The 144,179-nt window shown below is 42.5% G+C and overlaps 3 protein-coding genes across 3 annotated transcripts; all 3 read right to left on the bottom strand.

Annotated features, from left to right (window-relative positions):
• Window positions 1-29,043: 29,043 nt before the first annotated feature.
• On the bottom strand, window positions 29,044-31,398 carry LOC143856020 (uncharacterized). Its single transcript, XM_077366063.1, has 2 exons — window positions 31,161-31,398; window positions 29,044-30,176 (listed from the first exon to the last, which is right to left on the bottom strand). The coding sequence occupies exons 1-2, from the start codon at window positions 31,396-31,398 to the stop codon at window positions 29,044-29,046; spliced, it is 1,371 nt and encodes a 456-aa protein (XP_077222178.1).
• A 31,312-nt stretch (window positions 31,399-62,710) lies between these two features.
• LOC143856019 (uncharacterized) lies at window positions 62,711-63,385 on the bottom strand. The gene has a single exon (XM_077366062.1). It carries the CDS (start codon window positions 63,383-63,385, stop codon window positions 62,711-62,713), a length of 675 nt encoding a protein of 224 aa, XP_077222177.1.
• Window positions 63,386-68,444: 5,059 nt separating this feature from the next.
• On the bottom strand, window positions 68,445-141,359 carry LOC143856284 (Pseudouridine synthase family protein). Its single transcript, XM_077366466.1, has 7 exons — window positions 141,064-141,359; window positions 140,928-140,963; window positions 138,202-138,314; window positions 130,222-130,370; window positions 122,807-122,951; window positions 78,072-78,503; window positions 68,445-69,231 (listed from the first exon to the last, which is right to left on the bottom strand). The coding sequence occupies exons 1-7, from the start codon at window positions 141,296-141,298 to the stop codon at window positions 68,785-68,787; spliced, it is 1,557 nt and encodes a 518-aa protein (XP_077222581.1). The 5' UTR covers window positions 141,299-141,359; the 3' UTR covers window positions 68,445-68,784.
• Window positions 141,360-144,179: the final 2,820 nt, after the last annotated feature.

The raw sequence follows: 144,179 nt of genomic DNA, 5'->3' as shown, positions 1-144,179 counted from the left end.
CTTGCTTGTTGCTTATTTCGATTAAAAAAATTGCATGATTAGTTGTTTTGGTTTAATTTGGAACTCTAAGAACTCGAAAACTTTAAAAAGCCTAAGAAATTCATCAAATCATTAAAATGGGAAAATTATAAATCAAGTCATAATTTCCAAAACATAAAGCATTAGGTTCCAAACCTAGAGACTGCACTCTAGGTTCCCTGAATAAATTCTTAGACACCAAATTTCACAAAGACACTAAAATGCAACTTAGGGTCATTGTATTAGTTCTAGGTTCACCGGGAGATTTCAGTTTAGACCGGTAATTTTCTTCAGCGCGTCTCATTCGTTTCTTTTCCTGCTTTTATGTCAAGTAGTAGCTCTAGTACTGAGTCCAGTTCGGAGGAGTCATCCTCTAGTAGTTCAGGGTCTAGGTCGTCGATTAGGACCCAAGACAAGCCTACCTGGTCACCAGCCCGGAAAATGGCGAGTCCCGATGTCAGTGTGGATATCATATGTAGTGATGAGGAAGTAGAGGACGAAGTGATTTTGGACTTGAACGCGATTCCGCTTTCGACAGATAGTTACGTCCCACTGGAGGGGAGTGTTGGTAGTGACGCCGGCGAGGCGTCCACAACGTTTCTCCCTAGCCGGGCCGTTGAGGTCGTGGCGAGGGCCCGGATGGATGCCAATCCCAAATACAACATACAGGCTCTCAACGAGGAGAATTACCTGGATGAGTCCGCCATGGCAGTGATTAGGGATAAATATTGTATTCCATCCAGGTTTGGACTGAGGGAGGCGACGGAGGGAGATAGGGCTTGTAACGAAAGCTCTGATATTTGCATATATGATGAGTCACTGAGGGCTGGACTCAAATTTCCTCTGCACCCATTCTTCGCCTCGGTGCTTCAGCACTACGGGCTGGCTCCGGCCCAGGTAGCCCCGAACTCATGGAGGCTGCTGACAGGGTTCATATACCTCATTCAGGGCCGGCTTCAGAGGAACTTGTCAGTACCGTTGTTCCGCGCGTGTGCGCAGTTAAAGAGGCACAAGGGTGGGGGTTGGATTTACATTAGCCAGCGTCCGGAGGTGAAAATGATCACTGGCATTCCCTCCTCGATACACTTGTGGAGGAACAGGTTCTTTTATGTTGAGGAAAGGGGGTCCAGCGAGCCCTGGTCGGTCCCTTTGAAATGGGGCACTCCGGATACAGTCGCAATGAGTCGCAAGCCGTTTCTAGAGGGTGAAGATGTGTGGACGCTTGCTTTACTCAGGGAGGTGCTGGACCGTGAAGGACCCACTGACTGCTCGGACTTTCAAGAGGAAGGGGTCCTGGTTGGGCTGGGACTTAGTACTGCGACTCCGGCACGTACGTGGACAGTCTTGTTTAAAACTTATCTTTCCTCTTTTCCTTGTTTCTGACTGGTTTTGTTTTCGTCTATCTTTCAGAGATGCAGCAGCAGTCTTTAGTTGATAAAATGAGGAAGGGGGCCTTTGGGACGGTCCGTTAGGGTCAGAAAAGAAAGGCCTCGGAGACAGCGAGTCCGGCCCCAACCCAGGATGCTGTGGGACCCGATCCCGCGAGAGGGGTGGGGCGCGAGCCGCCACGCTCCCTCTTGGCCTCTCGTACCCACGCGATTGACGTGTGCATTTTTATTATTGATTTTAATTCATCTTTTATGTGAACTTGGGATCACTAAGGCAATCCGAATTCCACACAAAAGAGAATGATAGAGTCGCCACCTAGATGTGGGATCTAGGACCCATAATTAACCAGAAATCTAGACTCGTTACCCGGTTACAAGAATGGAAGGTATGGGGAGTTATCCACCACATGCACCATTCCTGCCCGATAATCGGTCTTCGATTCCAAAAGCTAACTCTTTTAAATTTATTTTAAATGGCTCATTCAACTCTCTGTTAATGTGCGAATTAGGTGACATGCATCCTAAAATCTAATTTCAATGTGAATCCTAAATGTGTATCTTGATTTCTTAATTTGTCTGGAATCAATCTAAGTGAAAGTTCCCCTAAAATTCTAATTTCAAGGAAATCCTACATATTTTAATTAAGAATTCATAATAAAATAAATATACAAAACCCCACATTTGTTGTGGAGCCGACTCGCGGTTGGTATGCCATCAGACATCCAAGCTGCCTACGTACCCAAGTCTCACTGGGGTCAGAGTCGACGTAGTTCGGTGCACCTAAGCTAAGCTACATATGCCTAACTCAACTAAGACACCGACCTAGACGGATTTGTCTGTTTTAACAGTTTTAAGAAGAGTTATTTAATTCAAGTTGAGGATTTTATTATCCTACGATTTCATCTAGGATGCTATATGATTCTTATCTAAATGTAAGTCGTTCCTTAGACTAATGCAGGTTAGCCTACATCCTAGTTTACTAGGCTTGTCCTAGGAAAAAATTGGGTGACTAGTGTAACTAGACCTATGGCACGGTTGCTATCTATAGCAAACGTCCGTGATGAGGCTGGACTCCTAACTCTAGGACTGCCTAAAACCTAAGACTCCCTAAAACTTAGGACAAGACACGACACCAGTGTTCCTAAATTGGGCTCTAAGGGTTCTTATGAAAGAAACCGTAATCCAACGGTTCCGAGAGACACGAGATGAATCGATTTCAGTTCTTGAAGTTAATTAATTTCAGATTTCGAGGATTTTCGGTTTCTGGACTTTTAAGGAATACCAATGGTTCTAGGGTTCACCAATTTCGGCCTTGAATGGCATCCAAGGAAGGAGATCGTGCGCTCTTTCCTTGTGCAATTTAATACTTAGGTTATAGCACCTTATTGCCTGGCATATCTCAGGATTTCCGTGGACAGTAACCTCGGAGCTAATAACAGGCTATAGCTTAAATATTCAAATTGTCAAAGATCGAGGGCAATAGGGATACGATTATGGATGCACTGGCCATTTTTCCAAGGAAATCTAAAGATCCTAAAATTTCTGTTTCAATGGATTGAGGAGTGAACGTGTGACAGAATTTTAAGGTTCTTTAGAAGCTTTATGATGATTCTTAATTAATTTCAGTTTTTTAATGGATTTTATCAATTTTAAACCACATGAGTGATTTTACAAGTGAAATTGTTACAAACGAATTCGAAATGAATTGAAACTTCAGCAGCAACAAGACATGATGGGATGTAGCTTTTTGAAAGAGTTTTGCAGATTTTTACATTAAGCTCATATTTAATTTTGATTTAACAATAATAAGACCAGATTGCAAAAATAACACAGAAACTACAAGAAATAGAAATCTAAATTCATTGAAATTTCTACAGTAGAAAGATATAAGTAAACATAGCATGCTGTGAGATTTTCATGAATTTTAAAGACTATTTACTACCAGTTTCGGATTTTTCAATTTTAAGACCAGATTATGAACTTCCACTACAACCAATAGGAAACAAGATCCAAATCAATTAAAAATTTTACAGCAGCAAGAAATATAAAATATAAGACTACTGTAAAACTTTTGTGAATTTTAATGGTGATCTGATGTCAGTAAAAAGTCTCACAAAATCTGATAATTTGCAAAGAAAGCATTAAATAATATATCAAACAAAATCCAAAAATCTTTAAAAATTCATGGTAGAATGTATCAGTACCATATTATTTTCCACGAAATTTTATTAATTTTAGAATCCATTTAGTATATAGTTTATTTTTCTTCATCAAAAAGATATTTTTGAATAGTTTTCTATTTTTAAAACACGATTTTCGAGAAAATTACGACTCCGGAAAACGTCCTTTAATCTTGTTCTGATATGATGAATACAAGAAAAATTTTAAATTCCAAAAAATAGATCATCCTGAGATGGCTATTTTTTCGAATTTCGTAATTTCTCAGCCATTATTTTAAATAAAATTCCACTCTTCACTCAAATTTTCGAAACTCTTTTATCCAATGTCCGATCCGATCCGATGGTTATCTTACTCTATTTAGATAGATCATTGTATTAAATTTCGAGACGAAACGGAATTGAAACACTCATGCAGATCATGATTTTAAGCACACACATTTAATTTTGAATTAAAATCATTTAAATGCTTAAAAATCATGCAAAAATCTAAAAAAAATACCAAATAATTTCGGAAAAATTCGAGAATAGTGTACTTACCTGTGGTGGAGATCCCCGCCGAATCCGAGAGCCAAAAAATCCAAAAGTCCCGCCTACGTGCGATCCGCTTCCGCTTTCTTCCTTTTTCCCTTTTTTCTTTGCTTTTTTTTCTTTATTTTTTCTTGTTATCTTCACTGTAAATGAGGAGAGAAAGAGAGGTGGGGAGACAGATAGGGAGTGAATGAGACAGAGGTTGAGAGAGAGGCTGAAAGAGAGTAATAGAGAACGAGAGAGAGAGGCCAAGAGAGTGTGAGATATAGGCAGAGAAAGTGAGACCAAGAGAGAGTGAGAGAGAGATTTCGAGAGGAGATGTAGTGAGAAAGAGAGTTGCAGATAGAGAGAGAGAGAGATACAGAGAGAGAGAGAGAGTGATAATGGGATTGAGAGAGGGTGAGCAAGAGAGATAGAATGGTAGGGAGATGAGGGGAGTGGTTGAGAGAGAGATAGAGAGAGAGAAATAGATGAGGGGAAGAAGGGAATTAAAAAAAAACAAGAGAGTGAGAGGAGATGGAAAACAGAGGGACGTAGGGAGTGGGGGTTGGACCGAACGATTAAGAATGGCAGTGAGGGTGTGATCCACAGAGAGATGAGTGGTAGATGGGTTGAAAAAAGAGAGAGAGGGTGAGATGGTGAAACCGACGATCCTCTGTTTTTTTGTTTTTTTTTGTTTTATCAGAGTGTAGAGAGAATGAGAGAGAGATGTTATGAGATAGAAAACCAAAGGGAGAGGGATCAAGAGAGGGAGAGAATGAAAACAAAGATGGTGGCGAGAGGGAAATCAAACAGCATGATATTGGGTGATAGAAAATAAAAAACAGAGTGAGGTAGTGATAGAAAATAAAAAAAACAGAGTAAGGGAGTTCTCGAGCGTATGAGGAAGGGAGAGGAAGAAAACAGAGGGTGGTGGGATGTAGAGGGATAAGAGTGGCTAGGGAATGAATGAGAAACAGAGGGAGAGGATAGGGAAGACCAGATCAGAGGGAGAGAGTAGGGACCAACCGAATAGAGGGAGAGAGTAGGGAAGAACCGAACCGTGCCTCCTCTCTTGCTTCTTCCTTTCTTTTATTTATTTTTTTAACAGATCTCTCATGGGAAAGTTGCCGAGTTTTTCCTTCATCCTCACAAGAAAATATCGCTCATTTCCTTAACCAAAGAACTTGTCAAATTTAGTCCGAGAATAAGACTGCCGAGATCTTCTTTTTCATGGAAAGAGAGGTGTCAGTTGAATTATATATTACCACAAATATCTTGTCATCATTAAATAAAGAATAAATCAAATTTCCTACGTGACTGCAAATTTACCTTCTTTGAACTGTTGCCAATCGGCCATAGCATTCCCTTTCTAAAAATCCAAATCGCCCCAAAATAGCGATCCCCTAGATGATCCAAACCGTATATCTTAGTGGGCTTTCGAGTAAATAGGTTATGCTCCTCAAATTATTCCCCAACTGATCCAAGCCATCCAATTGATTAGATTGCATTATAAATAGGTTGTGGTCTTTAAATTATATTCTTAAGGCAATCTAAACCAACCGATTGGTGGGACACTATAATATAGATGGATATGCCTGCATACCACTCTATAAGATGATCCAGACAGTCAATTAGACCGACTGCAATATAGATTGGTCGTACCTCTAGATATCAACACCTTGGGACGATCCAAACCATCCAAACGATAGGCTAAAATGTAAATTGGTTGTGATAACGCCATAGCAGGCCCCTCCTCACAAGATGATCAAACTGTTCATTTTATGGGCCACAACATAAATAGATTGTGACGACTAAATCGCTTTAGTGGATGATCGTAAATCGCTCCCTTAATTGGCCGCCACCTTAAGCTTGAATTACGACAATAATGGGCCCATGCTAGATTGTCTGAAATACACTACGGCAACCATGGAAGTCGGTTTTGCTTATTTGATCCAAATAAATTCAAAATATTCAATGCGGGCCCACCAGATGGATCCAAATTCTCTCTTGCTTTGATTCTTATGAATAACCTTCCTCGATACCCGACGGAAAAATGCAAAAATATTGGAAATGACAAAAAGATCGGGAAAACATAAGGGACGGACACCGAAATGGAGAATACTGAAAAAAAAGACTGATAACAAGAACACGGTCTTCTTTGTTGATTAAAACAGAGCAAAATGGGGTGTCTACAGATGCCCTTCTTTGGTATTCGATGACTACGTCATCGAATACCAAAGCAAAAGTGACAGAGCCATTTTGCGCAGCTTTAATCAACAAAGGACTCCACACAAAACGGAACCTAGACGCAAACATTTACTACCTAATGCAAGACCCTAAACGAAGTCCTAGAATTGGAATGCAATAAAAAATCCCGCTGCGGTGCCGCTCACAAACGGGCAACGAGAGAATGAGATACCATTTTCGAATGGATTCTGAAGAGGATGAAATACCATATTTATACGGATTCCAAGGAATGGGACATCACATTTATATGATGTTCCAAGAGAAAAATCATTTTCAAATGGACTCAGGGAGAATGAAATGACGTACTTATATAGATTTCAAGGAAATGAGACACCATATTCATATGATGCTCAAGGATAACTCAAGGACAACGGAATATCGTATTTATACGAATTCCAAGGAGTGGGACATCACATTTATATGATGTTCCAAGAGAAAAGACCATTTTTAAATGGACTCAGGGAGAACGAAATGACGTATTTATACAGATTTCAAGGAAATGAGACACCATATTCATATGACGCTCAAAGATAACTCAAGGACAATGGAATATCGTATTTATACGAATTCCAAGGAATGGGACATCACATTTATATGATGTTCCAAGAGAAAAGACCATTTTCAAATGGACTCAGGGAGAATGAAACGACGTATTTATACGGATTTCAAGGAAATGAGACACCATATTCATATGATGCTCAAGGATAACTCAAGGACAACGGAATATCGTATTTATACGAATTCCAAGGAGTGAGACATCACATTTATATGATGTTCCAAGAGAAAAGACCATTTTCAAATGGACTCGGGGGGAACGAAATGACGTATTTATACGGATTTCAAAGAAATGAGACACCATATCCATATGATGCCCAAAGATAACTCAAGGACAATGGAATATCGTATTTATACGAATTCCAAGGAATGAGACATCACATTTATATGATGTTCCAAGAGAAAAGACCATTTTCAAATGGACTCGGGGAGAACGAAATGACGTATTTATACGGATTTCAAGGAAATGAGACACCATATTCATATGATGCTCAAAGATAACTCAAGGACAATGGAATGTCGTATTTATACGAATTCCAAGGAATGTGACATCACATTTATATGATGTTCCAAGAGAAAAGACCATTTTCAAACGGACTCAAGGAGAATGAAATGACGTATTTATACGGATTTCAAGGAAATGAGATACCATATTCATATGATGCTCAAAGATAACTCAAGGACCATGGAATATCGTATTTATACGAATTCCAAGGAATGAGACATCACATTTATATGATGTTCCAAGAGAAAAGACCATTTTCAAATGGACTCAGGGAGAATGAAATGACGTATTTATACGGATTTCAAGAAAATGAGACACCATATTCATATGATGCTCAAAGATAACTCAGAGATAATGGAATATCGTATTTATACGAATTCCAAAGAATGAGACATCACATTTATATGATGATCAAAGAGAAAATACCATTTTCAAATGGACTCAGGGAGAATGAAATGATGTATTTGTACGGATTTCAAGAAAATGAGACACCATATTCATATGATGCTTAAAGATAACTCAAGGACAATGGAATATCGTATTTATACGAATTCCAAGGAATGAGACATCACATTTATATGATGTTCCAAGAGAAGAGACCATTTTCAAATGGACTTAGGGAGAATGAAACGACGTATTGATACGAATTTCAAGGAAATGAGACACCATATTCATATGAAGCCCAAAGATAACTCAAGGACAATGGAATATCGTATTTATACGAATTCCAAGGAATGAGACATCACATTTATATGATGTTCAAAGAGAAAAGACCATTTTCAAATGGACTCAGGGAGAATGAAATGAGGTATTTATACGGATTTCAAGGAAATGAGAGACCATATTCATATGATGCTCAAAGATAACTCAAGGACAATGGAATATCGTATTTGTACGAATTCCAAGGAATGAGACATCACATTTATATGATGTTCAAAGAGAAAAGACCATTTTCAAATTGACTCAGAGAGAATGAAATGACGTATTTATACAGATTTCAAGGAAATGAGACACCGTTCACAAACGGGTTCAAGGAGAAGACGAGACCATTCACAAATGGCCTCGAGAAAAGAGGCACCGTTCACAAACGGGCTCGAAGAATTTAGAGATTTTTCATGAACTTGAATTTGACGTAGGATTGGATTTTTTGAATCGGGGATTGGATTTGATGAATTTTTTATTTTTGGAAAATGAGGCACCGTCCATAAACGGGCTCAAGGAGGACATGAGACCATTCACAAATGGACTCGAGAAAGAGAGACACCGTTCACAAACGGGTTCAAAGAGAGCATGAGACCATTCACAAATGGACTCAGAAAATGAGACACCGTTCACAAACGGGTTCAAGGAGAAGACGAGACCATTCACAAATGGACTCGAGAAAAGAGGCACCGTTCACAAACGGGCTGAAAGAAACAAGATAGCTTTGATTGATAAATTCAACAACGAAGAATTTAGAGATTTTTCATGAACCTGAATTTGACGTAAGATTGGATTTGATGAATTTTAGATTTTTTGAACTCAATGAAATCGGGGATAATATAGATCGTGCCCGACAAAGATATTGGAAACTAGGACTTTGACGAATGTTGAAACGGCAAACCTTAGGAACGAATAACCATTGCTAAACAATAATGGATTAGGAACACTTTTACGAAACTTCAACCAGATTTTTCTCAAAGAGACTGCTGGTCTTGTCTTCTGGGGATTTTGATAACTGAAACCTTGAACAAGATACTTGAAATTGGTAATCTAGAACAACGGCTCTCTTGGATATAATCATGGAAAGGTGGGATTTGCCTCTTGACAGGTGTTTAGATAAACATTTCTTGTCCAGGATAGTATTTAACTAACTGGAAGGAAATTCTGAATTTTAATGGTTCATCTTTCTGAGAAATTGGCTCAACCACCATTTGCATCTGAGGCTCTTCCAAGCTTAAGGTGCCTTCCTGGGGTATGAACTTTTTATGGAAACTGGGCTTTCTGATGTTTCTACTTCTGAACTCTTCTGAGCTGATCTTCTTTGAAATGAAGCTGCTTGACTAGATTCTCGAGCTCTTTCAGGTACAATTGCAGAGAGCTGATGACGCCGGGCCTCCTTCACCGAGATAGTTGCATCATTTGGACACAAGGACGACGATTGACTCTTTCTAAAGAGAAAACTTAGATAAAAGGCGCTACTCAACGGATTGAGCAGCTCTGAAGGAGTGAGCTTAGAATAACGAAGATTGACTGACTATACTGACAAATAGAGTGATGCTTCTGACTTAGTTAACGTTTTGTTTGGTAAGTCTATCATTTCAAAGAGTAGTTTCTCAATTAATAAACACTGGACTTCTTCCTTAAAACAGTAATGCCTCAAGGATTTGGTTACCATTCCTATGATTGCTTAGCTTCAATGCCCCAGTTTTGAGGATGTCGCTTGAATTTGCTTGAACTTCAGTTGATCTTCAGTCTTGATGCCGGCTGTAGCCTTCTTATAATGATTCTCTTACCGTGACCAAGTCACCACTTCAGATTTTTTAACTTGGCGGACCGTGCTAGCCTTAACTTTTGCCTGAACCACCTTTCTAGGTTTTCGATCCAGCAGGCTATCCCCTTAGCTTTTGCCTAAGCCGCCCTTTCGGGTTTTCAACTTAGCAGGGGAATGATCTTAAATTTTGCCTAGACCGCCCTTTCAGGTTTTCAGTCTAGCAGATCTTCAAACTCCGTTCTTTTTCTTATTCATCATTTTTTTTTCACTTTTTGTGTTTCGAGACCTAGATCATTAGTTCGAACACCAGAAGGACTTTATAGGTAGGATAGGGCTTTTCAAAGAATGGCTTAAGGCTCAACAAAGATTTTGACCGAACCTGTGAACAGGTTGCCTACATATCCCAAGGTAGGAATCAGGTCGCGTGTAGTTCAGGGCGAATGCCCCTAGTTTGAAGATAAATTGTTTGAAGGTTAATTGATTTTTCTTTTTTCTTTTCTTTCTGAAATGATTGACTTTTCTTCTTTTGGAACTTGTTCATCTCCCTTTTTTTTTTTTTTTTTTTGGAACGATTGAATTTCTTTTCTTTTTTGAATCGACCAAACTCGGTTTAACCGAGCTGCCTACGTACCCCAGTGTAGGGATCAGGTCTCGCGTAGTTCGGGGCGGATGCCCTTGGTTTGATGGGTTTTCAAGAAAATTTCATTCAGGCTCAAAGGGTTTGCAAACCGGTATTCTTTTGACGTTGGGTTCTGATTTGGGATTTATTCGGCCAAAGGAGGCCTTCCGATGTTCAGATTGAGAATCGATCTAGGTTACTAGAGTCCCTCTGGTACTGATTATTTATTATTTTTTCTCTCTTTTTTCTCTTTTTTTTTCACGGAGTTTGACGGCATTTTCAGGTAAGAGATAATGGATCTTCTTCTTTCAAGATTCTAATACGTGATTTCGACTTTCATAGAGCGAAACTTGTTCTTTGACATCCTCCATCTATGGATTTGTAACTCTTGATATCTGATGATCACTTTTCCATGCTTACTCTTGAACTTCTTATCTTGAATTTGTTGGCTTTATGTTATGAATTTGACAACCAAGGTCATTGATTGGAAATATGAAAGTTGTTTCCACTCTATGCTCCTTGTATAGCATGTGTCTCTCACTTTTTTCATTCTCTTGAGCTTTCGATCTCTGTCTTGCCCCTGGTATCGGTTGTAGCTTTTCTAGACAATCTTCTTATTCTTGAAATAAGTTTATCAATTCTTCACACTCTTTAGAGGGTAATGTACTTTTAATCGGCATTCACTGAATCAAAGTTTCAGTGCCAGTGCTTACCACTTCAATTTCATCTTTGAAAGGCTGGGATTAGCGCTCCTCCTCTTGTTCAAGTAATTGTTGTGACTCAAGTAGAGTTTCGCCAATTTTGTCCTCATTTGAGGAGGGAGTCTTACTTTAAGATCAGAAGCATACTTAAGAAACAGACACAAGTGAACTTTTGGAACTAAAATTTTATTTAAAGAAAAGCTATTACATCTGACGACCTATCCTGAACATTCTCAGGATTCACAACTCTAAATAAAAGGAAAGCAAAAGATAACTTGCCACGGACTAAGCATTGACCTTGAACCGTACGACCGGACTCAACAACTGTACTGACCATGATGACTGACTCAAAATAAAATAGTAAATGACTAAAACTTTAACTGCTGCAACTGTCTAGCTTCGGAGGCTCGGCGAAAACTGAATCATCATCATAACAAGTGCCTTTTAACTTCTGGTTCTTCTCTTTCACTGCAACTGAACCTGAGCTTCCCAAACCCCAAGTGTCTAAACACCATCCAGTGGCGGTACAACATGGTTTTGCATAGGATTATCAACAATATTTAGCACTTGCTGAAATGGTAGCTTGCGCTCATCGATCAACTTCTGGATCACATTCCTCAGAGTTATACACTGATCAGTACTATGCCCCGATCCTTGATAAAAATCGCAGTGCTCTTCTGCCCTCCATGTCCTGGGGAGCGGATTAGGAGGATCCCTAATGCGAGGTAAATAGACATCGCCTGAAGCCAACCCTTGTTGCAATATAACAGATGGTGGAAGCGGGAGGGGGGCGAATTGCCTACCTGGCTTTTGCTGAGGTATAGGTCTTGGTTGATCATATTCGATTACCATAGGCTCCTGTGACCAGTTAATCCCCTTTTTCCTTTTCTTAAACCCTTTCAGGATACCAGATCGTGGGATAGGCAAATCAGTGAATTCTCTTTTAGGAGTTTCAGATGGTGGCTCTTGGTCATAATCAAGAATTAAGGGCCCAACAGAATCCTGCTGGTGCTGAGAGACAGAGTTTCTGGTAACAACATCTTGGGCTTTGGTATTTTTGTCAGCGAAATGTTCAGAGCCTTGGGACTGACAATACCAGGTTTGCATTTGTTGCTTCATCTGATGAACTTCTTCTGTTAGCGCATCCATTTGTCTAGAGAGGTTCACAATTAGTTCTTCCGAACCCATAACCATGGAGAGGCTCGGATTTTTGCCCTTAGAAACAACAGTGGTTGGACCAAATTTCTCAGTAAGTTGAGCTTTGATGAATTGATTTTCTTCCTTCAATTCCTTCACCTGTTGGACGAGCTGGGCCAGGGTTTCTGTGACATCAATGAGTTGAAAATTTTCCATAGAATTTGCCATAGGTAGGAAAAAGTGGATAGAGAGACTTCCAAAGAAAATGGGGAATTAGCTTCTTCACTGGCCACGAATAGATTCAAACCCAAGAAGCTTTCCTGGATTTTCAGCAGTGAACAATCCTGACATAGAAACAATAAACACGAGATGTAAGCTTGACATTCAGGGAATTTTTCCTTTCTATGATTGACATGATAATTATGATACGACTAGATAAGGAATGGGAAGTAAAGTGATGGTTCCTCAAAACAAATAAACACAACAATGATAACATGATAGCACGTGGGGAATGCCCCTAGCTCAAGGATTATGAGAGTGAACTCTGAAGGACTTAGCAAAATAATCTTGAAAAAGGTAGCCCCTAGAGGAGGAAGAGACCAAGGGTACAAGCAAGATTGGATCATCTGGACCAGGCATGATCAGATCATGAGATTGCATAATCAAAAGATTGTGAGATTCTGCTCCTGCCAGTTAGGGGATGGCATGAAGATACGATCGAATCGTATGACAGAAGAACGAAAGACGCACGATCAAAAGATTAGATGAGATAGCATAAGATTGCTTTCAACGGATAGATCATGAATGACTAATCCTATGAGATCTTTGAAAATGATGGGATTTATATCCTAACCCCAAAGGGAAAGTTTTTTAATCTTCGCACATTTTAACAGTGTTACCTGAAGGCATCAACCCTAATCCTAATTTATCGGAGTGGAGAGAGAATCTCGACTCATGACTTTGTTCGTGTATCTAAGGACCGATCGTGACCATTGGAAGATGGACCACGGCCTAATCTAGACACCAATGGATAGGATATCCTAAACTAGGCTCACACACGTGACGCACATGTGACCGTATACTACATGCATGTATAGGTTAATCTAGGGGTAAGGCTAAGAGTTCCCTTAGCTCGCATCCATGTTCGATATACTGTACCAGTGTCTGGCGTATCAGTACGTGAACAAGAGATCCGTTTACGTACCATAAAGGTACTAGGCTAAGAGTGGAATGCTTCTCTAGCACAGAGGCACCAGGTGATGAAATTCTAGTCAACCATGCTAGATAACACTCCGGGTTCCTAAAATAGGATGTGTGTGCATGTGAGATGCAAGGGTTTAGATGCATGTGACATGCATCCTAAAATCTAATTTCAATGTGAATCATAAATGTGTATCTTGATTTCTTAATTTGTCTAAGTGAAAGTTCTCCTAAAATTCTAATTTCAAGGAAATCCTACATATTTTAATTAAGAATTCATAATAAAATAAATATACAAAACCCCACATTTGTTGTGGAGCCGACTCGCGGTTGGTATGCCATCAGACATCCAAGCTGCCTACGTACCCAAGCCTCACTGGGGTCAAAGTCGACGTAGTTCGGTGCACCTAAGCTAAGCTACATATGCCTAACTCAACTAAGACACCGACCTAGACAGATTTGACTGTTTCAACAGTTTTAAAAGGAGTTATTTAATTCAAGTTGAGGATTTTATTATCCTAGGATTTCATATAGGATGCTATATGATTCTTATCTAAATGCAAGTCGTTCCTTAGACTAATGCAGGTTAGCCTACATCCTAGTTTACTAGGCTTGTCCTAGGAAAATATTGGGTGACTAGTGTAACTAGACCTATGGCACGGTTGCTATCTATAGCAATCGTCCGTGATGAGGCTGGACTCCTAACTCTAGGACTCCCTAAAACCTAAGACTCCCTAAAACTTAGGACAAGACACGACACCAGTGTTCCTAAATTGGGCTCTAAGGGTTCTTATGAAAAAAACCGTAATCCAACGGTTCCGAGAGACACGAGATGAATCGATTTCAGTTCTTGAAGTTAATTAATTTCAGATTTCGAGGATTTTCGGTTTTTGGACATTTAAGGAATACCAATGGTTCTAGGGTTCACCAATTTTGGCCTTGAATGGCATCCAAGGAAGGAAATCGTGCGCTCTTTCCTTGTGCAATTTAATACTTAGGTTATAGCACCTTATTGCCTGGCATATCTCAGGATTTCCGTGGACAGTAACCTCGGAGCCAATAACATGCTATAGCTTAAATATTCAAATTGTCAAAGACCGAGGGCAATAGGGATACGATTATGAATGCACCGGCCATTTTTTCAAAGAAATCTAAAGATCCTAAAATTTCTGTTTCAATGGATTGAAGAGTGAACGTGTGACAGAATTTTAAAGTTCTTTAGAAGCTTTATGATGATTTTTAATTAATTTCAGTTTTTTAATGAATTTATCCAATTTTAAACCACATGAGTGATTTTACAAGTGAAATTGTTACAAACGAATTCGAAATGAATTGAAACTTCAGCAGCAACAAGACATGATGGGATGTAGCTTTTTGAAAGAGTTTTGCACATTTTTACATTAAGCTCATATTTAATTTTGATTTAACAATAATAAGACCAGATTGCAAAAATAACACAGAAACTACTAGAAATAGAAATCTAAATTCATTGAAATTTCTACAATAGAACGATATAAGTAAACATAGCATGCTGTGAGATTTTCATGAATTTTAAAGATTATTTACTACCAGTTTCGGATTTTTCAACTTTAAGACCAGATTATGAACTTGCACTACAACCAATAGGAAACAAGATCCAAATCAATTAAAAATTTTACATCAGCAAGAAATATAAAATATAAGACTACTGTAAAATTTTTGTGAATTGTAATGGTGATCTGATGTCAGTAAAAATTCTCACAAAATCTGATAATTTTCAAAGAAAGCATTAAATAATATATCAAACAGAATCCAAAAATCTTTAAACATTCATGGTAGAATGTATCAGTACCATATTATTTTCCCACGAAATTTTATTAATTTTGGAATCCATTTAGTATATAGTTTATTTTTCTTCATCAAAAAGATATTTTTGAAGAGTTTTCTATTTTTAAAATACAATTTCGAGAAAATTACGACTCCGGAAAACGTCCTTTAATCTTGTTCTGATATGATGAACACAGGAAAAATTTAGAATTCCAAAAAATAGATCATCCTGAGATAGCTATTTTTTCAAATTTCGTAATTTCTCAGCCATTATTTTAAATAAAATTCCACTCTTCACTCAAATTTTCAAAACTCTTTTATCTAATGTCCGATCCGATCCGATGGTTATCTTACTCTATTTAGATAGATCATTGTATTAAATTTTGAGACGAAATGGAATTGAAACACTCATGCAGATCATGATTTTAAGCACACACATTTAATATTGAATTAAAATCATTTAAATGCTTAAAAATCATGCAAAAATCTAAAAAAATACCAAATAATTTCGGAAAAATTCGAGAATAGTGTACCTACCTTTGGTGGAGATCTCCGCCGAATCCGAGAGCCAAAAAATCCGAAAGTCCCGCCTACGTACGATCCGCTTCCGCTTTCTTCTTCCTTTTTCTCTTTTTTCTTTGCTTTTTTTTCTTTGTTATCTTCACTGTAAATGAGGAGAGAAAGAGACGTGGGGAGACAGATATGGAGTGAATGAGACAGAGGTTGAGAGAGAGGCTGAAAGAGAGTAATAGAGAACGAGAGAGAGAGGCCAAGAGAGTGTGAGATATAGGCAGAGAAAGTGAGACCAAGAGAGAGTGAGAGAGATTTCGAGAGAGAGATGTAGTGAGAGAGAGAGTTGCAGATAGAGAGTGAGAGAGAGATACAAACAGAGAGAGAGTGATAATGGGATTGAGAGAGGGTGAGCAAGAGAGATAGAATGGTAGGGAGATGAGGGGAGTGGTTGAGAGAGAGATAGAGAGAGAGAAATTGAAATAGTCAAGAGGGGGGGTGAATTGAATTTAACTCAATATTAGGCCTTTTGAAAATTACCTATGAACCCTAATTGGAATTTTTCTTCACTTAATTAAATATTTGGTTAGTGCAAATATAATTGAAAAACAAAATGAAATGCCAAACTAAACAATAATGGAAATGCAAGAGTGAGAAATGACACACCGATATATAGTGGTTCGGCCAACGGCCTACTCCACTCTACTCAAGGTCGCACTTGAGGGATTCCACTATTGGAGACCTCCACGATGCCCGGCTCCGAGGCGATTACAATTCCAAGGGATATTAAACAAGGATGCCCTTACACCTTTACAAAGACTCTCCTTCTCCGCCGAGTTCTAAGCGGTTGCTCTCTAGGGAATTAAAAACGGAATGCCCTAGCCACCTATACAAGATATGAAAGATTGATAGCTTGGCTTCTTCTTGAAAGCTTGATGCCCTTTGTAGTTCCTTGATTGCTCTTCAACAAAGATTTGCAAGTGATAGCTCTAAAATATCCAAACTCAATAGGTTCACAAGTGAAAGGCAAGTTTGGGAAAAACCAAAAATCTTAAGCTTAAAAGGGTTGCAAGTTAGCTTGAGTGCTTAAGAGGGTTTTTCAAAAATCAAGAAGAAGAGAAAAACTTCTCTTTATGTTGTATTTATAGCCTCTCCAAAGAATATGACCGTTTGGGGGTGAAAATATCAAAAACCAAGAATTAATTCACATCCCAACGGCTATATTCTGAGCTGTCGCGGGGTTCTCGGAGTTCCGAGAGAACGGCCAGAAAATGGAATTTTTCTACTGGACCATTTCTCGGAGTTCCGAGAAAATGTCCAAACGCTACTGGACCTTTTCTCGGAGTTCCGAGGGAACTCTCGGAGTTCCGAGGGAACTCTCGGAGTTCCGAGAAGCCTAAATATCTGCAGTTTTTTATTTTTATTGCTTGTTTGATTTTTAGCTTTTGGAACTCAACTCCTATGATTATTTTGGAATGTTTATGAGGGTCCCAACATGTTGGTCCACCACATAACCATTCACTAATCCATTTTAAGTTCTTAAGTGTTCTTTGAAAAACAATTTGAAAACACTTTGAAAACGTTTTGCCTTGACTTGAAAATCTAAAGAGAAGGGATGTACAATTATACCTATGGACCTTCAATTCCTCTTTAGCTTTGGTCTTCAATTGATCTTCCATCTTTGGATGCTTGCTTGAGTGATGATGTGAGCTCCACTTAGCTCCTTTGACTCTTGTTTGGTACATCTTCAAGCATGACCAAGTTGAGTGTTGGTTTCTTCAATGATCAATCCTATCTTAAACACAACACTTCAAAGCAAATTGATTAGTATTCAAAAACACAATCAATTATGTTTAGAATCATCAAAATAAGATTGGAGAATAGACCCTTGGGCTTACAATCTCCCCCTTTTTTATGATGACAAACAAAATTGATTATGAGGTGTGTGGAGTGACATAATAGGCAAGTGAATGCTGGAAATCCCCCTCAATATATGCACATAGATAAATGATACAAATTGTTAGCGTGTGGTGCATATGGTGAATTGAATAGATAATCAATTTAAAACCTTCTCCCCCTTTTGTCATCGACAGAAAAGGGTGTAAAAAAAAATTTATGAGTAAATAACTCCCCCTAAATTAATGCTTATGGTATAGAAATATATAGCCAAGTAATGTACATATACCTGTTCATGATCAAGATGTTGACAAATGTCAAATTGTTAGGTATTAGTAATTAAAGTGAAGATACCTCTCCAACTTAGAAAACTAAGAAGGCTAAGAGTATCAATTGAGTGATTTTTAAGATTAATATTTGACATCTCATTCATGCGGATACTACCAAAACAGAGATGATATGTATAAAGTACTATATAGATAAGCTGGTGAAAGGCACAAAGTATTTATTTGGCAATTTCTTTGACTTGATCCGCACTCCAAATGTTTAAGGCACTTCGGATATAACAAATTCTATCATTACTAAGGGGTTTTGTGAAGATATCCGCTAATTGATCTTCAGTGTTGATATATTTTAAGCAAATATCCCCTTTTTGTGAGTGATCTCTGATGAAGTGGTGCCTAATCTCAATGTGTTTTGTTCTTGAGTGTTGTATGGGGTTCTTTGTTAAGCTTATAGCACTAGTATTGTCACATTGGATGAGAATATTTTCCATTTTGATTGCATAGTCCATCAGTGTGCTTTTCATCCATAGGACTTGAGCACAGCAGGCTCCAGCTGCCACATATTCTGCTTCTGTTGTGGACAGAGCTACTGAATTTTACTTCTTACTAAACCATGAAACAAGTGATTTACCCAAGAATTGGCAAGTCCCACTAGTGCTTTTCCTATCTACTCTACATCCAGCAAAGTCTGCATCTGAATATCCGATGAGAGTGAAGGAAGATGATCTTTCATACCACAGTCCTAAACTTTGGGTTCCTCTTAAGTACTTGAAGATCTTCTTAACTGCTGATAGGTGAGATTCTTTAGGATCCGATTGAAATCGAGCACAGAGACAGACAGTAAACATAATGTCTGGTCTGCTGGCTGTTAAATAGAGCAAACTACCTATCATACCCCTATACAATTTCTGATCCACAGATTTGCCAAATTCATCTTTTTCTAGCTTAGCAGTAGTACTCATGGGAATTCTTGATGTCTTACTGCTATCCATGCCATACTTCTTTAATAACTCCTTTGTATATTTTTCTTGATTTAAAAATATTCCATTTTTGTATTGTTTAATTTGGAGTCCTAATAAGTAGGTTAACTCTCCCATCATGCTCATTTCAAATTCATTTTTCATTAAGGTTGCAAATTCATCACACAATTTTTGATTAGTTGAGCCACAGATGGTATCATCCGCATAGATTTGGACAAGGAGGATATCATGATTTTCTCTTTTGATAAACAAGGTTTTATCCACCTTTCCCATCTCGAATCCTTTTTCAACTAAGAAAGTGCAAAGCCTCTCATACCAAGCTCTATGAGCTTGCTTTAATCCATATAAAGCTTTATCAAGCCTGAAGACATGATTTGGATATTTGAAGTCTTCAAAACCTGGAGGTTGCTCAACATACACTTCCTCTTGGATATAGCCATTTAGGAAGGCACTTTTGACATCCATTTGATATAGTTTAAATCCTTTATGAGATGCATATGCCAAAAGTATCCTAATAGCCTCCATACGGGCAACAGGAGCAAATGTCTCATCATAATCTATCCCTTCCTCCTGATTGTACCCTTGGGCTACAAGCCTAGCTTTATTCCTAGTGATAATTCCATTTTCATCCAATTTATTTCTATACACCCATCTCGTGCCAATGACTGGATGATCACTAGGTCTAGGCACTAGCCTCCACACTTTGTTCCTTTCGAATTGACTTAGCTCTTCTTGCATGGCCATCAACCAATATTCATCCTTTTCAGCTTCCTTGATGGATTTTGGTTCTAATTCGGATAGGAACGCCAAATTGTTACTCACACTACGATAGTATGATCTAGTTCTTACTGGCAATGTGGCATCACCTAAAATTTGGAATTCAGGATGATCTACCAATGTTCTCCTATCCCTAGGCAATGAGTCATCATTTTCATTTTCTACTTCCTCACTAGGTAATGTATGACTTGTTGATGCATGAGGAGGAGCACTCAATTTTGGAAAAAGATGTTCAATGGGTTCATCCTCATCATGTGGCATTTCTTGTGGTGTTGGCTCTCTTTCATCAAATGTCACATGCATGGATTCTTCTACTACTAGGGTTCTCCTATTAAATACTCTATATGCCTTGCTATGAGAAGAATACCCTAAGAATATTCCATCATCCGATTTTCTATCAAATTTGTGTAGATTATCTTTGATGTTTAAAATAAAGCATTTACATCCAAACACTCTAAAATAGCTTATATTTGGTTTCAAGTTTTTCAAAAGCTCATAAGGTGTTTTCTTAGAAATTTGCCTTAAATATACCCTGTTTATAATATAGCAAGCGGTGCTAACCGCTTCCGCCCAAAAATATCTAGGGAGATCATTTTCATGCAACATAGTTCTAGCCATTTCTTGGAGAGTTCGATTCTTTCTTTCAACTACTCCATTTTGTTGAGGTGTTTTAGGTGCGGAAAAATTATGTTTTAGGCCATGTTTATTACAATAAGTGTCAAAATGTACATTTTCAAATTCCGTTCCATGATCACTTCTAATGTGGGAGATGGCAATACCTTTTTCATTTTGAATTTGATTGCACAATGTAAGAAAGTTTTCATAAGTTTCATCTTTATGTCCTAGAAATATGACCCATGTGAATCGTGAGTAGTCATCCACAACTACAAACACGTACCTCTTTCCACCTAGGCTACTAGTCTTCATTGGTCCAAAAAGATCCATATGAAGTAGCTCCAAGGGGTAGGAAGTTGAAATCATATTTTTAGGTGCAAATTAGCTTTTCAATTGTTTTCCTAATTGACAAGTTCTACAAATGTGATCTTTGATGAATTTTAACTTAGGCAATCCTCTAACACTTTCTTTTGAGGAGATGGTCGAAATGAGATCCATTCCGGCATGACCCAACCTCCTATGCCATAGCCAAGAATCCTCACTAATGGCATTAAGACAAGTCACATTTTGAAGTCTAAGATCATCTAGTCCAATTGTGTAAATGTTATTGTCTCTAGAACCTGTGAATTTTACTTCTCCATTTATCTTATTTTTAACAATGCATTTATCAGGATTGAAGACAACTTCAAAACCATTATCACATAATTGACTAATGCTAATAAGATTATGGGACAAGCCATCAACAAAGAGTACATCATGTATGGGAGATGTAGAGTTACCTATGGTGCCTTCACCTTTGACTTTTCCTTTCTTGTCATCTCCAAATGTAACTTCTCCACCATCCTTGAGTGATAGTGATGCGAATTGAGTGAGGTCTCCAGTCATGTGTCTAGAGCATCCACTATCAAGGTACCATGTGTTCCTCTTGTTATGGCTTTTAAGGCATACCTAGATATGAATAGGCAAGTGAGATCCCTTAGGTACCCAAATCCTCCTAATCTTGCTATGTTCAATTGTTTTTACTTTAGAGTTCAATTTGATTTTATCTTGTTTAGCATGTAGGCAAGCAACCTTATAATGACCTTCTAGACCACAATAAAAACAAATTTTGGTACCACTAGAAGAAGCCTTTTCAAGTTTGTTTTTATAGTTAGATATGGTAGTATTCCATTTGTGTCCAAGTCCACTTTTATCACTTGACATTCTTTGAATATTAACAAGCCTATCCAATTTTAATGAACTATTTTCAAATTTTTCAAAGAGTTTCTTGAGTTCATCATATTCAAAAGATAGTTTACCGTTTTCATGCTTTAGTTTGTTATTTTCAACAGAAAGATTTTGTCGATTTTCATTCAAAGTCTTAATGGTAGCATTTAGCTCATGAATTTTTACTTTGCATTTTTCATTTTCATCATCTAAAAATTCATGATCCTATTTTAACCAACCAAATTCTTTTGTCATGTTAGCAAGAGAATTTTCAAGTGATGCAATTTTATCAAATTGAATTTCAAGTTCGTCATTTGCATTTTGTAAGGAATCTAGAACTTCTTTTAAGACAATAACATCATTTAAAGTGTTTACCTCATTGTTGTCGTTTGTTGAGGCCATGAAGCATACGTTCCTTGCTATCAAGCAATCTTCGCCATCAATTTGTTCGCCTTCGCTATCAATTTCCTCATCTCATGTGGCAGTCATTCCTTTCTTGCCTTCTCTTCTCTTGAAGCGGTTGTTTGAAGTTGGTTCATTGTTGAGTGGACAATCCGGGCGAATGTGTCCAAGCTTCTTGCAACCGTAACATCGTGGTTGAGAAGATCCATCACCGAGTTCTTCTTTCTTCTTGAATGGAGGGTTTGTCCTTCTATTTTTCATCCCTCCCATGTTTCTTTGCAAGAATTTGATCCTTCTTGTTAGGAGGGCAACTTCATCTTCCATGTCTTCTTTTGCATCTTCATTTTCACCTACATTACAAGCAAAAGCAATTCCTTTTCCTTTTTCGATTTTATTTTCGATTTCGGGTGCTTTTGTTTTGAAAATCATTTCATGGGTGATCAAGGACCCTATTAGTTCATCTAGGTTCAATGTGTTCATGTCCTTGGCTTCGGTGATTGCGGAGGTTTTGGATTCCCAAGACAAAGGTAAGGACCTAAGGATTTTAGTCACTAAATCTCTATTGGAAAATTGTTTTCCAAGACCCCTTAATCCATTTACAAGATTGGTGAATCTAGTGTACATGTCGGCAATTGTTTCATCGGGTGTCATTTGAAAGAGTTCGTATTGCCGAAAAAGATGGTTCATTTTAGATTCTTTTACTTGATTGGTTCCCTCATGGGTGACTTCTAAAGTGTCCCAAATTTCCTTAGCCGAATTCAAATTTGATACTCTATTGAATTCTCCGGGAGATAGAGCACAAATAAGAGAATTCATGGCTTTTGCATTATAATTCGAAGCTTGTTGTTCGGCTTCGGTCCAATCATTTAAATTTCTTGTGGGTAAGATGTATTCATTATTAATTGCTCTCCACATTTGATAGTCTTGGGTTAAAAAGATTTTCATTTTGGTTTTCCAAAAACCATAGTTTGTTCCATCAAAATAGGGTGGCCTAGTGTTTGAATAACCTTCATTGTGTTGAGGGTAGTTTGCCATTTTAGAATCTTTACTCTAGACCGGTTAGGGTTTTCTAAAAATTAGAGACGAGGCTCTGATACCAATTGAAATAGTCAAGAGGGGGGGTGAATTGAATTTAACTCAATATTAGGCCTTTTGAAAATTACCTATGAACCCTAATTGGAATTTTTCTTCACTTAATTAAATATTTGGTTAGTGCAAATATAATTGAAAAACAAAATGAAATGCCAAACTAAACAATAATGGAAATGCAAGAGTGAGAAATGACACACCGATATATAGTGGTTCGGCCAACGGCCTACTCCACTCTACTCAAGGTCGCACTTAAGGGATTCCACTATTGGAGACCTCCACGATGCCCGGCTCCGATGCGGTTACAATTCCAAGGGATATTAAACAAGGATGCCCTTACACCTTTACAAAGACTCTCCTTCTCCGCCGAGTTCTAAGCGGTTGCTCTCTAGGGAATTAAAAACGGAATGCCCTAGCCACCTATACAAGATATGAAAGATTGATAGCTTGGCTTCTTCTTGAAAGCTTGATGCCCTTTGTAGTTCCTTGATTGCTCTTCAACAAAGATTTGCAAGTGATAGCTCTAAAATATCCAAACTCAATAGGTTCACAAGTGAAAGGCAAGTTTGGGAAAAACCAAAAATCTTAAGCTTAAAAGGGTTGCAAGTTAGCTTGAGTGCTTAAGAGGGTTTTTCAAAAATCAAGAAGAAGAGAAAAACTTCTCTTCATGTTGTATTTATAGCCTCTCCAAAGAATATGACCGTTTGGGGGTGAAAATATCAAAAACCAAGAATTAATCCACATCCCAACGGCTATATTCTGAGCTGTCGCGGGGTTCTCGGAGTTCCGAGAAATCTCGGAGTTCCGAGAAATATTCTCAGAGTTCTGAGAGAACGGCCAGAAAATGGAATTTTTCTACTGGACCATTTCTCGGAGTTCCGAGAAAATGTCCAGACGCTACTGGACCTTTTCTCAGAGTTCCGAGCTCGGAGCTCCGAGAAAATTCTCGGAATTCCGAGAAGCCTAAAAATCTGCAGTTTTTTATTTTTATTGCTTGTTTGATTTTTAGCTTTTGGAACTCAACTCCTATGATTATTTTGGAATGTTTATGAGGGTCCCAACATGTTGGTCCACCACATAACCACTCACTAATCCATTTTAAGTTCTTAAGTGTTCTTTGAAAAACAATTTGAAAACACTTTGAAAACGTTTTGCCTTGACTTGAAAATCTAAAGAGAAGGGATGTACAATTATACCTATGAACCTTCAATTCCTCTTTAGCTTTGGTCTTCAATTGATCTTCCATCTTTGGATGCTTGCTTGAGTGATGATGTGAGCTCCACTTAGCTCCTTTGACTCTTGTTTGGTACATCTTCAAGCATGACCAAGTTGAGTGTTGGTTTCTTCAATGATCAATCCTATCTTAAACACAACACTTCAAAGCAAATTGATTAGTATTCAAAAACACAATCAATTATGTTTAGAATCATCAAAACAAGATTGGAGAATAGACCCTTGGGCTTACAGAAATAGATGAGGGGAAGAAGTGAATTAAAAAAAAACAAGAGAGTGAGAGGAGATGGAAAACAGAGGGACGTAGGGAGTGGGGGTTGGACCGAACGATTAAGAATGGGAGTGAGGGTGTGATCCACAGAGAGATGAGTGGTAGATGGGTCGAAAAGAGAGAGAGAGAGGGTGAGATGGTGAAACCGACGATCCTCTGTTTTTTTGTTTTTGTTTTTGTTTTTGTTTGTTTTAACAGAGAGTGTAGAGAGAATGAGAGAGAGATGTTATGAGATAGAAAACCAAAGGGAGAGGGATCAAGAGAGGGAGAGAATGAAAACAAAGATGGTGGGGAGAGGGAAATCAAACAGCATGATATTGGGTGATAGAAAATAAAAAACAGAGTGAGGGAGTGATAGAAAATAAAAAAAACAGAGTAAGGGAGTTCTCGAGCGTATGAGGAAGGGAGAGGAAGAAAACAGAGGGTGGTGGGATGTAGAGGGATAAGAGTGGCGAGGGAATGAACGAGAAACAGAGGGAGAGGATAGGGAAGACCAGAACAGAGGGAGAGAGTAGGGACCAACCGAATAGAGGGAGAGAGTAGGGAAGAACCGAACCGCCCCTCCTCTCTTGCTTCTTCCTTTCTTTTATTTATTTTTTTAACAGATCTCTCATGGGAAAGTTGCCGAGTTTTTCCTTCATCCTCACAAGAAAATATCGTTCATTTCCTTAACCAAAGAACTTGTCAAATTTAGTCCGAGAATAAGACTGCCGAGATCTTCTTTTTCATGGAAAGAGAGGTGTCAGTTGAATTATATATTACCACAAATATCTTGCCATCATTAAATAAAGAATAAATCAAATTTCCTACGTGACTGCAAATTTACCTTCTTTGAACTGTTGCCAATCGGCCATAGCATTCCCTTTCTAAAAATCCAAATTGCCCCAAAATAGCGATCCCCTAGATAATCCAAACCGTACATCTTAGTGGGCTTTCGGGTAAATAGGTTATGCTCCTCAAATTATTCCCCAACTGATCCAAGCCATCCAATTAATTAGATTGTATTATAAATAGGTTGTGCTCTTTAAATTATATTCTTAAGGCAATCTAAACCAACCGATTGGTGGGACACTATAATATAGATGGATATGCCTGCATACCATTCTATAAGATGATCCAGACAGTCAATTAGACCGACTGCAATGTAGATTGGTCGTACCTCTAGATATCAACACCTTGGGACGATCCAAACCATCCAAACGATAGGCTAAAATGTTTGATAACGCCGTAGCAGGCCCCTCCTCACAAGATGATCAAACTGTTCATTTTATGGGCCACAACATAAATAGATTGTGACGACTAAATCGCTTTAGTGGATGATCGTAAATCGCTCCCTTGATTGGCCGCCACCTTAAGCTTGAATTACGACAATAATGGGCCCATGCTAGATTGTCCGAAATACACTACGGCAATCATGGAAGTCGGTTTTGCTTATTTGATCCAAATAAATTCAAAATATTCAATGCGGGCCCACCAGATGGATCCAAATTCTCTCTTGCTTTGATTCTTATGAATAACCTTCCTCGATACCCGACGGAAAAATGCAAAAATATTGGAAATGACAAAAAGATCGGGAAAACATAAGGGACGGACACCGAAATGGAGAATACTGAAAAAAAGACTGATAACAAGAACACGGTCTTCTTTGTTGATTAAAACAGAGCAAAATGGGGTGTCTACAGATGCGCCGCCGCCACCCAAAACCAAGAGTTCGGTGAAGTTGGTGAGTTCCTCCGGCCGGGGTGCAGGGTCCTCGAAGACGGTGGGAACATCTGCTGGGACCCTTCCTCCCCTGGCGAGGTCCGGAGATAATGTTTTTCGGCCCAATTGGGCCGTCCAGAAAAATGACACAGGCCTCGGTGAGAGCCGGGTAGCTGTTGAGATCCAGAGCAAGTGTATTCTCAACAAAGACAAGGAACATGTTCTCCACGAGCCGCCAGCTACGGTCGAAGAGGCCGTATTTTCTTCACTTTATCAGGTAAGATGGCCAACGAGTACGCTCACCCTCTGTCCGTCTTTTACTTCGTCTACCTGTATTAACACTTGCTCATTTGTATCTTGTAGATTGGAGTGTACTTCAATGATCTTCAAGGGAAGAGTAAGAAATTTTCTACAGCAATCACGAAGTCGGAAGCGGAGAATGGGAAGTTGATCCGGGAGGCAAAGGAGCTACAGAGAATCATTGACAAGTCGGCCGAGGAGAACAAGCAGCTTAAAGAAGATTTCGCCGCTCAGCTGACCACGCAGAAGGAGAAAGCAGCGGAGGCCCGCACCGCTCAGAGAGAGAGAGCCCGAGAGAGGCAGCTTGTGGCCGTTCAGGAAAAGGAGGACGAACTCCTTCTTCTATCCAGTGAGGCCTATAAGATAGGGTTTTTTGACTGCCTGGGGCAGGTCAAGGAATCCGACCCTAGCGTTGATTTGTCCAAGATGGTTCTACCTGACCCACCGACAATTACTGGTGATGAGCCGGCCACAGCGGACGCACCCTTGGCCCCAGGGGCAGATTCAGCGCTGGATGGCGGCAACGAGGCGTCTTGAGCTCTCCTTCTCCCCTTTTTGGTGATTTCGTGATTCCTTTTTGTAATGGCCCCGTGGAGGCCCAACTTTCTGTAACAGCCCAACTTTCTGTAACAGCCCGTTGAGGCGTTGTTTTTGTAATGGTCCTCTGAGGCCCCAACATATAAATGGAAAGCAAACTTTTATTGTCTACCTCTTCTCCGCTTCCGTCTCTAGTTTATACTGTTTGGCCATATACCGTGTAGCTATTGCTCCAGGCAGGCGTCATGGGTTTAGGTTGATCCTAATTTGCATGGTTTCTCAGGAGCTTGGTTCTTTGCATCCGGGCTGGATCCGGACTAGGAGTGGGCTCCCGGTCTTTGCGGAGACGAGCCGTGGCGAACCAAGCGTCGAGTACCCTAGTTTTAGTGAACTGGGTTTCCGAAGAGCTTTGGTTTTTGCATCCGGGGTGGTTCCGGACCAAGAGTGGGCTCCCGGTCTTTGCGGAGACTAGCCGTGGCGAACCAAGCGTCGAGTACCCTAGTTTTAGTGAAGTGGGTTTCCATGGAGCTTTGGTTTTTGCATCCGGGCTGGTTCCGGACCAGGAGTGGGCTCCCAGTCTTTGCGGAGACTAGCCGTGGCGAACCAAGCATCGAGCACCCTAGTTTTAGTGAACTGGGTTTCCATGGAGCTTTGGTTTTTGCATCCGGGCTGGTTCCGGACTAGGAGTGGGCTCCCAGTCTTTGCGGAGACTAGCCGTGGCGAACCAAGCGTCGAGTACCCTAGTTTTAGTGAACTGGGTTTTTAATTTGATGAATACGAAGAGATTTGCGAACGAGCTTCTTTCATTCACATTCAGTATATTTACAAAGTCATTTTTGTGCCGGTCAGCCCGCTACTGATGGTATTTGCGAAGGTTCTTTGAGTTCCAGGCATGGGGTAGTAGTTGTTCCTCGAGTGTCTCCAGTCTATAACTTCCCGGACGAATCACGTCTTTTACTCGGTAAGGCCCCTCCCAGGTTGGGGAAAGTTTTCCGACCTTCTTGGGTTGGGAGATAACAGCTTTCCTTAAGACCAGATCCCCAACTCGAAACTCTCTGGGACGCATCTTGGAGTTATGATAGCGAGATACTTTCTACTTGTAGGCGGCGACTCTTATTTGGGATTCTTCTCTGGCCTCCTCCAATAAGTCGAGATTCGCGCGGAGCTTGTCACCGTTGAGCTGTTCGTGGAAGTTGGTGATTCTAGCGGACGGGGTGCCTACATCGACAGGTATTACCGCCTCTGTCCCAAAGGACAGGTTGAATGGTGATTCACCCGTTGTTGTGCGCGGGGTGGTACGATATGCCCATAGGACATAGTAGAGCTCATCTGCCCATCGGCCAGCTTTTTCGTCCAGTCTTTTCTTTATCCCTTGCAGTAGGATTCGGTTTGTGACTTCTGTCTGCCCATTGGTCTGCGGGTGTGCTACGGAGGTGAACCTCTGCTCAATTTTTAGGTCGGAGCAAAACTTTCAAAAGTTTCGGCAGTCGAACTGTTTACCGTTATCTGTTATCAAGGCACGAGGAATCCCGAATCTGCAGACCACTGATTTTCAAAAGAAGTTCTGCACATTCTGCTCGGTGATCTGGGCTAGAGGTTCAGTCTCCACCCATTTGGTAAAATAATCAATGGCCACTACTACGAAGATGCGCCTTCCGGAGGCCGGTGGAAAGGGGCCCAAGATATCCATCCCCCAAATCGTGAAGGGTAGCGGGCTGATGATTGGAGCCATAGATACAGCGGGCTGATGAATGGTGGGGGAGAACTTTTGGCATCTCTCACACTTCTTGACCAGGGTCAGTGCGTCTTGTCTCAATGTCGGCCAGTACAGACCTCTCAGCAAAACTTTGATCGCCAGGGCCTTGCCCCCCAGATGCTCTCCGCAAACACCTTCATGTGTCTCTTACAGGGCGAACGTGGCGTCGCTGGGCCGGAGACACTTTAAGTATGGGAAGGTGTAGGACCTTTTGAACAGGTTCTCGCCATCGAGTGAAAAACGGGCTGCTCTTTGGATCACCTTGCGCGCTTCTCTCTTGGCCTCGGGTAGTCTCCCACTACGTAGGTAGTCGACGATCTCGTCCATCCAGCAGGACTCGTGTTCCACCTGCATTATCTCAGCAGCCTTTCTTTCGATACTGGATGCCTGTAAGAACTCCATGCATATATTCCCGAGAGTCGTGTATCCGGATGCGGCCAGCTTAGACAGTACATCTGCTTTCTTATTTTCCGTTCTGGGGATTCTGACGACCTCAAAACTTTTGAACTTGGAGGATAGCTGTCGGACCTGGGAGAGGTATTTAATCATACGTTCGTCGCGGGCTTCGTATATCCCTTGGATCTGCTTGGCGACCAACTGGGAGTCAAAGTAGGCTTTCAATCTCTGGGCGCCAGTCTGGACTGCAAGACTCATTCCGGCGAGGAGTGATTCATACTCAGCCTCATTGTTAGATGCGCGAAATCCAAACCTTAAGGCGTAGTCTAGGGCGAAACTGTCCGGCCCGATTAAAACCAGGCCGGCTCCGCAACCAGCCTTGTTTGAAGATCCGTCCACGTGCACTTCCCAGAGTGGTTCGGCGGTTGAAGGATCCTGTTTAGCTGGTGGTACGGGGATAATTCCTGTTCCGGCTCCATCTTCTGCTGGCTCCCCAGCTGCGATTGCACTTTTCGCTACTGGGGCTTGGGCGACTTCAGGTTCGGTGATCTGCTGGGGGATGGAGCATTCAGCTACGAAATCTGCCAATACTTGAGCCTTGATTGCGGGCCTGGGCATGTACCGGATGTCAAATTCACTCAGTTCCACGGCCCATTTAACGAGTCGTCCCGAGGTGTCCAGCTTATGGAGAACTTGCCTGAGCGGCTGGTCGGTTAGGACCTTTATCGTGTGAGCTTGAAAATACGGTCTCAACTTTCTGGCTGCCATCACCAGCGCGTAAGCCAATTTCTCGACCCGCTGGTACCTTATTTCAGCATCGTGCAGGACTTTACTAACGTAGTAGACCGGCTTTTGTTGGTTGTGCTCTTCACGAACTAGGACTACTGCCAGAGCCAGGGGGCTTATAGATAGATACAAGAGTAGCTCCTCACCAGGCTCCGGTTTTGTCAATAGCGGTGGAGATGACAGATATTGTTTTAACTCCTCGAAGGCGGCCTGACATTCCTCTGTCCAGGGCGCGGTCTTGAGCCCTTTGACTACGTTGAAGAAAGGGAGACACTTCTCTGCAGATTTTGAGACGAAGCGCCCCAGCGCGGCTATCATCCCTGTCAGTCGCTGCACTTCTCTGATGGTTTTCGGCGGAGTGAGCTCCACCACGGCCTTGATTTTTTTCGGATTTGCCTCTATGCCTCTTTGGCTAACCATAAACCCTAAGAATTTTCCCGAGCTGACGCCGAAGGTGCACTTGGTGGGATTAAGCTTCATCTTATTGTCTCTCAGGACTCGAAATGTCTCTTCCAGATCGGAGACATGATCTTGCGCGCTTCGGCTTTTGACCAGCATGTCGTCGACATAGACTTCCATGTTGCGGCCGATCTGATTCCGGAAGAGCTTGTTTACGAGCCTCTGATACGTGGCCCCGACGTTTTTCAGGCCGAAGGGCATGACGCGGTAGCAGTAGGTCCCCTGGTCCGTTACAAAGGAGGTCTTCGGGATATCTGACTCATACATTCTGATCTGATTATATCCGGAGAAGGCATCCATGAAGCTCAGTAATTCGTGACCTGCAGTGGCGTCGATGAGTTGATCGATCTTTGGGAGCGGGTAGCTGTCCTTGGGACAGGCTTTATTCAGATTAGTGAAGTCGATGCAGGTTCTCCATTTCCCATTTGCCTTTTTCACCAGGACTACGTTTGCCAACCAGTCCGGGTATTGGATTTCTCGAATGAAGTCAGCTCTTAGGAGCCTCTCCACTTCTTCTCTGATTGCCTGCCACCTTTCGAGGGCGAAGTGTCTTCTCTTCTGCTTTACCGGCCTGCAGGTTGGGTGAACACCTAATCTGTGCGTGCTGACCTCTGGGTTAATACCGGGCATGTCCGCAGGGTCCCATGCGAAGACATCTGCGTTGTCCTGAAGAAACTGGGTGAGGCTGCGCCGGGTGCCGTTGTCTAGGGAGGAGCCGATCTGAATGACCTTCTCATCATCATTCTCGCACAGGGGGATGGAAATAAGGTCTTCGGCGGGCTGAGTTCCCTGAGCTTCATCCCTCAGGTCCAGTAGCTCGATCGGCAACGACTCCGTCGCATTTTTGCCCTTGAGTGCCATTGCATAACACTCCCTAGATTGCGGCTGGTCCCCCCTTACTTCTCCAACGCCGTTTGGCATAACAAACTTCATCTTCTGGTGATAAGTAGACGCGACGGCGCGAATTAGATTCTAGCCAGGCCGTCCTAAAATAGCGTTATAGACCGAAGTGGTCCTCACTACTAGGAAGTTGACCATGGCGAAGGGTTGGCAGGGTGGCTCTCCGACGAGGACAGGAAGCTCGATTTGTCCCTCAACCTTGACTACCTCTCCTGAGAAGCCGAAGAGATCTGAGTTTGCCGGCCTTAAGCGGTCGTCACCTATCATCATTCTTTCGAAGGCGTGATAGTACAGAATGTCGGCTGAACTCCCATTGTCTACCAGGATTTTCTTTAACTCCCAGTTTGCGACGAGCATGGTTAGGACCAGAGCGTCGTCATGTGGTAATATCAGGTCGTCGAGGTCCGCATCTGAGAAGGAGATCTCGTTCTCCGTCTTCATCTTCTTGCTGCAGGCGTGCACGACATTGACTCGGCGTGCGTATGCCTTCCGAGCAGCGGATGAGGTGCCTCCAGCTGCCGGACCACCCATGATTGTGCCGATGACTCCCCTTAGTTGGGAGCGGTGTGCCTCTGGTTGTGGACTAGGTGGCGGAGGAGATTGTCCTCGGGCTGGGGGCGGTTGAGATCGCCGAGGGCTCCGGCCCTGGGGACCTTTCTCCTTGGGCTCGTTCCTGCGGGTGTCACCTCGAACATATTTTTTCAAATAGCCCCGGCTGATCAATTGCTCGATCTCCTCCTTCAGCTGCCAGCAGTCGTCCGTGTCGTGGCCGTGGTCCCGGTGGAACCGGCAGTATTTTAACTTGTCTCTCCTGTTTCCCTTGGAGATCATTGGGGTTGGCCACTTTATGAACTCTTCTCCGCTGATAGCAGCCAGTATATGCCTTCGGGAGGTGTTGAGAGGGGTGAAGTTTTCCTCTCTTCTTTGGGGGGACTTGTCTCTTCTAACAACCTTGTCCTCCCTACGCGGCTTAACAGGGTGCTTGTCTTGGTTCCTGTCATCAGAGGTTCTCCTCCGATTCGAGTCCAGAGCAGCCAGAGTCTCTTCGACTAAAATATATTCTTCTGCCTCAGCCATTAGGTCTGCTAGGGAGTGTGGATTCTGGCGGGCCACTGCTCGGCGGAAATCATTTGATCTAGCACCTGCGAGAAGCGCGTTCGTAGCGGCCGAGGGGTCTAGATTTGGCACTTGGAGTGCCTCCCTGTTGAAGCGGCTGACGAATTCTTTGAGAGGTTCATTACCCTCCTGCCGCAAGGTCATCAGGGATGCTGTTGTTTTCCTTGGCCTGCGGCTGCTCATGAAGTGGCGGATCAGGTCTTCCCCGAAGTCATCGAAGTTGCTGATGGAGTTCGGTCTGATCCTTGAGTACTAGTCCCTTGCTGCACCTGTCAGGGTCGTCGGGAATGCTCTGAAAAGGAAGCCATCTGACACACCGTGGAGGAGCATCATTGTCCGAAACGTCTCCAAGTGGTCCACGGGGTCAATGGTCCCATCATACTGCGGGATAGTTGGCATTTTGAATCCCCTGGGTGCTGGGGCACCCAGGACGTCGTCGGTGAACGATGTTCTGCTTGAGAACGCCCTAGACACAGGCCGGCTTTGATCCTTAGCCAGCTCTTCGATTCTGTGGTCCATCTCTTCTATTCTTGTTAGCCCAAGGGTTCCCATGTGTGGCCCTACTCATTGTTTTGATGACAACAAACCCACATTGATCGAAGTAGGTTGGTACTAATGATTCTACCATGATTTTTATCATACAGGAAACTTAGATTACCAAGATCGACAACAAGGTAGAACATGGTGATCAAAGGCATAGTAAAGATCCGTCAACCAAGAAGGAAAAAGACAAATCAAGTTGAACCTTAGAGAAGAGCAATCAACATCAAGATGGAGTCATTAAGAGCTAAGTCAAATTAAAGACCAAAGAACAAGCATGTACAAGGAAGGATAAGCATGCTCATTCAACCACCGGACTCAAGAGGACTATTCAAGAGTAGGTCAAATGGAGATCATCTTTAAAACAAGATTGCAAGTATTTTCAAAGTGTTTTCAAAGTGTTTTTTAACACAAAAAATCCAAACATCCTTTGAAAATCATAATTAAGACCATTTGCTTTTCTATCACGAAGGGACCCAAATGTTTTCTGATTGAACTGAAATTTTGGCCACACCTTTATCTCATACCTACTTTGATATGTACAAAATTTGGGAAGAAAACTCATTCATTTAGTAGCCAAACTTGCAGACCAGACCTTGCGGCAGAAGTTTGGTCCGATCATCTGGTGGATCAAAAAGGGACCCAAACGGTTTTCAAATGAGCTAAATTTTGGCACATAATCTTCCCTAATATCAATACATATGTGTACAAAAATTCAGAGAAAAATTCATTCATTTGATAAGTGAACTTGCAAACCAGACCTTGCGGCAGAGGTCTGCTCGATCATCTGGTTAATCCCTGGAAGCAACCAGACGTCTGGGAAGACGTCTGGGCAGACGTCTGGCGTCGGGAAAATATGACCGTTGGGAGTTGCGGCTGGTTCTTTTTTTGATTTTTCAAAACTCAAAAATGCCCAATATGTCCTCCAACGGTTATATCTTCTAAGGGGCTATATATATGAGTTTATTTTCATCATTCTAAGACTTTTGCAAGCTTGAGAAAAGAACCCTAAGTGTGATTTAAGTTTTCAAGCAATCTTTACAAAAAGTTCTTCTTCTTTGTCCAAAATCTTGCAATCTACCTTGAAGAAGATTTTCTTTAGCCTACTTGCAATCTAGTTGAAGAAGAATCACTCAAGCTCACTTGCCTTCAACATCTTTGAAGATCTCCCAAGCTCACTTGCAATCCCATCATTGGAGAAGTTCTCATCAAGCTCACTTGCAAATCATTTGGAGAAGATTTCTTGTATTGAAGTGATGTATTAAACCCCTTGAAATTGGCAAGTGCTCGGAAACGCAGAGCCATCTTCGTGGGCAAGTGTTGAAGACGCGGAGCCTTCTTTGTTGTACGAAGAATCATACTTTTAGTGGATTCCCTCAAGGACACAAACTTGGGAAGAGTGGAGTAGGTCTTGGAGTTATAAGACCGAACCACTATAAATCTTAGTGTGGTATCTCTTCTATTACTCTTCCCCTTTTCTTATTTGCTTTGTGGTAGTTCATTCCTCTACTTTTATTTTTGCTAGCCTTTATTCACCAAAGAGTAATTAACAAGTGTTAGTAATCTTTTGAAAAGAAATACTAAAAGAGTAGAAATTTTAATACCCAACCAATTCACCCCCCTCTTGGTTGCCCAACTGGGATTTCAATTCTCCGCAGCATCGGGTCAGCTCTACGGTCTGGTGACCTGTTTCTTTCCACAGATTGGCTCGCCGCGGAGCCGGAATGGCTCTCCGGACTCCTACGATGGGACCGGGATTTTGCCTGTGATGCGCGTTCTTCATGAGCTCGGCGCCTTTGCGCAGAGCGAGACCGCGACCTCCGACAGCAGTGCGGCTCTGTCTGTGCATGCCTGGCTGCGGAGTGACAGACTCATCTGGTGGAGTGGTGAGTTCGGTCCTCCTCATGGCAAGACGACTCTCCCCTGTGGACATCTGACCTTTCTTGCACAGGTCGTGGAGCTTCCAGAGGATGTTGGGGGGCCGCCCGGAGCAGTTGCTGATATTGGCCGACAAGTGCAGTCATCTACTGAAAGAGGGCTTGCACTTGATCCGGAGTGGGAGTAGGATTGAGGTGATCCGAACGGGCCGGACTCTGTTCGGCCGTAGCGGAAGGAGCCACCACCTGCGAGGCGATTCGCTCACTGCGGGTCCTGCGTGGTGGCACGGCGCGGGTAGTCCGTGCAGCTGGTACCTGAGCGTTCCTCTGTCCTGCCATTTTGTTTATAGGGGATCTGAATAGCTTTTAGTTCCAGGTCCCACGGATGGCGCCAATCTGTTAGGCCTAAAATCGGTAACAGATATGGCAGTGACGTAAGAGCCGAGCTGGAGGACACGAGGAGCAGAAGTGAAGGAAGCGTGTCCAGCGGAACTGTGTTCTGCACAGAAGCAAACAAGGTCAGAATGACCGACCCGGAGTGTACTCCGGACAGGCCCTTCGACACTCAAGTCAGTATGAGCCGGGGTCAAAAGGGAGTTTTAAGAGTGGTGGGTGAGAATTCAATATCCTGATTTATGAGCTTTGGAAGCCCTTTTATAGGAAAAGTTTGGGGTAGGTGGGGAGTTAATGCTCCAAGGCAGATGTCGACCAGCTACAGGTCCAGGCTCACCTACTCCGAGGTAATTACCAAACTACCCCTGCTGACGCGGGATCTGCAGTGGGTCCCCCCTCGAGACACGTGTCGGCAGCTAATAGGCCGGTCTACGGTGGGACCTCCTCTAGCCACGTGTCGGCAGCTAATAGGCTGGTCTGCGGTTTTACACTCCATCAGGAAATATTCGAACCACTGTAACAGTGAATTGACGACAAAAGGCGCCACATATCCAAAGGGGCGCGAATTATCTTAGAGTGGGTGTGAATTTATCATTAACTTTTTTTTTGGTTTTTGGACTGCTCTCCCTCGTGTTTTATTTTGTCTATTCGTCTTCTGGGTTTTTGTTTACTTCTTCGTATGTAAATTGGAACTGTAACAAAGCCTAGTGTGCTTGTACGCTGCTCTGTATTTTGTATAATTATAGTATAATATTCGTGAAAGATACTCACTCTCTCTCTCTCTCTCTCTCATACACACACACAACCAACACTTCCCATTGTGTCACCATCCACCACCCGCACCCCACTAGAAAATCCCATAAGCCCAAATAAAAAGAAACTTCCCTGAGATATATAAAATCCTATAAACACATATATTGTCCATAACATTTTCTTCTCCCATCTCTCTCATGCTTACCATCATCAATTTAGAAATAAAATACTCTTATTTTAATAGTGAAATGATATTTTCACCCCTTTTCAGCTTTTTCACCCATTTTTTTTGGTCTTTTCCAAAAAAAAGACTGCATTTCCAATTTTTTATTTTTTATATTAAAAATAGTATGCTACTGATATTTGCACCACCATATTTTGCTAATTGCATTAACTCAGTTTGTCTTTTACTATTCAGCCAGCTGTCAACGTTTACCACAATTTCCAAAGATACTCACGTAAGCAAAATAAGAAGGAAAGACAATGTGTGTTAGTGCAATTATCAAAACATGGTAGTGCCAATATCTGCATGTCAAGAATAAAGTCATTTTCAACTCATTTTCCCATTTTTCTTTTATTACAACAAAAATCAGTAAAAAAGCGGAACGACAGAATCAAGAACTGGATAAACCGTTGAAACGAAATACAAAGAACGGAAATCTTGAAAAGCGATCGCATATATTATATAACAACCTCTAACCACCAGCAGTAAAAGCGATCCCCCATTCCCCATCTCTTTCAAGAGAAAAAGAAAGTTCTCTCAGCAAACCCTCACTTCATCTCTCTCTCTCTCTCTCTCTCTCTCTCTCTCTCTCTATCTCTCAAGAAACAAATAAAGTTCTATCTCTGCAAACCCCCTTTTCTCATCTTCAAAACCAAAGGTAAGTTTCTCAAAATACGAACAAAATCTCCATATCCCATCTTCTACTTCCCTTTCATTTCATCTCATTCTTCGTTGTTTTCTTACAGGAATCATTCATACCCACAATGAAGAAACCCTCCACCTTCTTTACTCTCCTCTCCACCCTCCTCCTCCTCACCTTCTTCTCTACCGCAAGGGCCGAAACTACCGAGCCCTCCGCCATGGTGACCCAAATCCGAAACATCATAGAAGCTCTCATCGGAGCAGGAGATTTTGGCAGCTGGGCCAACGTTCTCTATGGTACAGACCCTTTAACTCTACCTCTCTCTGCAACCCTCTTTGTCCCTAGTGACAATGCATTATCCCATCTTTCCCTTTGGTCTGATTTCGACCCTTCAATTCTCCAATACCATGTTGCCACAATACAACTCTCATTCTCCGATCTCCAACTCCTCAACATTGGCTCTCAAATTCCCACCCTTTTACACAACAAGACGATTTTCGTTACTAACAATTCTCGTTCCAATTTCACCCTCGATGACTGCCAAATTACTTTCCCTGATCTTTACAAGAGCGGTGTTATTTCTGTCCATGGTGTTGGATGTCTTTTCAATTTGCATCTCTATGGGAGCTTTTCACAAGAGCTGATCCCAAGATCTTTGCCGAGTTTCGCACCGGCCGGAGCTCAAGAATCTGGTCGGAGTTCCGGTGCGTTTTGCCAGTGTACGGATTTCTTGATCGTACTTTCTATGGTCTGTGTAATTTTCGCATTCAAGATTCATCGCTGGCCTCTGTTTTGACACGTGTTACATTTTCCAATTATCTGTATCTTTTTTGTCTTTTACGTTCTTGGGATGTCGTTGGTGTTGTTGATTTGAAGAAACGGTGGCTGGAAACGGGAAGTTTATCATTTGATTTTCTGTGCAGAGGTCTTCTCTAGGCAATTTTCTGAGTTTTTTGTACATTGTGGGTCCCACTGTTGATCTCGCATGTCACAAAATCTTTATGATAAACTTGTAACCGTCAGATGAAATTTATATTGTTTCTGGAGTAAAGACCATCTCCATTTTTCTTGTGCCTGTTCATTTGCAAGGTCCTGATGGTTAGAATTGTCAAATAAGTAACAAATTTAGGAAGGGTCCACCAGATTGATGGTCTGGATCAATTTATGTTGGATCCACCTATTTTTATTTTCAATATGGGTGTTTCTCATTGCATTACCATCATTATAGATTATTATTAAGCTTAATTTTATTCGGACTCGGCTTGTAAAACTTGCCTACGGAGAAGCACCCATATTGCAAATGATCTACACTGAAAAACAAGATGAAATGGACCCTAATTGCCTTCATTTTGTAATTTGAATGGATGTCTTTTGTCTCTGGGAACGGTTCATTCCACTTTCCCTAGAAGGAATTTTCTAATTAATATAGCCTTCTAGTTTCCTACCAAATCAGTAGAAAAGGGAAAGCAAACAAGATTATTACTTCTACTTTGCTTGCACACGGAAAGTGAGTCATTTTACTCTCTTTCTAATTAACGTGCATCCAAACAGTAACTTAGAGATTAACCCCAGAAGTTTAGATTTGGATTTCTCACATTTGCAGTTGAGATATGGAACTGGATCGGATACTTCGATTTCCAAACCAGCTACAACAGTGAAAAAAGAATCTGATTTTCAAATCTTTTCTACAAGACACTATTTGGAATCCATATTTGCGGCAATTACCTTCACCCTTGCTGCTCCTCGACCTTGCTGCAGCAACGGTAAGACGTTCGTCCCTAGCTCCCTCCCTCCCTCTCTCGTACAACATGAGCATAAAGATGATTGATGTATTTTGTATCCAAAACTCAAATCCAAATCCAAATACAAGAATGTGAGGTATCTAAACGTGGCTTTAAGGTAATGTTCGTCAACCATGAAAAATTATTTAATGAAATAATCCTACATCCATGTGTGTGAGAGGGCCCAAGTCTCGGTGACTGCCACTAGGAGCATCATCATTGCATCCGTGATCCGCAAATGATTCATCATCGGGAATACATGGAGGTAGAGCCCAGTCAATCAACTCGGACATAACCATTTCCATTTTCAATTTGCTCTGCTAGAAGATCCAAAGGCTGCCTAATCCATCGCCAAATGTCATACTCGGGCATCCTAAGTAGAGACCGGTTCCTAACTGGGTAGGGCTTCTGCCTAAAACCTTTGGACCCCATAGTCGAAATACGGACGTCAATTTGTGGTTACGTAGACCAACACACAGTCAAAATAGGTCCTAGGCCAGAAGCTAGGTCGTGACTCCACATGCTGTGAAGAATCCAGTCTTCGGCCTTACTCCAAAGAGAATTCAGACCAACAACCTGAGCAAAAGAGCCACTCGTCTGGATGCCAATCTGGATACTCGCTCCTTTGCACATGCTTATATGAGTTTAGTGGCTCATTTGCTTTAGTTGGTTAAAATCAATGTTTTCTCATTAGAATTAGGTCAAAGAAAAATTCTTCAAAGAAAACAGGAGCTGCCGCCTAGGATAGGAACTGGGACCTTTATCGACTCTGTGTATGCACCGTTCTACATTCCTAAAATAAATCCCTAGTCCGATTAGGGATTAAATGTTTATGGTAACTGAAAAAATAAGCTTAAAGTATCTGAAGGAATTGCAGGGACATCAATGAAGGGGTGAAATCTCATTGAATGTATCATCACTTTAAGAATCAAATGTAAAATAGACTTCAGAAGAAATACATTTCTAAATTCTAATAGATGTTTTACATCCCAAGCACATGAATCTATTTCTAGCTTGCTTGGTTATGAGAGTAACTTTTTCAGTGTTCAACAAAACAAACTGTAACAACTGTTAGAAGCAGAGAGGAGAAAAGTGAGTCGGTGGAATGTTTGCTTGAAGCATTACGTGGGTTGCATCTAAGTGGAATGCTAACACGTTGCCTCCAGCCCCTATTTATTCAAAGAATAAATATTGAAGGGATAAGTATGAGAGAATAAGAGGTTATGGGCTTTAGCCCATATGGGCCCAAACACCTGGACCATTATCTATGGGCTTATATTTGAACATATACCCAACAATCTCCTCCTTATGTTCTACATATAGCACGATCCATAGATAGAAAGTGTGATGTTCAAACAATATATTGAACTATCCACATCACATTATCATAAAAGATCTGTAATCCAACTGAAAAACACAAATACTTTTATGAACAAACAAGAGTTTTATATACAATAAACTCAACCAAAATGAAGTTTCATATATACATGAACCTCACTAATCTCAGAAAAATTTATACATGGGGTATGATTCTCATCAAGATCCAAAATAAAGTTTCACATATAAGTGAACTCTATACACATACTGAAAGAAGGCACTCAGTCTTTACAACTTTAGAAGATTTACTCATCAAGTAAGTCATCTTCATCAAAGTCAAAATCAAGATGCGCTCCTCCTTTTTCGCCAATCCCTGTGAATTACCACAATATGGATTTCATGAGAATGAATCCAACCATTTGTGTAAAACATAAATGACACACATGAATGGCTGAAAAAGTATCAGTATCACTCTCACCATAAGCATTATTGTCAAGTTTCAATAAAGAACAAGACCAAAATAGCTTGTTTTGCAAAGAACCATTCATTATAATTTTCAATAAAGAACAAGACCAAAAATTGGTTTCTTTTGCAAACAACCATTTCATGTTTTCATAAAATGTTAAGTCATCTTATCCATATTTGAGTCAAGTTGAATCATCAAGTGTGGAATGTTCAACCCTTCCAAAACAGGCTAATCAAGTTTGAGTTAAATTGTATCATCAAATGTGGAATGTACAACCTATCTCAAAAGAGGGTATATCATCAAGTGTGGAATGATATACAACAACTTTAAACATAAAGAAAACATATCAAGTACTTATCTAGGGCCATACAAGGAATATTCGAAAAATTCAAATTAACATGGAGAATGTAGATTAAGTCCATAATCTGGATAATATAAGTTAAGTCTTTTCTATAAAAGCTTTAACTTAATTTTCCTCTATCTTCACAGATTTTAATCCCATTTCCTTTACAATTTTGAATGTTCGAGCTTTATTCAATCCTTTTGTGAGAGCATCGGCCATATTATCCTTCGATCTCACATCAATCAAAGTGATAATCCCGTGTTCAATGAGATAATTCAGCATGTCATGTTTCAGCCTAAGATGTCTCTTCTTACTATTAAAGAGTGAGTTCTTCACAATCGTAATTGTAGCTTGATTATCACAGAAGACACTTAAGGAATGAATCCTTAATCTAGTAAGTGGAATGTCTATAATCAGATTCTTTATCCACTCTGCTTCATGTGTAGCTGAGGCTAGAGCATAAAGTTCTGATTCCATAGACGACAAGGCAATGCAAGTCTGTCTCTTTGACTTCCATGCAACAGCAGCTCCACCCAGGGTAAATATATAACCACTGGTAGACTTACTGTCTCTTAATTCTGAGCCCCATGATGCATCAGAAGATCCTTCCAAAACAGGAGGATGGCCACTATAACAAAGAGCATAATTTTGAGTACCCTTAAGGTATCTCATTGCCTCATAAGGGCATCACAATGCTCATGACCAGGATTACTAGTAAAACGACTCAGCATGCCAACTGTAAAGGCTATGTCTGGCCTAGTGCAACTCATAGCATATATGAGATTACCAATCAGTCTAGAATAATCTAACTGATTCACACTGTCTCCTTCATTAGAGATCAGCTTCTTGGTATAATCAAATGGTGTCTCAATCGGTTTGCACTCACTGCATCCCCATATAGAAAGTAGTTTTTCAATATAATGGGCTTGGCTAAGGGAAAATCCTTGCCTCTCAAAACTTACTTTCATACCAAGAATGGTGTCAACAACACCCAGGTGTTTCATGTCGAATTCTTTACCCAGGGTTAGTTTCACGCCACTCACTATAGAGAGATCGGAACCAAGAATCAACATGTCATCTACATACAAGCAAATAATTGCGACCTTATTCGACACAAAACGATAATAAAGGCATTTATCTTAGTCACTTGATAGAAACCCAAGGCTCTTTACTACTTTGTCAAATTTCTGATGCCACAATTTAGGTGCTTGTTTAAGACCATATAAAGATTTGTTTAATTTACAAACTTTATGCTCAAAACCTTTCATGACAAACCCTTCAGGTTGATTCATGTAGATTTCCTCCGACAGTTCTCCATTGAGAAAAGCTGTCTTTACATCCATTTGATGTACAACAAAATGCTCAATAGATGTCAAAGCAAGAAGAATTTTTATCGTAGCTAAATGATAGACCGGTGAGTAGACATCAAAGTAGTCTATCCCACTCACTTGAGTATAGTCCTTAGCTACTAAACGTGCTTTATATCAAGCTATAGATCCGTCAGGATTAAGTTTCTTCTTCAATATCCATCTACAGCCCACAGTCGTGGCCCCTTTTGGCAAATCGACTAGCTGCCAAGTTAGATTTTGTAACAGAGAGCTCATTTCATCATCAATGGTTTCTGCCCATAACAAAGAGTCCCTAGATCTCATCGCATCCTTATAGGATGATGGATCATTTTCTAAATGGTAGGTCACAAAGTCCTCACCAAAATTTTTGGGTACTCTCTCTCTCTTGTAGAAACTCTTACAGGAACTGACTCAGATATTAATTTGGGACAAGTGTTAGAAGTAACTGGTTCTGACTCAACCGGCAATTCTGTAACCACCTCTATATTGCCTGGTATGGTCAAACCCTGATCTCTGAGAAATTTATTCTCAAAGAAAACTGCATCTCGAGATTCTATAACCATATTGGTTGATAGATCCAAAAAACGATCAGCAGCACTATCTTCTGCACCTCCTAAATAAACACAAGTGTTTGTTTTAGGTCCCACTTTAGGTCTCCTAGGATCTGGTATCCTTACATAAGCAATACAGCCCCAAGTCTTAAGAGTATCATATCTACAAGGATGTCCATGCCATAACTCATAAGGAGTGGAGGAACATTTTGAGTGTGGCAATTTATTCAGGATGTGATTTGCAGTCAAAGGTGCTTCTCCCCAATAGCAATTAGGCATGCCGGCTGTCAATAACATGGAGTTTAACATTTCTGTTAACGTCCTGTTCTTACGCTCAGTTATACCATTAGATTGAGGCGAGTAAGGAGCAGTAGTTTCAAGTATTATGCCCTGAGAGGCACAATATTCCTTGAACTCTGTCGAAGTGTATTCTCCTCCTCTATCACTCCTAACTCTCTTAATTTTCAGGTTCAATTGCAATTCAACTCGATTCTTGAAAACTTTAAATTTAGCAAAAGCTTCATCCTTTGATTTTAACAAATAAATATGATAATATCGTGACATATCGTCTATAAATGTGATCAAATACTTCCGACCACCTCTAGTAGTAAAACTTTTAAAGTCACAGAGGTCAGAATGTATCAATCCAAGAAGTTGTGTGCTGCTAGAACCCTGACGAAAAGGTTTTCTAGTGATCTTAGTTTGAGCACAAACCTCACACTTGTCAAAATCATTTGACATATCTAAAGGTATACCATAAGTTTTAGCAAGTTGGACCATTTTCTTATAGTTCACATGTCCCAGTCTGTTATGTAACAACTTAGGAGCAATCAAAGGTGAAATCACTTGACTAACAGTCTCATTTGCTATGTAACAGTCTCCTTTACTTGGGTAATATCAGTGAGAAGTTTCTTTGAGTTGTAAATATGACAAGTGGCACCTGTATCTAACCACCACTCAGAAGAAGTACTGGCCTTCCCTTTGGCCAACATGGCAACAAAACTTTTAGGCTCAGCCTTATCTATCATCATAGTAGCTTGCTTCTGTGTGGTGTGTCAGATTTAACCCTTTTAGGTTGCCTACAATCTGTAGCAAAGTGACCCCACTTTCCACAGTTGTGGCACTTGCCCTTCTTCTTCTTAAAGATAGGCTCTTTGGCCTCCAACTTAGGGGTATCACTTTTGGTTGACTTGGATGACTTAGGAAATTTCTTGGGATATATTACAGTGTTAGCAGCTGACTGTTGCTGTCTAACAATTTCCAAGTTATTCCTAGTTTTACTCTCATCTTCGATTCGAATGAATCGTTTGAGATCATCCAGTCCCACTTGCACTTTCTTTCTGTACATTTCTGTTTTGAAAGAGTGCCATGCAGATGGTAACTTGTATATAATTGCAACCCACGTAATGCTTCAAGATTGTTAGAGGCAGAGAGGAGAAAAGAGAGTCGGTGGAATGTTTGCTTGAAGCATTACGTGGGTTGCATCTAAGTGGAATGCTAACACGTTGCCTCCAGCCCCTATTTATTCAAAGAATAAATATTGAAGGGATAAGTATGAGAGAATAAGAGGTTATGGGCTTTAGCCCATATGGACCCAAACACCTGGACCATTATCTATGGGCTTATATTTGAACATATACCCAACAACAACTACGAAGAAGATTTCATCAAAAGAAACACAAGCTAATACATAAAAAATAGCTAAGCTGACCAAATACAATAGAAAAGGTAAACAATAAATTCATTTCTTCTTTTTTAAATCTCGAGCTAAATTTCAGCTGCCTGCAGCTGGTGAGATACATATGTAATCTATCTCTGTTACAATGATGTCACGTTCTGTATTAACAAAGCTCTGTCTCACTTGATTTGATGCTCATAAACGTCGAAAGAGATAAGAACGACCGTGTTGCTGAAAGCAATGACAAGAGGGGTTTGGGCACCCAACCCTCGTCCTTCGGGAGTCTGAACCCACGATCATGGGTTTAAGAACCGCACGGGGACCATACTTTTTATGTGATTTTCACCCCTAAAATACATGAAAGAACTTGGTTTAATTCCTCTTTAATTTTCTACTTTGAATAGGGTTATTTGGACATGAAAAGATGGTTGAAAACCTCAGAAAACCACTCCCAAGAATCCGATCTTCCTAGTGAAAAACACAAGATTTGATCTCTGTTTGTGGGTCTAATCATAAATCTCCCATCGAATCATCAATACGACCCATTGGATGGAGATCCCTTCAACTCAACCATAAACCCTAGATCAAATCCTCTAAAACCCAATTTCCCATGGACAAGATGATTCTCTACAAAATTAGAGATTATACTGTTAAAATCAAAATCCAAACTAACTACATACATTGAGAGGATGCTTTCTCCTCTAGAAATCTCGCTCACTTGATCCCTCTAAAACTAAAAAAAAAAAAAAAAAGGTTTTCTTTAGGGTAGTTTTCTCAAGAAATTTAGGGCTTAAGTGAATATTACAGACTCTTTTCCTTACTCAACTCAATATAATAAACCTTAATCAACTCAAGCTAGGAAACCCTTTTTAATTATTCGGGACAAAAATACCCTCCCCTAGGATGAATTTTCGTTGGGGAGGTTTCGCGGTATTTCGCGTATCGTTTCGTTTCTTGGCCAGTTTTCGGCTGCAATATGTCAAAACTGGATAGTCATGGCCAGTTTTTCATGAATTCCAACCGAAAATTGATGAAAAATGGCAAAAACCAGGCTGGACAGCACCTAGTGATGGCGTCTGAATCCGGGTCTGCGATCGCGCTGTTGGTAGAAGGCCTCCGCGGGGTCTGCAATCACAAACAAAGGGGTCAGGGGGTCCGGGGTGGGTCCCGGACGACCACTTTGACACCCAAGTCAGATCCTTCGACCAATCAATATAAAGGACAGCGAGAGGAGGAGGGGGTTTGATCAGGTTTACCAGGACCAAGGTGCGGGTTCTTTTCTGGGTGTGCGGATGAGTGGGTCCGAGGGGACTAACAGGGAGAGTAGGATTAAGTTCCTAGTCTCCTCTGTTGTTGCCTCGCCTCTTTTTCCGGTTGTAATGCGGGAGCTGAGAAAAGAATGTCTTTCAAAAGACGTGGATTTCTCTCTTCTTCCCTTCCCTTCCCTTTTAAAGGGAGGCGCGCGGACCTTATCATCATTATGGAGAGAAAACCTTCCTTTGCAGGATTGGGGTGTTCCCCTGCTCCGCTGGCGCGCGTAGCTTTGCCGGATATTTCCTTCCATAGCTTGTGATGATGAGGCCTGGACGGCGAGAGAGCGATACGCGTCGTGATCGTATGGTCTTGCCATTTTCCAACGCCTTTCTTTATGATGGCTAGGCTTTATTGGTGCATGGACGACACGTGGCGAGATCTGAGAGCAACGCCGTATTTATGTCCCATCATAACACCCCCTTACTCCTTTGGTCCACTGAATGGGCCAAGGGAGTAACGTTTTGGTCGAGCGACGTCATGGTAAGGGCATTTATGGGAGCTCCGGAGTACGAGGAGGGGTGCCATTTTTTCTGGCGACCATCCCCCAGAAGTGGTAGCGTCATTATGTGGGTCGCCTTGTTTCGAGACACGAGGTTTTCTTCCTTGATCTTGAAAAAGGAAGATTACCCCGGCGCTCTGTTGTGGCCTCTTTCCCCCTCTTTTTTTTTTTGGTAGGCGTTTCTCCTTGCCCTTTTTCGACAACATGTCCGGTTCCCCTTCGTGAGTTAGGGGCAAGGCCTGTCTTTCCCAGGAATCGTCGAGTGACCCTGACTTGTCTTCTGATCCGGAGGAGGACCTTGCGGTTCGTCGGAAGAGAGCTAGGAGGGACTCGGGCCCTTCCTCGGGCTTTCCTCCCCTTCGCCTTTCCTCTTTGCCTAGGGAGGACAAGTCGTCTCGGTCCCGTGTCGCCAGGGAGTGGTCTTTTTTCTCCCGAGCCTATCACCAGGGGATGGAACTGCATGGCCGTGTTTTGAAGATGGGTAAGGAGATTGAGGACTTGAAGTGGGAGAACAAGGCTTTGCAGAAAAAAGTTCACTCCCTTAATGAGCAGCTGCTGGAATATGAGGTGGACCCCCTGCTGGAGAGCTCATGGGAAGAGGAGGGGGATCCTTCAGGAGAGGGATCTCCTTCCGATTAGTTTCTGGCCTTTCCTGTTTTTCTGTGTGTTTTTTTTTCTTTCCCTTTCCTGTCGGGGATTTTGGGGCCTGTGTGCTCTGCGCTTTGTTTCTTATTCCCTCTCCTTTTTGTAGGCCTGTGGGCCAGGAGGATGTGAATGGACGATCTTCATGTGTTTGCGCCGTGTCTCTTTATGTTGCTTCTTTTTCATCTGTTTGGCATAAATTATCTTTGTTGCGAGGAATTTGTGGCGTTTTGTTCGAATCTGTGCGGGATTCCGAGCCATTTTCTAGTGCGTTTAGTTTCCTTCTCCTGTTGTGTTTGTGCGTCGTGGTCTCGTGCCGGGGCTCCAGGCCTGGGCGCGCGTTTTTCCTCCAGTGGGATCAAGGTCGGACCTCTTTGCTTGGTTTCCCACCGCCGGACACTTCCCTTTTATTAGGTGGGGAGGAGTTGGGAGTGATTTGTGATGATGAAGCTTGAACGGTCGAGGAAGTGACACGTGTCGAATTTGTACGGTCTTGCCGTTTCCCATCACCTTTCTTTATAAAGGTCGTATGGGTGCTGTGGACCCCGATCCGAGGAGGGTGAGGGAACGGGTCCCTGACATCATCCTCTGGATCATCCACAAAGTGAAGGAGAGCTCTACCAGGGAACTCTCGAAACTGTTGCCACCCTCACAGCATAGCACGAGTGGCGATATAAAAAGAAATAGATACATCCTAATCCGGAGCCAGGGCTCGAAACCAAGATATATCTAAAAATAACTCAGAGTCGCCATCCATGGATGCGCCATGGAACCAAAACAAATGCTCTGTTTGCAATGGATAACCAGAGATACAAAAAGTCTGTGCCTGGTGACGAATGGAGAAGGTCCGAAGAGCGCCCCCAATTCCCCCGAGTGCGAACACTTGGTCTCTTATGCCATTTTTCATTAACTTCGAAGTAGTTTGGGTAAAAATCATGTGAAATGGGAACAAATATCCCCGAGTGAACGTCTACCTAATCATGCATGACTCGGGGATGAAATAATAAACACACATAAAGTAAGATAAAAGATGTGTCACCTAATGACAACTAGGTTATGAGTGACATGCCTAACAGGTGTCTAAGTTCTGGTGGACGAACACATGCATGCTACAGCTAAAGGTATAGGTCTGCACAAGAAAGTAAGAAAACACAACAAAATATACAATATAACACAACAAATCATAAGACTCTAAATGATTTAGCCCGAGTCCTTGGATGGTCTGATGTTCATCCAAAGAAGCCTACGTATCCCCGCCTCCACGATAATCAAGGAAACATAGTTCTTCGCACCTATTCTAAACTATGATGCCTAAGACACCTAGACCTCTATCTTAGACTCGATCTAAAATACCGGACTAGTTCTTAAAGCTTCTTGTACGATTATTTAAATTCCAGTGAATTGTAGATTTTAGGACACCCTATATGCCCTAACTAAATGTAAGTTAGCCTTAAGCTAATGCAGGTGGTTCCTACAACCTATGTGTAACTAGGCTGTATTTCCTAAGGAAAACAAATGGTGGACTAGCGTATCCTATTCTAGTCATCAGTCGGCGATGTGGATCGCCAGCTGACCGGACGGAGGTGCTCCTATAACTCTAGGACAAACTCCTAACTCTAAAACAAACACACAATAAACAAACAATCAAACACCTTATCAAAAGAAACTCCTAACTCTAAAACTCTCTATCTAGGAGAAACTCCTAACTCTAAAGGAAGATCTTTTGAAAACAAGGTTTTAAAGGTTTTTGAAGAAGATTTAAAATATTATTTACAAAAAAGTTTGGCTGGACTTGGGATATGGGTCCCAAGCTGCACTACGTACCTCGTGGAAGAGGATCAAGCAACGTAGTTCGAAACGAACTTTCCTAATACGCTATAAAACTCAACACTTTAGATTTTTTTTAAAGGTTTTTGATGTTTTCAAATGTTTTTGAAGTGCTTTTATATTTTTGACGTTTAAAAGGTGTGTTAACACCCTTTCAGCTAAAGGTGATCCGATAGAAGAGCCTCATTACCCACCATATCGCAGTAGAGTAATTTAGAGGGAAACGAGATCCCTAAAGCCTTGGGGGAAAGAAGACAGACGAGGGAACCGAAGTTCCAATACGAGAAAAATAATCTCAAAGAGATGACCAAAAGCTGACGAGGCTTAGCCTGTATCCAAAAGAGACAAGTTCTAACCTGCGAGGGAAAACCCAAAATAAACGAGAGATGAAAAGCTTCTAACCCTAAGGGTAAATTTCTAAACAAAAGGAACAAACAAAACCCTATAAAAAGAACTACTAAATCGATAGAATCTTGAAACTCGAAAAGGATCCCGAGGAACGCCCAAGAAATGATCTCGAAAGTGAAGAGAACTCTATGAGGAACTGCCATAGGGTTTCACATACGACTACAGGACCAAGGGAAATTCAACATGTACCTTCTTGACTTGGGGAACCGACATGAAGACAAGGACTGAAAGTTAGTAAATCAATTTGGGTCCTCGTCTCAAGATTTTGAAGAAGAGAGTATTGACACAACTCTCCAAGCCCTAACAGAGGAGACTTCATGTTGTAGCACCGAGGTCGACTATAACACAAGCAGATTTGGAATAGAATGAACGAGAACCATACTATTGTGAAATCCACGGCATACAAATTTTAATGTCTTGATCAAAACTATGTTACGTCGATCATTCCAAAGACTACCAGATTCCAAGTTTCTACAAATCAGCAAACTATTTTCATAGATTTCAAAAAAAGAAATTATACAAATCCACCATGGAAGAGAAAACATTTTGATTCTTGTATCATTTAAAGCGAGATTAGGCCCAAAAATTATTTTCTACAAAGCCACTGATCAAAAGCTATTCATGAATTGCATACAGCACATGACTGAAAATATCTAAAGGAGGAAAAGGACACCCGAATTGCATAATTCAGAATCTGTCTCAGAATCAAATCTCCAAAATGTTAATGAATGGTAATCTTATCAAGAAAGTTACCACGAGAAATGCAACAACATGTAACTTTAATAGACCAAACATACTCTAGGATCATCAAAAGATCGAACCACAAAACAATTCAGCTGAACTCTCGACATGGGTCTCCTGTGAAATCAGATGATACTTGTATCATCTGATTTCCTACATCAATTAGGCATACATCACCTCACCCTCCATTCACCACGGAAACTTATATTTTCATCTTGCATTCAAAGATCAAATTAGCATCTAAATCCACGAATCAATGCCATATTTTGAGAGAATTAGAGGGTTGTCAAGAGGAAGATTGCAGTGGGGTTTCATACACTCATAATTACAGGGTTGAAGGAAAAATCCAAGCCTAACATTGCAACTTGATGAATTGGGAGAATGACCGGAGATGCAGACAACAAAAGCAAAACTAGATTGGAATGACTAGCCACATAGCACAATCTATATGAAATTGCTCTCATTAAAATCTCCTTCAAGGCAACCCAACAGGGAGAAATTTAACTAATGGACGATGCAAATCTAGTTCTAAATTACAAGCAACAGAGGAAGATGTGCCCAAACAAGAGTCAAGCCTAAGAATGGAAATCAATTCCAACCCTCAGAATCTTGCAAAACAAAGCGATGGAAACCAATTGCAGATTTGGCACTGTCAAAATGAGGAGAATAAACCATAAATCTAAAGGAGAAAAGATTACCCACGTTGAATGAAGTTGATGGCCGGCAACGGTAGCTGAAAGTGAAGATGATGGCCACGAATTCCCTTTATCTTCTTTCCTTCAATTTGCTCCTCTTCTGATTTCGCTTCTCCTTCTCAAAGCTTTCAACACCCAAGTCCCAAAAACCCAAAAGAATAGAAGAAAACCTCCGCTTACCCTCTGATTTCCCAAAGGGAGATGATCAAATTTGCAAAGGTAATGAGGTCAGCTAGCTCTTAAATCAGTGGAATGGGAGAGGAATAATAGGGTTTTAGGAGATAAGGAAGATGGTGGCTTGGGGGTGGAAATTAATAGAAATGGATGGAGATTGAGGTGGCTGTGATGGTGGGTTGTCGGATTTGATGGAGATGATGGCCGGATTCCATGGAGGTTGTGGCCGGAATGGGGCGGAGATGATGGGTGAGGAGATAAAGATAGGGAAAAATGAAACGTGTTTGGTAGAATCTGTGATGGAGAGGGTACGGAGAAGATGACCGGATTCCGGCAAGGGTTGCCGGAATCAATGGGGTTTGGATTAGGGATCCGACGGATTTGCCGGAGAAGAAGGCAAACCCTTCTCTCTTTCTCTCTGCTATCTCTCTCTCTCTCTCTCTCTCTGCGATCTCTTGATGGTGGTTGCAATGGAGATTTGGGTATTGAAGAGGGTTTTATAAATCTGGGGTGTGGGAATTAGAAATGGGTTTGGTATATGTGGGTTTGGTCGTGCCTGCGAGGAGATGGAGATTGAGGTTGTGGCGGTGGTGGAGATGTAAGGAGGGGAAAGATATGGTGGTGGCCGAGCTCGTCGGATCTCCGGCAGAATCGCCGGAGAAGAAGGCCGAAATCCTTCTTCCCCTCTCTCTCTCTCTCTCTGTAATTTTGGGCGAAAAATGAGAGACCGTCTTCCTCTGGTTTTATTGAAAAGAGATGATGAATTTGACCCCCCTACTTCTCCCTTGGATAGCCCCTCTTCTAATGTATTTCAATAATTTTTCATACAAGCAGGGGGGGTCAAACAGAAAACAAGGGGCAAATAGTTTCTTTTTCTCCACAAATCCTAGGCCTTCATTTTACCTCTTGCATTGGATGGCTAGGATCAAAAGAAGACTAACCACCTAGGAAGCTTCCAGGAAGCTTCCTAAGATTCCCCCTAACTGATTTTGTTACACACTAATCTGTATAGCCCCGTATCTCCCTGGACAACCCATTATGGCAAATTTGAACTGGCTTTTTAGGTTCCAGAGCACCCCCTTTTCAGGCTAAATCGCTACCCTTCTGAACTTGTACCACGAAACTTTCTGAGGTTTGCTCGCTGGGCAAATTAGCTCGAATTTCGATGAAATTTTACAGGACCTCGGTGGGACCCTGAGCTAGCCTAGGGTGTAATTTGGGGTCCATACACACTGATTTGAAAAAGTTATGCACCAAAGAAGGAGGTGCAGGGCACGGTCAAAATGGGGTGTCTACAGGTGCATGGACGACACGTGGCGAGAGCTGAGAGCAGCACCGTTTTATGTCTCATCATAACACTACCTTTGGTCCATTGAATGGCCCAAGGGAGCAGGCTTGTTTACCTGGTTAAGGAATATCGTGACGAAGGCATTTATGGGAGCTTTGGGCTACGAGAGGACGTGCTGTTTCGTCCGACAGTTCCTTCCCGAGGAATTGTGGTGCCATCACGCGGTGCCGGCTGGTCGTCCAATAGGAAACGGACACGCGTAGGGCAAGTTGCTTCGTTTTCCTACCCAAGGGTCTCCCATAGGATTTATAAGGGGTGAGTCCTTCGGCTTTTTATGCAGATTGCCTTTTCGTTCCTCTTTCCTTCTTCGCTTTCTTTTGGTCTTTCTTCGGGCTTGTCAGAGATGTCATCGTCATTCCAGGGTCTCTCTATAAGTGGCGAGGGGAGGGCTGCTACCGAGGGGAGTCCTCCTAGTAGCCCCGAGACAAACCCTGATGGGTTGGGGCCTCAGCAGAACCCGCCTCAAGGGCTTCCCCTACGCTCTCATTCTCCTCCCCTTTACGAGAGGGAGTCCCATGAAGCTTTTGTTCCTCGCCACCGCTCGTTCTTCTCTCTTGTCCATCGTAGGGAAATGGAGGTCTGTAGCCGGATGATCGACATGGATCGAGAGATAGCAGCCTTGCGCGCGGAGAATGATTTATTGAGGAACCGGGTGAGGTGGTTAAATGACCGGACCCGTTTCGCTGAGGATCCACTTTGGGGGAGCTCTTCGAAGGAGGAGCATAGTGATAAGGAGCTTTCTGACGCAGAAAATTCTTTCAGTGGCCAATCGCTTTAGGCGGGAGGGAGTGGGTTGAAGGGGATTTTGGAGGGGTTCTTTCCCCCCTCCTTTTTTGTTGTTGGGGATCTTGGGGGCCCGAGCCTGCATGCCCTTATCTTTTTGTCTTTACTCTCATCCCTTTTTTTGTATGCCCGTGGGCCAGAAGGAAATAGTTATGAATGGCTCTTTTTTTTATATTTACGACTTGTACCTTATATTTCCTTTCCCTTTGCATAGTACCCGTAATATTTTGAGCGGAGTGGTAGAAGTAAGACCGGGCCCTTGCCATGCGATCCGAGCCCTTTTCGCCGTGCTCGGTATTTTTTGTATTTTTTTTTCTGGTGATGTTGTATGCCAGGCCCTTGCGGTGGGTCCCGAGCCTTTCCCGACCGTACGTGGTATTTTCCATCTTGTGGAATTGTATGCCGGACCCTTGTGATGGGTTCCGAGCCTTTCCCGACCGTACGTGGTATTTTCCGTCTGGGCCCTTCCTCCCCCTTAAGCGGGGAGAATTTAGGGATGGCTTGCTGGGGAAGTCACCTAACGGTAGGGGTAGCAGCGTCTTTTCAGTCGGGGGCATGGCGTTTCGATTCTTGGCGGTTCCCTCGAATTTCCCAATCGGCACCACGTGTGCGCGTCCCATCGGATTAGAAGGAGAGGGAGATTAATCGACGCGTGTTGAAACCCTAGCTCTTCTTAAAGCCTTTTGGGGATTTCATTCTGTCTTATTTCTTCGTCTTCCTCGGGTGAAACGGGCTTTCTTCTGCAGCGATCTTTCTACGTGTCGCTCTTCACCAACTTCCGTCTGGTTTTTCCTCGTTTGTCTGCCCTGGTGAGTTCTCTGCTTTTTATTCCATCCGACATTTCATTATTTTACAATGTTTGTCACAACCGGTTCTCGGAGTCCGTCTTCCGAGTCAGTAGAAGTAGTGGAGAGGGCTCCACCAAGGAAAAGGAGGCGGTTGGTAAAGGGCGGGGGCGGCGACTCTCGAGATGTACAGCTGCCCAGGGAGTTGGAGGATAGCTCCGGGGCTACTGGATCGTCGTTGGGGGCCGCTCCCTTGGAATCTCCTTCTCGAGTCTCTTCCGCTCGTGAGGCAGAGATTAGGGACATTTGATCTGGTGCCGTTATCCGTCCTGGCCAGGTGGCGTGTTATAGGAGTACCTTGGGAGAAGGGGCGGCGGAGAAGATTAGGAGGGAGTTTCACATTCCCGATGATTATGGGATTAGGGTTCCTTTCTTAGCGGAGGGGGTGTGTGAGGGTATCACGAAGGAGGAAGTAGCTTTCTACGTGGAGGCTTTCCGGGCAGGGATTAGGTTCCCGCTATTGGGTATTATAGTAGAGGCCCTCGAGTTTTACCGGGTGGCCCCCTCCCAACTGTCGCCTAATAGTTGGCGTACTCTCTTGGCCTTTGTGGCCAAGGCGGGTCTTCATAAGATTCAGCCTACCCTCCCTCTGCTCCAGGGCTGTGTTGCCCTTAGCCCGTTGGTGAAGAGGGAGGACAACTGGTTGTATCTGACCCAGCGTCCTCAGGTGAAAATTGCGGCGAACTTGCCTTCTTCCATTAAGAAGTGGAAGGAGGAGTATGTGTTCATTATTCCTCCGTCGGACGCTGGTTGAGGCTTTCCTCGTTCTTGGAGGCGCTCTGTTGAATGGCGAAGGAAGTCCCTCCCCAACGAGTCCGATTGTAGTAGGTTTGATTTGGGGAAGCTCGCCTCTGGGGAGGCTATCGATGTCTCCGAGTTTAGATGGGAGAGGGGTCTGAAGAGGCTCGGTTTGCTGGGAGCCATGGAGAGGAGGGCCCGCTATACGGGCGAGGGAACGGGGGAGAGTTCCGCCAGCCATCGCGGTGAGACTTTTTCCCTGGGTTTGTCCATATGCGCCTTAGGCATATATTTTTTTGAGTTGTTGTTTTTCTTCGCTCTGAGTGGTTGTTGTTTTTCTGTTTTCGGCAGCAGGTATGTCTTCTTCCGATGATGCTGGCAGGGGAAAGGGGGTCGTGGCGGCAGCGACGAAGGGTCCTGTGGGTCGTAAAAAGATTCTCTCTGATTTTATGGCCGCGGCCAGGTTGGACGGGTCACAAATGAGGCTTCCTGTATCCGCGCCGTTGTAGACACCCCATTTTGACCGTGCCCTAAATCTCTCTTGTTTGAGCAAAACCCAACCAAATCAATCATCTAGGGTCTCAAACTTCACCCTAACCTAGATTAGGGTCTCACCAAGGTCCCTGCAAAATTTCGTCGAAATCCGAGCTCGTTTGCCTAGCAAACAAGCCAAGAGGGGACCACAGTGTAATCAGAAAATGGGGGTGAATTATCCTGGAGGAGGCCGACCAAGGTCCGAATAGGACACGATCTGTCCACATGCTTCATCAACTTTTTGCGCAACCGCACGCTAATCATTTTTCGTAGTGCCAATATCAGCACTCAAAATTACGTATAAATACTGATTTAAGTCTCATTTCGAAAAAAAAAAGATAAAAAGAAAAAGCCGAGAGAGAAATCCCCAAAAATCTTGCTCTAATTTCCTTTTTTTTCCGATCATTCCTCATCTTCTCCGACCGCCTCGCCGGCAAACTCCGGCCAATCCTTGATCTTCTCTAAACATCGTTTTCTTCTCTGCACGCTACTATATCTGTTGATTTTCTTGTTCATCATAATTTTCCAAACCCCAACCCTTTTTCTTCCGATCAAGTTCTTCTTCTCCGATCAAGCTTCTCCGGCCTTCTTCTCCGGCCACCTCGCCGGAATTCCTTCGGAATCTGACACTAATGCCATCACAATCATCGTCATCCATCATCTTTCCTTTCATTTAAAACCCTAGATTTCCCTCTCTTGTTTCCTTAAAACCTTTAGATCTACTGTTCTTTTTAGTCTAAAACCATAGATCCATGTCCTAAAACCTTAGATCTACTATCTAAAACCATAGATCCATGTCCTAAAACCTTAGATCTACTATATTTTCATAGCTTAAACCCTAAATCCACTACTACCTCTTCAAGATCCAATCACATTTTCTCCGTTCAAGGATTTAGATTGCAATTCCAAAGCTTCAAGTCAAGATTAAGATCGGTTCAATTACTTGCAGACCTCAATCATAGATCACAATTTGAAGAGCAAAAGTTTAAAACGATTATCTTTTACGGCGAAGCTCTGTTAAGAGTAATGGAGATCTTGTTGATGTCCCTCTCGATTCGAGCATTTCCATTTCAAGCTTTGGCAGCCTTAAGAACATCAGTTACTACGAGGATCTAATCTGTGATTTCATCTCTATTAAGGTACAAGAGCTCCATCTTGTAATTTCTTTACTCTCCCTCTATCTTTCTCTCTTAATATTATTTCCAGTTTTTCTCTTGCTTTATTTGGTTTTGGTTTGGGAAAAACAAAGAAAAACAAAGGATATGTCTGTATTTTACTCTTGCTTATGATCTGTTTGCTTAATTGCTTATGTCTGTATTTTACTCTTGCTTATGATCTTGTAATTTCTTTACTCTCCCTCTATCTTTCTCTCTATTAAGGTACAAGAGTAGTTGTTGAATTCCAATCAGCTTCATAAATAAAGTCATGAGTAATTCTAGATATTGATATCATGCTATTCATTTTGGAAGTAATATTTATATGTTCCAGAAGTTCTAACTTAATGAGAGTGTACCTTATAAGGATTGCCTTAGTCTTTTCAAAGCTACAAAGCTGATCGAAATATAAGATTCTTATGTGTGAACTGTAAAATTTAAGTTGATGATTGTTTGAGTCTATATGCATGAATGTTAAGGTTTAGTTGAAATTATGTAGTGATGTTTAAAAGGGGTGTAGCTAGGTTATCAAAACAAGTTAGAGTCTAGTGCTGTCTTATAGCTCATAAAAATTACCCAAAAATAGTAATCCCTTGTCATTGTAAGACAAGGGCGATGAAGGCGTTAGCCCAAGCCCATCCATAGGGGACTCTCTTAGTCCAAGTAGCCCTCCCCTCGTTTATTTTTAAGACTTGCCCAGTCTTTTGGATACCCTTAAACATTGTCATCTAGAGCCCCAATTTAGGGAGACAAGCTATGTCTCGTGTAAACAAAGTCACACTCTTTTAAAGAGACATGCTTTGTCTCGTAGAAAAGCTTTTCCTCAGGGAGACAGGCTATGTCTCATGCAGAGAAGTCATACACTTTTAAGAGGCGAGCTATGTCTCGGTACAAAGTTGCGCCCATAGGAGACAGGCTTTGTCTCATTTGTCCCAGTTATCCTTTTCCTCTAGGAGACTAGCCCAGTCTCATTAGCACCCCTATCTTAGAGTTACTAGCCAAGGAGTCAGTCCTTTCGTATATGAGTCTGTCATTAGCTAGAGAGTCAGTCCTTTTTTTTCAGGAGTCTGTCCTATCATCATAGGGGTTAGGGTTCCGTCCAACCTCTCATCAAGTCATGTGATTTTATTCAATCTTGCAAGGTATAGGCTGATGTCCAACCCTTGCAGAGTCGTGATTCTGTCTTTTTCCCCCGCAAAGCATAGGATGCTGTCCAACCTTTGCGGGATATCAGGAGTATGTCCTCCCTTATGATGATAGGATTCTATCCTCTTGTGTCAAAAATTCAAAAACACTTGAAAAATATCTAAAAAACCCAAAATATCTCAAAAATCTGAGTCATTAGGAGTAGTTAGAAAATTCTGTTCCGAACTACGTTGGCTTGATCCCTTTCAACAGGGTACGTAATGCAGCTTGGGATTAATATCCCAAGTCCAGCCAAACCTTTAGAAATAAATATTTCAATTCTTTCAAAAATACAAAAATTCTTCAAAACCTTTTTCAAAAAGATCTTTCCCTAGAGTTAGGAGTCTGTCCTAACTGTTTGGAGTGTTTTAGAGTTAGGAGTCTATCCTAATTTGTATTGATATAGTGTGTCCTGTCGCGTGAGTATCCTTAGAGTTAGGAGGCCTCAAGTTGATCGGTTAAACATTTAGTCGAACCGATGGCTAGACTAGGAAGCATATAGTCAGGCCATGGTTTTCCTTAGAATGCACAGTCTAGCTACACATAGGATGTAGGGCCCACCTGCATTAGCTTAAGGCTAATCAACTTGCATTAGTTAGGGCATATAGAGAGTCCTAAAAATTACAATTCACCTGAACTTAAGCAATCGTACAAAAAGCTTTAAAAATCAGTTGAATCTAGTGGATCGAGTCTAGGATAGCAGTTCTAGATGGTTAGGCATCGTAGTTTAGAATAGGTCATCGAACTACGTTGACTCTGATTCTTCCCGAGGCCGGGATACGTAGAGCAGCTGGGATGGACGGCCATCTTGGTCTGAGTCAAGTCATGCATTAGAGTTTTAGGATTCTTCTTGTCCAGTCATGTATCGAATTGAATTGTGTTGTATGTTTTGCTATGTTTTCTACTTTCATGTACAGACCTTATACCTTTAGCTGTAGCATGCATGTGTTTGTACACCAGAATTTAGACACCAATTAGGTATGACACTCATAACCTAGCTATTCTCAGGTGACACTTATTTCATTTCTTTTATATGTGCTTATTATTCATCTCCGAGACATGCATGATTAGATAGACGTCTTCTCGGAGATATTCGTTCCCATTTCATATGACTTTCGCCCAAAACTCTTCAAAATTAATAAATAAATGGCATAAGAGACCAGGTGTTTGCACTTGGGCGGATGAAGTGCTCTTCGGACCTTCCAAATTCGTAACCAGGCACGAACCTTCTTTTATATCTCTGGTTATCCGTTGCAACAGAGCATAGTATGGGATCCATGGCCCACTTCCTTGGATGGCGACTCTTCTTTGTTTAAGGTACGTCTCGAATCTGGGCTAGTCTCCGTATCGAGAGGTATCTCACCTTTTATCGCCACTCATACTGTGAGGGGCACTTCTTTCGAGAGTTCCTTGGTAGAGCTCTCCATTCACGTGGATGATCTGTAGAGAGTCTCTGTCTCGTGTGGGGCTCGTCCCCCGCCTCTCTCGGATCGGGGACCACAGCCATCTAGCTCCTCTGGTCGATCGGTTGGGGAAAAGGGGACGGCTAGGTCTCCTCACCCAGAGTTGGAGCCTTCCGCCAAGAGGGTTGCCCCTTCTGGCGGTAGACAGGGTGAAGCTGACCGTGTGGTGCGTCCTCCTGCCTTTACGGAGGACGTGCCGAGTCGGCTGGAGGGAGCGGTTATGACCAAACTGCTTCTGGAGCAGATGGAGCTTTCTTCGCAGTGTTTTCAGGCGCGGGGAGAGCTGTTTAAACCCGATTAGAAGATTGGTGTCGAGGATGGTGTCCTTGCAAATACCCGGGTCAGGGTGGAGCTAGGTGTGACAACCGCCCTTCTTGGCGATGAGACTGAGTTAGAAGGCTTCGACCGCAGGGCCCTGGGGGCTCAGTATTTTCATTCGACAGCTTGCGTAAGTACCAGGTGGCCAAATTTCCTACTTGTGCTTTTCCCTTTTTGTTGCCTTGGAGACCGTAAGTGGAAATTTTCTGATGGTTTGCTTTTTGCAGTCTCAAAGTTATGCCAGGAAGATGGTGCAGTATCTGCTCGAGGATGAGTCTGAGATAGGTGCTTTCGAGGAGCGAGTCCGAAAGCTGAACGAAGAGTTGGAGAAGGCCCAAGCGGAAAAGGTGTCGCTTGGCGACACTGTTTCTCAACTCCGGGCGGACCTCAGAACAACCGTGGATGGGAGAAGCCGTGCGGAGGAAAGATTGGCGGTGGCTCGACATAAGCATGCTGAGGAGCTGGCGAAGGCGCGGGAGGAATGGCGGGATTCCGAGGAGTTTTGAAATTCCAAGGGTGGTCCCGAATTGGCAACTAATGAGGAGTGAAAATTATTAGGTTGCTAGCAAGTTTTAACCTTTCGAAAAACTCAAACCTAATTTGGAAATTAAGAGATCAACAATGAAATTCAAGCACACAAGTTAAATCTAGAGGTGCAATGCAAATAAAGAGCTAGAGTTCAAGAGAGAGTGCACCCGAGATTTAAAGTGGTTCGGTCCTCAAAACGCGATGCCTACTCCACTCCACCAACAAAAAAAACCCATTGATGGCTTCACTATGTGATCTTCTTAACTTCGGCGAAGATCAGTGCCGATTACAAAATTCCAACCGCCTTTAAGCTTGGTGGCGATCTTCACCACGGAGAGTGAGCTACGCTTCTCCGAACACTCGCCTGAATACAATCTTGATAAAGAAAGAAAGAACTAAAAATCTCTCACAAGGGTTTACACACTTTGTAGAAGATGTACAAATTGAAGCCTATGATCCAAATCCTAATCTTAGAGGATGAGAGGCATAAACAAGTTTGATTCACTCTTGGGATGTTCAAGTAGAGTTTAAGAGTGTTAGGATTGATTATTTGAAAGTTTGGAATGCCCATATTTATAGAAAAACCCAAATATGACCGTTCAGGGGCATTGTGGTAATTCCTGCGAAAATTCCCAATGGCTATAATTCTGGCCGTTATAGTGTTCTCGGAGTTCCGGGAATACAAACAGAGATTAAAAAAAGCTACTGGACCATTTCTCGGAGCTCCAAGGAATGTCTCGGAGTTTCGAGAAGCCTATGACAAGTAGATTTTCAATTCTTGTTTCTGGGCTTCCAATATTTCACCAACTTGGGATTGTTATGAGGGTTCCAAAGTGTTGGAACACCACAAGGACAATCACTTATACATTTTAGGGGTGTGTGAGATTAACTTAATTATGCCTCTAAAATCTAATTTAAGATTGGATCTTTTACAATCTAAAATGACTTCGATCTTCAATGCGATTCTTCAAGTCTTCATTCGTCTTGGACTCCGATGACTTTGGCCTTCATGATGTGGTCCAATGAGATCTTCTTGACCTCAATCCAAGCAATGTTGTCTTAGAACAATTAAGATCTACAACTTAAACAATCAAATACATTAGTGATCTTAAATCACTTGTGTATTTGAATCATCAAAATAAGATGGGAATGCCAAGGTGGAAACCATTGGGCTTACAATCTCCCCCTTTTTTATGATGACAAACACAAGAGATTTTCCAATAAAAGCATACATATTTTTCTTACACTAGAATTCTCTCCCCCTTTGGCATCAATCAAAAAGATTGGGGTAAAAGAGAAACAAAGGGATGAAATATATAATTTAAGCTCCCCCTTTTTTAAGGAAAAAGACAAACCTAGAACTCCCCCTATTTGGAAAACAACTTCAATACAAGAGGGGATATTAAATGAACCATAAAAAATATTCAATTTTAAGCATAAGCCCCTAATCTAAGCACATATGAAGAGGATCATATGGGGGCTTTGGGAACCCAAGATTTCTTGATTCCACCACAATCCCTAATCTTAGATACACATTGGACTTGGTAATGACCATTTATTCCACAATAATGGCATCTAACATGAGGGTTGGATAAGCTAGTCTTATCATAAAATGCATGATTAGGTCTATGACTAGCCTTTTTTAAGATTATGTCAATTATTTTGTCACCATTTAGGAATCCATGGAGATATAATCTTAACCTTTCATTTTCATTATGAAGATGTGTTATTTGATTTAAAGAATCATTAAATTCATCTTCATAAGATTTGGAAGAGCTTGCCGCATTTTGAAATTGTGCTAATTGGCAAGTTTTCTCATCCAAACAACCCTTAAGGGTTTTAATCTCAAGTTTAAAATATTCAAGTTGTGCTTGAGATGACTCATTTTTCAAAACATCAAGATCATTTGCTAATTTGGAAATAGATTTTTTTAGAACTTTGTTTTTTGAAATTTGAGAATGCAAAGTAGAGCACAATTCATCATAAGATATTTTTTCACTATCACTACTTAATGAATTATAAGAGAGGTTAGAATTTACCTCAACTTCATGGGAGAATGCCATGAGGCAAAGATCATCTTTATTTTCTTCCCCTTCACTTGAGCTCTTTCCCGAGGTGCTCAAAGCATCCCAACCGGCGGCAAGAGCCTTGTGCTTCTTCCAATCCTTCTTTCCCTTGTACTTTGAGGAAGATGACTTGAGAAGTGGACACTCCGGTCTTGTGTGTCTCGTCTTCTTGCAATTGTAACATCTTATAGCTCCCTCAACTTCACTTTCTTCTTTCTTCTTTTTTTTGTCCTTTTTATGTTTCTTTCTCCATAAGCTTTTAAATTTTCTTAAAGCTTCTTCTTCATCACTATCCGCCTCACTCGGAGGTTATCCATGCTCCAACTTCGAGGGACTGCGGTCCCGTTGAGGCGCTCTAGCTGGTAGGCCCCGGGGCGGAGTGCTCGAACGACCCTGTAGGGTCCTTCCCATTTAGGTGCGAGTTTCCTGGTGTTGCGGGGGTCGGATACCTCCGCCCGTCGTAGTACTAGGTCTTCGGGTTTTACTGTGCGCTTTCTTACTTGGGCGTTGTAGTATCGTGCTACCCTTTGCTGGTAGCAGGCGGCTCGGAGGAGGGCTTGCTCTCTTTTCTCGAGCACGAGGTCGAGAGAGTTCCGGAGGAGCTCGGAATTTCCTTGGTCATCATAATTCTCCGTGCGGAAGCTGGAGAGGCCGATTTCTAGCGGAATGACCGCTTCGGCCCCGAAGGTTAAACTAAAAGGGGATTCCCCAGTTGCGGTCCTTGGCGTCGTTCGGTAGGCCCAGAGGACGCTAGGGAGTGCCTCTACCCAGTTCTTTCCAGCTTCTCCCAGTCGCTTCTTGAGGCTCTGGAGCAAGATCATGTTAGTCACCTCCACCTGCCCGTTGGCCTGCGGGTGTGCTACGGAGGCGAAACGGTGTTCGATGTTTAGGTTATCGCAAAATCGACCGAATTCAGCACTTGCGAACTGGGGTCCGTTGTCCGTTACGAGTATCCTTGGGATGCCGAAGCGGCAGACCACATCATGATAGAAAAACTTCTCCGTTGCTTTTGAATTGGGCTATGGGGATGGAGTCCAGCTCCTCGGCGGGCTCTTCTCTGATTGTGCGAGCCCGCTGCCGGGGATCTTCACTACCGATCGTGAAGTTTTTGGCCGAGGCGTTAGTTCCTCTTAGGCTTGCTGCGTAGCACTGGCGTGCTATCATTTGCTGCCCCCGGACTTCCCCTACTCCGGTTGGAGTGGGGAATTTCATCTTGAGGTGGGGGGTGGAGACTACCGCTCCCAGGTCTCTTAGAGTGGGGCGCCCTATGATGGCGCTGTAGGTGAAAGGTATGTCTACGACCATGAAAGTGGTCAGGAGGGTCTTTTGGAGGGGGTACGTCCCAAAGGTCACGAGTAAGTCGATTTTGCCATTGACCCGTACGGACACCCCGGAGAACCCGTAGATGGAATACTCCACGGGTCCCAGCCTCTCTTTGCCCAGTTTCATCTCTTCGAAGGTTCCGAGGTGTAACACATTGACCGAGCTTCCCGTGTCAACTAGGATTTTTCCTATGTCGAAGTTGGCGATGACTAGTCTGACGACCAGTGCATCGTCATGCGGGACTTGTAGTCCGTCAAGGTCTTCGTGGGAGAAAGTGATAACCTGATCTTCATGGTGCGGATCCGTCCAGGCCTTTTTGGAAGGCATTTCCATGGAAAACACCCGCTCTGCGTATGCCCGCCGCCCAGCTGTTGTCAGTCCTCCCGCCACCGACCCGCCCGTGATGATATTGATTTTTCCGATAATGGTAGGCGGCTCTTCGCGGGGCTCTTCTTTCTTGGGTCGCTGGTGGCGGCGTGTGTCGTGTCTGCTGCGGGATCGGTGTCTGCTTCGGGAGCGATGCCTACTCGGGGATCGGTGTCGGCTTGTGGATCTGCGGCGGCTGCTGGATCGGCGCTTACTGTGTGGCTGACGCCTGCCTCTGGGTTCGTCGCTCGGGTGTTGGGCCTCACGCGAGTTTTCGCCAGGGTTCCTGAGATATTGACTTAGGTGCCCTTCCTCGGCCAGCTTTTCCAGCTGGAGGCGGAGGTGGAAACAATGGTCAATTTCTTGGCCGTGGTCCCCGTGGAATTCGCAGAACTTTTTGGCGGACCGCTTCTTTGGGTCCGTGGCCATTCTCTTGGGGGGGTCAGGAGACCCTGATCTCTAATAGCCAGGAGGACATGGGAGAGGAAGACCTTCAGTGGGGTGCTTCCCAATCTTTCGAAGACGAGGACGGGGTTCCGGCTCGCCTATCTTTCCTCGGCTCGTGGCCTCATGGCCCTTCGGCCGTTGTTGCTTTTTCTTTCATCGGGGCCGGGCTGGCTCTGCTCTCGGGCGCAGGCTTCTTCTGCTCGTACAAACTTGTCAGCCTTGGATTCAAGCTCCTGCAGGTCCCGTGGTGGCTTGAAGGTAAGGTGCAGCTTGAGATTCGGGTCGGTGGTGGCATGCTTCAGTGTTGCGACTGCTATTTGGACGTCCATGTTAGCAAGTTGGGCCAATTCGGCGTTGAATTTTAACATGAAGTCTCTTAGAGTCTCGTTTCTTCCTTGTCAGAGGGCTAAGAGGGCGTCCGCTGGATCGTGGCGGAGGCGGTTGTTGGCGAACCTTGCGCTGAACTTCCTTCCGAATTCGTGGAAGGATGCGATGGAGTCGGGATCCAATCTCATGTACCAGTCGTTAGCCGTCTTTCTTAATAGGGAGGCAAAGGCTCTGCACATAAATCCGTCCGACGTGCCCCGGAGCGTCATTACCCTTTTGAAAGTTTGGAGGAATTCGAGGGGGTCTGTGCTTCCGTCGTACAGACCGAAACAGGAGAGGTTTATTCTTGCTTCCACTAGGGTCTTTAAGACCTCTGAGGTGAACGGGGATGCCGTTTCTCTCTCCCATTCGTCGAGGATTGCGTGGGCATAGGGCTTTTTCATTTACAGTTTCACTTCTCGGATTTGCCTTTGCAGGTCGGCTATCGGATCCATACCGGGGGGTTGCGCTGAGGTTGCTACCTCCTCCGTCCGAGCTGGGGGCGGCTCCTGGAAACGAGCAGTCCGTGCTGGGGGAGCGCAGCTTAGCGTAGCTTGCTTCCCGTCGTCTCTCTGGTGTCCCCTAGCTGCGGGGGGCAAAGGGCTATTCGCCGATGGGGACGGCGTCCGGCAAGTCGGTGCTCGCCTTCGCCGGGGATGACGCTCCCCTGGCTGTTCCTCGTCGCCTTCGTCATAGGCTTCCGTCTGGCCCTGCGTCGTCGGGGGCCTCCCCGGGGGCGGAGGCAAGCGTTGGAGTAGTTCTTGGCGGAGTTCGTTGAACATTTTCATGGTGGGGAGCATTTGCAGTGTGCTGGAGGAGGGCTGATGTCGGCTCGAGAGCGATGAGTTAGGCTCCCGGGAGCTTGAGGTGTGGGTTTGTGCGCGTTGAGCCTCGCTCCTGGTCATTACCCCTATTTCTTACCGTTGGGTGTGGTTTCTCATCGCCATAAGGCGTTCAGTACTCGACGAGTCCCACAGATGGCGCCAATATGATGGCGTCTGAATCCGGGTCTGCGATCGCGCGGTCGGTAGAGGGCCTCCGTGGGGTCTGCAATCACAAACAAAGGGGTCAGGGGGTCCGGGGTGGGTCCCGGACGACCACTTCGACACCCAAGTCAGATCCTTCGACCAATCAATATAAAGGACAGCGAGAGGAGGAGGGGGTTTGATCAGGTTTACCAGGACCAAGGCGCGGGTTCTTTTCTGGGTGTGCGGATGAGTGGGTCGGAGGGGACTAGCAGGGAGAGTAGGATTAAGTTCCTAGTCTCCTCTGTTGTTGCCTCGCCACTTTTTCCGGTTGTTATGCGGGAGCTGAGAAAATGATGTCTTTCAAAAGATGTGGATCTCTCTCTTCTTCCCTTCCCTTCCCTTTTAAAAGGAGGCGCGCGGACATTATCATCATTATGGAGAGAAAACCTTCCTTTGCAGGATTGGGGTGTTCCCCTGCTCTGCCGGCGCGCGTGGCTTTGCCGGATATTTCCTTCCATAGCTTGTGATGATGAGGCCTGGACGGCGAGAGAGCGACACGCGTCGTGATCGTATGCTCTTGCCATTTCCCAACGCCTTTCTTTATGATGGCTAGGCTTTATTGGTGCATGGACGACACGTGGCGAGATCTGAGAGCAACGCCGTATTTATGTCCCATCACCTAGTTTTGTTATTTTCAAATCGAAATTCAACTAGAACTCAAAATATGAGGTGAATTGCTTTAGATATTCATATGAGACATGTTTTTAAATATATTTCAGTAGATTTTAGCCCTAGGTTGCTAGATCTAACCATTTTTAGGCATTTTCCACATAGATTTTTCATTTTAGGCTAGAATTTCAAAGAAAACTCAAAATCTACCAAACTTTGATGCAAAAACCAAAAACTCCAGTAGAAAATTGAGTAGATCTATAAGCTTTTGATGTGAATTCTAGCACATTGAGCTTCTCCTTTGATTTCCTCTCTTGCAAACTTTTTTTCTCCTTCTTTCTCTCTCTTTCTTTCATTTTCTCTCTCTAGAAAACTTTCTCTCTCTAGAATTCTCTCTTTCTCTAAAAATATTAGAAGAAAACCCTAGATCTCTCAAAATGAGGCTTAAGCTTGCTATTTATAGGGATTTGCTCTAATTTTTGCCCCCATGAATTGCCTCAAGACACCCCTTATGATATATGTTTTAGCTTGACTTTGAGTAGAAAAGGAGTGGTCCAGAAGAAAACTCTAATAAAAAAACTAGAAAAATTCAGACTCCTTAAATTACCTGGGACAACCCCTTTCTATGTATTTACACTTAGTTTTGCTGAAATAGGATGGTCTAGGAAGGAAATTGGGCAATAAAGTAGCGTGGAATAATTCACCCCCTTATGGAGGTAGCTTAAGATCTAAGCTAGGTTGTTGCTCTAATTTGGATAAATTCACCCCCCCTGTCTCTCCTAGTGTAAAAGTTGACTGCATGATTGGCTAATTCACTCCCCTATTTACACTATACTATACTACACTATGAACTACTCTTGTCTTATGAGGTGAACCTTAATGGATTTCGACGAAATTTTACAGGGACCTGGCTGAGACCCTAACCTACCCTAGGGAGGAATTTGAGGCTCTAAATCACTGATTTGATAGGGTTTTTTACCAGAACTTAATGGTTAAGGGCTCGATCAAAATGGGGTGTCTACAATAACCTGCGATCATATTTTGGCTTGTTGGGCCGAATGTATAATGAAGGACAATTTAGACCTCGAAGTCATTCAATTCAAGGACTTAAAACCCGCACCTGCCAAAATGGAGGACACTAAGGGCAATACTCAGGACCCCCTACTCGAAGTTAACTTGGGCACCGAGGCCCATAAAAGCCTATTTTTATAAATGAGCTACTAGATATAGAGTATTCGAATAAACCGTGGTACTATTGAAGCAATACGAGGATTGCTATGCCTTGGATTATCATGAGATGCTCGGCCTGGACCGAAAGTTGGTCGAACATCGACTTCAATTAAAGATGGTTTCAGACCCTATCAACAACCAGCACAGAGGATGTCATCTGAGGTCACTGCAAAGGTCAAAGTGGGGATGCTGAAACTTTTGAAGGCCAGATTCATCAGGACAGTCAGGTATGTTGATTGGTTATCAACTGTAGTTCCCGTAGTTAAGAAAAATGTAAAGCTTAGTTTATGTATTGATTTCTGAAATCTAAATGCAGGAACCCCAAAGGATGAATATCCAATGCCCATAGCGAATGTGCTGGTCGACGCTGCTTCTGGTTATGAGATATTATCCTTTATGAATTGTCATTCATGGTATAAACAGATTTTTATAGCCGAAGATGGCACATCCAAAACAACTTTCAGATGTCCCGGATCAATTGGCACCAATGAATGGCTAGTGATGCCATTTGGTTTGAAGAATACTGGGGCTACATATTAGAGGGCCATGAATGCAATTTTTCATGATATGATTGTTAACATTTTAGAGGTCTGTATTTGATGATGTGGTCAATAAAACAAGTGATAAACAAGACCACTTGATCGATCTAGATAGAGCAACGGATTCTAAATGGAACGATTTTGAATATTGATTCATCAGTGTAAAAACCCCTTCTCCCATCTTTGAATTGTTAAAACAAGAACTTTATGTAAGAGTATAATGCATTAATGCCCCAAAACTCCAATTAGGATTTTTTCTGATAGAAGATAATAGTGTTTTTCCTTGGAGATTGAAAATTCATCCACCGGGTTTCATAAATTTGCAAATTCTTCCTCAGCTAGTTAAAAGAATGAAGCTCCCATAGTGTGACGGGCGGTATGTACAAAGATCGGGAACGAATACATTGCGGTATGGCTGACCTGCAATTACTAGCGATTCCGGTTTCACTATGTAGAATCCCATCTTTTAGGCCCTGATCGTTTCAGATTATGAGAACCGATGGTGAGGGCCCCGACCGATCTCACCCCCTGACCCTCACCATCGGTTCTCACAATCTGAAACGATCAAGGCCTTAGTAACTCCATTTCTTTTGACGTAAAACAAATTTTATGCTCATTTTTTAGTGTAAAATGGATGAAAATTTTGTTTTTACGCCCATCTTACGTCGAAAGAAACGGAGCTAATGTAAAATGGAGAAAACTTGGAAAGTGGCTTTGCAGGTCGAGGATGCCAAACAAGATTTTAGGAATTCATAGCCTTTTTTATTCTCGCACCTAAAAAAGAGGCCAGAAGCCACAATTATAATGGTTGCCGAACATGCGCTTAGTATAAACAAGTGAGCTGCTAAGAATAAAGCCTTTAGTATACACAAGTGAGAATGAAGTAAAACAACGAGTCCAAACTATTGGGCATATACATCTTGTTTTTGTAACCTGCCCCAAAAAATGGTGAAAGACTAAGAAAAGCAGATAATTATCCTTCAAAAATTTCCAGATTTTGGCCTTCTAGTTCAAATAATATTCTCATTCCCTTTTTTGAGTTTCTTTGTCAAAAATTATTTTCATTTCTAAATGAAAATGATATCTTGCTGCAGTGAAACTGGTTTATAAATCACACTACCTTGTTTCCAACTCATGGGGCATTTGATCAGTGTATGGCATGCACACCTTCTGATTCTGATGTGAACTTAGCTTTTGATTCCATGAACTTTTCCTTCCACAATTTCCATGCTTCCCTGACTTCCTCTAACTCAGAATTTGGGATACTAGTGTTTGCATCCAATGTCTCAACCCATTCCTTCCATGGAGTTTTCGACAGGTCCAAGAATTTCAACACTTGTGGCAACAAAACAGATGAATAGAACTCATCAACGGCTCTCAGTATTTCTTCAGATTCCACCAGAATCAGCATTTCTGGCCGAGTAACATTTCCCGGACGTTTTCTGGATGAAAACTGGTTTCCCCTCAAGATTAGGACCTCAGGAGGGGCAAGAGGTAGTACTATCCGGGAAAACTTGGCCAGTGACAGTTCTATGATATCTCGAGGTAGCAACTTACGCTTCACTGCCACTGCCGTTGCCACCATTTTACGGATCTGGCAGACAGGAAAAACAACAAGAAAGAATAAATGAAAGGAAGAAAAAAGAAAAGAAAAGAAAAGATGAGGTGCATCAGAAAAGAATAGTAGAGTTAAATTTCTTAAGGTCCAAATTGCCTAGGATATAAATTCTGAAGTGGGAGCAGCACCTAACGAAGAGGATTATTGCCTATTGCCACTAAAATCTAGAATAGTAAGTATGTGCATACAACCATAAATCCAAAACAGTATAGAAATGAAATAAAAAATGTGTTTGCCTTAGTTTATAAAGGTGAATGTTTATATACACATCTCCAGCTGTATGTTTGTTCTTATCATTAAAGGACATGCAGAAGTATACCTACAAGGAAGGATTTAAATTTCGGTTTCAGATTCGGACATAGCCGAAACTGAAATTTCAGCCGAAATTTGGCAAAAAAGAAGGAAATTTAATTAATGCACCGAAATTCGGTAAAAAAAAGCAAATTTAATTAATGCACCGAAATTTCGGCCAAATATTGGAAAAAAGCTTTGAAAAATCACATTTTCATGAAATTTTGGCCGAAATTTCCAAAATTTCAGCCGAAATCTTGGACTCTAGCCAAAATTTCGATATTTCAGCCAAAATTTAAAAACATGCCTACAAGAATACATATAAACAAAGAAAAGAAACGTAAGTAATGGGTACCGGGTACCATGCATATAAACTGATTGATATGAGTAGACTTTTTAGACTGGAGTAAATTATGAAAGAGAGATATTTCCAAAAATTTACAGCCAAAAGTTAAGAGAACATGTTTCATGTGTCTAAACATAGCATGACAGCAACATAATCCATTCAAAGTGTTTATATGGTACAATAATATAACTGTTCGGAAATGTTGAAGACCTTGAAAATTTCCTGCACCCTTTTCTATGTAATCAAGTGAGAAATGTCAGCACTTCCTTCAAACTTTGGATAAAAATTGGTTCAATGTCGAATATGGGATCACTGAAATGCTGGTTTTTTTCGTATGTAAGCTGAGGATTGAACCTGCGACCTCAAGGTGAGAAACAAAGCCTCGAGCATTGACCTACAGGCCCAACCCCAATCTGAAATGCTGGTGTCTTCAGGATAGTCATAAATAGCAATCTACGTCTATATTTGACCAGATACAAAGATGTAGCATTTGTATTTGCTATTGGAATGAAGAATGTGCGAAGCTGGAAGCAATACACAATGATATAAAGATTTGAAATAATATAATGCATATTGTAAACAACAAATAAAAGATAAAAATGAGGTGACCAATTTATTAAACATTATATAACTAGAGGCGGATACGCTGTCAGACAGTGCAACCCAGGAAATGCTGACAAAATACCCATACGGCGCATTTGGCTCACTGGATTCGGAAACAAGAATCGGAGTCTTATTCCAATTTAGCAAATTCTGATGTTTGGTTTATTTTCACAAAGGGAATGAAGGGTGGGGAGCGGAAAATCACTGCTATTCTGATTCTAGGAATCAGAAAACATATGTCGACCATCCTCTCTCTCTCTCTCTCTCTCTCTCTCTCTCTCTCTCTCTCTCTCTCTATATATATATATATATATATATATATACATTGTTGGGGGTAAAATCGGTATGCCCGGAACCGACCCATAGACCAAACCATGGCACACAAATGGCTCAACTTAAACTCACGTAGAGAACCATCGATACCGACCCTCAAGAAGAAGTTGAAGAACAAGACACGATCACCAGAATCTAGCCGTTAAGCGATCAATACGGGCAACCGTTACGCTTAAGGCACCACATTCGAATTCAAATTCAAAACATCCCGCCAAGATCACCTTCCACGATCTCCGCCCAAAATTCCAGGAAATCATATCCCCAAGATTTTATCCTCCACCCAAATCATATCCCACGATTTGATCCTCCACCAATCACGCTCCACATGGGCTAAATCAAAGGCCTGATTGGCGCCATGGAGATCATGGGTCTCTCCTCCTATAAAAAGGTACCCTCACGCTCAAAGGTGACCATCTTCCTTTACCCCCACAACGCTCTCTTTCTCTATGAATTAGTATTTTGCTTAGATGTCTGTTGACGCCGATTTCTGACTTGAGCGTCGGAGGGTGCCCCCGGAGTCCCCCTTCGGGGGCCCTTCTAATGTTGTTTTCTGTGAGCGCAAGCACCTACTAATCGGAGCTCTACCGACTCGAACAGCCGAATCCGTCTACAACGCTCATCCGATTCTCAGGTACAAATTTTGGCGTCATCAGAATGGCGCCATCTGTGGGACCCGAAAGAAAAAATAAATCTAAGCACGACACTAGTTTTAGAGAAAATGGCAATGGAGGGCAGGAGGTCGGACCTCTCTCGGATCTCCATCCGGAAAAGTGCTAGGGGGCAAGAATCCACACACTAAATTCGATATCTATGCGAATACATATCGGAGCTATTCGGTTCTCAATCAGTGGATTTAGATCAGGAGATCATCGCCAACACTATGATTTATATCACTAAAGATTTAGTTTAAGATGATAATTATAAATGTTGTTTCTTTAATACTTGTTTTTATTATTTCTATTTTTTTTTTTGTATTACGAGTCATCTGACTTGGCTGCGTCAACAGCGTTCTTGGCCGCGTCAGCGCCGAGTCGACAAGGATTTTCTTTTGCCGCGTTCCGCGTCGTATCCGTTTTTAAACACTGATCACAGCAGACATGTACAGTGGCTCCAGTGTCTACCCACCAATCACTCACATTGAACACCATGTTCACTTCAGAGTCTACGGTTATAAGCTGCTTCACTTCGGTTTTGTGAATAATAGTCTCGGATTCCACCATATTTGCCTGAGAGTTTCCGACATTTTTTGAAGTGTCTTTCCCCTTTTGATATCGACATTGCCTAGCATAGTGTCCAAGTTTTCCGCAATTGAAACAACCTTCTTTCTTCTTATTCTTGTCTATCTTTTTATTACTTTTGAAGTGGTTTCGGTTTTCCATCTTGTTTTGATGAAACCCAAGATTTTTATTTGATTTCCTTTCACTAGTCTCAACAAGATTGGCCTTGGAAAGGAATTCCGATTCTTTGTCATTTTGATCACGATTCCTATGTTCTTCAATTCGGAGTGTTACTAGGAGATCTTCTAAAGATAATTCCTCTTTCCGATGTTTAAGATTTTTTCTGAATTCCTTCCATGAAGGTGGAAGTTTATCAATAATGGTCGCCAAATGGAAACGGTCATCCATTTTGATTCCTTCCGCTAGGATCTCATTCAATAGGAGTTGGAATTCATGAACTTGCCCTAAGACAGATTTCCCATCCACCATCTCATATCTAAGATAGTTTCCAACTACATACTTTTTCACTCTGACATCCTCGGTCACGTACTTTTTATCTAAAGCTTCCCACATTTCTTTTGCGGTCTTCATTCCACAATACACATCATACAAGGAATTCGTCAAGGCACTAAGTATGTAACCACGACACAAAAAGTCATCACTTTGCCATTTTTGTGTAACCTCGGATTGAGCAGGTTCATGTTCTACTTCTCAGGACGGGTGTAATCTTCACCGGCCATGTTGAACTAATCCAAATAATCTATCTTAAGATTGTTGGATAAATGTTCGGGGTCAAGTAGATTAGTTCAACAAAACTAGTGATATATGTAATTGAAATGAAAATAAAGAAATTACCTTTGATGATCCCGAATGTAAACCACAAATCCGTAACCAAAGATCAAAGGAAATATGTAAGAAAATGGAATGAGTTGAGTGGTAGAGGCACGTCATGGATTAACGCTACCCTTAAGATAGATTATCGCCCCCACCACAAGCGGTATGCAATCGGGTTCTCTTCCGACCTATCTCCAGGATACAACACCACTTTTCTGGTCGTTGACGGTGTGCACGCACCGGCTCGGACCTTGTGAACACAATCTATGCCGAACGAATTTGCCCAACAAAAGATGAAACTTAGAAACTCTTAAAGCTCATTGATCAAAGCACTTAGATATATGCTTGATCGGAAAATACAAAAATCAACAAGTGGATACGTAAGAACAGTGTATAAAACCAAGAAGTTGAAGGAAAAAGCACACCCAAGTATATGAGATGTATCTTGTATATATGTAGAAGAGAATTGCACCCATCTCTTAGTGTACCGCTGTAAAACGGTCAAAATACTAGGCATTGAAAAGCATTACTGTAATAAAAAGTTGCTGTTGCAAAAACCATTTAAGTAATGAAAGCATGCAACGTTACAATGCATCACCATTCAAATAATGAATGACAGCAACGTGTAAACGTTTGACCGTTTGAATTTGATTCATTTTAATAATAAAATATCAAAGCTTTAAGACAAAGCTTAAAATATCATTAAATTTCAACAGAATGGTGATGAGACATGATGACAGTGGATGAAGGTAGGTATGTATTTATTTTCCTGCATCATATGGCTTTTGATTCCATTCTGACATTGGTCTGAACGCTACCAAATGTCAGAATCGGAATCAGGACTGATTCCCTTGTTGAATTCGAATGCTCACCCAAACACTAGAATCGGAATATTGATTCCTGGAATGTGATGTCTACTGATTCCCAATCCTTAGTTCTAGCTAGTTATATGATAATATTGAATAATACAATATATTATTAGCTCATAAATGCATGATATAGGAAATAAATCTAGATTAAAAGAAAAATATTTGGACAACATAAATATTCAACGATTAAAAAAAACAACATAAATATTCAAACACGGCAACCCTCAAAAGTGGGACAAACACATCTATACAGTTATTATAGTACTGTTTGAACATACATTATTAATTCACTTAGAAGCATGGCATCTAAGCGTGTGTTTGGATCGCCGGAATCAGGAATCGGTATTTACATCACATTCCAATCCTATTCCAATTCCCTCTGTAAACGGAATGGTAATTTAAATTCTAATGTTTGAATAATCATTGGAATTCAACAAAGGAATCAGCCATGATTCCAATTTTTGCATTTGGTAAGGTGCAAACCAACATCCAAATGGAATTAAATTTTCAATAAAATGTTCATCTACCCCATCAACAGTGCATCTTCTATCTCTTACCATCTTATAACCCACTCTTTAACCCCATCAGCTTCCATATCATCTGCTCTGAAATTCCAAGCAAGCAAGAAGATAAACCACACTCTTGATGATAAAAAGCAAGCAAATTGGATCCAATGGAAAAATAGAGAGGAGACGATCTGTATCAACTGAGAAACTAAAGAAATCTTTCTTAAAAAATTGAAAAGGGTTATTCAAACCCTGGAAAAGGGACTCAAAAGTCTCTGAAACTAATGAAATTTTCTTTCAAGGTTCATAACGAAATTATTCAAAAGGCTATTCAAACCCTTGAAAAGGGTTGAAAAGGGACTCAAAAGTCTCTGAAACAAAAGAAATCTTTCTTTAGGGTTAGGGTAGCTGCAATGCTTGGTAAGTGGGGTCAGAAAGGAAATTGATCGACACGGAAAACATTAAATGCAGCAACTCGTGGCGAGAAAGGAAAAGCCTTCCGAAAGGATGTTGCTGACAGTTGTACTCTGACTCAGCTAAAGAGAAAAAGGCGCTAAAGATAAAAACTAGATTTAATAGTGAAAACAAAAAAATTAAGGAAAAGCGCACACGTACAGGAAGAGGCATCATACGCCGTAGAAGTATTAACCCGGAAATACAGGTACTAGCTACTCGAGGTGGTCTTTCAGTATTTACAAGAAAACGCAAAGGTATTTTAGGAAAGAGGATCATAGGAGGAGGAGACTGGTTGCTGACACTCAAAAGCTCCTTCAAAAGTTCGACACTTTTAGTTTGCCAGCTATATCCGGAAAGGGATCGACTCAGGGTAGAAATTCTCTGATTGCCCAAGAATTTGTAGATGAAGCTGCAGACATTGAGCTCCTAAAAGATCTCCGCTATAACGAAAAGCTTGCTAGAAAGGAATCGCCAACCCCTTGTGAGACTTCTCTTAGCCAGTTCAAAAAGCGTTGGGCCCAGTTTAAGAAAACCTCTCCCAGGAACACTTGTCTCGTCAATAATTCTGAATCGACAAGTGATAAGGAATTGCATCTACCTCTACTTGACCTTCCCATGTTCAGTAAAGTCCTAGAAAAGGAAAGACGCACCCGTTGGCGCCTCTGCGAGGAGGAAAGAAATCCTGTTATTAAAGACTTGGAGGATAATCGGTTCAACCTGAATCCTGAGGTATCTGTTACCTCGTTTGTTTCAAGACGGATTGATGACCTACTTCCTGAGGGAGCCAAACGGGACTAATGGGGATGCTAAAGGTAAGACAAAACATGTTGATGAAAGCTCTAACGATTCAAGTCGGGGATCGTTTTCGGAAGAACTCAAAGACCTGTTATCGATGGGGGATGTATTTGAGATTAACGATGATGAAGACTTGGGGGCAACCAAAGACATGTTTCTTGCAATGAAGGTAAGAGATAAGGAAGAGAAGATAAGAGAAAAAGAAATTGAAAAGAAGATTAGAGAAGGTGCTTAAGCATCTAGGTTAGAAGATGGACACTGATCTCTCCCTCAGTATAATGGCTGATGGAGGTAATGAAGTTTTGATTTAATCTTATGACCTTTGTTGAAGTTCAAAATTGGGTCGTAGTACTGTAGAGGTCAAAGTTCATCCATTTCAAGATACCTCCTGCTTAATAGCCTTGTGATTTGTCTGCTGTTATCCAGAATTTTCGAGTTTCAGTAGCAATAGCTTGAGAGATTCGTTCTTTCGCTTAGGTTCCCTTGCCTGGATACTCTAGTTTTGCTTTTCCTATTGAAGGTCTATATCAATCCTGGAGTTTTAGAGTTCAATTTGTAAGGTTTTAGAAGCTTGAAGTTTTGATAGTTCTCAGGATTTTCAGTTTACCTGTAGCTTCAAGAGGTATTGGCTTAGAGGACCAAGATTCGTGCACAGATCAGAAGGTACAGACGAAAGGTTTGAAAGATTGTTATGACAAGATGTAAAAAGAAGATACTGTAGAATAGAGGAAAGGAAAGGATGTGTTCTTTCGCAACTCTTTTTGGGTACTTTTCAATTGGTCTCAGGTATGCCTGGGCCAATCCATCTTAATATTTTGTAATTCAGGATGGGACCCCTGGACCCGAATGCAATCTGAATATTAATGAAATATGTCAATTTTCAAAAAACAAATAATAGGATTATTGAAAATGGTTATTCAACCCCTTGAGAAAAGGGACTCAAAAGTCCCTTAAACTAATGAAATCTTTCTTTACGGTTCATATTAATGAAATTGTTGAAAAGGGACTTGGATTTCAAGATTCGTTAGGTAGCTAACAATAATGAAAAGGGTGGAGAGAGACCTTGCGGGGAGAGAGAGAGAGAGAGAGAGAGAGAGAGAGAGAGGCGAGATCACGACTTTATTTCTGATTCTCGGAATACAAATACGACCTCCCCAAGCGGGCATTCATTAGCGCCCTAAATTCCAGGCAATTTTCCGTTCCCCACCCGTCATTCCCTTTCCGAAAATTAACAAATATCTGAATATGATAAATCGGAATAGCACCATGATTCTTGTTTCCGAAATCCACGATCCAAACGCGCCCTAAGAGTTTCGAGTTTAGAATAACAAAAACAGATTGAAACATCCCATATGGCTCAACTCAACTCGACTCAACTAAGCCTTTGTCCCAAACTAGTTGGGGTCGGCTAATGAATCCTTTAGAAAATTTTCATGAAGAAGGTGAAAGGATCGACTCGACTCAAATTGACTATGTCTAATCCCGACACTAGTTGGGTTCGTCTGCATGGATCATTTTCTTCCCTTCTATCCTATCCAAGGTGACGTTCTTTGTTATTTTCCTAGCCCTCGAGTCTTTCCTTGTTGTTTCTACCCAAGTTGTTTTCGGTATGCCCCTACCTCTTTTTACTCCATCAACTTGGCACGAGTCACTTCTTCTCACTAGAGCACCCAAAGGCTTACATTGGATATGCCCAAACTATCTTAAGCGGTGCTCTCTCATCTTCTCCTCAATTGGTGCCACCCCCACCTTTTTTCGGATGTCTTCATTTTTAATTCGATCTAACCTTGTGTGGCCGCACATCCATCTAAGCATTCACATCTCCGCTACACTCATCTAATGCACATGCTCCTTCTTGGTGGCCCAACATTCTGAGCTGTACAGCATGGCTGGCCTCACAACTGTCTTATAAAGCATTCCCTTCAACTTGGTAGGTATTTTACAGTCGCACAGAACTCCTGAAGCATGCTTCCACTTCAACAAACCTGCCCTTATTCTGTGGTTAACATCCTCTTCAATCTCTCCTTTATGTAGGATTGAACCAAGATAGCGAAAGATATCCCTCTTATGTACCTCCTGTCTAATCATATTTACTACATCCTCGCCCCGCCTCCTTACATTACTAAAGTTGCACTCCATATACTCTGTCTTAGTCCTGCTTAGTCTAAAACCTTTGAATTCCAAAGTAGTTCTCCATAACTCTAACTTAGCATTAACTCCTGCTTTGGTTTCGTCACAGAGCAAATGATAGTGCATGTCCAACACATGCAACTCCTTGGGACAATAGAGGTTCCTTGTCATAGAGCAAATGTCATTGTTCCCATTCTATCCAATCATTTTATTTTTGAAAAATTCCCTTCTATCCAATCATGAACTCAAGAATTCAACTAGAAGAAAGAAATCACAATATAAAACAAGCATTATAATGGAAAAATAAAGCAAAACTATTTTTTATGCAATAAAAAAGTACTGGGGTGGGGCATTAAATGTAATGATCATCACAAAGAGTGTTTACAATGGCTCATTTAAACAAAAAAAAATGAAGAAATTAATGGCTGAGGCTTACTTGATGCAACATAAAGGACTCCCCACAAATAGAGAGGTCAACATAGCGTATTCCCAAGGATATTTTCAGATCCCCACATGAACAGCAAAAGATCTTTCTGAAGTGGGACCCACTAATTCTATCCATTTCATCAGGTTCATGCAACCATCGTGCGAGGACAGGTTGAAGGGAATCTGAAACTCTTGATCCTTCACCTTGCACTCCACAATAGGTAACTAGAGGCTCATTAGAGTCACTGGTGGATAAAGAGTCTGAAATTTCTCCACTGAGATCTAGTTCTGTATCGTCGTAATGCCCTACTTCATCTTGCTCAGAAGAGACATATGTTGATGCTTCTTTGCACAATTTTGTTCTTCCGGGAACGTGACCGTTCCAAGGAAGGTGTTTCCTATACTTGGACCTTATAGTGTAATTATGGAAAGGATGTTCTCCCTGCAAAGAGCGTACATAAAAGACAAGTATGGTTAAAGATGGCCATTCAAGAAAAAAGGTATGGTTAAAAAGCAGATCAGCACACAAAGAGGTTTTCCACTATTGATGCAAACATTCAGGAAAAAGCCATGTTTCTAAAAATTGGTTGCCATTTTCATAAACTAAATTTTGAATTCGGCTAATTGACTAAGGATCTATTCACAAACATATATTGCATATTCACAGCAAATATATCATGTCTGAGAGTACATTCCGTGTAATGTATAAGCCTAGAAACTGGAAACAAAAGTACATGTATCTTAGGATAAAGAGGCCATTTCCTTTCGAAAAGCAATGAGGAAAAGAAGAATGGTATTAACTATTAATTGCAAATAATTTATGAATAAAAGGTGAGGGAAACAAGATCCCAATATCGAAAAAATCTAAAAAATCCAAGAAGGAACCCAATGGAACACGGAGACTGGATGTGTGAGAAGTGTGAATACCACAATTTCAGGAGAAGATGGCGATGCAGACGGTGCGGAAGCAAGAAGGAAGGGAAACAAAGCAAGCCATCTCAAGGAAACACAGATGTCAGGATCCGCTTCAATCAAGAACATAGACAATCAAACAATGATAATCGTCTTTGGCGAAGAAGTATAACAGAGAATCAGATTTTTAAAATCGTGTTTAATTGAAGTATTGAAGAAGAACGAATTGTTAGAGTTAGTGCCCTAAAAGCCAGTACATTTCATATATCTTGTCACATTAATATTAATAAAGGTTTAATTTCATGACATCTAATGGGTAATATATGATTGAATATGTGTGATGTGCTTGTTATTCATCACATATTCGTCCTTGGGTAGCAAAGTACGAATACCATGCTCAAGGATTCACAGATCCTAGGGAGCAAGGAAATATGGTATCCCAGTTCTTTGCAGACCTTAAAGGATCCTGGTTGGGGTCGAGATTGGACATCTCCTCCTGTACACAACTAGCACCAGTCTTGCCTACAGGCACGTGTCATGGAGTGGCTTATCTCAGTCACTTGCGTAGTGGATCCTAAGCAAGAAGAGTGGGTGCGACGATAGGATCACGCACTGAATATGATTAAACTTGAATAGCATGTGGACAGGAGTTAGTAAGGTTATTCTACCAGACAGGACCCTTTACATGTCCTTAGACCTGAGAAGGGTCATATTGGTCTGTGGGCTAGGCCAAGATTCTTGGTCTATCTAACCATGGTCCTTCTATGGTTCACCAGAGGGTAGTACTAGTGTCTTGGACAAACCCACGAGGCTGATAGTGATACCCGACATGGAATTCTCCGCCCCTATTTAAGGGAATATCATCTACAGTTCGGTCAGAGAGTAGGCCTATAAAATAGCTTGGCCAAGCAGATTTGATAAATGGTTTATCAAATGTTTTATTAAAACATGTTTTTGAAATGATTTTGCAAATGCATTTGCGGGCCTTAACTGCTTGACTGGAAGGTATACCACGAGTGGGTCCAGGGGGTAGTTGTTGTCCACCCCCCATATGACCCAACTCAGTAGATGAAGAATCGAGAGAGGACTTGCACATATTAGATGTGATTAAGGGTATGATGATTTGATGGTCATCTTCAGCATTACGTCTCGATAGAGGCCAGTGATCCAATGCGATTGTAGTTGTTAACTACGGAGCAAGATCGCAGTGGGGCACATTTTTTGGTTCCACATGATCGACTGTTGGATCCCTGCAACAATCCCACTCATAACTCAAATGACCTATTTATATCCTTTGGATAAGGATCCCGCATTTACTAGATTGCAGAGACGTACTAGATTTGTCGCATTTGATGCGAGGGAAAATATTTACGTAGTTCCTTTGGTATATACACACCGTAGGTCGCCTTTGGAATACCCAAAGAGTTAATTGTTAACTTAGAGGTATTTTGGGAATTATAGAATATTATGGATGAAGCTTTTATCCCATTGGATGGGAGGAAATAGGTTTATTTAATTAGAAAAGTTAAATAACAAGCTTATAGATTCGTTTTACAAAAACAGTCATATCTCTCTCATCTCTTGGCCAAAATGAGTGTGTAAGTACTTGTTTCGAAGAACTTTGAAAGATCTACAACTTTGTAGTTTATGATTTTTTCTAGTTCGGCCATTTAATAGTCCAAAAATGCAGTCAAAAATTGGTGAGTAGCTTTATAGCGGGAAAGTAGAAAAGTAGGAGATTTTTTAGGGATTGGTTTTGAACCAATAAAGCAACCCAAGTTTTTTAAATTGGAAAACGTTTATGTTGGCTATGGAAAACGTCCAAAAAAATTTTTAAATATTCTCCACCTTATTTGCTTCCTATTTGAAAAAGCAAAGTGAGCTAGTCTTTCTATTTTCAAGGGATTTTTGAAGAAACTCTTGGGAAACTTTAAAGGACAAAAGCAAAACTATATAAAAACATATGAGAAGGTTTTCTACAAATTTTTAGTTAGGAAAAACGTTCTCCCCTCCTTGGGAGAACGTCGAAAATTTCTCCTCTCTCCTCACCTAGTTTTCTCACTTCAAGTTGATGTTTTTTTTTTCTTTTAGAAAAACCATTAAAGCTCCATCATGTAATTTATTTTTTCCCATCTAAGAGCGCTGATATGATCAACCTATATGATTGAACAAGCGTTGTTCAATTTCCCTTTGTGCAATTCGAAGGAATCCATCGGTTTAACTTGCGGGTCCGCGATGATCGGATCGTTTGTGGACATTCGAGGAGGTATTTTTATGTCTTATATTTTTTATTCGAATCACCATCAGATCATCTAGACCCTAGGATCCTGGGTTAACGGGCGAAATCGGCGAGAAAATTTTTGTTCTACGCGATTTCTAGTTCCGCTGCGCGTAGCGAATTCGCACGGGAGTTGCAACCCTTCCAACATGAATAGGGTATTGATGATCTGCATTGATGGGTCGTGTGGTTCTGGGAAATTTCGGCATTGCAAAAGCTGAGGCAGCTATCTAATAACGAGGTATTGTTTTCTTTTGATTCCGAATTTCAGACGACGAGGATCCTGCGCAAAGGAGGTCTAGCATGTGGCGAATGGTTTCTTAGGTTGGAACCTTGGAACTAGAACAAAGGCGGTGAGGCTACACTTCTCCAGCATTCCATTACACACATGGTCTAGAAAGACGGTGGTAAGTATGGGGATCAGTTTTGGATCAGTTTTGGATGTCAAAATCGACACTGAACCTGGTGGGAATATGGAGTTTGCTAGGGCTAAGGGGTTCTCAAATATCTCGGACAGCTTTAAAATTTCACTGAGGCTGAAAGTAGAGGAGAAATATTGTGTCATCAAAGTGGAAGCTGAGAATGAGTCTTGTTATTAGAGACAACAACAATCACCCTTACCGTAACCAGTGAATGCAGTGCCAAGGTGCCCTCTGGAGAGTGCCACAAAGAGAGTATGGGGGGTCGTCTTTCTCCTAGGATGGGAGTGCATTCCTGTGGCAAATATGGAAGTTCCAGAAGCCCACCGCCTAAAAGCTCAAATCTGAAAACTGAAACAATTGCCCAAAAATGGCGAAAGGTTGAAGACATCATTGCAACCGTTGATTGGATTGCAGTAAAAAATCCAGAATGATAACACATGGCAACCTAAAAATTTGAAAATATCTCCATCAATAAAGATAAAGGCAAGGCAAAATTTTCTGAGGCTATGGAGATAACGGCCGAGAATTTATCGCAATCAGTTTCAGAAAACTTCCATATAAATGAAGTCAAATCGGCAAGTGGGACAGCTGTACAGCACTATCTTTCAAAGAAAAAAGCAAGAATGGTTGATAATAGCAAATGTGTTGAAAGTGGATCCCATCACCAATTTATTATGGAAATCTATGCAGAAAGGAAGTTGAATTGGCTGGTGGGACAACTGTCCAGTCTTTTCATTCAAAGAAGAATGAGGATATAATGTTGGGAAAGAATAAATATGATGTATGTGAGCCCCACTCGAAATGCAGAACACGTCAACCCAATTTAAAAAGGTTCATTTTGCGGGTGAAACATCGCCGGCAAAGCAACGGGATACTTTAGATAATATTTTATCAGTTGGATCAGGTCTCTTTTCTCATCCCCTCCCAGAAACCATGGTACCGCTATTATGCAACGACATCGAAGTTATTGCCGCAGAACTTCATGATGGAATCCTGCAACGACATCGAAGTTACTGACGCAGAACTTCATGATGGAATCCTTCTTCCACAAGTTTCAAAAGACTATGATCTAATCTCGGAATTTCTCTGGCAATCTGCGCTTAAGGAAGCAAAGAAAGCTAATGTCAAGCCTATGGAAGTTAAAAGTTAATTCCTGCATTGGACAGAAGGTAGTTCTCTGGGAAGCATTACCCCAGGGAAGGTCAATGGGAAGCAGAAGAAGGAAAGCAATGGAATTGTACGAGGAGGAGAAGGATGCAGTCTTACAATACCTATGGAATCGAGCCCAGTAGACTAAGAAGAAATGGATGCATTTTCTGTCTCCGCATAATGTGTTGCTGACTGTGAAAGAAGCTCCACTTTCTATCCTTGACCATAGCACCCAATTCTCTGCATGTGGAAGGGTTTTGGAAGAAAAACTCTTTCTCGATTTTTCAGTGTGTCTTGATTCTGGATACTCGGAATCAGAAGCCTGTACAGCCTTGCAAATAGTGGAAGCATGTTGTCAGAAAAAATTGGAAAGAAAATGGCTCGATTTAATGATTTATACTTCATTGTTCATGGGTTCTTCTAAGCAAATTTCTTCTGGACAATTAGAGACATCAAAGGATGAAGTTCCGGTGAAAGAAGTTAAGACAGAGAAATGCATTTCAACATACCCCCACTAGCAGTCGTGTCAGAATCGCATGCAAATAAAGGAGATCCTCATTCGGAAACGGACACACTTGAGGCAGAATTGAGAGAGTTCATCCAAGAAGCCCTTAATCAAGGGGTCAGCTTCTCTACCTCCGACGTATCAGATCAACGAACGGAGTGGGAGGCAATGTCAGACATGGGCAAAGAATTGGAAATCCTATTCGATGAGAAAGAAAATAACACTTGGGGTTTGTGGGAGTCCATCGAGGCATGAGACAAGGAAGCAAGATTGATGCGAAAGACAGAAAAAGGGCATGAGGGAGGTCAAAAATTTGGCCTGAGCCCGCCGTCGGAACCATCAGAAGACTTTAGCAATGAAGATTGTTTTTTGGAATATTAGAGGTTTAGCAGCTGGGGAGAAAATCGCAGCCATTAAAGACATCGCTTTGAACAGGAATGTTGATGTGATACCTATTTTGGAGACAAAGGCACCTGTAGTAGCGGAAAGACTAATCAGTAAACTATGGGACAGAAGGAATTGAAGTTGGGTAGTGCTTAAGGCAAGAAGATCTGCAGGGGGGATCTTAATCATCTGGAGGAAAGACAAATTCCACATAGTTGACTCTGAAGCCAAGGAGTCTTCACTATCGATTAGGGTAGAAGCAATTGGATCGTCGGAAGCTTGGAAGCTAACGGCAGTCTACAGTCCCACTAGAGCACGTCTCAGGAATCTTTTATGGGAGGAGCTTCGGGAAATTTCTGCTAGTTGGACTGGTCGATGGATTGTAGGAGGTGATTTCAACACTATTCGCTTCCCACGCGAGAAAACCATACCGGGAAGAATCACCTCTAGCATGAGGAATTTCTGCAAATTCATATTGGAAAATGAACTGATTGACCTACCACTCGAAGGTGTGAGATTTACTTGGACCAATAATCAGGATAACCTCATTTGCAGCCATCTAGATCGGATTTTGATCTCCAAGGAGTGGGAGGATGAATTTCCCATCATAATTCAGAGAGCCTTGGCTCTTCCAACATCAAATCACTGCCCCATATTGTTAGAGCTGCACGATTACAATAGTGAGACCAGGCCTTTCAAACTAGGCGTATCTTTTTTCTAAGTTCCAGGTTTTGACGAAAAGGTGAAGTAGTGGTGGAATAGCACAAATGTTTTGTCTGGAAAGATTTTATCTTATGGAAGAAGCTAAAAGTTTTGAAAATCAGAATAAAGGAATGGAAAAAGAACCTTGAAGAGGCACAAAAGAGATAAAAATTCAGGTTCTGCAACGTATTGAGGCCCTGGACAGACAGGAGGAAGTCGGAAGCGGAGGACGAGAAGATGGAAAGGGGATCATTAAAATCAGAGTATGACGGGATGCTGAGACATGAAGAGAGCTGGCACCAGAAATCTCGAGTAACATGGTTAGAAGAAGGGGATAAAACTCAGTTTTTTCACAGAATGGCAAGGTCTGCATTGTCTGACGGATGGTGAGGAATTAATAGAAGATAGGGTCTGCATCAAGAATATGATAGTTCAGTTCTTCTCTACTCTCTACTCTCTACTCTCTACTCGCTGGAGCTAAACATTAATTGTTTGAGGAGAAAATTTGAAGAGGAAGAGGTAAGAGTTACCATTTTTTATATGGCGAAGGACAAAGCCCCTTGGCCTGACGGCTTCCCTATTGGCTTTTTCCAGAGATATTGGGACACAGTGAAAGCAGACGTCATTGCATTTCTAGATGAATATCACAAGAGGGGGAATTTGGGGAAGCAATTGAACACAACTTTCATCACATTAATGCCAAGACAGGAGGGGGCTGAGGAACTAAAAGATTTCAGCCCTATTAGCTTGGTGCACAGCATGTACAAGATCCTTGCCAAAATCCTTGCCAGGAGAGTTAAAGAAGTCGTGGAGTATATCATTTCCCAGTTGCAGGGAGCTTTTGTTAAGGGTAGACAGATTTTGGACGGGATTCTCAAAGCAATTGAAGTAGTCGATTATAGCATCCGCAGTGGGGAAAGATGCATTTTGGGCAAAATCAATATGGAAAAATCATACGACCATGTGTGGCCCGGCCTTTTTTGGATTTTGTTCAAGAAAGAATGGGATTTGACGTGGAGGCGTAGATCCGGGAAAGTTTATCTACAGCATCTTTTTCAATTTTGGTGAATGTTGTTCCAGCGGGTTTCTTTGGGAGCTCTAAGGGTATCAAGCAAGGAGATCCTCTTTCTCCATACCTTTTTATAATGGTTGTGGAAGCTCTCGGTTGACTCCTTTCCAAAGCTGAAAATAAAGGTTTCATCAAAAGACTTCAACTGAGCATTAATACAAATTCGATCTCTCACCTGCAGTTTGCCGACGACACATTGATTTTCTTGCAGGAGAGTGCAGTGTACTTGTAAGCCCAATGGTTCTACCTTGGCCATTTCCCATCTGGCTTTGTTCATTTCAAACACAAGTGATTTTGTGTAGGTAATGAGTTTGCTCATGTAAGTTGTAGATTTAGCAATTCATTATGCAAGGAATCAAGGATTCTTGGATCAAGGTGGAGGAGCCAAATTGGAGAATCAATCAAGTGCAAATCTCTTAGAAGATCCAAGGAACAAAGTGGCTTGAAGTGTTGAAGTTCAAAGAGAAGATCAACTTAAGATTCAAGTCAAATTAGAATGTAAATCCAATCCTTAGCTTTAGAGTTGTTTGAGGCATGTTTAACAATCTAATAGGGTCCTAAAATATGATAAAATACAAGGGACGAGTAGTGGACCAAACACCCAGAAGATAGGTATTAAATAGAATTAAATGTGCTAAAATTGGCAGGGCCGGTCAACTGTCTCACCCCGGTCACCCGCGACTCGAATGTTGTTGGAATTGGAAAGGTTCAACGGTTGACCGAGTTAAGTCCGATCGACTGGACTTGTGTAAAAAACTAGCCGTTTAGGCTATAAGAGCTAGTTCCTGGGGACTTCGAAGAATTTACCAAAATGACTTCCAAATTGCTAGTTTTGGTTTCAAAGCCTATTTAAAGGTCCCCAAACGTTGGAAACACATCTCTAACACTCCAAAACACATTTTGAACAACCTAAAGAGTGATTTAGCTCAATTGTGCTTCATTTAACGATTAAAGCAAAGGATTGGACATTGGAGCTATATTGTACATCTTTTTCAACAATTGTGTAACCCTTTCAAGGGATTTTTGTTTTCTTTCTTTCAACATCAACATTGTAATTGGGTGAGTGCCCAAAGAAGCGGATCCCTCTCTCCATGGTGAAGTATCGCCACCAAGGTTAATGCGATTGGATGTAAACGGCACGATCTTCACCAGAGTTAAGAAGGTCAAATAGTGGAGGCCATCAACGTGATTGGATGGTGGAGTGGAGTAGGCCTCTTTGGATTGAGGACCAAACCACTTAAATCTTTGGTGAACTCTCTACAACTCTAACTCTCTACTTTGTGTTTGCATTTTTTATTTATCTTTGTGGTTTAATTTATTAAATCGATTTTCTTAACTTTAATTGGGGCAAAATTGGTTTAAGGTTTTAAAAGGGAATTTGATTTTGATAGACCCAATTCAACCCCCTCTTGGGTTGCCATAGCTTAGTTGGGACCGGCCCTATAGGCTATACAAGTGGTATCAGAGGTAGGGCTCCTGATTTTTAAAGCCTTAACCGGTTAGAGTTATAGATGTTTTTTGGCAAAAACACATGGATTTTCAAGTTGGACATTCTATTTCTATCCTTCCATCCTTTGATTGAAGTAACTATGGGCAATGGAAAACCCGTCTGAGGTTCTTTCTAGAATCTTTGGGTTTGGAAATTTTGAATGTGGTTAAAAATGAATTTTCTTTTCCTAAGAAGAAATGGGGGAAAATGATGTCAAATTGCATGGTTTAAATTTGAAAGCTTTAATTGCAATTTGATGTTCATTGGCTCCTCGTGTGTTTCAGAAAATCTCAAAATGCACTAATGCAAAAGAGATTCGGGAGCCTCTTGAGAACATTTATGAAAAGGATGTTTGCCTCTTAGCATTAGAGGATAATGCTCATACACATGATAATGAGATTTCTTACAAAGAACTAAATGGTGTAGATCAAATTTTTTTGATTGAAAATAAGAATCTCATGAGTTCAATTTCTGACTTGAAAAATAAAATTGAAAGTTTAAAAATTGAAATTGATTCTATCTCGTCTAATAACAATGTTTTGAGTCCAGTTAATGACGAGTTGATTTGTGAAAATTTGAACTTCATTGAAAAATGTGAAGATTAAAGTGAAAAATAAAAATTTAGTGTTGGAAAACCAAAAGCTACAAGAAGGATGCAATAAAACATGTTTTGATCATGATTCTTCTTGTAAGATTGTATGTCCTTCCACATGTTGTATGAAATGTCATTTTTGTGGTAGACTGGACATTTTAGGAATGAATGTAAGTTTAGAACTTTGCCTAAAAGTAAATTAATTTGGATAGAAAAGAATACCTTAGGCAAATCTAAACCTAGTGGAACCAAATTGAAATGCATTCCAAAAGCCCCTACATGATTTTGTCATTTCCACCACATTAGATTAGGGGCATGTGCATAATTGAATATCCTTTGATTTTAGGTTTTAAAACCCCCCTCTCTATGTCTATTATAGGGTTACATAAATAGACAAGAATACCCCCAAAAGTAGATGTGTCATGTGTGCACATATGCGCACATACATACAGTAACACTCCCCCTCAAGCTGGAGTGTATTTATCATACATCCCCAACTTGTTACATAACTCATTTAACCTTATCCTACTCAAGGGCTTGGTGAACATATCTGCAATCTGAACATTCGTCCTTGTGAAAATAGTGGAGATCTCCCCTGTTTGGATTCTATGACGAATGAAATGACAATCTACCTCTATATGCTTTGTCCTCTCATGGAAGAAAGGATTCGACGCTACGTGGATAGCGAACTTATTGTCATAATAAAGAGTAGCGGGTGACGAGTGTGGTAGTCCGATCTCTGACATAAACGACATCAATTGTATCAACTCGCACCCGGTATAAGCCATAGCCCTATACTCCGCCTCTGCACTTGATCGAGAAACAACCTCTTGCTTCTTGCTTTCCATGAAACCAAATTACCTCCTACGAAGGTACAATAACCAGTAGTCAAAATTCTGTCTTCAGGAGATCCTGCCCAATCTACATTAGAATACCCTTCAATTCTCATGTGACGATGTTTTCTAAAGAACAGTCCTTTACCAGGAGCTTTCTTCAAATACTTCACAACCTATCTAAGCGCAGACCGGTGAGATGTTCTGGGAGCACTCATAAACCGACTCGCTACACTAACAGCATAAGCGACGTCAGGACGAGTCACGGTGAGATAGGTCAACTTGCCCACCAGGCGTCTGTATCTACTCAGGTCATCCAATAGCTCCCCCTGATCAAGAGAAAGATTGCTATCAAATTACCAATAATTTACATAAATGATATATTTGCACCTTCTTTTTTACTTAGGACTACGTTTGATAAAAACATTATTTTTATTAAAACTTGTAGAATAACCATCATTCAAAAGTTTAAATACTGAAATTAAATTTGTTCTAATGGAAGGTACATAAAGACAATTATTTAAAAGTAAATTTCCTCCTGAAAATGCTAGTAGTAGATCACCGACAGTTTGGACTACAACTATTGCATCCGTTCCAACCTGTAGGTAGAGTTCGCCCTCAGTCAACCTTCTGCTTTTTCTGAACCCTGCAAAAAGCTGCATACAAGTGAGGTTGCATCAATATCCACACACCAGGAATAAGCAGGACCAATCAAATTGGTTTCTGCAACAAAAATTTGCAACATACCTTGCGAAGTCTTGTTGCTCTGTTTAGTTGTTAAGTATCTACAATTTTGCTTCCAATGGCCAACCTTTCCACAGTGGAAGCATGCATCATTTGTCTTGGTTGACTTCTTCTTGAAGTTTTTCTTGTTCTCGACTTTGGATAAGTTTTTCTTAGAACCCTGGCCTTTTCCCTTTCTTTTTCTCTTGCCTTTCAGTTTGGGAGTTAAGACTACATTAGCATCAAATAAGAAAGAGGATTTCTGAGTCTTTTTCTGCTAGTCCTCAGTTGATTGAAGATGGTTCAACAACTCTATCGATGTCATTGACAACTTATTCATGTGGTAATTCATGACAAAGTCATTGAATGATGGTCGTAGGGATGCTAACACCATATCAACCTGCGACTCACCATCTAACATGGCCCCTGAGACTCCGACCTCATTGAGATAGCCCATCATCTTTAACATGTGATCTCTAACTGGGTTCCCTCCACCATTTTAGTGGAAACTAGACCCTTAATCGCTATTTGTCTGGCACTGCGATTTTGTTCTCCAAACATTTCCCTTATATTGTACATAATATCCGGCATGGAAGGTACGAAAAGTAGTAAAGACCTGCGAGCGATCCTTAAGAAAAAAAGCCAGTTCATAAGGGAGAAATCATCAGCGAAAATGATAAAGTATCGGTAACCAAGAAGGGACAAAGCCCAGGAAGGACCCCAAACATCAGAATGTACTAGCTCAAATGGACTCGAGACGCGACTAAAAACCCTGAACGGGAAGGACACAAGATGGTGTTTCCCAAACTCACAGGGCTCGCACTGAAAAGGCTGAAGAGGGCTACAAACAAGAGAGGACTACTGAAGTCGCTGAAGGGAGGGATGACCAATACGGCAATGCCACTGATAGGCATCAATAAAAGTATGCAACATGGCACGAGGAAGGTCACAATCAAGGTGATAGAGATCATTTAACACACGACCCATGACCCAAAGCAATCGTCTTCCCAGTCGAAAGTTCCTGAAAAACACAATTAGAGGGGAAAAACGAGATAGAACAGTTAAGAGTCTTGGTAAGTTGGCTAACAGAAAGTAAATTAAAGGATGACTTAGAAACACAGAGTGCAGATGATGAGGTAAGACCAGAGTGATGGGAAATAGTACCAATACCAGATATGGGTGCAGTGGTCCCATCGACCAGAGTAACAGTAGAGGCCGGATGAAGAAGCAAATGAACTAAGGGAAGCAAAGTTAGAGGCCCGGAATCAATAATCCAGTAGCCAGAGGTAGTAAGAAGCGAAGCTGGCGAACCACTGGGCTGTGCAAAAGGCGCAATAGGTGCTCGGCAGTGCGCACGCAGGCTCAAAAAATCATCATAGTCAGCCTTGGAGATAAGGAAATAGTCATCATGTGCTACTGGTCCAACGGAGGAGGCATAGCACGTAACCAAAGAATGTCCCGCTGCAAGATAAGGAGTGTATTAAGGGTGCCCACGCCCACCAACGACATGGCCGCTCCGAGCAGCACGGCCACGAACACCGCCTCGACGGCCCTGACCTCTTTTAAAGAGACCACCATCACGGCCAGAATGATCACCATCAACATACGCGCCAAGAATAGAAGTATCAGGAGAAGAGGCACTGGACGCATGAGGCCGCATACAGCGTTGCGCATGAGGGAGGATCCCTGTAAGGGAAGGAATGGACCTGTCAAGAGGAAAAGAAGCCATCAGTGGGAAAGAAGCCTCTACAGAAGGGGAATAAAGAGATAGAGTAGCCGAGGGTGGAGCAGGCGATCCAATACTATGAGTCAAACTAACATGAGGAGACATGAGGACAGAAATATAGAGACACTCTCAACCACACAACGGCAAAGGATACAAAAGAGAGAGGTCTAGAATCACATAACGGGCACGGCCATGATAACGTAGCTCCAATGAAGAGATAAAGCAGAAGAAGATATAGGATCACTAGCCATGAGGAGAATAAAAGCTAGGAGATGAGGTCAGAGGCACAATAGCTCACTCAGATATTTCATCAAACACGTGGCGTGCACCTTTGATACCGCAGCTCCGAAGAAGACAGAGCAATTGTTGACATAGGACTAGTAGCCAGAGAAGAGATATAAACGAGCTGAGGAGTTCTGAGCCGCAGAGAAGGAGGATGACATAGAGGATTTAGGAGAGTGTAGAGAAAGAGACTAAGAAGGCAAGAAAAGGAAAGTAGAGGAGAAGATTAGAGCTTTGAGTTAGAAAAGTTCTTAGAATGGAGAATAAGGGAGTTAGATGAGATGAGAGGACAAGGCTAGGGTCAAGGGACGAAGAGATTAGGGCTTAATGGATTAGGGAAGGAATGGTATACAGATGAGTTGAGTTAGGGTTGGTTATAGGGTAGATTAGGGTTTGTAAAGAATTAGAGGAAGGAAAGGGGGATTTACATGTGGGTGACGGGGAGAAAAGGAGGCCGGGGGTTTCCGTGAGGTGCAGGGATTGTAGGCGGTGGGTGGGTGGGGGGGGGGGGGGAGGCGAGAGGGGGCTAGTGGAGGGAGGAGAAAGGGTGAGGGGGGGGATCGAGGGAGGGTGAGGGGTGAGCTGGGCGAGGGAGGGGAGAGGCGAGGAGTGGAGAGAGAGAGATAGGGAAGGGTGGTGGAGAGTGGTGAGAAGGAGAGGGAAAGGGGAAGAACAGTGGTTCCTAGGGAGCCAAACCCTAGGGCTCTGATATCATGTTAAAGAGAGATGGATGAGAATGAGTGAGTAGGAAACTTGCTCCCCCTCACTTATGTATTTATATTAAGAGAGAAAAAGTACAAAGACCATAATGCTCTTAGGCATACACCTTCTAACAATTCCTACTTTTTTCTCCATTGATAAAGACATAAGAAAGAACACTTAAGTTAAATGAAACAGGAAAAAAAACCCAACAATGACATAGTAATTGAAAGAGAATTTTTGCATAAATTGCATGGTGAGAGAAAGGAGAAAGGTTGGATACTATGTCTTCACCTTTCATAAGAAAACAAAGAGAGACAAAAGTAATGACGACGGCGATCGAAAGAAAGAGAGGCAGTGGCACAATAGAGGAAGGAGAAGGGTTTGTTCTTCTGTTTTCCTTTTCAGTCTTCAATTATCATATGAAATAAATGTCTTAGAGAAAAAAAAAACACAAGCTACTTTAAGTAAGATGGTTTGTATCTTTTTAAACATGGTCAAGAATGTCACTTGGGCTTCGTACCCAAGATCCTTTCATTTAACGAGAACAATGCACATCTTAGAAGAATTTTCATTTTAATCCTTTTAAAGGGATTTATATTTGTTTAAGCTAGAGAATTCTTATGGAAGGAGCTTCAAAATTGTTAAGGAACTCTGGTTGGGTGGATGTCATAATTGCAGTTAGGAGTATATTGCATACTTAGAAATTCTGCTAGTTTATTTTAGTATATATGACAACATGCAAATGAATGGATCAATTGATGCTAGTCAATGTTTTGAGTTCCTTCTCACTTTCCATCTTCTCCTTCACATTTTACATAGTATTAAAGCTGGATCATTACCCTCCTCATCTCAATAAGTAAGCATCAATCCCTTCAAACTCCAACATTTTTCTGTATTCTTTCTCTAAAGGTTTCATCGTTTTTTCTCATACCAAACCCCTAAATCATTTTCCTTTATCTTCAAATCATTCTTGATCTTTCAAACCTCATCTCTCTTACCTTTGTGACCCTAAACTCTCTTGCTCCTATTCATGAGCCACAAAACTTCACAAAATACAAATTTCACAACCCCCTACTTGGTGAAATGCAAAAACCAAGAACTCTCCTTCATGATTCACCACGCTCATTCTATATTGAATTCCACAACCCAAAATTTCTCCCGTTGAAACCATAAAATCAAATTTTCGTAAACCCTACAACCCAAACCCTACTCTTGCAAACCCTAAACCTTTAATATGAATGGATCAAACCTTGTGGGAGGGGCGTATTGTTGTTTGTGATAAGCTAGAGAATTCGTACCCAACTCCCACTATATTCTTTCTAACAGAGCTTTTCTTGTTTTCTCAAATGTAACCCTTAAATCCATATCCTCTATCAACAAATCGTTCCTGATCATCAAAAATCGATGTTCGCCTTCGTGACCCTTAAACCTCCGACTCCTATTTGTGATTGTAAGCCCAAGGGTTCCCATGGGTTAATCATTCACCTTACCTTCTTGTTTTGATGCTAGCAAACTAGATTGATTAGCATTTATGGACTGATGTGTTGCTTTGAGGTGTTGTGTTGTATACAGGAATTTTATTTCATAATCGTCATTACACAACTCTTCACAACACATGGCTTGTGGATCAAGAGACAAAGGAACAAAGAGCTTGCACCTACATTGAAGTCATCACCATTTGGAGATGATCAAGTCAAGGAGCTCAACATGAAGATCCCACAAGTTCCCTAAGCAACTGTCAAGAAGGAGCTTGGAGTTGAACTAGCCATTGGTGACACCTCATGTACCTCAACGTGCATTGAAGATTGGAGGAGAAGTCACATGAGCCATATCAAGTTGAAGATGTTCACTTAAGCTGAAGAAGTCCTATAAAGTGCAAAGGAGCCGACACATTCCAAGAAGACTCATGGTATTCATTTTTAGAAAGTATTTGGTTTCCTCTTGATTTATGTTTAAATGCACTTTCAAAAGGTTTTCAAATTATTTTCATACTTAACTTTTTACATCTTTGAAAACCATACACACACCCAAAAATGTGTTTGAAAACCTAGGACTTAAGCCCAAGACCATAGCCCAAAAGCCCCTGGCTTTTTAAGTTAAAAATGGAATTTCACACAGGGCGGGTCGACCGGGCTTTGCCGGGCGACCGCGAGATGGAACCTGGAAGTCCAAGACATCTCGAAATTCATCGGGTCGGTCGACCGCGGATTGATTTTCTGGAAATCCAGAAAACATCCACGTTGGGCTTGGCGGACGACCACAATCGGTCGGTCGACCGCGGATAGGTTTTTGAGCCAAATTTTTGAGCTAACAGGTTAACCTCGCCGGACGACCACCATGGGGCCGGTCGACCGCGACGGTAAGAAATTTGAACATATCAAAGGGCGCCCGATAGGGGCGGGCGACCGCGACGGTCGGGCAAACTAGCCGTTGGGGCGTTTTCTACTCGACTTTTTCAAGCCAATTATTTACAGTTTTACCCCAAACGGTCATATTTTCAAATATACTATATATACATGATTAAAAGTTTAAAACCTATCTCTATAAGCTTTTGAACATTTGAGAAACAAAAAATCCCATTTCTCTTTGAGCTTCCACTTTCCAATCAAAAGTTAAAACCTCTTTGAACTTGTATTTTCACATTCTTTCAAGAGGACTCCATAGGACTTTACATTTGTATTTTCTTGGAGTAATTATGAGCTATACAAAGTTGTCATCCGCCTATTAAGAGGCATTGAGTGTTTTTCATTTTCTTTTGTTCTTCATAGAGGGTCTTCTCTTCGGCCCGTTAAGAAAGGTGAAGACGAGGGTCTCCTCTTCGGCCCGTGAAGAAAGGTGAAGACAAGGGTCTCCTCTTCGGCCCGTGAAGAAAGGTGAAGACGAGGGTCTCTGATTCGGCCCGTGAAGAAAGGTGAATCATGTGCGAGGGTGTGTCACATCGCCAAGGCTTTGTGCAGAAAAGGTTTGTTCCCTTTGGAGATGGAGAAGTCGAGTGTACGGCTTCAACATTTTAGTGGATATCCCAAGGAGGTAAACTTGGAAGAGTGGAGTAGGTCTTGTGATAGACCGAACCACTATAAATCTTGTGTTCCTTGTGGATGTCTCTTTTCTCTCTCTCTCTCTCTTGCACGTGTGATGATTGATAATCTCTAACCTTATTTATGTTTATGCTTTAATTGAACAAGGGTTAGTAAACGCACTTGAGTTAAATGTTATAAACCATAATTGAATTATGATAACCATTTGAACAAGGGTTAGTAAATGTGCATGATTAGAATGTCTAAATCTTAGCTTCTATTGATAAATCTATTTGAACAAGGGTTAGATTAATTAGTGCTTAATTAGAAGATTAATTTTTAATCTTCCCTTAATTAAGCCTAAAATCTCTAATTGACCAATTCACCCCCCCTCTTGGGTTGTCACACCTGTATTTCATTTGGTATCAGAGCTTAGGCTCTTAAAGAGGTTTTTGATTCAAAAACCTACAAGAGAAAAGATCTGTGACAATCCAAATGGTTTTTGAGAGAGGCCGATCCACCCTAATTCCTCCATTCTTTGATGAAACGAATTATGGAGTTTGAAAAATACAAATATTAGCCTATCTCAAATCCATAGACTTTGACATGTTAGATGTCATTGAAGAGGGTTTTTCTTTTTCAAGGAAATTTACTAAAAACGATTTAAATTTTCCTTGAACTCAAAGGCAATGATTTTATTGTGTTATGGTTTAACTCCAAACATTTTTTACAATATTTCAAATTGCACAATGGAAAAGATATTTTGACTATATTATAAAACACTTTTGAGAAAAATGTTTGTCTCTTTTCAAATGATAAATTTTTAAACAAAAAAAGACTTCACAAAAATCTTTTGCATATGAGAATTCTTTCAAACATTCAACTTCCGATTTGGATTCAAATTGAAAATTTGAAATCGGAAATAAATGGAAGTTTGAAAAGAAATGAAAAATCAAGTCAATTGAGCAAAATTTTGATAAATAAAAATAATGACTTAATTCAAAGATGCAATGCCTTTGAGAAAGAAAATAAAAAGCCTTGCAAACACAAACATTGATTTAAATGAAAATCATAAACATGTTTGTGAAAATGAAGAACAAATAAATGAAGAACTCTCCATTAAGAATCAAAGACTACAAGAAGAAAAAGATAAGCATTTTTGAGTAATTTTAAAGTCTTGTGATTCTATTTGTTCCTCATCTACCAATCATTACTCATGTACTTATTGTGGTAGATTTGGACATCACAAATCTAGGTGTAAGCTTAGATTTCTGAAATCTAACAAATTTGTTTGGATAAGAAAAGATACACTCCCAGAAACAAACTTGGATGGAACCAAAGGGATTTGGGTTCCAAAGAATCCCATTTAAACTAATTAGTGAATGAGTTAGTTTAGGGATTGTGCTAAAATGTCCATATCATTCACATTCATTCTAGATACCTTAATTCATTAAATACTTTTAGTATCTAGTTTTCATGAGCTTAATGATCACATTTTTTTTGCTATAGTCTAAATGTATTTCAATGATAAATTTTATCTTAGACTATATTTTTGTGCTTTATTGAATATCCTTTTTGAAAAAGCCTATCTAAGTGCAAATCACATCACTTGGGCACTTAGCATCCACAAAGCAAATCCACAATAGAAAATTTAATGTGAAAACCATATATGTGATTTCATGAAAATCAACCACCTTCTCTTTGCTATTGAGTTCAAATTGATCTTTGAAGTTCATTCCCTTCATTCTTGAACTCTATTTAGGACAATTTTGGCATTTGCTAGATCTTAGTATATTCAACTTAGGTAGAATATCATTTCTAGCAAGATTAAGTGTTAAAAGTCGTGTCTAAGGAAATCCACTCAAATCCTTTCTTAGACATCTCTTATACCCCTAGTGAGTAAGTATGTTTATTACTATGCACCTAGTTGTCCTTTAAACACATTCTTATGTACTTAATGATTATCATTAAATGTATAAGAAATCTTTATGAGTTAAATTGATGTATTCCTGATGGCGTCTGAATCCGGGTCTGCGATCGCGCGGTCGGTAGAGGGCCTCCGTGGGGTCTGCAATCACAAACAAAGGGGGTCAGGGGGTCCGGGGTGGGTCCCAGACGACCACTTCGACACCCAAGTCAGATCTTTCGACCAATCAATATAAAGGACAGCGAGAAGAGGAAGGGGTTTGATCAGGGATACCAGGACCAAAACGCGGGTTCTTTTCGGGGTGGGAATGAGTGGGTCGGAGGGGACTAGCAGGGAGAGTAGGATCAAGTTCCTAATCTCCTCTGTCGTTGCCTCGCCTCTTTTTCCGGTTGTTTTTGTGGAGCTGAGAATGGGGGAAACCTTTTCCCAGAATGTGCGGATCCCTTCCTTCTTTCCTTCCCTCCCCTTTTAAAGGGAGGCGGGCCTTTTTATCATTATGGAAAGAAAACCATCCTTTGCGAGATTGGGCCGTTCCCCTGCTTCGCCGGCGCGCGTGGCTTTGCCGGGTGTTTCCTTCCATAACTTGTGATGATGAGGCCTGGACGGCGGGAAAACGACACGTGTTGTGACCATATGGTCTTGCCATTTTCCCACACCTTTCTTCATGATGATCTGTGCTTTATTTGTGCATGGACGACACGTGGCGATATCTGGGGGCGACGCCGTATTTGTGTCCCATCATAACTCCCCCTTACTCCTTTAGTCCATTGAATGGGCCAAGGGAGTAACGTTTTGTTCGAGCGACGTCATGATGAGGGCATTTACGAGGACTTCGGGGTACGAGGAGGCGTGCCGTTTTATTTGGCGGCCGTCCCCGGGAAGTGGTAGCGTCGTTAGGTGGGTTGCCTTGTTTCGAGGCACCAAGATTCCTTTCTTGAGTTTAAAAAGGGGAACTACCCTGGGGCTTTGTTGTGGCTTTCCGTCCCCCCCTTTTTTTTGTAGTAGGTGTCCTTTCGTGCCTTCTTCAACAACATGTCCGGTTTTCCTTCGCGAGTTAGGGGCAAGGCCCGTCTCTTTCAGGAATCGTCGAGTGACCCCGACTTGTCTTCCGATCCGGAGGAGGGTCTTGCGGCTCGTCGGAAGAAGGCTAGGAGGAACCCGGGTTCTTCCTCCGGCTTCCCCTCCCTTCGCCTTTCCTCCTTGCCTAGGGAAGACAAATCATCTCGATCCCGTGTCGCCAGGGAGTGGTCTTTTTTCTCCCGAGCCTGATAGGGAATGGAATTGCGTGGCCGTATTTTGAACATGGGCAAGGAGATCGAGGACTTGAAGCGGGAGAACGAGGCTTTACAGAAAAAGGTTCACTTTCTCAATGAGCAGCTGTTTGAATACGAGGTGGACCCCCTGCTGAAGAGCTCCTGGGAAGAGGAGGGGAACCCTTCGGGAGAGCAGTCTTCCTCTGATTAGTCTCTGGATTTTCCTGTTTTTCTGCGCGCCTTTCCCTTTTCCTGTCGGGGATTTTGGGGCCTGCGTGCCCTGCGCTTTGTTTCTTGTTTCCCTTTCTTTTTTGTAGGCCTGTGGGCCAGGATGATGTGAATGGGTAATCTTTATGAATTCGTGCTGTGTCTCTTTGTGTTGCTTTTTCCATCTGTTTGATATAAATTATCTTGGTTGTGAGGACCTGTGACGGTCAGTCCGGACCTACGGGGGATTCCGAGCCTATTCCCGGCGCTTTTAATTCCCTTCGCCAGCTGTGTTCGTGGGCTGTGGCCTCGCGCCGGGGCCCCGGTCCTGGGCGCGCGTTTTTGTTTGGTGGGATTGGGGTTGGGCCCTTTCTGCTTGTTTTCCTGCCTCCGGCCCCCTCCCTCTCCTTTGGTGGGGAGGAGTCGGACGTGCCTAGTGACGATGAGGTTTGGGTGGCGAGGAAGCGGCACGTGCCGAATTCTTACGGTCTTACCGTTTCCCATCAGCTCTCTTTACGAAGTTTTGGCTGCGAGGGTGTATGGGCGACACGTGGCGAAAGCCGAGAGCGACGCCGCTTTTTATGTCTCATCATAATACTACCTTTGGTCCCTCGACTGGCCCAAGGGGGCAGGCTTGTTTACCTGGTTCAAGGAATATTGTGACGAAAGCATTTATGGGAGCCTTGGGGTACGAGAGGACGGGTTGTTTCGTCCGACGGCTCCTTCCCGAGGAACTGTGGTGTCATTACGCGGCGCCGGTTGGCCATCCAATGGGCAATGGACACGCGTAGGCGAGTCGCTTCGCTCTCCTTCCCGAGAGTCTTCCATAGGGCTCATAAGGAGTGAGTTCTTCTGCTTTGTATGCAGATTATCCTTCCGTTCCGTTCCCTTCTTCGCTTTCTTCCGGCCTTTCTTCGGGCTTGTCGGGGATGTCGTCGTCTTTCCAAGGCCTCTCTCTAAGTGGTGGGGGAAGAGTTGCTACCGAGGGGAGTCCTCCCAGCAGTCCCGAGATTAACCCCGACGGGTTGGGGCCCCGGCAAACGATTCCTGAGAGGAACCCGCCTCCAGGGCTTTCCCCGCGCTCTCCCCTTCCTCCCCTTTACGAGAGGGAGTCCCATGAAGCTTTTGCTCATCGCCACCGGTCGTTCTTCTCTCATGTCTATCGTAGGGAAATGGCGGTTTGTAGCCGGATGATCGACATGGATCGGGAGATTGCAGCCTTGCGGGCGGAGAATGATTTGTTGAGGAATCGGGTGCGGTGGCTAAATGACCAGACCCGATTTGCTGGGCGTCGGCGTTGGGGGAGCTCTTCGGAGGAGGAGCAGAGTGATAAGGAGCTTTCCGATGCGGAAAATTCCTTCAGCGGCCAGTCGCTCTAGCTGGAGGCGGCGGGATGAGCAAGATTTTGGAGGAAGCCTCCCCCCTTTTTTCTTTTTCTTTTTTGTTGTTGCTGGGGGCCCGGGCCTGCGTGCCTTTTTGTTTTTGCTCACTTCTCTTTGTAGGCCCGTGGGCCAGAATGAAGTAGTTTATGAATGGCTCTTTTTTTCGGTTTTTTACGACTTGTATCTTATGTTTGCTTTCCCTTCGCATGTTTGCTTTCCCGCGCAATCCGAGCCCTTTCCGCGGTGCTTGGCATTTTTTCGTCTGGCGGCATTGTGTGTCGGGCCCTAGTGACTTGCTCTGAGCCTTTCTTGGCCGTACGCGGTATTTCCCATCTTGTGGATTCGTATACCGGCCCCTTGTGGTGGGGTCCGAATCTTTTGCTATTGAACATGGCCTTTTCCATCTTGTGGATTTGTATACCGGGCCCTTGTGGTGGGGTCCGAATCTTTTGCTATCGAACATGGCCTTTTCCATCTTGTGGATTTGTATGCCGAGCCCTTATAATGGGTCCCGAGCCCTTTGCCATCGTATGTGGTCTTTTCCATCTTGTGGATTTGTACGCCGGCCCCTTGTGAAGGGTCCGAATCTTTTGCTATTGAACATGGCCTTTTCCATCTTGTGGATTTGTATGCCGGGCCCTTGTGAAGGGTCCCGAGCCTTTTGCCATCGGACATGGGGAGGATTTAGGGATGGCTTGCTGGGGAAGTCACTTACCGGTAGGGGTAGCGACGTCTTTTCAGCATGGCACTTCGACTTTTGGCGGTTCCCTTGAGTTTCCCAATCGGCGCCACGTGTGCGCGTCCCATCGGATTAGAAAGGAAGGGAGATCAATCGACGCGTGTCGAAACCCTAGCCCTTTTTAAAGCCTTTTTGGGGATTTCATTATGTCTTACTTCTTCGTCATCCTCGAGTGAAACGGGTTTTCTTCCGCGGTGATTTTTCTGCGTATTGCTCTTCACCAACCTTCTTCCGGTGAGTTCTGTGTCTTTTATTTTATTCGACATTTGATAGTTTACGATGTCTGTCGCGACTGTTCCTCAGAGTCCTTCTTCTGAGTCGGTAGAAGTAGTGGAGAGGGCTCTGCCAAGAAAAAGGAGGCGCTTGTTTGTGGAGGGAGGGGGTGGCGACTCTCGAGACGTACAGCAGCCTACGGAGTTGAAAGATAGCTCCGGGGCTTCTGGGTCATCGGTGGAGGCCGCTCCTTTGGAATCTCCTGCTCGAGTTTCTTCTGCTCGTGTTTCAGGAAGACCTTGGGAGAAGGGGCGGCGGAGAAGGTTAGGAGGGAGTTTCACATTCCCGATGGTTACGGGATTAGGGTTCCATCCTTTGCAGAGGGGGTGTGTGAAGGTACCACGGAGGAGGAGGTAGCTTTCTACGTGGAGGCTTTTCGGGCGGGGGTTAGGTTCCCGCTCTTGGGCATTATAGTAGAGGCCCTTGAGTTTTACCAGGTGGCCCCCTCCCAACTGGCGCCTAATAGTTGGCGCACTCTCTTGGCCTTTGTGGCCAAGGCGGGTCTTTACAAGGTTCAGCCTACCCTTCCGCTGCTCCGGGACTGCGTTGCCCTTAGCCCGTTGGTGAAGGGGGAGGACAGCTGGTTATATCTGACCCAGTGCCCCCAGGTGAAAATTGCGGCGAACTTGCCTTCTTCCATCAAAAAGTGGAAGGAGGAGTATGTGTTCATCACTCCTCGATCGGACATTGGCTGGGACTTTCCTCGCTCTTGGAGGCGCTCCGTTGAGTGGCGAAGGAAGTCCCTCCCCGACGAGTCTGATTACAGCAAGTTTGACTTGGGGAAGCTCGCCTCTGGGGAGGTTATTGACGTTTCTGAGTTTAGATGGGAGAGGGGCCTGAAGAGGCTCGGTTTGCTGAGAGCTGTGGAGAGGAGGGCCCGCTGTATGGGCGAGGGAACGGGGGAGAGTTCCTCCAGCTATCGCGGTGAGCCCCCCTTTTTCTTTTCTTTTTTCTTTTCTTTTTTTGTTGCTGTTTCCCTTTGTTCTGAGCGGTTATTGTTCTCCTGTTTTTGGCAGGAGGTATGTCTTCTTCCGGTGACGCTAGTAAGGGGAAAGGGGGTTGCGGCGGCGACGAAGGGTCCGGCGAGCCGCAAGAAGATCCCTTCTGACTTTATGGCTGCGGCCAGGCTGGACCGGTCGCAAGCGAGGCTTCCGGCATCCGTGCCTTCCAGCCCCTCTGGTCGAGCGGTCAGAGAAAGGGGGGCGGCTAGGTCTTCTCCTCCGGAGTCGGAGCCTTCCGCCAAGAGGGTTGTCCCTGTTGGCGCTCGACAGGGGGATGCTGGTCGTGCGGCGCATCCTCCTGCGTTCTTTGAGGACGTGCCAAGTCGGATAGAGGGGGCGGTTATGACCAAGCTTCTTCTGGAGCGGGTGGAGCTTCCGTCACAATGCTTCCAGGTGCGAGGAGAGCTGTTTAAACCTGACTGGAAGATTGGCGTTGAGGATAGCGTTCTCGCGAATCCCCGGGTTGGGGTGGAGCTAGGGGTGACAACCGCTCTTCCTGGCGACGAGGCTGAGTTGGAGGGCTTCGATCGTAGGGCCCTGGGGGCTCAGTACTTTCAATCAACATCTTGCGTAAGTACTGGGTGGCCGATTTTTCTGATTGTACTTTTCTCTCTTTGTTTTTTTTTTTTGAGATCGTATGTTGGGAATTTTCTGATGGCTAGCTTTTGCAGTCCCAAAGTTATGCCAGGAGGATGGTGCAGTGCCTGCTCGAGGATGAGGCTGAGATAGGTGCTTTTGGGGAGCGAGTCTGGCAGCTGAGTGAGGACTTGGACAAAGCCCGGGCGGAGAAAGCGGCCTTTGATGATACTGTTGCTCGACTTCGGGAAGACCTCCGGACAACCATGGAAGGGAGAAGCCGTGCAGCGGACAAATTGGCGGTGGCTCGACGAACGCATGCAAGGGAACTGGCGAAGGCGCGGGAGGAATGGCGCGACTCTGAGGAGTTTCTCAAGGCCGCGGCCACGTTCAGCGTGGACGTTGAGATAGACGCATTTGCTGAATGCCGGCGGCGTGTCCGTGAGGTCGATCCTTCCTTCCCCCTTGACAAGCTGATGCATGAGGCTGAGGGAGGCGCTCCGGAGGGTCTTTCGCCGGTACCGGTGGAAGTACCGGAGTCGGCCGAGGAGGAGGTGGCTGCCTTGGTAGATCCTATAGTTGCCGAGACTTCTGAGGGGGCTCAGTAATGTTCGGATGCCTCGGGAAGTTTGCTCTCTCTTTTTTTTTGGTCTTATTGACGTATTTGGTCTGTAATAACATTTGAACTATCTTTGTTTCCTTTATATATGAAGTGCCGCGAGCTCTTTGAGCTTTCGGTATTGCTCTTTGGGCTATTTGAGTTCTGATCTTTGTTGGCGAGGGTACTCCTAGTGCACCCCGTAGGGCGTCTTTTTTTTTTATGGAAGGACTATCTTCCCCTCGAGTGATCAGTTCGGGGTTAATGGGTCCCGCCTGCCCTTAAAGGGAAGGTCTTTTTTTCATGGGGAGCGTTTTAGGGTATTATCGGGGGGATCGGCCCCGATGCTACCTCTGTCTCACTCCCTGTCTTTTTTTTCATGGGGAGCGTTTTAGGGTATCTTTAGGGGGGGGGCCGATGGTACCTCTGTCTCACTCCCTGTCTTCTTTCGGGTCCCTTATTTATCATGGGCCGGAAAGTGGAGATGCGTATGGCTTAGGTAGAAACGCTATTCCATTGATTTGTTGAGGAGGAAAATACATCTTTGCTTCTAGAAACACAAAAGAGAAACAAACTCGTCATACTTTTAAAGGAAAACACGGAACTTACCCTATCTTTTTACTGGTAAAACTCTCGGAGGTTGTCCATGCTCCAACTTGGAGGGACTGGGGTCCCGTCGAGGCGTTCTAGTTCGTAGGCCCCGGGGCGGAGTGCCCGAACGACCCTGTATGGTCCTTCCCATTTAGGTACGAGTTTCCCGGCCTTGCGGGGGTCGGATACCTCCGCCTGTCGTAGTACTAGGTCTCCGGGCTTTACCGAGTGCTTTTTTACTCGGGCGTTGTAGTACCGTGCCACTCTTTGCTGGTAAGAGGCGGTTCGGAGGAGGGCCTGCTCTCTTTTTTTGAGCACGAGATCGAGAGTGTTCCGGAGGAGTTCAGAATTTCCCTGTTCGTCATAATTCTCCGTGCGGAAGCTGGAGAGGCCGATTTCTAGCGGAATGACCGCTTCATCCTCGAAGGTTAAGCTAAAAGGGGATTCTCCAGTCGCGGTCCGCGGCGTCATTCGATAGGCCCAGAGGACGCTAGGGAGCGCCTCTACCCAGTTTTTCCCGGCTTCTCCCAATCACTTCTTGAGGCTCTGAAGCAAGATCCTGTTAGTTACCTCTACCTGCCCGTTGGCCTGCGGGTGTGCTACGGAGGCGAAACGGTGTTCGATGCTTAGGTTATCGCAGAATCTGCTGAATTCAGCACTTGCGAACTGGGGACCGTTGTCCGTCACAAGTGTCTTTCGAATGCCGAAACGGCAGACCACGTCGTGATAAAAGAACTTCTCCGTCGCTTTCGAATTGGGTTTTGCCACGGCTTTGACCTCGACCCATTTGGTGAAGTAGTCGATGGCGACGTACAACATTGTATGCCCCCCGGGGGCTTTTGGGAAGGGTCCGAGTAGATCCATGCCCCACATGGGGAAAGGCAGGGGCCCTGCCATCGCAGTGTATGGTGTGGCCGGTTGGCAGGGCGTGGTCGCGTACCTTTGGCATGGGCTGCATTTTTTGACGAACTCCTTGGCGTCCCTGAGGATCATAGGCCAGAAGTAGCCGTGCCTCACGATTTTCTGAGCCAGAGTCCTGCCGCCTCCGTGGTCTCCGCAGATTTCTTCATGTACTTCTCGTAGCGCATACTCTGATTCGGAGGGCACCAGGCATCGGAGACACGGCCATGTGTATGATCGTTTGTAGAGCCTGGGCACGTGGACCATGTAGTGGGCGGCTCTTGCGGTTAGGCGCCGGGCTTCCAGCTTATCTGCGGGCAGTATCCCGTCTTTCAGCGCATGATGGGGTCCATCCAGTTTGGTCCAGGTGGAATCTCCAAAACTTGCACCTCGTCGATGCTGGGGAGGGGCAATATTTCTGTGAGCACGGTGCCGAAGTCATGGGTCTCTTCGGTGGCCATTTTCGACAATGCATTCGCTCGATTGTTCATGTCTCGCGGTACCTGGAGGATCTCTACCTCTCCCATTCCCTGCAGCTTTTCTTTTACCTTCTGGAGGTATCTCTTCATTCTGAAGCCCTTGGCTTCGTATATTCCGTTCACTTGGTTGACGACGAGCTGGGAGTCGCTATGGACTTTTAACTTTCCCGCGCCGAGCTCCGTGGCTAGACTTAGTCCTGCCAGTAAGGCTTCGAATTCGGCCTCGTTGTTGGAGACTTTGAAATCTAGCCGGAGGGCGTATTCCAGCATGAATCCTTCTGGGCCACGGAGGACCACTCCCGCCCTGTACCCTGTTTTGCCTGCTGAGCCGTCAACGTGCAGGGTCCAGTGAATCTCGTCGCTCTGTTCCGCTGAGCTTGGCGCCATGTCTTCGCGAGCCGTCTGTTCGGTGGGGCGCTCGTTATTTTCCATTGTTGCTGGTTCTGCTGCCGGGGCCGTAGATTCCACTATAAAGTCAGCAAGGGCTTGGGATTTAATAGCCGGCCTCGGTCGGACCTGTATGTCGAATTCTCCCAACTCGACAGCCCAACTTACCATCCTGCCCGAGGTCTCTGGTTTTTAGAGGATTTTCCTCAGGGGTTGGTCGGTCAAAAGCACAATGGGGTGGGCCTGGAAGTAGGGGCGGTGCTTCCGGGCGGCACTGACGACTGCGAGGGCGAATTTCTCTATGTTTAAGTACCGGACCTCCACGCCGTGGAGAGTCTTGCTCACGTAGTACACCGGGTGCTCCTTCTTGTCGCTTTGCTTGGCCAACACCGCACTCACCGCCGTGGGGCTGATGGCCAGATACAAAAATAGTTCTTCCCCCGGCTCGGGTTTGGCGAGTACGGGTGGTGTCTAAAGGTATTGCTTCAAGGCGTCGAAGGCTTCTTGGCAGGCCGGGGTCCATTCGAATTCTCGTATATTTTTTAGCTGTTTGAAGAAGGGCTGGCATTTTTCTGCCGACTTGGGCATGAATCGGCCGAGGGCGGTGATTTGCCCTGCGAGCCTCTGTACTTCTACCGCCATCGTAGGGGGCTCCATGTCTAGGATGGCCTGGATCTTTTCGGGGTTGGCCTCGATCCCCCTCTGGCTAACCATGAACCCTAAGAACTTTCCGGAAGTTACTCCGAAGGCGCATTTGGCGGGGTTCAGCTTCATCCGGGCTCGCCGTAGGGTGTTGAAAGTTTCCTGAAGGTCGGAGATGTGCTTGTAGGCTTCCAGACTTTTCACCAGCATGTCGTCTACATACACTTCTACGTTCCTTCCGATTTGCGCCCGGAATAGCTTATTTACGAGCCGCTGGTAGGTGGCGCCCGCGTTTTTTAACCCGAAGGGCAGAACGGTGTAACAGTAGACGCCCTGATCGGTAATGAACGCTGTTTTTAGGATGTCTAGCTCGTTCATTTTCACCTGATTGTAACCCGAGAATGCATCCAAGAAGGTGAGGAGTTCGTGTCCGGATGTGGCATCGATGAGTAGGTCTATGCGCGGGAGGGGGTAGGGGTCCTTTGGGCAGGCCCGGTTTAGGTCTGTGAAGTCTATACAGGCCCGCCAGCCTCCACTAGCTTTTTTGACCATGACGACGTTAGACAGCCACTCGGGGTACCGGATTTCTCTGATGAACTCGGCTTGTAGCAGCTTCTCCACTTCGGCCTTTATGTGAGTTTGACGTTCTACCGCGAAGTTCCTCTTTTTCTGTCGGACAGGTTTAAGGGCTGGGTTCACGTTTAACTTGTGAACGGCCAACTCCTTGGGTATCCCGGGCATGTCCTTGGCGGACCATGCGAACATGTCTTTGTTCATTCTGAGGAAGTTGATCATTTGGTCTCGCAGGGGGCCTTTCAGTAGGGAACTGATCCGGACTTGTCTCTCCGGCTGATCTTGGGCTATGGAGATGGAGTCTAGCTCCTCCGCGGGCTCTCCTCTGATTGTGCGGGCCCGCTGCAGGGGATCTTCACTACCGATCGTGAAGTTTTCGGCCGAGGCGTTGGTCCCTCTCAGGCTTGCTGCATAGCACTGGCGTGCTATCATTTGCTGTCCCCGGACCTCCCCTACACCGGTCGGAGTGGGGAATTTGATCTTGAGGTGGGGGTGGAGACTACTGCTCCCAAATCTCTTAGAGCGGGGCGCCCAATAATTGCGCTATAAGTGAAAGGTATATCCACAACCATGAAGGTGGTCAGGATGGTCTTTTGGAGGGGGTACGTCCCGAAAGTCACGGGTAAGTCGATTTTGCCATTGACCCGCACGGATGCCCCGGAGAACCCGTAGATGGAATACTCTGCGGGTCCCAGCCTCTCTTGGCCCAGTTTCATTTCTTCGAAGGTTCCGAGGTGTAATACGTTGACGGAGCTTCCCGTGTCGACCAGAATCTTTCCTATGTCGAAGTTGGCGACGACTAGCCTGACGACCAGTGCGTCGTCGTGCGGGACCTGTAGCCCGTCGAGGTCTTCGTTGGAAAAAGTGATGATCTGGTCTTGTCGGGGTGGATCCGTTCGGGCCTTTTTGGAAGGCATATCCATGGAGAACACCCGCTCTACGTATGCCCGCCGACCAGCTGTTGTCGGCCCTCCCACTGCCGGTCCTCTCGCAATGATGTTGATTTTTCCTATGATGGTAGGCGGCTGTTCCCGGGCCTGCGATTGTTCGGGGGGCTCGTCTTTCCGGGGGCGCTGGTGGCGGTGTGCGTCGTGCCTGCTGCGGGATCGACGTCTGCTTCGGGAGCGATGCCTGCTCGGGGATCGATGCCGGCTAGTGGATCGGCGGCGGCCGCTGGACCGGCACCTATCGGGTGACCGACGCCTGCCTCTGGGCTCGTCGGGTGGATGCTGGACCTCGCGCGAACTTTCGCCAGGGCTCCTGAGATATTGATTCAGGTGTCCTTCTTCGGCCAGCTTTTCCAGCTGGAGGCGGAGGTGGAAGCAATAGTCAGTTTCGTGGCCGTGGTCCCCGTGGAATTCGCAGAACTTTTTAGCGGACCACTTCTTTGGGTCCGTGGCCCTTCGTTTGGGGGGGTCAGGAGAACCTGATCTGTGATGGCTAGTAGGACATGGGAGAGGGGAACCTTTAGTGGGGCGCTTCCCAGTCTTTCGAAGACGGGGATGGGGTTCCGGCTCGCCTGTTTCTCCTCGGCAGGTTCCGCTCTCGGGCGCAGGCTTCTTCTGCCCGTACAGACTTGTCAGCCTTGGATTCAAGTTCCTGTAGGTCCCGTGGCAGCTTGAGGGTGAGATGCAGCTTGAGATTCGGATCGGTGGTGGCATGCTTTAGTGTGGCGACCGCTATTTGGACGTCCATGTTAGAAAGTTGGGCCAATTCGGCGTTGAATTTTAACATGAAGTCTCTTAGGGTCTCGTTTCTTCCCTGCCGGAGGGCTAAGAGGGCGTCTGCTGGATCATGGCGGAGGCGGTTGTTGGCGAACCTTGTGCTGAACGTCCTCCCGAATTCGTGGAAGGATGCGATGGAGTCGGGCTCCAATCTCATGTACCAGTCGTTAGCAGTTTTTCTTAACATGGAGGCAAAGGCTCTGCACATGAATCCGTCCGACGCACATCGGAGCGTCATTACCCTTTTGAAGGTTTGGAGGAACTCGAGGGGGGTCCGTGCTTCCATCGTACAGACCGAAGCGGGAGAGGTCTATGCCTGCTTCTGCTGGGGTTTTTAAGACCTCCGAGGTGAATGGGGATGCCGTTTCCCTCTCCCATTCGTCGAGGATGCCGTGGGCGTAGGGCTTTTTCATTTCCAGTTTTACCTCTCGGATTTGCCTCTGCAGGTCGGCTATCAGATCCGTGCTAGGCGGTTGCGCTGAGGTTGCTACTTCTTCCGCCCGTGCCGGGGGCGGTTCCTGGAAATGAGCAGCCCGAACAGGGGGAGCGCGGCTTAGCGTAGCCTGCCTCCCGCTGTCTCGCTGGTGTCCCCTTGCTGCGGGGGGCAGGGGCTATTCGCCGAGGGGGATGGCGTTCGGCGAGTCGGTGCTCGCTTTTGCCGAGGATGACGCTCCCCAGGCTGTTCCTCGTCGCCTTCGTCATAGGCTTCCGTCTGGTCCTGCGTTGTCAGGGGCCTCCCCGGAGCCGGAGGGTTCGGCGGGGGCAAGTGTTGGAGTAGTTCTCGGTGGAGTTCGTTGAACATCTCCATGGTGGGGACCATCTGCGGTGTGCTGGAGGAAGGCTGGTGTCGGCCCGAGAGAGGTGAGTTGGGCTCCCGGGAGCTTGAGGTGTGGGTTTGTGCGCGTTGAGCCTGGCTCCTGGTCATTACCCCTATCTCTTGCTGTTGGGTGTGGTTTCTCATCGCCATAAGGCGTTCAGTACTCGACGAGTCCCACGGATGGCGCCAATATGATGGCGTCTGAATCAGGGTCTGCGATCGCGCGGTCGGTAGAGGGCCTCCGCAGGGTCTGCAATCACAAACAAAGGGGGTCAGGGGGTCCGGGGTGGGTCCCGGATGACCACTTCGACACCCAAGTCAGATCCTTCGACCAATCAATATAAAGGACAGCGAGAAGAGGAAGGGATTTGATCAGGGTTACCAGGACCAAAACGCGGGTTCTTTTCGGGGTGGGAATAAGTGGGTCGGAGGGAACTAGCAGGGAGAGTAGGATCAAGTTCCTAATCTCCTCTATCGTTGCCTCGCCTCTTTTTCCGGTTGTTTTTGTGGAGCTAAGAATGGGGGAAAACTTTTCCCAGAATGTGCGGATCCCTTCCTTCTTTCATTCCCTCCCCTTTTAAAGGGAGGCGGGCCTTTTTATCATTATAGAAAGAAAACCATCCTTTGCGAGATTGGGCCGTTCCACTGCTTCGCCGGCGCACGTGGCTTTGCCGGGTGTTTCCTTCCATAACTTGTGATGATGAGGCCTGGACGGCGAGAAAACGACACGTGTTGTGACCATATGGTCTTGCCATTTTCCCACACCTTTCTTCATGATGATTTGTGCTTTATTTGTGCATGGACGACACGTGGCGATATCTGGGGGCGACGCCGTATTTGTGTCCCATCAATTCCAAAAAGCTTAAAATGAATATTCTTTCATGACTAAGATAAAAACTATCTAGTCATAGTAGTTCATTTTGGAATGCATGTGTCCAAGGTGTTCATCACTTGACATTCTCTAAAAAGTATATGGATTATTCTCTACAGTCGTGCATGAATATTTTTTTGTAGAGAATTGAAAATGAGTCTAGATTCATTGTATGAAACTCAATTGAGTAAAATTGAAAATGTCATAGGAATCTAGTATCTCTGTTGGGCAGCTGCTCATTGTAGTGGTTATCATGTAACACATTGTGATGGGAACACTTGTATCCCACACATCTTGGTCTTCCATGGGCTTTTCACACTCTGTGCTTAAATGCCCTATCTTATATATAGTGGTTTGTGGATGTAGGCATAGATGTTTCGACCATGATTCTTGTGTCCAAACATGGTAGACTATCCATGAATGCTCTCATTGCATGAGCCATTGATGTCTCTCTTAGACATGGGATTTTATTAATCCCTCTTATAATATCTAAGTTCTATAGATTTAAGCTTAATTGATAATCTATATAATCTATAGTTGTTTCCCCTTGTATGCTATTGGATACATGGTAAGGATGGTAAATTTAAATTTAAAAATCACTCAATTGGTATTATTAGTCCTCTTACCTAGTAAGATGGAGAGTGAACACTCACCATTAATTAAAACACTAATTTCTTTGGCTTTTAGCCAACATCTTAACCATGATTAGCCATATGTGTACCGTGTGTTATACATATATATATATTATATGCACATATTTAGGGGGAGCATGGTATGCTAGGTTGATACCTTCAACCTTAGCAAATCATGCATTAGTGGCCAAAGGGTGGTTTGAAAATCATCCACCTTTAAATCCCTTGGTGTCTATGTGGTTGGACAGCCCTTTGGATTCATACACTGTATGAGTTTCTTACAAAGGGAGAGATGTACATGCTCAATGTCTGTTCATCCATCTTATCATATGATGTGTGATGTGCATCACATATGATAAGTACACTCATGTGGAGCAACATTTTTCCATATGTGTTGTAGTTGGAATTTGTCTTATGCTTACATTTTGAGATCATCTCTCATTTTTTACAAAATCCCTTACCCTGTGCCTTAATGACATATCATCTTAGGCTTTATACTTATCTTGGATGAACTCATTTGATATCATTATTTCCAATGATAAATCTTATTCTAGAGTTTGAAAAATCTATAGAACTCTCCTTCATTGGGTAATGCTTGAGATGATCATCTCATTGCCCTTGAAGTAGTCTCCTATCATGTGCTCTTAAAAGCTAAAGACATCTTATATACATGATAAGTTCTTTGGGAGAGTATTCATGGTAGTATACCTTGGGCTTTGATTGATAAATCTCTTCCATTTTGGTTCATGTATATGAAACTTCATCATGTTCTACCATATGTATACATGGCCTTTTCTTGCCATGGATGAGTCTTGGACTTAAATTTTCTATTCTTATATCCATGTGCATTTTTTGTATCAGACTATATTCTTTTCACTTCCATATCTTTTGTTTGATATTTCTCCATTCTCATTCTACAAATGCAAAATTCATTTGAATTGATCAATAATAAGTGGTTAAAGGTGTTAGCCCAAATCAATTGTCTTATGTGCCCTACACTACTACATTTAGTATTCTTGCATATAGTCAGGGGGAGCTCTTGCATTCTAGATATGAATGTAGTCCATGAGTCAAATCAATCACCTTTTCAACCATTTTGCCTTGTCATGCCCTATATCATAAGTTTCACCTAGGGCCAATGACAAATACACAGGGGGGAGAGCCAAATGGTATAATATTCATGTTTATATAAACCATTGTGATGTGCTCACATGGTTTATTGCCCCCATAGTTGTGCTAAATTACAAATCTTTTAGAACAAAAAAAAAATCTCTGCTTATTATGCATTTTACCTTGTTTTATATTTTTATAAGCAAAATAAAAGCTTAAATGCAATATCATATACTTGGTATATAGCTTATATAAGCTATCATTCATCTTGACACCCCACTTGCACTTTCAGTTGCACATCCCTACCTTTTTGCTGTTGCCAAAAGAGGGAGAGTTTTGGGAATTGATTAGGTAGTCCATATTTTATATGCACCACATGCTTTACATTATCCTTTTAAACTTGTGCATATAATGAGAGGGAGCATTGCTTCATTATTTATTGTGTTTATATGCTTATTCATATATTTGATTAATATCTTCTGCCTCCCTAATCAATTTGTTTGCCATCATCAAAAAGGGAGAGAATGTAAGCCTAAGGGTTCCCATGGGTTAATCATTCACCTTACATTCTTGTTTTGATGCTAGCAAACTAAATTAATTAACATTTATAGACTGATGTGTTGCTTTGAGGTGTCGTGTTGTGTACAGGAATTTTATGTCATAATCGTCATTACACAACTCTTCACAACACATGGCTTGTGGATCAAGAGACAAAGGAACAAAGAGCTTGCACCTACATTGGAGTCATCAGCATTTGGAGATGATCAAGTCAAGGAGCTCAACATGAAGATCCCACAAGTTCCCTAAGCAAGTGTCAAGAAGGAGCTTGGAGTTGGACTAGCCATTGGTGACACCTCATGCACCTCAACATGCAATGAAGATTGGAGGAGAAGTCACATGAGCCATATCAAGTTGAAGATGTTCACTCAAGCTAAAGAAGTCCTAGAAAGTGCAAAGGAGTCGACACATTCCAAGAAGACTCATGGTATTCATTTTTAGAATGTATTTGGAGTCCTCTTAATTTTATGTTTAAATGAACTTTCAAAAGGTTTTCAAATGGTTTTCATACTTAACTTTTTACATCTTTGAAAACCATACACACACCTAAAAATGTGTTTAAAAACCTAGGACTTAAGCCTAAGACCATGGCCCAAAAGCCCCTAATTTTTAAAGTTAAAAATGAAATTTCACACAGGGTCGGTCGACCGGACTTTGCCGGGCGACCGCGAGATGGAACCTGGAAGTCCAGGACATCTCAAAATTCATCGGTGATTTTCTGGAAATCCATAAAACATCCAGGTTGGGCTTGGCGGACGACCGCAATGGGTCGGTCGACCGAGGATAGGTTTTTTAGCTGAATTTTTTAGCTAAGAGGTTAGCCTCGTCGGACGACCACCATGGGGCCGGTCGACCGCGACGGTAAGAAATTTGAAAATATAAAAGAGCGCCCGATAGGGGCGGGTGACCGCGGTAGCTCGGTCGACTGCGACGGTCGGGCAAACTAGCCGTTGGGGCGTTTTCTGCTTGACTTTTTCAAGCCAGTTATTTACAATTTTACCCCAAACGGTCATATTTTCAAATATACTATATATACATGATTAAGACCTATCTCTATAAGCTTTTGAACATCTGAGAAACAAAAAATCTCATTTCTCTTTGAGCTTCAACTTTCCATTCAAAAGCTAAAACCTCTTTGAACTTGTATTTCCACATTCTTTCAAGAGGCACTCCATAGAGCTTGACATTTGTATTTTCTTGGAATGATTGAGCTATACAAAGTTGTAATCCGCCTATTAAGAGGCATTAAGTGTTTTTCATTTCCTTTTGTTCTTCATAGAGGGTCTTCTCTTCGGCCCGTTAAGAAAGGTGAAGACGAGGGTCTCCTCTTCGGCCCGTGAAGAAAGGTGAAGACAAAGGTTTCCGATTCGGCCCATGAAGAAAGGTGAATCATGTGCGAGGGTGTGTCACCTCGCCAAGGCTTCGTGCAGAAAGGGTTTGTTCCCTTTAGAGATGGAAAAGGCGGGTGTACGGCTTCAACATTTTAGTGGAGATCCCAAGGAGGTAAACTTGGAAGAGTGGAGTAGGTCTTGTGATAGACCGAACCACTATAAATCTTGTGTTCCTTGTGGATGTCTCTTTTCTCTCTCTCTCTCTCTCTCTCTCTCTCTCTCTCTCTCTCTCGCACGTGTGGTGATTGGTAATCTCTAACCTTATTTATGTTTATGCTTTAATTGAACAAGGGTTACTAAATGCACTTAAGTTAAATGTTATAAACCCTAATTGAATTATGATAACCATTTGAACAAGGGTAAGTAAATGTGCATGTTAGAATGTCTAAATCTTAGCTTCTATTGATAAATCTATTTGAACAAGGGTTAGATTAATTAGTGCTTAATTAGAAGATTAATTTTTAATCTTCCCTTAATTAAGCCTAAAATTTCTAATTGACCAATTCCCCCCCCCCCTCTTCGGTTGTCACACCTGTATTTCAGTGATTCACGTTAGGGGTGGACATGGTTCGGTAAACCCAGAACCGAACCACCAATCGTCTGTTCCCAAATACTGGAACCAGAACCGAACCAGGCAAACCTGGAACCGAACCGAACCAGAACCGATTTCATTCGATTCGGTTCGGTTCGGTTCTGGGTTTGCAATGAGTTCAAATGGTAGGTTTTTTAACCTGTTGTGTAGGTTTTTTGAACCTGTATTCATAATGATATTAGCAGCCCTTTCTTTTGTTAAAGAATTAACCAATTCATAGCCTCATGAATGATATCAACACCCCCCTTTCTTGTTAATATTTAATAAAATGATATGAAAATAATAACATAATGGAAAGAATTCTCGGTTCGGTTCGGTTCTCGGTTCCTCGTCCCCAAAACCAGAACCGAACCGAAATCCATCAGTTCCAGGATTTGGGAACCAGAACCGAACCGAACAAATTTTATAACCGAACTGAACCGAACCGAAGCAGCCGGTTCGGTTCGGTTCTTCGGTTTTACCCGAACCATGTCCAGCCCTAATTGGCGTAACCCACTCCTTCGTGAATCACACAGCCCACAACGTCCTTCATCGGTAAATCACAAAAACTCACAACTCTCCTTCCTTCGTGATTCACCACCACTCCACCTTGAAATACAAAGCCCAAATTTCGTCTTTGAAAACCCTAAAATCATATTTTTTGTAAACCCTAAAACCCAAAATCTCACTCTTGCAAACCCTAAACTTCTATTATATCCTTTTAAACCGCTTCTATCCATCTTTCAATTCACGTAAATCCAGAATCAGTACATGCCCTCATCAAAAATTGCAACCATCCTTTGCCATAACTTCAAACAGCATCAAATTAGTTCGTAACACTTCTCATTCTCCATGACCACCCCTTCTTCCTTCTATAATTCATCTGCCACTTCATTACAAATTTTTCACGTCCTACCATAAATCTTACCCATGATAATATATCCTATGCAAAGGTCAAATCCTGCTCATTTCCCGCTCAGCATTCTTAACCATCTCTCTCTGTGTGTGGTGGTGGGGGGCACTCATAAATTCCCCCTTATATTTACCTGAAGTATGGACTCAATGCTACAGAACCGGAATGGGAGAAAAAACTTGAGTACGAATCCTGGAACATTAAGGGTTAAATTATCATTGCCTACACCATCTCTACTCTATCTTCAAAGGTCCTTGCAACCTTGCATAAATTAGTATAAATCCTGGCACATTAAGGGTTATATAATCATTGCCTATACCAACTCTACTCTTTCGACAAAGGTCCTTCCAGCCTTCCACAAATTCTAGAAATTATCTCTGCAGGAGAACTCCCAAAGGTTATTGACGACTTGTATTCGCAATAGTCTAAAGCCCAGATCCTAGAAACTTTGGGCAACAATTTTGGCATGTGTATTCCCGAGTCTGCCCGGATTCTACAATGGGGGCTGAAATTTAAAAAAAAAAATTTACAAGAAAGGCACTCACTTGCAACTAGGAGTAACTAGTATAATTGTAGTAAGGATTAAATGCAATACTTAGGAATTCTGGTAGTTTACTTCAATATATATGACATCATTCCAATGAATGGATCAATAGAGGCTTGTCAATTTTTTGGCTTCCTTCTCCCTTTTTCTCTTCTCCTTTATATTTGACATGGTATCAAAGCTTGGATCAATGCCCTCTTGATGCAGTGCATCCTTTGATGAAGTTCACATCGAGGAGATAGCAGCTTATCATCCGGAGTAATTGAATTTAATCACATAGCAGCTTCACTTAACTTTATTACAATTCGAGATTGGACGACCTTTTGGCTGTTTCAGAATTTATAGTTCAAACTACTGCTGTCACAAATACTAGAATAAAGAACACTTTGGTACTGGATTTCCAGTTAGTTGTCTAACAAAAATTCACAACAGTTTAGTCCTATACTTGGTAGTGTTTTTATTTTTTGGTGGGTATATACTTGCTAGTGTTGCAGAGACATACTTTACACACAGTTTCTGCATACTTAAAGCTTCTACCCTGCACCACCATCTCATCTTAAAAAGTAAGCGACAATCGCTTCAAACTCCAATATTCTTTCTTTCTTCTTCCTCTCAAGGATTCATCTTGTTTTCTCATACCTAACTCCTAAATAAATATACTCCATCTTCAAAACACTTATTCTCACCTTTGTGATACTTAAATCTCTTACTCCAATTGGCAATCAAAAAAATATCTCTTGCTCCAATTCATGAACCACAAAACCCACTACTGCTTCATAAATCACAAAATTCAAAACCCCTTGGTGAAACACAATGACCCATAACTCTCCTTCATGATTCACCACTCCCCATCCATAGAGAATTACACAACCCTAAATTTCTTCTGTGGAAACCATAAAATCATATTTCCGTTAACCCTGAAACCCAAACCCCACTCTTTCAAACCCATAAACCTCTTTCAAACCACATTGTTTGGATGATCCAAAGCGTTCATTTGATGGGCCCTGACAAAGATAGGGTGTCCCTAAAAAATCAGCTCCATCGGATCATCCTAACCCTTCAATCTGTGGACGAACCGTAAACTGAGGGGGTCTACCTTACAGAAATTGAAACCACAGGGGGTCCACTTGTTACTTTTTAAACACTAGGGGTTAAGTTGAATGTATCAGAAACCACACGGGGTCTAAGTGTATTTTTCCCTAAAAACTAAATAAACCCTTTTAACACTGATGATGGGACCCATTTTGTTAACCCCTTAATTCTTCTTGTCATCTTGGATGGATCAGCCATAACTAAAAAACTTAAGCTATTTTGATGTAAAAAGACTTTTTTTTTTAAATGGTAGCCATTATATTGAAAAGGACCGAGATAGTCAAGTACAATACAGAAAAACCTGAAGCAGATATAGGATGAGAAAAAATCTAGGGGGAAGAGAGTCATAAAGAGCTAGGGATTCTTTATAGACCCCCTCTATAGCTAAATCATCTGCTACCGAATTTGCTGAGCGCCAACATTGGTGGAAAACCATCTAATAAGACTTACACCCTATGACTTTAATACCTCCTATGACTTAAAAAGACTTAAATAACACAACAAAAACTAAATAAACCCTTTTAACACTGATTATGGGACCCATTTTGTTAACCCCTTAATTCTTCATGTCATCTTGGATGGTCCCTCATCATCTCCCTTCCCTACTTCCATGATCTTTCCCTGTTAGTCAGTTGACTGGATTGGAAGTTGTTAGAGTCGGTTGACTGAATTGGAAGTCCCCTCAACTATCCATTTTCTCCGTTTCGTCTACACTCTTTCATCCCTTCTCCCCCCCCCCCCCCTTGTCTTCTATCCCCTCTTCACTAACTTCTTTTCTTATGCGACATTAGCCGTCCTTTTAGTTACCGTAAGTGTGATTGTTCACAGACGACAGGCCCTTCTTCACCTCCAGCTGTTGGATCTCATTCCTCGCACGTGTAGTGCACCCAACATTCCACATATATGAATTCTCTTCTTCCTTTCTTCCCCTTGGTCAGTAACCCTTATGGCTACAACCTTCTATATCATCTTTCACTTTCCACTTCTACCATTGCAGCCGCCTATTACTCTAGGGGACTAATTTTCCATTCGAGACTATACAGGAGCATCTTCTTACCATCTTCCCCTCTTTGGCCGTATTCATCAATGACGACTGTTTCCTCTGGCTGATCGACTCCCCGGCTGATCAACCACTTCTCTTGAGCTTCCTTGATGCGAAGTTTGAGGCCGATGTGCTTACCTTTCAGTTCTCACTGATCTTTTGTTATTTCCAGCCCATTTGGACTTGATTTTCATTAACCGATACCTTTTGGCTATATACTTTTGCACCTATTTTATTCTTGAGATTGTTTTCCTTGTATGGTGGTTAGTTTGAGCCCTAGATCTGTAATTTAAATTTTTATATTGTGATCTGAGCCTAAACTTGGTGCTGCCATATTTATATACATTTGCTATCTTTAGGTGTGAGCTATTGAAGCAATGCATGTTTGGGTTGAATTTAATATGGTTGCAAATCAGGTTGGGTTGAGGCCAACCCGACCCGGGAACCATTTACTCAACCCAGACCCGACTCGACACGAGTTCCAACCCAATGGGGTTCAACCTGGCCCGGCCGAAGGAACCCTTTTTCCAACCCGAACTCGACCCAACCGAATTTTTAAGCTTACTAAAAAAATGATAAAAAAATGTCGGGTTTCACACGTGTAGGGTGGCCCAAGCCCTCAACCCGAACCCGACCTCAACCCGGGTTGGGAAAACTCAACCTGAACCTGAAGACAAAGGATACCCAACCCGACCCGACTTTTTTCGGGTTGAACACGACGGGGTCGGGTTGAACCCGACCCGAGTTGCACCCCTAGAATTTAAGCCTGTTGATAAACTATTTTAATGTATAACTGACACATAAAAACTTTAACACAATTGGCTTGCTTAGCGAATGCTTATTCAGTTTTAGAGACTGGTTGTACTACTTATAATTAAATATTGACACGTAGCTCATAAAGTTCTCCGGATTAACCTTGTGAGAACCCAGGTTTGCACCAAAGATCATCCACAACTATGTCCCTCAAGCCTTCAATAAATTCATCTTCCTCGTCAGACAATTTTGATGTTTGATATTCTGTTAGAGGCTTGCCTAAACATTATCGTGAGATGGCCACATAGGTGGGAGTGGCCAAAGGAGATGATAAGGTATAGAATACTTTTATCCACAAGACTTTCCAAAATCCAAACCCTCAACCTAGGACCTACTACCCTTGACCACAGAGGTGGGGCTCATCGAGATCTTTTACCTACACCACCACTCTCACCACTCTCACCACTCTCACCCTACCCCATGCTGTTTTTGGAACCTACTTGCAGGATTCAACACGCAACAAGACTTTCCAAAATCCAAACCTCGACCTAGGACCTACACAAGGAGGGGCTCATCGAGATATTTTACCTACACCACCACTCTCACCCTACTCCATTCTGTTTTTGGAACCTACTTGCAGGACTCAACACGCAACACATGGGATGTCAGAGATGTAGTCACAGCAACCACATAGTTGGCACATGTTATTACTCGTTCATAGTATCAGAAGCCATCAACAATAGCTCTCACGCATCTTATGGGACATATCTCATTCTCATCTCCATCAAAAGCTTGACAGCTGATGGATTAGGGTGCCATACATCATCTATCATATAGATTCAGGTAATGGGTCATCACTTCTAGTATTTTTCTAAAAGTTGGTAAGAGTCAGAATATCCGTAGTCACTGAGGATGGCTCTCACATATCTTATGGGAGATATCTGACTCTCATCTCCATCAAAAGCTTCGGAAGTGATACACAGGCATGTAACACCATCTATTGGATGAATCAGATTACATATCGTCATTCTCTCTGAATTTTTCATGGCAGATGGGTCTACCCATCACCTACATTACTTCTCTACAGTCTTTACATGTTCTTCTTGTCTATGCGATCCTGTTAGAAATAATACTAGTATGATGCATACACAAGTGTCTTATGGCGTGTCACTTCATTAATGGCAGTCGTATAATTATATATTTAGAATATTCACATGAAAATTCATGGCACATAAAATCACAATTGCTAGTATAAAATTGCTTGTTTAAACTTTAGACAGTAATCAATCAACCTTGTATCTGCGAATGTCAACCCATCAAAGATTTAGATTGAAATTGCTTCATCAAATCAGCGACAATGGAAGACGGCTTTATGAAAAATAATATGACGATGCACGGGGAGAGCGTTAGGGCCAAGATACCCAAATGTGTTTACTCGGACCATTGATCACACACGTGGCTCATAGGGAGTGGTTGTCCCAGCCAAAGCGTATCCCTGAGTGTCTAGCTAGCGCTCGTCTTTCTTTCTTTTGTTTTTTCATGTGAAGGTAGAGAATTCATATGGAGGCATCTGCAAAGCTAGGCTTCGTACATAAGAAAATGAGGATTATTATGCTATTGCTTTCTTTTCTATCAAGCCTTGCTAGGACCTAGGGTTCATCATATTTCCCTTTTCAACTTGATCTTCTTGGATCCATTGTTTTGCTGCATTTTCTTCTCTTAATACTTCTTTGCATTGGCATGTTAACTTGATTGATGTAAAGATTTTATATACACTAGTCTATATTGGTGCTAATTTCAATAGTATTCTATCAGTAGTATTAGGGGTGTAAACGGATCGAATTCGAATTGGATATGGCTATATCCAAATTCGAATTCGTCGGATATTCAATTTCTATTACCGAATTCGAATCCAGCGGATATTGTTCGGATTCGGATATTATCCTTATCCGTTTATCCGTTATTCGAATTCATAACCGAATATCATTGACTTCAGCTAAGATACAGAGGAAAACAACTTCCATCTTATACTTACAATGTATTGGAAAGTCGAGCATAGGTGAAGATGACATGATTGCAGGCCACAGTGGGTATCACCGGAGACACGAGATTTGGCCGGAAGTGGGTTGTAGTGGTGGTCGCGAAGATGATCGGAAGCGAATCACCGATGAGGGCGAAAATTGCCGAAATCCAGCGTTGATGAGGACGATGTTGTTTGGATCCATGGAGCCGCCAAAGATGCGCTTGTGACAAAGTGATTCGGCCGGAGAAGATGGGACAAGAGGAGGCAGTGATTTTTCAAAAAAAAAAAAAAAGACAGAAAAGTGTGAAGAAAGAAATTTAAAAAAGCAGACTAATCTTACCTTGGATCCATCATCCTCATGGTCGACAGCAGCTTCACACACCCCTTCGTATAATCTGTGGTGGGCATGATGAGATCGAAGATGGGGAAAGTGGGGTATGCGAAGGGGCAAGAGAGGAGATGGGGTGACTTCTCTCTTTCCACCATTCTGTTTTTAGCCCAAAGAGAAAACCCTAAATGGCATTAAATCCACTACTGTTATTTGTTAAAAGCACCCTCTATTTTGCTTAAAGTACTCTCTTTTTCTGTTTTTCTTGAAATAGGCACTCCTCACACAGACAAAGTGGGACCCGGGAGGCCAATTGTAACTGTGAATATCATTGATTCCAGGCTGATATTTTACTATAAAAAAAAATTTTGCATGCGAAGGCTGGCTTGAAAACTGTGAAAGGCTAGCTTTTTTTGGGCATACGTGAAAGTTGGCTTAAAAAACGTGATAGGCAGGCTTTTAGTGAGTATTAAATGTAAAGCATTTACTTTTAAGGGAGGTGATATTTTCACCCTTGTTTTTTAGTTGAGACAACCCCTCTCTTGTCTGTTTTCTCTAATAAATTTTAAAAATCACAAAACGAATACAGATATCAAATTAGAATACGGATTCGGATGTTAAACGGATCGGATGTACCCTTTACCAGATTCGTATCCGGTAAGAGCCGGATATCTCATAAACGGATTCGGATAATATCCGCTTGAAACGGATTCGGATAATATTCTCTTTAAACGGATTCGGATGCGGACGGTAATCGAATTTTCGAATGTCCATTTACACCCCTAAGTAGTCTGTTGAAAAACTTAAAAATGAGTTGCAATTAAAGGACACAAATTCTGAAATAAAAAACTTGAGAATGAAGCACTATGTATTGAACTTGTAGCTATCACAACAAATGCTATCAATGCCTTTTTTGTAAGAAAACCAAGCAAGACATTGTCAATCACCTGCGCACCAAGTAGGGGTGCAACTCAGGTCGGGTTGAGGCCAACCCGAACCTGACCCGAGGAACCATTTGCTCAACCCGAACCTGACCAGACCCGAGTTCCAACCAGATGAGGTTCAGCCCTACCCGACCCGAGGAACCCTTTTTTCCAACCTGACCCGACCCAAGTTCCAACCCGACCCGACCGGGATTTTTTCTTTGAAAAGTGACAATTTCATTGATACTATGAAAGATACATTGGGGACCAGAGGACAAACTTGCATTACATAGAATCAGTTAAGACTGGCCAGGAGAGTACTCCTAGGCCCTTAAGAGCATCTAAAACAAAAACTACCCTATGCTATGAATATGAACACCACTAAACCTTCCTCCCAACCTCCACAAATACATTTCAGCCCTCCAAAACCTAAAACCCTAGCGACGTCCCAAAAACTATGGGGCCCTCCCTCTTTTCGAATAACTTCAGCAGTTATTGACTTTTAACAGCTCACCTATGCCGAGCAGTTCTCCAATTCCTCCAAGATCTGCCGGATTTGGAAGTCTGGCATCTCAATGAGAAGCTCCTCCAGAATCCGATCTAGGCAACCAGGGTTTTTTCTTTCAGCGATTCTCTCTTCCACAAGTCGGATGCCTACCACCTTATTAGCTTCCCAATTCAGTCTCCTCTAGTCCTTTTCTTCAACTAAAAGTGGTTTGAAGAAAGGGGTTTAAATAACGGCGAGTGGGTGTCTTTGACCTCGCCTATCCCACAAAGGCTGTACAAGGTGAAGGGGCAGTCCCGGGCGTCTTGCTTAAAAATTTTCCACTGCTTCTGGAGGAACTCTCCCACCATTTCTAAAAACTAAAAATAATAAAAAAATGTCAGGTTTCACTCAGGTCGGGTTGCCCAAACCCTCAACCCGAACCGAAACTCAACCCGGGTTAGGAAAACCCCACCCGAACCACACCCCTAGTACCTAGTATTGAATAAAGAAAAATAATGGGTACCAAAATATGGAAAGAAATATAACAATTACGTTGTGGGTTAGATAAGCCATCAGTAAAGAGCATTTGAGACTGAAACTATAAAGCATGCTATGAGAAATGCAATATATGAAGTCAATTATAAGGTTTATACCTCAAAGCTTCTCAATATATTGTTAAACTCTGCTAAATGATGGTCTATTTCTGTAGAACTGTAGTCACTTTTAATACCAATAATTTCAGCCGGAAGGAGGTAAGAGTATTTCCGAACTGCGCATTCCCTTCTTGCATCAAAGCTCCTAAAGAAAAAAATAGTGGAATGGAAAGGACAAAAAATTTATGAGCAAGTCATCATTAATAACATTTCCTCATTATAAAATTCACTAAAAAAGTTGATCTAGAAATATAAAAGTTAAGATGCTAATCATGGCTCCCAGTAATGTGATCTTCAGTAACCAGATATTGAACCAATATCATACAACACTGTAAATCCAGTTGTATTTATTTTTATTTTAGTTTTTGTTGGAGAGAAGATGAAGTGGAGAAAAGTGAGTTAGGGAAATCTCCCCTTCACTTATGTATTTATATGAAGAGAGAATATTACACATGATCATTATGCCCTTAGGCATATACATACATCTAACACTCCCCCTCAAGCTGGAATGTAAATGTTAAGCATTCCTAGCTTGCTACAAATATTACTCAATTTTGCTTTGTTCAATGGCTTGGTCAACATATCAACTAATTAGTCCACCGATCTAGTGAACACTGTGCATATATCCCCTTTCTGAATCCTATGCCGAATGAAGTGGCAATCGACCTCAATGTGTTTGGTCTTCTCATGGAAGACCGAATTTGTGGCAATTTTTTATTTTTATTTTTATTTTTTTTTTGAAAATTGACATATTTCATTGATATTAGAATAGCATTGGGGACCAGAAGTCCCATCCTGCATTACAGAATGGGAGCCAGGATTAATAAAGCATCAAAACAGGCAAAAACCAGTAACATATCTTTTCTTCCCTTCTTCACTCCACTAGCAACATATCTTTTAAGACTCCAAATGCGTCTTTCTACACCCTGAGACCTCCCTTCAACCTATCTTTTGTGGCAATGTGAATCGCAACTTTGTTGTCGCAATATAACTGAGAAGGGAATGATGGAGAAAACCAATCTCTGACAAAAGGGAGCGTAACCAAATAAGCTCTCCACTTGTGGGCCATTGCTCTATATTCAGCCTCTGCACTAGATTTAGAAATAACATGGTAGATCTCCTGTCAGTTGGAGATCCTGCCCAATCTGCATCTGGGTACCCTTCTATCTTCTGGTGTCCATACTTCTTGAACAACAAACCTCTACCTGGAGCACTTTTCAAGTACCGAAGAATCTGAAGAATTGCTGCCTAATGTGAAGTACTAGGTGAGCTCATATGTTGGCTGACAGCGCCAATAGCAAAGGAAATGTCTAAGCGAGTGACTGTAAAGGAAATGTCTAGGCGAGTGACTGTAAGATATATAAGTTTACCAACAAATCTCTTGTATCTACCAGGATCATCCAACAAGTCTCCCTCTTCAGGAAGTAATCTTACATTTGGGTCCATGGGAACTGAGGCAGGGTTTCACTCCAAGATAACTTGTCTCCTCAAGTAAGTCCAAGATGTATTTCCTCTGTGAGAGGGAGATCCCCTTGGTGGAATACGCTACCTCAATGCCAAGGAAGTATCTCAGGCGGCCCAAATATTTGGTAGAGAACTCTTTTTGCAAGGTCTTCAAATTTTGGTTCCCCACTGAATCACTGCCAGTAATGATGATGTCATCAACATAGACTATCAATAGCACACAACCAACTACAGTTTGACGGCTGAAGACAGAGTGATCAACTGCACATTGCTTCATGCCAAATTGCATGATAGCATCACTAAATCTCTCAAACCATGCTTTCGGGGACTGCTTGAGGCCGTAGATGGATTTCTTCAGTCGACATACGAAGGAGGACATCTCCCCCTGAGCAACATAGCCACGAGGTTGCTCCATGTACACATTCTCCGTGAGCTCACCATGAAGAATGCATTTTTGGCATCTAACTGATGTAGAGACCAGCCATGGTTGACAGCGAAAGACAGGAGAACAGGAACAGAGGGTATCTTCGCAACTGGAGAAAAGATCTCACCATAGTCGACGCCAAAGGTTTGAGTATAGCCTTTGGCAACCAAGCGCACCTTAAGGCGCTCAACAGATCCATCAGGCAAGTATTTAACCTTGTAAACCCAACGACAGCCAACAGGACGAGCACCAGGAGGAAGAAGTATTAAATCCGAAGTCTGGTTAGCCTGAAGGGCCTCCATCTCGAGATCCATAGCTGCCCGGCACCCCTAGTGATCAAGTGCCTCAGGATTGTGGCAAAGAAACAGAAGACAAGACACAAAACTACGAAAAACAGGGGTAAGAAAATCATAGGAAAGAACAGAAGAGATAGGATGAGCAGTAGTACTATGAGAACGAGTACGAGAAGAAATAGGAGAGTCGGCAGGTACCTCTGAAGTGGAAGGAGGTATATCCTGTTGAGCTGGCGATGGCGCTGGCGAAGATGGATGAGCTGCAGATTTGAGTCGGCGCTGATAGGTCTTCTCTTAGTTACTAGTGATGGACGAGCAGGTACCTGTAATGGAGCAGAAGTTTCGCAAACAGGGACAATCTCAGGCGTTAGTAATGGAGGAGACGGAGAGGGAGTGACTACCGGGTCAGGAAGAACAAAAATAGGTAGAGAAAGGTCTGAATAAGGAGAGAGGGGGTAGCATCCGGAGGGCAGAGAAAGTAAGACTCAGTCTCAAAAAAGGTGACATCTGCCGAGACAAAGGACCGATGTAGGCGTGGGCTATAGCAATGATAACCTTTCTGGGTCCATGAGTAACCCAGAAATATAAATCGTTCAGATCTAGGATCCAACTTATCCAAACCAAGACTAAGGTTGTGGACAAAGCACACACAACCAAAGATCTTGGGAGTAAGAGGGAACGAGTCATAATGAGGACGTAAAGTAGCAAAGGGTGAGGAACCTCCAAGAACCGAAGAGGGAAGCTGATTGGCAAGGTAGTTGGCAGTAAGAACTGCATCACCCCACTAAGTCTTTGGAACTCGCATTTGAAGAAAAAGAGTGCGGGCCCCATCCAGTAAGGATCTCATCATTCGTTCGGCTACACCATTTTGCTGAGAGGTGTGAGCATAGGAAGATTGATGAAGAATACCACGAGTGGAAAGGAACTCATCAAAACCATGTGATTTGGAGAAATACTCCCGTGCATTATCATTGCGAAGACATTTGAGAGTACAATTAAATTGATTGGTAACTTCAGCATGAAAAGTACGAAAAACAGAGAAAACTTCTGAACGATCCTTAAGTAAATAAAGTCAAGTCATGCGTAAACAATCATCAATAAAGATAAAAAACTATCGATGTCCAAACATAGAGGTAGTCCGGCGGGGCCCCATACATCAGAATGCACTAAATCAAAAGGGTGCAAGGCTTGACTAACAGGCCTAGAAGGAAAGGACACCCGATGGTGTTTTCCAAGTTCACAGGCCTCGCACTGAAAAGACTGAATAGGTGAGAAATAATAGATGCCCGCCGTAACCGCTCAAGGCAAGAATGACCAAGACGACAGTGCCACTGATAGGCGTCGACGGAGCCGTGCAAAATGGCACGTGGAGGGTCACAGTCCAAACGATAAAGCCCATCCACCTCACGGCCCGAGCCAATCGTCCTCCAGTCAAGAGATCATGAAACAAACAATAAGAGGGATAAAATGAGACAAAACAGTTAAGAAGTTTAGTAAGCTGACTGACTGAAAGTAAACTAAAAGGGGACTTGGGAACACATAAAACAGAGGAAAATGTTAGGCCATGACGAAGGGAGATATTTCCAACACCAGATATAGGAGTGGAGCTCCTATCAGCAAGTGTAATGAACTGAGAATAAAGGGGACGAAATGAACCAAGTGAGGAAGTACCTATCATATGATTGGAGGCTCCAGAATCAATCATCCAAGAGCTGGAGCTAGTAAGAAGAGATGCGGGAGATCTACCTGGCTGAGCGAAACCGGCACTCGTGGGATTGCTGGTCAACCTGAGGCGCTGGAACTCATCATAATCAGCACGAGATAGAAAGACCCCATCAACAGTAGGGGCTAGGCTGGAATGAGATGGAAAGCCAAGGACTTCGAACGATCCAGTGCTGAAAGGTGCATAGAGCAACCAAAACGAGGCTCAGATGAAGGGCGTAGCTCAGGGTGCAGAGTATAGCAAGTCTCCAGATAATGTCCATCGCGACAACAGTGAGAGCAATAGGGGCGTGGGCGACCGCCGCCGCCAACAGAAAGATCACGGCTAGCACCACCACGTCCAGAGTCACGGCCACAACCACGACCAAAGGTGCCTCCACAACGGGTAGCACGGTCACCCACTGCATATGCCGTTGTGGCAGTTCTATCAACAGAGGGAACCAGCACAGAGTCACCAAGAAGGCACTGTTGGGCTCACAAATATACCTCTTGAAGGGAAGGTATAGTGCTTAAGCCAAAAATCTGTTGTCGAAGAGGAAGAAAGTCAGGGCCCAAGGTCTAGAGGAAGTGAACAACCCGAAGCTGATCACGCTGCTGGGCTGTTAACTTAACAACTTCTTCAAAAGCTTAAGCTGTTGGAGAAAGGCGTTATTTATCTTTTGTACTTTAACACTCCCCCGCACATGTGGCCCACTTGGCAAACAAGTGGCACATGTGGTCCCACTTTGGGCCGACCATCGTATGTGGATTTTTGCTATCCGGGAGGTTTGAACTCGAGACCTTTGCTCTGATACCATGTTAACTTACTAACTTCTCCAAAAGCTTAAGCTGATGGAGAAAGGCGTTATTTATCTTTTATACTTTGACATGGGCGACCAGAGTCAGGTCAATGGTGAGGGGCATAAGTAAATCCAGCTGCTGGCAATGGGAAACAAACTGACTATAATAAGTAGAAAGGGGGGTGTTACCATGCCGAAGATGCATCCACTATGAATAGGTAGCACAAATGAGGGCGAAGTTGCCTACCCAAGAGTAGACATCGAGGAGAGTACAAATAAGACCAGTGGTAGCAGGAGGATCACGACGAAGAATGGACACCTTCCCCGTAGCAATGAGGTACGTCTCCACAGCCAGTTTCAAATTTATGTAATTGGAACCATCAAGCTTGACCGTGGTCATGGGTGGGAATGAACCATCCACCGAAGAAGAGGGACTGTAGGACGAGGAGGATGTGTGTGGTGGAGGGGCAGGAGCCACAGAAGGCTGCCCAAGGGAAAAATTCTCAATGATGGGGGAATCCATGGGAAGAAAATCCGAAGCAAAAAGCCTACTGATGAGAAGAAGCAACTCCAAAAATGGAGATCGGAGAGATCAATAATGGAGAGCATGGCTCCGAGAGGAAACAACAAGAAACGAAGGCATAGAGAGAGCCCTGGAAAATATAGGAAGTCGGAGCCGCGAAGAGAAGTGAAAAACAAGTACTAAGGTATTTAAAACATGAGTAAAAGAGAAGGGGATTAGGGTTAGAGCTTAGGGAAAGAGAGAGGAAACCAAGGAATTAGGGTTTGTAAAATTAGGGTTTTAATAGTGGAGAGATGGGGAGAAAGGAATAAAGAGAGAGAGAGAGAGAGAGAGAGAGAGAGAGAGCAGTTTAGAAGGATGAGGGGGTTATGAACAGTAGGGAGTAGAGGATGGATGGGGAAGGGGATACGGGGGTGTGTTTGACGAAAAGAGAGAGCGTGGGTGTTACGGAAGAGTACGGGGTGGGATGGGTGGCTGTTACGGAAGGGGGGAAGGGGGTGTGTTTGACTGAAGAGTGGGGGGAGGGGTTACGGAAGGGGGCGGGTTACGGAAAGGGGGTGAGGGTATTACGGAAGTTGGAGTGAGGGGTGGGTGTTACGGAAAGAGGTATGACGGAAGTTGGGGTGAGGGGTTTTCTGTTACGGAGGGAGAGCGTGGGGGGATACGTGGTAGAGGGGTAGAGGGGAATGGAGATCGCGTGTGGGTTGGTCGGAAAGGGGGCAGAGAGAGGGATACAGGGGTGGGAGATGGATACGGGCGTGGGGTTTGGTCGGGAGGGGAACAGAGAGAAGGATAGGGGGTGGGGTCGCGAGAGAGGGGAAGGGTTTGTGTCGGGAGGGTTATGGGTAGGTGAAATGGGCACGGCAGACAGAGATAGGAGAGGGATGGAGGTTGGTGAGGGGGGCGACGATGGTGGTCCCTAGGGCTCTGATACCATGTTAACTTACCAACTTCTCCAAAAGTTTAAGCTGTTGGAGAAAGGTGTTATTTATCTTTTATACTTTAACACTCCCTCGCACGTGTGGCCCACTTGGCAAACACGTGGCACATGTGGTCCCACTTTGGGCCGACCATCGAATGTGGATTTTTGCCATCTGGGATGTTTGAACTCGAGACTTTTGGCTCTGATACCATGTTGGAGAGAAGATGAAGTGGAGAAAAGTGAGTTAGGGAAATCTCCCCCTCACTTATGTATTTATATGAAGAGAGAATATTACACATGACCATTATGCCCTTAGGCATATATACATACATCTAACATCTAACAGTTTTTAAAAAAAAGTATGCCATAATTTTTCCCCAAACAGCATTGCCTTTTGAATTTTGTTTCTACTCGGGTCCTACATGTGCATTCTCATCCCCAAACCAAATAAAGCATGACACTAGCATTGTAGATTGTACTGAAACAACATTTTTCAACTGCAGAAACATGTAGGCATGGCAAAACAGGACAAAAGCGTAATTTACCTTCACCAGTTTTCAGGTAGCACTTATAAAAGTATTTATCTTTCAAGGAGTGTTTCCTACCCTCGCACTCAACAAATCCCCCATGGTTCTTTCTCATATAGAAACCACCATATCACCAGGACCAAATAAGTTGTCTAAAGTTTAGGCAACATGGTGGTTTCAATGTGCGAAAATGTCGCGCATAATCAGAAAGTGCAAAAGTGGCTCAAATTCCACTTATTTTTCTTAAGATATAAATTAATATCAGTATACATTATTGCATCCTATGAGAAGCTGTATATTCAAATAATGATGTCATAATATATTATAATATGCATGGATTTCCCAGCTCCGCTGTTGAATGCAATTTATGATCATGAATGGGTTCCATAAATGAATAAAGGTAGTGCAAAATTATTAAAAACCAATTCAGAAGAATTAATTAACAGAAGGTCACCAAACCAATAGAGAAAGACAATTAGTTTGCTGTTGCTGCTAGATGATATACAGATGAGTCACACTACAACAGTTACTCAACAAATCCACTAATGATTGTGAATGATTGTTGTACTCCATACAAAAACATTTAAGTCTTGATAAATTCAAAAGTTGCAAGGTGACTCATTTATAGGATCTCTAAATAATGTACAATATTTCTGACATATCAAACCCAACCCAAGAGATTTTATTTTCCATTGATTGGTAAGAAACCATGAAAGCTTGAAATTAGAACAAACCATGCACTTCACAAGAATGTATGCTACCTTTGGGAAGGCAAAATGCTGAAAACTTTGACATTGTTAGGAAGATAATGATTGACATTATTTGCGAGAGAAATGCCAATGGGATCTTCATTCCATGCATTTTTGGGGATCTCCATTTTGAATGATATCATAGTTGACAGAGAATGAACCTAACATCGATAAAAATGACACCATTAGAATAGTTACATTCTTAAATTAGTTTCATTTTAATTACATTGTCAAACCTCAGCTAACCCAAAAAAGTTCAAGGAATGGCAAGAACTAGAACAAAAGGTAATATCGCGTAATAGATATAAAATACTGACATAAAGTAAAATGTACATCATAAAGATGAATTAACACTGTTTTGGGGAGAAGTGGCAGCTGAATAATCCAAAGATCAGGCGGCAGGGACTTAATGTAACGAAACACTATCCACGGACAAGAGTCATACACGACTATAAAATTCTCGACAAAGGGCGGCCCAGTGCACGAGGCTCCTGCCATTGTGGGGTCTAGGGAGGACTATAAAATTCTCAATGAATGCCAAAAATCAAGCAATTCAGCCTGTAAAGAGAATGTTGCCACATTTAGATGTTGTATATGTGACCAAGAAAACTTTTTTTTTTGCTCCGTTCATGTTGTAAATCAAATGCATTTTAGTACAATGAATTATCTGACCGGCCACTTCCAATATTAGAGAAATAAGTTTTTTTTCGAAATAAAAAAATCCTAACATTTATTAGAGAAATAAGTTACTCAAATGTAATGAACACCGCAGAACCAAGTAGCTTAAAGCTGAAAGAGTTATAAATGGTGCTCCAAAAGAACGTTTAAGATATCTTGGGGCTTGCAGCTGGAGATCCTCTTTCTCCAATTTTCTTCACTTTGCCAACTGTTATCCCAACTTGTTGCTAAATATATTAGGTTAGGGGTCCTAGAGGGTTGGATCACATCAGTTTTCTATGCGGTCGAGAAGATATTTACACTCTAAAGAGACCCAGATGATGTCCAACTGTCCAAAAATTTATAAATTTGATGTATTCTGCAATAAGGAATTCTAGAGAATGGAAAACATTCCCAAAGACATATATATATATATATATATATATATATATATATATAGAGAGAGAGAGAGAGAGAGAGAGAGAGGAAAGAGAAAAGTGTTCCTACGCAGCTGCTCGGATAGCTTATCTGAGCAGCTGCTTCAAAAACTCATGTGGCCCACATTTTTGGGGTGATCCAAAGCATTCATTTGGAAGGCCCTTCCATAAATGGGGTGTGTACCAAAAATCAGCCCTTTGGGATCATCCTAAACCTGCCATTTGTGGAGGGAAAAAATGGTCAGAAACAGTGTCTGTCCATTTTCCCCTCCACCTTTGATTGGGTTAGGATGATCCTATAGGGCTGATTTTTGGTACACACACCCTATCCATGAAAGGGCCTTCAAATGAATGCTTTGGATCACCCCAAAAATGTGGACCACATGAGTTTTTGAAGCAGCTGCTCAGATAAGCTATCTGAGCAGCTGGGCAGGAACACTATTCTCATATATATATATATATATATATATATATATATATATATATATATATATATGAGGAAAGTGAAGCTACACCACCGGTGTAGCTAACTTAGCTACACCGCCGGCTTAAAATACAATGGGCCCACATTGTTTTGGTGATCCAAAACATTCATTTGATAGGCCCTCACATTGATAGGGTGTGCCCCAAAAATCAGCTAGGTAGGATCATCCCAACCCTACGATTTGTGGAGGCAAAAATGAACGTGTCTCAAAGTGAAGCTACACCACCGGTGTAGCTAACTTAGCTACACCGCCGGCTTAAAATACAATGGGCCCACATTGTTTTGGTGATCCAAACCATTCATTTGATAGGCCCTTACATTGATAGGGTGTGCCCAAAAAATCAGCTAGGTAGGATCATCCCAACCCTTCAAACTGTGGAGGCAAAAATGGACAGATTTGTGAAGGTTTTTACACGTTCATTTTTGCCTCCACAAATCGTAGGGTTGGGATGATCCTACCTAGCTGATTTTTGGGGCACACCCTATCAATGTGAGGGCCTATCAAATGAATGTTTTGGATCACCAAAACAATGTGGGCCCATTGTATTTTAAGCCGGCGGTGTAGCTAAGTTAGCTACACCGGTGGTGTAGCTTCACTTTCCTCTATATATATATATATATATATATATATATGAGGAAACTGTTGGTGAGCTTAAGCTCACCAAACTTATGGTGAGCTAGCTTGCCCAATCACATGGGTCCCTTATATATATAGCAGAAGAGAAAAGGAGAGAATTATTTGAATTTCTCCCAAAATTCTAATGGAATTACACATCACTTTTTTTATTTTTTTTAACAAAGGCACCCATTCAACCCACATATTTTCAATCCTACCCCCTCCTTTATGCTTTTTAACAAAGGCACCCATTAAAGCCGCATAATTTCAATCCTATCCCCCTCTTTATGCTTTTGTAATAAAAAAAAGTGGACAAAGTCAACATAGGGACGTTTTTTCTTTGCAAAATTACGGATTGAGTACATATGTTACATAATACTACGGATTTTTGTGAACATATTACATAATACTACAGATTCAGGACGCCTTTCAAAATATTGACGAATTCCGGGCACCTTAAGAGGCACAACATATTATGGAAACCACTATAGATTGGAGGGCTAGGATCAGCCTATGGATATGATTTTATGGGCACAACCTATTTCTATTGTGTTCCATCACATGGACGGTTTGGATCAACCTATGATGTGTGTCCGTACAGTTCTTTGTCGGCCCGTGCATCGCACGGGGTTTTTTACTAGTATATATATAGCACAGATCTAGGAAAGAACTACGATTTATTTTTTTTGAATGGCAAATATTTCATTAAAAAGACCGAGATGACAAATTACAGACAACGAAATAAAAGAGAAATAAAAATACAAAGATCAATAAAAATAGGAATCAGGGTGGGAGGAAGTCAAACTGCTCAATATCCTCCAGATACACCCCCTCCCTTACAAGCTTATCCGCATCCCCATTGGCAGATCTTCGAATGTGATGGAAAGAAATGGAAGATGGGCCCAGAATATCCAATATCTCTTCGAAATACTCGGCAAATCTCCAAGGGAAGATATGAGATCTACTTAACCACCAAATCACATTCCGAGAATCACCTTCAACCATGACTCTATCCAGATCTTCACCCACCAAAAACTTGATTCCTTGGTATACAGCACGCACCTCAACCTCATTAGAGTCTGCCACACCAATAGGTCCAGCAAAGGCCCACTTCACTGAACCCTGCTCATCCCTAAGAACACCCCCAATTCAAGCCGGACCCGGGTTACAAAAACTAGAGCCATCAAAATTAAGCTTTAAGTGCCCAGGGGGAGGTGGCTTCCATTCTTGCACAACCGATGGATTCACTTTCGAGCTAAGCAAACCTCCCTCCAACCATACCACAAATCAAACGCCGAGACGAATCTAAACGAAGGAATAAATTTAGCCCAAAAGATGGTGGGAGCAATAGCCTTATTGAGAAGATAAGAACCTCTCAAAGATCGACCTTTAAAGATCCTAACATTCCGCTCCTTCCAAATAACCCAGAGAACAGCCAAAAGAGAAATATTCCAAAGGATTTTGCCTTTTTTCCTCCAAGGACAGAAAAACCAACATTCCAAAAGAGAGCAAAGATCTAAATGAAGGAATAGATTTAGCCCAAAAGATGGTGGGAGCAATAGCCTTATTGAGAAGATAAAAACCTCTCAAAGATCGACCTTTAAAGATCCTAGCATTCCGCTCCTTCCAAATAACCCAGAGAACAGCCAAAAGAGAAATATTCCAAAGGATTTTGCCTTTTTTCCTCCAAGGACAAAAAAACCAACATTCCAAAAGAGAGCAAAGGGAGAAAGGGAACACCAATACAAATTCAAAACACTGCAAAATACCACTCCATATCTCTTTGGCAACAGAACAATGAATAAAAATGTGGTCAGCTGATTCCCCTGCACGCAAACAAAGGGCGCAGTGATCCACAATTATCATCTTCCTTGCCCTAAGGAAATCCAAAGTCTAAATCCGACGCAACATGGCAGCCCAAGCAAAGACACCAACCCTAAGGGGAACCTGGATGGACCAAACCTTTGCAATACTAGAGGCAATAGGGCAATGAATAAGATGATGATAATAAGATTTAACAGAAAATACCCCAGAAGTGTCCCATATCCATACCCTGATATCAGAGCCATGCATTTTTACATAGCAACTTTCCAGCACTTGAAAGAGCCGCACCACAACTTGTAACTCTCTATCAAAAAAAAATCTTCTAAATGCAGGGAGCCAGACCACCCTATCATCACTTCTCACAAAGGAATCTTTAACCAAAGCTTCCGCAGTAGTAGCAACCGCGAGTAAATCCGGGAACAGGTCCATAAGGGCTATCGAAGAGCACCACTTGTCACTCCAAAATTTTATCCGATCACCAGATTGGATTCTGAATCTAGTACCTTGGATGAAAAATTGCTTGTAACTCATGATATCTCTCCACACCATCCACCCAAGATGCCTGAATCTATCTTCTGGTACCCAATGCCCCACTTGATAACCATACTTGTTGTCAATAACTTTCACCCAAAGTTGGGATTTCTCCTCACCATACCTCCATAACCACTTTCCTAAAAGTGCCTGGTTAACTTCTTTAATTCGACGGATTCCTAACCCCCCAGCCTTAAAGGGTTTACAAACATCTTCCCAAGCGACAAAAAGGCAAGCCTCTCTTTACTACCGATCCCCCCCATAGGAATGTTCTTTGAATCTGTTCAATTCTATGTTTCACGCTGACGGGGCATTTAAACATAGAGAGCTGATAAATAGGGATATTAGCTAAAACCGCCTTGATCAGGGTAAGTCTACCACCCCTAGATACAAGGTTTCTTCTCCACGTGTCAAGTCTCTTCTCCACTCTTTCCACAATCGGGTCCCAACTAGCCTTCTTCGGTTTTCCCACACCCAAAGGTAGACGACCTAAATAGGAAGAAGGGAAGGCCTCAACCTTGCAACCCATGATATCAGCTAAGCCATGCAAAAGATCCTCCTCCACATGAATTCCATAGATCTTAGATTTGTGAAAGTTAGATCTCTGCCCTGTGATGACCTCATAACATCTAATAACTGCTTTTAGATTCATCACCTTCTCAATATCCGGAGAGCTAAATAGCAACGTATTATCTGCAAACTGCAAATGGGAGATCTCAATAGCTTCATGACACACTTGAAAACCTTCAATCAAAACTCTATCAATCACTTGCTCCATCAGTCTCGTAAGAGTCTCCGCCACAATGACAAAGAGAAAAGGAGAGAGAGGATCACCTAGTCTCAAACCCCTAGAAGACTTGAAGAATCCTTTGGGGGAACCATTGATAAGAACTGAAAAACCACGCCGAGCCCACACACCTTATCCACCCTCTCCATTTAGATCCAAAGCCCATTCTAGACATAATGTCATTCCCATTCAATGCGGTCATAAGCTCTCTCCATATGTAGCTTGCACACGATGCCCGCTTCACCCAGTTTAGCATAGGAATCAATAACCTCATTAGCCATCAAAGAACAAGCAAGAATTTGATGATTACTGACAAAGGCGGATTGAGTGTTAGATATGACCTTAGGGAGGACCAACTTGAGACGCTTAGCTAAAACTTTTGCCAAAACTTTGTATAAGCAACCAACTAAACTTATGGGCCGAAAGTCACCTATCGAACAAGCTCCATTGATCTTAGGAACTAGAGTGATAAAAGTCGCACCGGTGCTCCTATCAAGAATCAAACCCTCCTCAAACTCCTTGAAAATCTAACCAAGTCATGCTAAACATATTCCCAACAAGCCTGAAAGAAAGCTAAGCAAAACCCATCTGGACCCGGAGCTTTGTCTTTCCCCAAGGAAGTAACACGCTTTTCAATTTCCTCCATAGAGAAAGGTCTCTCCAACCTCCCAAATCCTCATCCTCAATCCTACTAAACACCACCCCCTCTGGAACCGGTCTAGGGAATGAGTCAAAAGAATACAGTCCCATGTAGAAATCCACTACTTCCTTTGAAATCTTCTCCTTGTTTTCTGACCTTTCCCCATCGATTAGAAGACTCTCAATCCAATTGTCTCTTCTTCTAAAACTCGCTATGGCATGAAAGTAATCAGTATATTTATCACCTTCCTTTAACCATCTAGCCCTAGATTTCCGTCTCCAAGTAATCTCTTCATGAAGCAACAAACTATTGTATTCTTCTTTCAACTTAGCCCTCTCCTCCATCTCGCCAACATCCGACAAATTGTTCACTTTATGTTTAATTTCCTTCATTCTTTTCAAAAGCCATTCTTTCCTCTCCTCAACCTGTTTTTCCCTATCAAGATTCCATGCTTTGATCTTCATCTTTACGAATCAGAGTTTCATACCAATCACAATGTCTGCCAGACCAGATACATTGACTTCCGACCACCACTCTCCCAAAGCATCCACCATATTAGGAATCTCGAGCCATGCAATCTCAAACCGAAAAGGAGAAGCCCCCCATGATTCGAATCTTGGATCCAGTAGTAAAGGACAATGATCAGACACTGTATGATCAATAGCTAATAATTGGATATCAGGATGTTTATCCAACCATCGAGGGCAAATACGAAAACGACCCAATCGACTCTGACTGTGACCTCTTTCCCATGTGAATTGAGCCCCAACGAGAGGGAGATCAAGTAACTCCATCTCAGCAATAAAGTCAGCAAAAGCTAACATATTCTGAGAAGTTCTACTGCACCCCTCCCTCTCCTTAATGCTTCTAATTTCATTGAAATCCCCACCCAAGCACCACGGATGATCCCATTTTCTACCAACAATACCCAACTCCTCCCATAATTTCTTCACCGTTTAGCAAAGGACCATACACCCCAGTAAAGGTCCAAGAAGACATATCACTCTTGTTTTCTAGGACAACCGATACCGAAAAATCACCAATCCATTGGTCAATTGCATCATATTTATTTCCATCCCACATTATCAAGATTCTGCCCGATGCACCAATGGCATCCAGAGTAATAAACTCCCAGTGTGCTTGAAGGCCTATATTTTTTAAAACAACCCTATCCATCGACTGCAGCTTTGTGTCCTGAATTGAAACAACATTCGGACTATATTTGCTAACAACTGCCTTAATGTGAGACTTCTTCTCCAGGGAACTCATACCATTAACATTCCATGATAAACAATTCATGGAGACCGAACTTTGCACCTGATCTTCCCTCAAGGCCCCAACGAGGACCCACAGCCTATATCACTCTTTTGATCTTGAACAGGCCTATCATAGTTGATACTACACTTGAATCGAGCAAGCTCCCTGACTTTTCACCTAGAGCTCTCCGACATCGCTCCAGAAACATTGTAACTCCTTTGATGATCCCTCAACTCCGCCTTACGAAAGAGACTTCTCAAGCTTGCATCTGAACCGTTAAAAACCAAGCCGATTAACACGACTAATTACTCACTTAACACAGCTGAGCACACGTGTGATGCCATCACAACTCGGGAGAGTGAAAGGAGTTCTGATTGACTTTGTAGGGGGAAATGCGGACCCAAAATATAGGCAATGTAAAAGGGAGCCGACTTGGGCAAGTTGATGATGATGCAGAGGAGTTTTCAAACTCGGGTGGTTTGAAGATGTAGTGCATCACTTCTATAACTGCAATGCATCTAAACCAGTCAGGAAAAGACATGAGGCAGCCTTCATACAAAATCAAAAGTCTATTTCCAATCATTGATATGCATAGCAAGGATAATGGTAACTATCATATTTCATATCTGATAGATCCTTAGCAAATATTACAGGACTACAACTACATCCTTTACACGTCATTAGTCTTTTCATGCCCAAGAAAAAATATGTTCCAAATAACCAAGAAAAGAAGAAAGATGGTTTATGAACTATTCTTACTCCTTTATCAGTTCGGCTACTTCTATCCCATCCAAGTTTGTGCAGATTCCCATAATTACTCTCTTTAATCCCGCCTGCCTTAAAGATGGCTGTTTCCAATTCAGCTTCGATGGCTACATGGCAATATTTTAATGCTTTAGCATAAGTCCAACCTCACTAAACTGATGAAGTGTATAACAGGATCAATAGTGTTGTTATTAGATAAACAATGAGAAGAAACAAAGCAAGGTTAATAATCATAGTTTAAAATTTTCTGATAGGCCCTTATCCAAATGGTTTAGTAGCAGGTCAGTGTCTAACATTGTGTCATCGTTTGGCAAAAAATATACCAATTACTCGTTACCTTGGGGAGAAATCGATGATCAATTTATTTTGAAAACCAGCCTGTGCCATCTTGTATAATGAAAATTAATGGCTAACGATCATGATTAAGGGGAAGATAATAGCACAAAAAGAAGATGAAAAAACTGAGACAAGATACTTTTCCATTCAAAAATTCATGTCAATGAAGGAGGCCATAAATGTCCGCAAAGAAATGTAGTTTCAATGACATTAATCGTTATACTATTTAAGGGAAGTTTACATAGAAATAAAGCAATTATCAAACATAAAAACATATCCATAGAGCATTAGTCTGTCCTTTTATGAAAACCCATTGCTTGTTTCTAACATTCCATTGTTAGCCCATTCATTCTAGCCTAAAAGAACTTAATATGATGGTATTTATTTGCGTCTCTTACTTAAAATTCCTCAGACTAGGGAAAGTCAAGGCATGCTTTCCCATAACCTTGGGAACTAATGCAGATTCCTTGACAAAAGAAGTAAAACATGAAGCTCTTATTTAAAACCTTAGAAAAAATGTGAGGCATTGTACCCATTGACCATTAAGTGAAAGAATGATTAATTATAGATACGCTTATCTTGAACATTAGATCCTATACTTAGATTAATTGACTTCAGCTCATCCATATGCTGGATTTAGTTTCAGAGTTTAGAAAGCATTTGCACTGTTGACTCATTTTTCATGTTTCTTGAGAAATTGTTCTAGTTATGAGCAAACCAAGTACATTCATCACTTAATCCACTGAGTTTTTCAGTTTAATAAAACCGAGCCACTTTTTGCACTTGACCCGAATATGGGTTGATTCAAATGTGCTCAATGATGTTTCAAGGAATTAAAATCTTTATCCACCATTCAATAAACATTAATAACTTGAATTAATTGTTCATGAAGCGGCTAACTATCAGCAACGTGTAACATACAATTGTTTTAAATAGAAAACAACGTACCTAACTGAACACAACGATGTGAATTTCCAATTAGGTTGCATTTAATCAAAAGACTTGATTCATGGAGAGTGCTTCAATTCACTCCATAACTTTAGCATAGTAAAGGTTGTCTTATCGCTTCCAGTCATCCCTAAAATTTTCAAAATCATTTCTCCTTGTTGAGGGTTCCACGCAAAAAGCAAAGATCCCACATCAAAAAAGTAAATGGATGTAGAAGGGCTAATAAGGACTTGGACACCCTCCCCTTAACGGCTAGCTTTTAAGCGTGAGTTCTACCTAGGCCCCAAAAATTGGTATCAGAGCTGGGACGTGGTAACCCCAGTGTACCTTCGATGAAGGAGAAAATCCCTCAGGGAAGATCTCGGTAACCAGAATGTACCCTCGAGGAGGAAAATCCCTTGGGAAAGAACTCGTAGTTGCCATGTTGCTTTCGTGTGGAGGGGAGATTGTAGGGGGTTCCATGCGCAAAAACAAAGGATCCCACATCTGAAAAGTGAACGAGTATGAAATGGCTTATAAGGACTTGGGCACCCTCCCCTTAATGGATAACTTTTAAGGTTGAGTTCTACCCAAGTCCCAACAATTAGTATCAGAGCCGGGGCGTGGTAACTCCGGTTTGTTCTCAAGAATGGAGAAAATCTCTCGAGGAGGATCCTATTTGCCCACGAGGGCAGAAAAAATCCCTCAAGGAAGATCTCCAAGTTCCCACGTTGCTGCCGCCTGGAGGGGGAGATTATTGGGCTTCCGCACGAAAGCAAAGATCCCACATCGCAGAAGTGAAAGAGATGTGGATGAGCTTATAAGGCCTTGGGCACCCTCCCCTTAACGGCTAGCTGTTAAGGGTGAGTTTTCCCCGGGTCACAACACTCCTTTTACAATGACAACTCTATTGGCAAGTTCAAAAATAATTGTCATCAACTAACAGCATATGATAACAATGACCGAAACTTTCACATGCATTTGCAATTACATAAAAGAAACATTCAATTTCGTAGGAAACCCAAATGGAACGAATTAAAAAAGTGAAAGATCCAAACAAGGCCATGTCTGGCTGCCAAGAAATTCTTTTCGTTATAAGGTAGTGTCTCCAATTGGTGAGAGAGGGGTAGGGCGGGTGGAAGAAGGAGAGATTTGAGAGGGCACGAATGAATCAATAATGAGGAATGGCTAAAAAATCAGGAAAAAGTCGATCATATTTTGAGTGGAGTTTTTTGTTTCCTGATTTTCCAGGCTTTTCTTGTCCTCTTCACACTCAGCCCCTCTAATATCTATCCCTCTCCCATCGTCCCTCACAATTGGGTAAGCTAACATTCCAGGGGAAAAAAGTCATTGTAGCCAAACGTGCCCTAAAGATTCAAGTGTCTAATAAATCAATCTCCAAGGACAAGTAATCAGATCATAAATATCAAAACAAGGAAGAATTACACAGAACTTACTTGAGAAAGCACTTGCATCACGCTGCATTTGCAAACCTGAAGAATATAAAGGGGAAATTTGCAGAGCAATGGTACCATCAGAAGAATGGAATCAAATAATGAAGGGAAAGGGAATCAATCTAAGAACGTGAATTACCTCTGTAGTCAGTGCCTACGTAACCGACGCGCATCACAACCTTCTTCTTTAGGAATGATTCCCATTTTTCGCCACCGGTTTCGATCAATGGGTTCGAAGACCGCGGAGGAGGATCGGAGGAAGAGGAGGAGGAAGAGCAGAAAATGGTAAACGATTTAGGGTTGCGCAGGTGAAAACGATAACTAGGGTTTGGTATCAATGGAGAAAACGAAAGTCTAAGAGAAGCAGCGGCCATATGAACGTTAGCAGAGCAAAACAAGAGGAGAAAATGAAACGAAGTAGGAGGGAAAGGAAAGTGATAAGATGCAAATATTAGCAAAAATTACATTTACGGAGTAGGAGGGAAAGGAAAGTGATAAAGATGCAAATATTAACAAAAATTACATTTACACCCGCTCTCGTTTCTGACACATCCACTTCTAGTCCCATCGAAATTTCGGAATTTGAATCAAAATTTCGGTTTTTCCGAAATTTGACCCAAAAAATCTGTTTTTTTAATATTAATTTAATATTTCACCGAAATTTATCGAAATTTCGGCCGAAATTTAATATGGAATAAAATATTCGTTTCGGATTATGTACCAGATTTCGGTCGAAATTTCAAAATTCCAAGGGCCGAAACCGGTACCGAAACCGAAATTTTAAACCTTACTTAAACCCCTATAGTTTAAAACGTGACAACTAGAACCCATGTGGTTTCAATTTTTGTAACCCCCTCAGTTGACGGTTCGTCCACAGGTTGAAGAGTTAAGATGATCCGATTGAGCTGATTTTTTAGGCACACCCTATCTATGTCAGGGCCCATCAAATGAACACTTTGGATCATCCAAACAATGTGGGCCCACTGTGTTTTTGGTAGTGTTTTGATTCAAGTATGGGCCCACATTGTTTGGATGATCCAAAGCGTTAATTTGATGGGCCCTGACATAGATAGGGTGTGCCCAAAAAATCAGCTCTATCGGATCATCCTAACCCTTCAATCTGTGGACAAACCGTCAACCGAGGGGGCCTACCTTATACAAATTGAAACTACAGGGGGTGTAGTTGCCACGTTTTAAACTATAGGGGTAGAAATGGATGTGTCAGAAACTAGAGCGGGTGTAAATTTAATTTTCCCCAAATATTATAATGCTGTCGATTTGGTTAATCATCAAGGGTTAAGATCATTTTGTTCGTACATGATGACGAAGGCTACTCTAACGGCCTTTTTTTTTGCTTGAGAAAAGTACGGAATGGCATTAATTGTAATATAGTACGGATCGCAGATAGCTTTAATCTCTACGACCAAACACACGATTCTCGCAGGTAGAAAAAAGATTGCAATGCCCTTCGTGACATAGTTAGTGCGTAGATATAGTTCCTCGTAGTGTATGGAAGGCGGTACTTGAATGATTCTCTTAGCAGGCACCTTTTTCACTATCTTGTTATTTCTTCGAGATGAAATCCCTCTTGCATTTAATGCACATCTTGTCCGCATTAATGCATGGGACACTGGTGTACTTCACAAGGATCTCCTTTTGATTCGTTTGAACATGTATTTGAACCGAAAAATCTTGGTTTCATTTGGATCCTGGCCATCTGAAATAACCAGAAACAAATGGATAAATGACACGTGAAAAGAAAATTTTACGGAACGATGGCATCTTTATTCACCACTGGGTTTGGTTTGGTTTGGTTTGAAAATGTGTTTGAACCCAGAGATCCTTCGGTTCATTTTAATCTTGGTTGTCACTTATAGGAAGAGATGGTTGGATCCTAGACACATGGACACACATCATGGGACGGTGGCGTCTTACTTCTTTACCGCTAGCGTTACTGTTTTTAATCCAAAGCCACATAAAAACAGTTCCATCCACCGTTACCGCTTTCACTGCAACCATTTCATCTCTTTGTTCACTTCCAATCTCTGTGTTCATTGTTACCTCTTTCTTCATTCTCAACTCTCTGTTCACCTCCAATCTAAAGGTTAAATGGTTGGCTCGAAGAATTACAAGAAGGCCAGCTCGAAGAAATCCACCACCCCCGCACAAACTGTACCTACCGAAAACGTTCTTCTTGAGAAACCAAGAGTGAAAAAGGCAAGGATGAAGAGAGAGGTTTTTTTTTTGCATGTTTAATGTTTAATGTGATATTTGAGAAATGGGCACCTCACCTTATAGAAACTTCCATTGTAGGAACTTCATTTCAATAGAAATTGACCCAGTTAGGCACTGAAGGATTTATACTCCATTTTTTGTTTAGGAATTTCAGCCGAATATGCCACGCCCCAAGCCACTCACAAACATATTAATTTACAATCACAAGGCTTAGGGGTGCGACAGTGCCACATACCTATAAAGTTGCCTTCACAAGCATGCAAGGCTAGCAATAAACAGAACCACACTCAACAAACTAAATCCAAATAACAATTCAACCTCAAAGTAAATAAATCCATTACAATCCATATTTAATTTCTCTCATCCCAGTGCTAAAGAAAATAAAGTAAATGAGTCTAAAGCTTTCTAATACTCACTAGTAACCTAATAAAGCAAAAAATAAAATCTTCAGATAATCCTTCATCGCTGCTCCAACATCACGGGATCTGAAATTTATTAAATAAGGGTGAGCTAAACGCGCTCATGTGATGTAAAAAGAAACTCCACTAACAGAGATGTGATGTAGTGACGCCCGATGCTAGTGACGTGGCCGGGAGATTGTCGGGGGACCCGAGCATCAAATGGACCACCCGAAGCAAGTTCGGCTCTCCGAGCGGCTACAAAAACAAGGTAAGATAGCAATATAAAGACCCCAATCCAGATTTGGCATTTGATTGGTCATGTGACCACTTTGGTCACTCTTATGGGTAATTTGGTCTTTTCAACTATAAGTAGGGTTTTCCTTTCTTTTAGTTTTTCTTTTGATGTTAGGGAGGAGAATAACATTTTTAGGTTATGTGTGAAGATTGTAAGCTCTATGGAGCAACTATTATGGCGTAGCTTTCTTGGAGAATCGGAAATTGTCGGTTAGAGTGCTAGCCTTTCGTTCACTTTAAAGTTGCATAGTTATCTTACAGATCTGATTAGTGAGTACTCTTGATTTGATGTTGATTTCTTCATTTACTTGTTAGAATTTTAATT

This window comes from Tasmannia lanceolata, unplaced genomic scaffold (assembly GCF_043159265.1).
Source record: "Tasmannia lanceolata isolate RefF3 unplaced genomic scaffold, GAP_Taslan_0.1 ptg000023l, whole genome shotgun sequence".
Taxonomy (NCBI): Eukaryota; Viridiplantae; Streptophyta; class Magnoliopsida; order Canellales; family Winteraceae; genus Tasmannia; species Tasmannia lanceolata.
This window is presented reverse-complemented; position numbering and strand designations above follow the sequence as displayed.

Coding starts and splice junctions, on each gene's coding strand:
- LOC143856020 (XM_077366063.1), bottom strand. CDS start 31,398: ATGGCACTCAAGGGCAAAAATGCGACGGAGTCGTTGCCGATCGAGCTA. Junction 30,177..31,160: donor GGACCCTGCGGACATGCCCG/GTATTAACCCAG, acceptor TGGCTCTGGCAG/TAGTCCTAGTTCGTGAAGAG.
- LOC143856019 (XM_077366062.1), bottom strand. CDS start 63,385: ATGGAAATGCCTTCCAAAAAGGCCTGGACGGATCCGCACCATGAAGAT.
- LOC143856284 (XM_077366466.1), bottom strand. CDS start 141,298: ATGGCCGCTGCTTCTCTTAGACTTTCGTTTTCTCCATTGATACCAAAC. Junction 140,964..141,063: donor CGTAGGCACTGACTACAGAG/GTAATTCACGTT, acceptor TATATTCTTCAG/GTTTGCAAATGCAGCGTGAT. Junction 78,504..122,806: donor ATATATTGAGAAGCTTTGAG/GTATAAACCTTA, acceptor CGCTCTTTGCAG/GGAGAACATCCTTTCCATAA.